Source organism: Schistocerca gregaria, chromosome 1 (genome assembly GCF_023897955.1).
Source record: "Schistocerca gregaria isolate iqSchGreg1 chromosome 1, iqSchGreg1.2, whole genome shotgun sequence".
Lineage (NCBI taxonomy): Eukaryota > Metazoa > Arthropoda > Insecta > Orthoptera > Acrididae > Schistocerca > Schistocerca gregaria.
The window spans coordinates 533,163,643-533,307,821 of NC_064920.1; the positions used below are offsets into that span (position 1 = coordinate 533,163,643).

Here is a 144,179-nt window from a genome sequence, read left to right on the forward strand (position 1 = left end):
GAAACATCATCGTGTATCCCTGATGATGGCACGAAACAAAACTTTACACCTCGCCTGGACCCGTCAACACCGGCATTGAACTGTTGATGACTGTACACATGATGCCTGATCGGACGAGCCTCGTTTCAAATTGTATTGAGCAGATCGACGTGTACGGATATGGAGACAATCTCATGAATCCATGGACGCTGAACGTCAGCAGAGGACTGTTCAAGCTGTTGGAGGCTCTATAATGGTGTGGGGCGAGTGCAGTTGGAGTGATATGGGATCCCTGATAGGTCTAGATACGACTCTGCCACGTGACACGTACGTAAGCATCCTGTCTGATCACCTGCATCCAATTATGTCGATTGTGCAATTCCAGCAGGACAATGCGACACCCCACACGTCCAGACTTGATACAGAGTGGCTCTAGGAACACTCTTCTGAGTTTAAGCATTTCTGCTGGTCACCAAACTCCCCAACATGATCATTACCGAGTATATCTGGGATTCCTTGCAACGTGCTGTTCAGGAGAGGTCTCCACCCCGTCGTACTCTTACGAATTTATGGGCAGCCCTGTAGGAGTCATGGTGTCAGTTCCCTCCAGAACTACTCCAGACATTAGTCGAGCCCATACACGCCGTGTTGCGGCACTTCTGCGTGCTCACGGGACCTACACGATGGTGTACCAGTTTCTTTGGCTCTTCAGGGTACATCTGTTTAGCCGAGCGGTCTAAGGCGCTGCAGTCACGAACTGTGCGGCTGGTCTCGGCGGAGATTCGAGTCCTCCCTCGGGCATGGGTGTGTGTGTTTGTCCTTAGGATAATTTAGGTTAAGTAGTGTGTAAGCTTAGGGACTGATGACCTTAGCAGTTAAGTCCCATAAAATTTCACACACATTACAATTACATCATCTGCGAGAAAATCTGAGGTTACTATTAATGTTGTCTGCAAGGTCATTAATATACAACATGAACAGCAAGGGTCCAAACACACATCCCTGGAGCACCCATGAAGTTACTTCTACATCCGTCAATGACTCTGTCCCAGATAATAGCGGCCGCGTGCTACCTACGAAGAAAACCTCAGTCCATTAACGAATTTCACCTGCGGGCCATCACGAACATACTTTCGATACTAATGTGTGATTCTGATTCAAATGGTCTCTTGACTGCCTTTATCCATGGCTTTAAGGACGTCATGTGGAAAGTTGGTTTTCTCATGCCTAATGGTTTTGGAATCCTGCTGGCTGGCATGGAGGAGCTCATTCTATTTTAGATTACTTCGTTATATTTCAGCTCCGAATGTTTTCTAAGTTTCTGCAACAAATGTATGTCAAGGATATTGGACGGTAGCGTTGTGTGCCATTTCTGTAGATGGATGCGACCTGTGCTGTCTTCCAACCACCAGTCACGGCTTTTTTTCGAGAGATCTACGGTAAATTATGTTAAAAAGGGGGGCTAACTCAACCGCAAATTCGGTATAGAATTTGACAGGGACCCAGTTTCGGCAGCTTCTCAGTGCCACTGACACCAATATGTTCACTAATTTGTTGCGTGTTACAAGAATTAAATTGGGCAATACTCCTAGATTTTCCTTTGTAAACGAACATTTGAAAACAGAGTTGTGCATTTCTGCTTTTTGTTTGCTGCCGTCAGTTTCAGTTCCTATCTCGTCCATGAGAGGCTGGACACGAACTTCGGTGCCGCTGTTAGGCCTTAAGTATGAGCATAATTTCTTTCGGTAATATTCTGTTACGGTGGTCGCTGAAGGCTTCAGTCATTGCCCTCTTGGCAGCCAAAAGCGTTTCGTTCAGCATCTCTTTACCTAGCAGCCCTTTGCTCTGTTTACACAGTAGTACCTGCTTCTTTAGAAGCTTATTTGTAGTGACTGTATACCTTGGAGTGTCCCTCCCATCGCGAACTGTTCTACTAGATACTATCCCGTGCTTGGTCAGCTATTCTTTTAAACTTGAGCCGTAGTTCCTCTACATGCTCCTGTCCAGAGCAAAATGTTTCAAGTTTCTGATTGAGATATTAAACTACCAGCTCTTCATCCATTTTAGCTTTAAAAGCCTTACTGTACAGTTACCAGCAAACCTACTCCATCAACTTCAGTTCAGAACTTGTGTCAATAACCAAGTTGTAGGCCTAGGTAATGTTTTTAATCTATTATTTACTACAGATGAATCAGTAGTACTGAATTTGATGAAAAATAAGTCACAAGATAAGTCACAAAGACTTAAGTTACCTAATCTTCCTACATACATTTCGATTTTCATCCCTGTGAAAGGTGGATCTGCAGAGAAGCTCAGACGTTTTCGTGCCACTTCTGATGATGGCTCAAGCAGCCAAGACACATTTTGTCAGTAGAAACTAAAAAATGACTACCATCGTTCCTAGCGGATGAAGTGAAGTCTAGAAGGCATGTAGTTGGGTTCAAAATAAAGAGCGGGTATTACGACAGATTTCAAATCAAGACTGTCAGATGCCGTCTAAGAGAGCGGGGACGAGTAGTGGGGTCTTTCTCTGTATTTTATCTTCGAGGCGCCACGCAGTCGATTCTTTGTTCCTGAACCCAACTGAATCAATAAAACATCTTTCGCTACCATTCTTGAACATAGAAGATATGAAACTACACATTTTGGATTTTTTTACATATGATGTTAGTTTACTTTAGTTAACAATTGTGTGCCAGGCGTAAAACATATGATAACAATATTATCACGAATAATAAAAAAAAGAAGGTGGGGGTCGACACCACAGTGACTGCATTTGCACAAGACATATTGTTAACCACCATGAGATGAGTAAAGAAGTAATATGTAACACCTATGCACACTCATATTCAGAAAAAAACAGAACACATTGAACGACTAGAGATAGAACGTTCATGCTCATAGAACATGTACATTATTATGTTCTGCAGAAATGATTAGCATTTGAATCACGTCGACCCTCGGGCTCAAGGTCGACACAAACCGTACTATCGAATCAGAGAGTTTGAAAGAGGGTACATTATTGGCATGAGAGAATGTGATGCATCCATCCGGGAAACTGCTGCTCGTGTGGACGACGTATATCGGCGGTGCAACGAGTGTGTGCAGAATGGTCCACGGAAGGCTGTAGAACACGACGAAATAGGTCAGGTCGCACCATCCAGACCCATTCTTCGGGAAGATCGACACCTCATCCGAATAGCATTGCAGGACAGATCTGCGTCTTCCTCGGCTCTGGCGCAACAGTGGAACAAATGGTTCAAATGGCTCTGAGCACCGTGGGACTTAACATCTGTGGTCATCAGTCCCCTAGAACTTAGAACTACTGAAACCTAACTAACCTAAGGACATCACACACATCCATGCCCGAGGCAGGATTCGAACCTGCGACCGTAGCAGTCGCGCGGTTTCGGACTGAGCGCCTAGAACCGCTAGACCACCGCGGCCGGCAAAAGTGGAGCGGTGCAACACATCGTACGATATCTGGGGTGACAGGCCGCCGCCGTTTATTACGGCATGGGTTAGTGCGCGTCTTCCACTTCTCCGCCTACCTTTGGCGAAGATGCAGAAACATGCTAGACGGCAACGGTGAACGGAAAAATGTCACTTGGAACAGGAATGGCATCAAATAGTGTTTTCGGGCGAATCCGGGTTCTCTTTGTTTTGAAAATAATGGCCGTATCTAGGTCCGCCGCAGACACGGGGAGAGGGGGGGGGGGGAGGGGGGATTAGCGGGCGTACCACACAGTCACTGCATTTGCACAAGGCATATAGCACCAACTCAAGGCCATATCGTGTGGGGTGTTATTGGGTACAACCACAAATCACATGTTGTGTGTGTCCAGGGCACTGTGACGAGTGTGACTTACATGAATGACATTCTGCGACCCTTAGCCGTACCTTTTCTGCACAACGCTCCAGATACCATTTTTAAGCAAGACAATGCATGACCACATGATGTTGCACGAATATGTGCCTTCTTCGTGTCACGGGATGTCAGCCTTTTGCCCTGGCTCGCCAGACCACCGGACTGGACCTGTCGCTAATCGAAAACGTGTGGGAGATGGTGAAACGACAGGTGAAGCGCTGTAACCCAATGCCAATCACCACATATGAACTTTGGTACAAGGTCAACGGCAACATGGATGGCTATACACCACAGGACGCCACTCGCGCCTTATACGCGCTTATGCCATCAGCATGGAACAAGTTAACAGAGTCCATGGCGGACCATATGCCTACCAGAGAACAGTACACATGCTGAACTGAGGTGACTGAAATGCTAGTCATTTCTGCAGAACATACTTATACACATGTCCTGTGAATATGAACGTCCTGTCTCTAGTTGTTCTGTTTCTTGCTGAATATAAGTTTAGCTCTTTTAAAACCGCAGTCATGATCATCATCATTTTCCGACTAAAGGTCACATTGCCGCGTACATGGTAGCGAAATCACAAAATCTGCAACCAAAATCTCGTTACGGTATTGACACCTCGAATCAATATTATATGGTAGGAGAGAGAAAAAAAGAGAGAGAGAAGAGAGAAGAGAGAAGAGAGAGAGAGAGAGAGAGAGACGATGCACTAACAAGGAGTTATGCAAATTGGTCACAAATTGATATGCATACAGGTATCGATGGAAAATGCAAAATTGCAAATTTTTGCGGCCGATGGATGAATGTGCGACTCTGCAGCGCGATTTCACCGCGCACCTGTCAAGGACAGTAAACAGGGGACATGTCGATACCAGTGCCTCAAGTCCTTGCGAATTTCATTCCGTGTACTCAGCTGGATAGTAACTATGCCCCGCAGACAGGCGTGTGAAGAATGTGGCAGCATTTGAGAGAGACGGTAGTTGGACTCAAAGAAGCCGGTTGGAGTAACTGGTGAATCACTCGACATTTGGCTATTAGTGACGACACTATTCGACGAAGATGTTGGAGGAAATAGGTGTGCCATGGCCGAAAACAGCGTCAAGAGGTAAGCCGTCGACATAGAGAGAGGACTGATCGAGAGGACCGGACAATCGTCAGAAAGGCACTCAGAGCCTCAGACCCATAATTTTCATCAGTCGGCGTGCAACGTTTGCTTCAGTGACCACAAGGACCACCAATAGACGGCGTACAGGACTTTAGCTCGTGTCGCCGCTTGTGCCGACTGCCATTGACCTCTGAACAGAAACAAACCCACTTGCAGTGGTGTCGGGCACATCCGGCCTGCAATCTCATTGACTGGAGTAGAATTGTCTCCAGTGACGAGTCCCACTTCGAAATGAGTCCCGATGACCAGTGAAGACTTGTCTAAAGCGCTCCGGACAGCGATGGGATGATGACTGGGTGTTGTGTGATGTCCTTAGGTTAGTTATGTTTAAGTAGTTCTAAGTTCTAGGGGACTGATAACCATAGCTGTTAAGTCCCATAGTGCTCAGAGCCATTTGAACCAGCGATGGGATATCAGCCTGACAGTTGTCCGCCATACGGCCCTACAAGCAGGAGTGATGGTCAGTGGTGCTATTTTTTCTGATAGCAGGAACCCTTTGGTTATCATACGCGGCGTCCTTTCATCACAATGGTATATCTACGATAGTCAACGCCCGTTGTGTTGCCCTTAACGGCAAGCTACCTTGGGCTAACATTTCAACAAGATAATGCCTGCCTGCACACCTAAAGAGTTTTACTGCTTGTCTTCGTGGTCACCAAACCCTGCCTTGGCCAGCGACTTCGCCCGATCTCTCCCCAATTAAGAACGTTTGGAGCATTATGGGCATGGCTCTCCAAGTGGCTCGGGGTTTTGACTATCCAACACGCCAGTTGGAAACAATTTTGCCCGATATACCTCATGAAGACAACCAGTAATTCTATCAGTCAATGCCAAGCCGAATAACTGCTTACATAAGAGCCAGGGGTGGAGGTGGACTAACGCGTTATTGACTTGCTCAATTTGTGAAGCTTTTTCTCTTGAATAAATTTCATTTTTACTGAAATTGTACTGATTTGTTTGCTTGTACATGTAAATCACGTCTACCGATAGCTGTCCCCGTCGGGTAATTCCTTCGTGATGCCTCGATCTATTTTCTTAGAGTGTATGTGCTTTATCTTGATATTCACATAGTGTAGATTCAAAGATTGGCGCTTCATTTTCATACATAAAGTTGTCACTACAAAAAGGAAAAGGCCAACTGGAAATTTGACTGGTAAATATTACAAAACAAGATTTTATTGTGTCCTCTCTTTTAATTACAAAGTTTATGACTAGGTAGTCATGACATGAGGTGGATGCAACTCCTACACTGACGCGAAACAAACAACATACTGACTACACAACAGTAACAAATAAAAGGCCTCATTTACTGGCCACGTCAAGCAGAACATCACAGGTGCTAGAAACACTGTTTTATTGTATGTAGTGTGCGAAGTGAAAAATATCCAATAAAAAGTTACCAGATATACTATTACATAAAAGAAGCAACTGATTGTACAACCAAAGAGATGTTCATATAAATACAGATGGCATTTTATTCGGAAGCTTAACATATAAATCTCTGCCACAGCTGATTATATTGGTCTTAAATATTGATTAAATGTTAACTGTACACAAGTAATATCACTGTTTATGCCGCAATGGTCTTAGACAGACACAAATTTTATAAATAGTTTTTTCTCATCTTATGTAACATCGATAGCTAATTAACAACTGATTGCTCCCAAAAATCAGTATATTACCTCATTCTTTTATTTCAGAAGTGACAGCTTCGATGAATATGCTCAGGTACCATCAGATCTGATGAACTATTTCGTGAAACCCTGGATAGAGGTTAGTCAACACTTACATAAAACTGATTACAATCACGTAAAACACACATTTCCAGGAACAGTTACAGCTATTTACCTGGTGAACAATGAAGACTTTCCTTATAAACAACACGTATGAAAATGAAAAATGATAATCGCTATATACTGGCAATAAATTAAAAATGATAAATTAACTAAATAAATAAATAATAAATTAAGGCGAAAATTTGGAAACAAAATACAAAGTTCTATTTCTCGCCTGAATTGCACTTACTGTTCCATATCTAGAAAACTAGCTTCAGTTCCATCTTGTAACAGTGTCCAACTGTGTGGTTGTTAAACGAGTAACGTTTTCATATGTATGTCGTACAATTTTATAAACAATTCTGATGCACCTACAATTAGTGAATCTGAGAGTAATAAGGAGCATGAAGGCAATGTAAGGGACGCTGGTTCTCCCATAACGTTCACCAGCGCCTCGATTGCAACTATCTTTGAGGAAGAAACACTGACAGCAAATGTTGACATTTGAGTGTTTCCCTGTCCCTGACTGAGCATGTACGCAAGATACAGTTTGATTAGTATAGTTAGGTCTCTACTGCTTGATAGTAAATAAAGACAACCCTAGGATTCTGGTAATGTAACGCTGTTTCAGAACCGAGCACTTTTCCAGAGCTATATTAACATAACTATGCAAGGGACAGTAGTTGCTAGGCTTCTTAAAAGATAACACAGAAATTGTGTGTCAAATAAGGGTATGTGCAATGATTGCAGAAAAAATCGGAAAGATCACTTCTTGTTTGATAGTTTCCTGTTGATTTATTTAAAGGAACTGAGTTAACAGCAGATTTTTAAACCTTCTATATTCAGCTGTGTTTTTGGTTTCTAGTTTCCTGATTATAACAACGGCGCCCGCTAGACTGTAAGGAACTGTATACTTTGTAGCAACGACTACGGAATAGGGATCTCCCATATAGAAAGAGAAAGGATTTTACACCGAGTATGTATAGGCTTACTGCTTTAAGGGAATGCAGTGGCCTACTCGAAAAAGAACCTCTTTTATTGTTTGTTACAACAATGAGACAGAACCTAGAAGACCCTTAGCAATAGGAACAGAAGTCGATCTGGTGCTTGTAAAGGCACACAGCTTCACCCAATATCGTACCAAAAGAAGTAGCCAACGCAGAAAATTACCTAATAAAAGTAGGTTACCCATTGAGAAGGACGTTACAAACGTAACGAAATCAAAACAATATTTTCTGCTGATTCCTTTTCGTAAAACGTATTTAGACCACAAATAATGTTCAGGCCAGTAGCGTCAGCGGCGCTTTTTGCAACACGCTCGTAAACGTCGATATGCACCTTTCCACCAATACTTCTTACGTTTTGACATTCGTCTCGTTTGTCGTGGCATCTTTTACTATGCCGCGAGATTGTCCATCTGCAGACCGTAGAACATCGTTACGTGGGAAGTATTCGAGCACTGGTCGTCCATAGGCAGGACGGAGGAATCGGCGGAGTCCTTTGATGATGCGGGAGAGATGAAGCTTACGGCTCACATGAACCACCGAAGAAGAAGCCGCTTTCAGAGCTGCCTCTCTTCTCTCTCCGTCGCCAGTAGTTGTTGCCCAGATGAGACAGTGCCGTTGGTGATGGGGACGTTATAGATGGGCTTGAAACCTCCGAACAACTGAGGTTTGAAGTTTTCAAAGTCGAATTTGGACGGGGTGGCTTCAGAAATTTCGTCTTTGGAGTTCGCTGGCGTGGTTACTGGAGAGTCCTCCCTGTCTTCGGCAGCTGGTGGAAAGCGAGTGTCAGGTACCACACTCCAGCCCTGGTTGGAGGGAGCCGCATCTACATTGGCGCTAGCCTGGAATGGAGCCTGGAAATTGAGAGACGGAGGAGTAGATGACGATGGGAGATCCTCTGGACGCTCCCGGTGATTGGAACGGTGGCTGCCACTGAGTCCTCCGAGTTGAGGCCGGGTGTGCATCACTGCCGACACTGTGAATTCGGAGCCACCAGCACCAGGTTCCACTACCGTCTCCTGCATCGAAGGATATTTTTTCTGCGAGGTGGCGACTGTAGCTGTCGTTGCAGTACTTTCATCCTTGGTGACGGACGCCCACCTGTCGGTATTCCCCACAGTGGATGGTGAAAGAGGAGGCTTCTTGGTGGCAAAAGGCTGGTAGTCCTGCAGGTAAGGAATGACTACATTGTCTTCAGTGTCGTGGTCGTCTCTGTCGCGGCCCGTTGCGCCACCAAAATGATCGTCATGTATCTCAGCATCGAGTGCTTCGGCGAGAGGTCTGTCTTCTTCGAGATGCGGTCTTTCCATGCGGTAGGGGAAGTCATCTGCTGTAACTGGAGCAACAGTTTCAGCACGATGCGGCTTGAGCAACGGTGTGTCTGTGCGATCCCTGAGTGGCTGCAGTAGAGGCAACTCCTCGGAGGCGGCAGCTGCCTCACGCTCTGCCTCCAGGTCAGCTGGAGGCAGTGGTCGTTGTGGACCGTGCGACCCAATGACAACACCTGTGTCGGCGATTCGCTCTTCACTAGGTTTCACTGGATAAACAACGAACACGGGTCTGTGTTCGGAAGCAGCTGGGGAAACGGTAAATTCGTTCCTGGCGGCGGCGGCTACAGGGGGCGGCAGGAATGCCGACGAAGGACCGGAACCACCTCCTGCACCCTGCATCATCTGCAGCGTAGTGATGCGTCGGTTGTCGGGTCCCGCGCGGCGATGCACCAGTGGCGCTGGGGGTGGCAGTGGTTCTTCATCAGGGCGGTCACTGCGGCGGCGGTAGTGTGCTGCCGGCTGCATCGGTGGTGGCTGCAAACGCTGCACCAGTGGCTGCTGACGGTATGGGAAGCGACCGTCACCGTGCCCCGCTGTCGGCCGGAACTGTGGCAGGATGTTGGGAAGAGCTGCTCCTGGCGCTGCCGAGTGAGGCGATGGAGGTGGAGGCGGGGGCGGCGGTACTCTAGGTCTCCCATTGTGAGGCTGGGCTGCTGGAGGCTTGCCACGATTGTAGCCACCAGCTGCTGCCGGTGAACCGACTACGTATGTCGGCGATGGGACAGTGTCCACCTTGGGACGTGCGACCTGATTATTTTGGGGTGAAGCGGGATGAGGAGGCGGTGGAGGAGGGAGAGGGTACCTCAGAGGAGGCTGCTTAGGTCGGGTGTCCCACGAGAAGGGCGGTGGGCGAGAGGCTTCTGCTGGCGGTTGCAGCTCTGTAGAAGGTGGACGGACCTGTGGCCGGGTCGGGATGCCAGCCGGAGGTGGTGCAGACAGTGGAACTTTCTGCACAGAGCTGATGAAGCTACCACTGCCGTCGACCTTGCTCCCAGCTGCTGGAGTCGAAGAAGTGTCCGGAACTGGGCGAGAAGGTTGCTTGTCTTCAGGAAACTTGACGACACTTCCACTGGTGGTAGTAGGTTTGGCTGATGCTGCAGTCCACCTGTTGCCATCTTGTGGTGCCGGCTGGGGAGTAGGAGCACTCGGCCGAGGGGCAGGCTGTGTCTGGACAGCTATAGCGCCAGAAGAAGCTAGCAGTGTCGCCAGCGGATTGGGCTGTACGACTACGGGGCTGGCAGTGGGGCGGATATGACCGGTCAGTGAATCTGCCGGCACTCTGTGAGTGTTAGTGGGAGTTGCAGCTGGCCTGTTAGCACCGTAAGGGAAGAACACAGTAGCATTCTGGGCATAACTAGGTCTCAGGACTCCAGGTGCCGGCGGTTGTGGCCTTGGGGTAGGGGTACCACTGGGAGGACGTGTCTGCTCGACACCTTCACCCGGCCCAAATATCGGTCGGAAAGGTTCCTCGGCATAGGCGCCGTACGGACTCAGCCTGTCGGCATTATTCAGATACGAGGATTCGGTCTGTAGTTCGACAGACGGAACGAGAGGAGGGCGTGACGATGACGCTTGTGGACGCTGGTTGGGAGTCAATATGACATTGCTGGTTAGAGAGGGAGGTCGTCCCTGAGGTTTCAGAGGAGTGTGGGCGTCGAGTGGCATCGAAGTGACGATGAATGGCGCCGATGTAGGCTCCTTATTATCCGAAGTAACATATGTCACTGCCGGTCTGCTGGTGGTGGTAGTCGGAGTGGTGGTTGCGGCTGTGGTGCTGGTAGTCGAAGGGGGCGAGTCTTGGCGGCGGGTGTCTTTCGTCGTGGGCTCGGTGGCAGCAGTGGTGGTGGTTGTGAAGGTGGTACTAGTTGCTGCAGTTGTGACGGGCTTTACTTCTCCATTGGCAGTGGGGTAGATGTAGCCGTGACTGATATCGTACGAGGGTACCCCATTCTCGACCGGTCTCGCGTGGCCAGACGGACTGGGCCCCTCCGGTGCCGTATCATAGAATTCGTAGTCGTAATTTTCATCGAACGGCGGCTCGGTGGTGGTCGTCGTCGTAGTCGTCGGAGGTTTTCTGGTCGTAGTGGTGGTCGTGGTGGTGGTCGTGCTGGTGGTGGTGATGGGAGTAGTGGTAGTGGTGGTGGGAGCTGGCCGCCTGGTGGTCGTCGTCGGGGAGGTGGCGGGGTGCGGCCTCACTGTGTAGTAGGAGGGCACGGGCGTGGAGCTGGTGGGCTGCGGCCGGACGACGCGGTGGCTGCCGCCCGTGCCCTGCACCTTGGTGTTGGCGTACGAGCTGGAGATGAGCGGGTACTTGAGGTCCTCCTCGGTGTACTTGTGGTTGCTGTAGCCGTGCACGATGCGCACGCCCGCCACCTCGTTGTGCGTCGGAGCGGCACTGCTGCTGCCGCGGAGGGGCCCGTCTCGACGGTCCACGCCGTCCCAGCTGTCCGCCTCGGCGTCGTCCTCCGCCTGCACACGGCAAAGATACATCGATGTATCAGAAACGTCGACATTTTGTACAAATAATATCGATATGGAGTTCTTTACAGACGAATGGAAAAACTAGTAGAAGCCGACCTCGGGAAAGATCAGTTTGGATTCCGTAGAAATACTGGTACACGTGAGGAAATACTGACGCTACGACTTATCTTAGACGCTAGATTAAGGAAAGACGTTCCTAGCATTTGTAGACTTAGAGAAAGCTTTTGACAACGTTGACTGGAATACTCTCTTTCAAATTCTGAAGGTGGCAGGGGTAAAATACAGGGAGCGAAAGGCTATTTACAATTTGTACAGAAACTAGATGGCAGTTATAAGAGTCGAGGGACATCAAAGGGAAGCAGTGGATGGGAAGGCAGTGAGACAAGGTTGTAGCCTCTCCCCGATGTTGTTCAATCTGTATATTGAGCAAGCAGTAAAGGAAACAAAAGAAAAATTCGGAGTAGTTATTAAAATCCATGGAGAAGAAATAAAAACTTTGAGGTTCGCCGATGACTTTGTAATTCTGTCAGAGACAGCAAAGGACTTGGAAGAGCAGTTGAACGGAATGGACCGTGTCTTGAAAGGAGGATATAAGATGAACATCAACAAAAGTAAAACAAAGATAATGGAATGTAGTTGAATTAAGTCGGATGATGCTGAGGGAATTATATTAGGAAATGAGACACTTAAAGTAGTAAAGGAGTTTTGCTATTTGGGGAGCAAACTAACTGATGATGGTCGAAATAGAGAGGATATAAAATGTAGACTGGCAATGGCAAGGAAAGCGTTTCTGAAGAAGAGAAATTTGTTAACATCGAGTATAGATTTAAGTGTCAGGGAGTCGTTTCTGAAAGTATTTGTATGGAGTGTAGCCATGAATGAAAGTGAAACATGGACGATAAATAGTTTGGAGAAGAAGAGAATAGAAGCTTTCGAAATGTGGTGCTACAGAAGAATGCTGAAGATTAGATGGGTAGATCACATAACTAATGAGGAAGTGTTGAATAGAATTGGGGAGAAGAGGAGTTTGTGGCACAACTTGACAAGAAGAAGGGACCGGTTGGTAGGACATGTTCTGAGGCATCAAGGGATTACCAATTTAGTATTGGAGGGCAGCGTGGAGGGTAAAAATCGTAGAGGGAGACCAAGAGATGAATACACTAAGCAGATTCAGAAGGATGTAGGTTTCAGTAAGTACTGGGAGATGAAGCTTGCACAGGGTAGAGTAGCATGGAGAGCTGCATCAAACCAGTCTCAGGACTGATGACCACAACAACATGTATACATTTACATCTAGACTGAATATTCACATTAAAATTGTGTGTCGGACCAGGACAAGAACCTACGACCATCACCTTCCAAGGGCAAGTGCTCTATCGACTGAGCTACCCAAGCATGTTTCACGAACCACAAAAGTCCCAGATCTGAGTTCTGATCTGGGACACAGCTTTAATCTTCGAGGAAGTTCTTAGTTTAAATCTACATCCATACTCCGCAAGCCACCTTCTCTCCTCCCTGGTCGGGAGCAAATGTCCCACGGGAAGAAGGAATGTTGGTAAGACTCCGCTCGAGCCAGAAGTCCTGTAATTTTACCTTCGTGCCATTTTCGGTAGATATAAGTAGGAGGTGGCATTATATGGGTTCACTTTTCCAGGCAACTACGCTCATCCAAATTTAACATTAAATCACACCGTGAAGCGAATCGGCTCACTCTTAACATGTGCTACTGGCGTTAGACGAGTATCTCTGTAACGCTTTCGCGGGGACAGAACGCGCCTGTAACGAAACGAGCTAAGCTTGGTCCTTCTACATTTCTGTTATCAACCCTTTCTACTACGGATCGTGAACTGAAGAGCACCATTTAAACTATGTTCGAACGAGTGCTTTGTATGTTACCTAATTCCTGGATAGAGATGTCTGCCTAAGACTTCTGTCAATGAAAATCTGCCATTCATAATATTGGTTCTGTGTGCTCGCTACACTTTAAATCAATCCCTATGAATACACTCTCATATATTCCGTGGATGTTAGAGTTTTCAGCGCTTACTTGGCAATCGCGAGTCATTCCGTAATGGGTCTCTCTGCCCACTTATGCGCAACGCGTTAATTTTCTTTTATGTTGAAAGCAAACCGCCAATCCCTGCGACAAATATCCATCCTCTGCAAGTCTTTCTGCATCTCGCAACAATTTTCCAGCGTTGCGACTTCTCTGGGTGCTATCTCGAGCTTTCGTAAGTGTACAAGGTGTGTTACAATTGAGGTGCTGAGAACCAAAGAGCCTCAAACACACAATCATCGATTTTGAGTTTGTAACACGTATGTAAGCTCCGGATATCCTGTTGATCTTACGGCGAACAAGCTTTATCTGTATCTGTAACAACTTACTCTATGTACGAAAATTCACGAAAAGCTGTCGCACCGTGTTTTCAAATATTCATTTCCATTTGGACCCATAGCACAAAGCATAATTACGTTGTTCTGCGCTACTCAGTTGTTACAAAGAGCTGTAATTTAGTGTCTATGTCATGTAGGAGTCATATTTCGGCAGTTTTATCAGTACCTCAAAACACAGAATGTCCTTCATGAAAACGATCATAAACGAGGATCATGAATTGCCATATAGGTCATAACTCACAACTCTCTCTCTCTCTCTCTCTCTCTCTCTCTCTCTCTCTCTCTCAGAGTGTGTGTGTGTGTGTGTGTGTGTGTGTGTGTGTGTGTGTGTGTGTGTGTGAGTTATATTCTTCTCACTCTAGTTTCACATTAATTACAAACTTAATATCTATCATTAGCCTATAAAAGGAAATTTTGTAAATTAACACTAACAACTATTATAATCTTAAATATTAATTAATATTTCATAACATGACATGGGGACATTATTGTTCTATAAAAAGTATTGGACATTAAGTCTTGGTTAAAAAACAGTTCAGACCTATGACACTGGTAGTTTCTTTATAAATCTGTTTCTCACATACTTCTGTTTTTCTCAAAACTTTGTTTCTGTGCTTTGGGTATTTATGGTTCTCAGTGACTCAAAAAAATGGTTCAATTGGCTCTAAGCACTATGTGGCTTAACATCTGAGGTCATCAGTCCCCTAGACTTAGAACTACCTAAATCTAAGTAACCTAATGACATCACACACATCCATGCCCGAGGCAGGATTCGAATCTGCGACCGTAGCAGCAGCACGGTTCCAGACTGAAGCGCCTAGGACCGCTCGGTCACAGTGGCCGGCTCAGTGACTCAGTTAAGAGGCTGACAGTATAAGGTAACAGAGGTAAAAACGCTGCAGTAAACACGTATCGGAAAATGAACCGCTTGCGAGATAACTGGAATGTGTAGTTGCGAACCGCAAGTGAAATGTTGTCTTAGTTACTATATATTTATTTTAAATGTAAACTTTTCTGTTAAGCCCTAGTCTAAGTGACCTAAAATTTTATCTAAGGCCTATGTCAACAGGAAATACAATACCACTTCAGCAAGCCACACATCAGGAATTACTGCACACTCCCGCCCGTTAAAGGAGGTGTCCAACGTGCCGCCTTCGTCTTTTTTGCGATACCTCACTTGTCTCTGCCGTCAGTTACGAGTTTTTTCAAACACTCCCGAATCACCTCATAAATCTCGACAAGACTATAAAATTTACTGCTCCTTTTCTTCATCTTTATCAACAGGAGTGCTGTACACATCACTACTGAGCTGACCACAGGCATGAACATCCAGAGGGCGAAAGTCAGATGATCTTCAGGTCAAGATACGGTCCGTGCTCTAACCATTCATTTTGGACCACTCTGGCACGTTAGATCTCGTTACCAGTAAACTCACTTCCCCTGATTCTTTAAGGGATCGAACGCCAAGCTATAAGGGGCAATCAAAAAGTTTCATTTCGAAGGCCTTACAATCGAGAATCGGTATGCCAATCAGGCAAAATCGCCTTAAGCAATGGGGCAGCTATCCCGGGCTGAAGATACCTGCTACTTGAAGAAGTCCGTAACTGCCTGCTGCACATCCTCGTCCGACAGGAATTGCCGACTCTTCAAGGCGTCTTTTAAGAGACCGAAGGCGTGAAAATCGTGTGAGGGGAGGTCAGCGTTATAGGGAGCGTACTCGAGTGTTTCCCACTTGAGATGGCGTAGCTTCTGCACTGTGAAATTTGCGATACATCGACGTGCGTTATCATGAAGCAGCTTGGCGCACTAGTCAACAACTGTGGTTTTCGACGGACGTGCTGCCCTATACACATTCTTCTTTCTCCGGTGGATGTCTACCGGTGTTTGTCTTTCGGCAACCAAGAAAAGAACAACGCTACGTTGGTCCTGTTTTGACGCATTTGATAATAACGGCGCCATAGTTCACGTTGCCGCATGTACTGCACGCACTTCGTAAAGACACGAATGCCACACTAATCCGTTGCCTACGTGTCGGTACTTTTATACCCTCGTGGCAGTCGCGCTACGTTGCATATACGCTGCAGCCATGCCCTCAAGCGGGAACCTTTTGAATGCCCTACATACTACAGCTTCAAACGTATGATTACTTTTCAAATGGCTTGATGCGTTAAATAATTGCTGTTATGCATGTAAGTGAGAAAATGTTTAGAAATTATATGAAAGTATCGCTTAAAGTTTGTTGGTAGTTGCTAAGTGCTGCCGCTGTGGCCGAGCGGTTCTAGGCGCTTCAGTCCGGCACCGCGCTGGTGTTACGGTCGCAAGTTCGAATCCTGCCTCGGGCATGGATGTGTGTGATGTCATTAGGCTATCTAGGTTTAAGTAGTTCTAACTCTAGGGGACTGATGACCTCAGATGTTGAGTCCCATGGTGCTTAGCCATTTGCACAATTTCTAAGTGCCCTCATTGTCAAAGTATACCCTGGGTAATTTGCCCTCCCATTTTAAACAAGGCTAGTTTCTGACGTATCTCACTGTTCATGACGTCATGTCTCCAGAACTATGTGTCATACATTGATATCATTTTGCAGGTAAGTTTAGTGGTGTATGTGGATACTGTCTGCAAAGTGAATTGCAAATAGTTAGTCGTAAAGAAATAGAAAATTAATACGTCATGCCTGGTGCTGAAGCTTTACAGGACGAACAGCGAAAATGTAGTAAGCAATAAACATTTTTCGTTTCATTATTCATTATTTTGTGTGTGTGTGTGGGGGGGGGGGGCGTGGGGGTCGAGGGTCAGCGAGAAAAGGAACCTGTCGAAAAAGTTTGAAATACTGTGTAAATTTTGTTGGAAGTGGCTAAGTGCTGTCGTTCTCAAATACTGGATGAATATAGTCTGGGAAATTTTGGTGATGTGAATTTCACTGCATAGGATATGTATACAGTTTCTGGATGTTACACTTGTCTTACTATATTAAACCTCACGGAATGCCGGCAATAAACTTCCAAACAGTGCACACCTCTGCAGAGAGTAGAATCATTCAGGACAGCCTATGCTGTGGCAAAGCCATTCTTACGCAATATCGCGTCTTTCTTTCTGTCTTTTCAGAATGATGGGACATACGTTAAGACATCGAGGAATGGCTTCCGTTATACTTTGTAATTAAGCAAAAAACTATGGGAGAAGACATAGATTCTAATGTCATCATCATGTTTTTTGGGTTTTTGTCCCACTTCTACGCGGGGTAGGCATCTTTACTACGGATTTGGCGATGTCAGTGTCAGAGGGTGGCTGGATGCCCCCCGGGACGGAATGAGTGTACCCCAGCTGTCTGCGTCTAGTGTAAGGCAGGAAATAGTTCGAGTCTCTACACCGCGTTAGTCCCAGCGTGTCACCGAGACGGAGTCGCAGACTTAGCCTCTACTGCAGAGACAGGCAGCACATAGCAACCATACTTCTACTTCAACAGCATTGAGGCTATGTGGAATATGCAGAAGAGAGATTGTACCACAGCACATGGAAACTTAAGTTAAGTAGTTCTTTGTTTACGATAAAGAACCCAGTTATTAACTGCATGCAGTTTGTGTTATAGAACGAGGTTACCGACCACCAGCCAACATCCTCTCCTTGTTTCCCATGGTACAGTTCTGCAGAGGCAACGAGACGACATAAAAGCGGCTAAAGAGAATACAACAGTCACGGCGTGCTTGATGCACAAAATGGCTATCTTCCCTTACAGCGGTCAGATGTGGAAGACCAGAACCTTGGCGATGAGTGTGTCTGCTGTCATGTTCTCATGCAGTACAACAACGGACTACTGCCGCATCCAAATGCCCCACAAATCTGGGTACTTTATGTTTCGACCAGCCGGTCAAATGGAGACCCACAACGAGGCCCCTTGTAAATTGTGTCAGGTGCTGATAATGCTATCTCACACGACTACACATTGTCTCTGTCCTTCAGAGTGTTCACCCAACATCTGACATTGTTAACATCCCTTATACACGCCCCTCCCCCCTCCTCCAGACAATGTTTAACACGAGTAACGCGCTGTCGTGGCCATTCTAGTTGCCACAGAGAACTGCAACTCTACTCATTAACATACTCACGGATGGCGAATGCGTGTGCAAAGTTTGGCACACAGTATTATAGAAAGTGAAGAGCAAGTAGATGAAGATGTGATGGGGATATGATGCTGTGAGAAGAATTTTACAGAGCACCGAAAGACGAAAGTTGAAAGAACACACCTGGAACACAAGACACTCCCTCGGAATTACTGAGATACTTGGAAGAGCCAAATTTGTAAGATGTATGAGAAATACCCTCAGACTTCAAAAAGAATATAATAATTCAAATTAAAAAAGGACAGGGGCTGACCGATGTGACTATTAAACAACCATCAGTGTAATGAGTCATGATTGCGAAATACTGACGCGAATTGATTGCAGAAGAATGGAAAAACTGGTAGAAGCCGACCTCAGTGAACGTCAGTTTGAGCTCCAGTGAAACGTAGGAGTAGAATACTGAACCCACCCTATTATAGAAGATAGTTTGTAGTAAGGCAAATTTACATTTACTGAATTTGTAGAATTAGAGAAAACTTTTGACAATGTGGTCTGCCACAAACTCTTTGAAATTGTGAAGGTAGCGTGGACAAAACAGAGACAGTGAAAAGTTATCTACGACTAGTGCAGAAATCAGACTCAGTTATAAGAGTCAAAGGAGGACATGAAAGGGGAGGAGTACTCGAGAAGGAGCGAAAGAGGTTTGTAGTAATTCGCAAAGTCATTTAATCTGTGCACTGATCAAGGAGTAAGGATACCAAGAAGAATTTTGGAAAAAGAATTAAGTTTCAGGGAGAAGAAACAAAAACTGTGAGGCTTTGCCGACGACTTCAAAATTCTGTCAGAGACGGCGATGTGCAAGCAACAGCACTTGAATTAAATGGATATTGTACTGAAAAGAGGTTCTAACATAAATATCAACAAAAGGAAATGAATGGTAGCGAAATGTAGTCGAATCAAATCAGGCAATGCTGAGGGAATTAGGATATGAGAAACTAGAAGTAGTCGATGAGTTTAGCTATTTGGGCAGCAATATAACTGTTGACATCGAATTTAATTTTTGTGTAAGGAATTCTTTTCGGAAGGTATTTGAATGGTGTCACCTTGTTAGGAAGTGAAATGTGTGCGATGAACAGTTAAGACAGGAAGAGAACAGAAGCTTCTAACATGTGGTTATACGAGATCAGAAACGGAGCGAGCACGAGTCTAATGTTCGGGTTGCGTACTTCACAAATAAAGGCGCCGCTGTTACGACATTGCTAACGGGCTTCCTTCGTTCCCGCCATATTTCTGCTAGTATGAAGGGTCTGAGAACTGTGGCGCTTCGGTCGCTTCATACTCGTCCTCTTGCTGAAGCACGCAGAAGTGTAAGGCTAGGCGTGACTTATTGTTAGTGCGGAAGATGGGTACACGATCTTGCTGATGTGAAGTAGTGTTGACAAGGCGAAATGGCCGATTGTAGGAATCAGATGGGCTTTAACGAATCTGTATTTGTGAGACTGTGGAGAGTGTAAGACGAAAATTAATTAATACAAAGTACAGAATTGCAAATGTGTTCCATTAGAGGAGGAATGATATCTAGAACAAGTTTCACGCTACAGTCCACGCTTCTGATGAAAAACATGCAAATTTCGTCCAGTACAAACAAAATGATTCTATTCGTATTTATTCCATGTCCACCATGAGATAACATGTGCGCTGCTTCAAGCGGAAACTGGACACAGAGCAACGTCACTGTTATATCCTTGCGACAAAAAGCCAGCTATTTCTGTATTCATTTGTTCGTGGTAGCTTGAGTTTATCGGCTAACTGCGAATTGCGTATGTTATTATTAATTTCTGCAATTTATTTTAAAGTAAATCTAAATGCCGTGTGACTAGGGCCTCCCGTGGGGTAGACCGTTCGCTGGGTGCAAGTCTTTCGATTTGACGCCACTTCGGCGACTTGCGCGTCGATAGGGATGAAATGATGATGATTAGGACAACACAAAACCCAGTCCCTGAGCGGAGAAAATCTCCGACCCAGCCGAGAATCGAACGTGAGCCCTTAGGATGGACAGTCTGTCGCGCTGACCACTCAGCTACCGGGGACGAACTTTATTTTAATAATGTATCACCATTTAGAGATTACACTTCATCCTCATGTCACGTTTTCTAGTACTGTCGATACAGACTCGGTAACGGCTCGAAACTGCGTATATGTCAACGTAATCGTTAGATATTTTCTGAATAGGTATGAAGTTTTAAAATACATTTACAGCACTCTTCGGAAAAGTTTTAGCCGTACAAATACATACATAAGCAAAATAATAGTCGCTACTAATCTATCATTCTTTATATTGGTATATAATTCGCTTGTCATTTAGGCAGGTCGAACATTTTGCATTTCAGTCTGCACTTTTGAATGGCTAAAAAGCCGAAATCATGATTGTGTGAAGTAAATAAATAGTAATTTATAGTTTAATGGCGGAAATCTCTTTCAGAACGGTTGTGTAGGTATCGAGTCGGCGGGTATACTTGTGAACTCGTGTCCGCGGCCGGCCGCTGTGGCCGAGCGGTTATAGGCGCTTCAGTCCGGAACCGCAGTACCGCCCGGCAACAGACTCTGGTGACGATCGGACTGCAGCGGAGACTCGCGGATCGAATCTGCGGGCACATGGAGACGGCGAGTTCGTTGATGACGTCACAGCACTCGTTGGCGAGTTTAAAGCGAGTGTACGGAGCTCAGGAAAAGTATTCGCAGTAGCAAATATAAAGCACCTTCAGCTGTATGTTATAATGGCGATAACCAAAATTTGTGCCGGACTGGGACTCGATCCCGGATATTCTGCGTTACGTGAGCGGTTGCCTAAACCGCTTCGGATATCTGTTCACGAATCACAACCAGACCCAAACTTCCATATGTCGTCGTCGTCCATGTGTCACAACCTGCACTTGTATGTTGTGTATATTCCCGCATATTTATTGAGATTGGAGAAAATGGTATTGGCGAATAAATGCAAAATATCAATGCCTGTCTTACTTAACAAGTACAATACAGTGTTCCTTCGGGCATGCATGCATTCAAGGCCGAAGGAACATTAGATCGTACTTCTTAAAGAGACAGGCACTGCTATTTCGCATACGGAGCTCATTTCTGATGACAACTACGCAAGAATACTGAAGACTGAGTGGATAAAGCGAAGAATGAAAGAAAGGAAGATGAGGGTATAATGTCCCGTCGCCAAAGATACAGAGCACTAGCTCGGATTAGGGAAGAGTGGGGAAGGAAACTGGTCGCCATCCCGGAATTTGCCTAGAGTGATTTAGGGAAATCACGGGAAACCTAAATCTGTATGGCTGGACGCCGATATGAACTGGCGACCTCCCGAATGCAAGTCCAGTTTGCTAACCCGTGGATCACCTCGCTCGGTGGGTGGATCGAATAACTGACAAAGAATTACTGAATCGAACTGAGGTAAAAGAAAATAATAATTTTGTGCCACAGCTTGATGGGATCGGTCGATCGGACACATCCTGAGAATTCAAGGAATTGTCAGTTTCGTAATGGAGGTGAGTGTGGGTGTTACAAATTGTAAGTGTTGAGTACAGTATGCGGGTTCAAATGGGTGTAGGTTGCAGTAGTTACATAGAAATGAACTGGCTGGCACGGGATAGAGTAGCTTGGAGAGCTCCATGAACTGGTGTTCGGACTGAAGACCACAACTACTTTGGTCTTCTATTATGAGGTAGTGTTTGCCTGCCATGTCTACCTCCTCGTCTTCGTAGAAGTAGTCGCCGTCCCCGTGAGAGGCAGCACCGGCGCCAGTGGCGGTGACGGCACGCGTGCCGAAGTCGAGGGAGCCGGTGAGCGGGTCGCGCTCGGCGAAGAAGGGCCGCCCGCCGTTGAAGCCGAAGAGGCCGGGCATGCGGTAGCCCTGGTGCGCCGCGCCCTCCGCCACCAGAGGCGCTGCCGTAGGCGCATGCGCAGCTGCAGCAACCTCTTGGTCGCCGTCGTCCGCCGCGCTCGCACTGGAGCCAGTCTGCGGAATCGCAGCTGCCGACGACAGCGTAAACAGCACTGCAGCCGCCGACAACAGCGCCTTTGCGGGCTTCGCCCACATCATCTTCTACCTGCAAACAAATACACATACGCGCTGCAGCACACAAGTTTTAACCCACCAGCATGTTTAAGAACAGCGCACACTTCGCTGCAGAGTGGAAAACTCTTCTGGAATTACGTAACGTGTCTTTTAGTTGTATAACTTCATATAAAACTCAAGAGGAGAACACGGCAAGTGCCGTCACCCCGTTTCCCAGGAACTTCGCTCAGTGGAAGAGGAGTCAAAATAAGCGAAAACGTGTTTCGGCTTATCCGTAGATACTAGACCGTATCTGAAGAAACGACAGTCAAAGTTTCAGAGGTATTTTCGATGTACTTGATGTTTCTTTTACGACGCGATATTTTAAACGAAACAGTGGCTCAGTGTTTAGTGTCACGGCTTCTTAATTTTTCGCACCATGTTTGAAAGCCGATATTATTTATATGTATTATATTATATTATATTCTTTTCATCTATCCACTCATGTCCGTATAACGTTATTACACCAATGTTTCTAATGAAATTAGGGGATGCAAAGATGTTACATTAATTGTGAAAATACAAGTGAATTTCGTGTATTTATTATATAGTACACAGTAGGTGTGTACATTATGTTGATATTTCATTCATATATTTCTTCATCAGGAAGATGTGTGCATTCACTTTGATGACATCGATCGTAGAAATATTCGAAACAGATATTCCGAACACCGCGAGCACCGCACAAAGGTAGGTTTCCACAGTGACATTTCTTCGAATGAACCTCACTCACTTGGGGAAGAAACGTCGTTCACATTGCTGAAGATTTCGCATGTTGACAATTATTTCGCAGCAAACCTTGAATAACTGATCACTTCCACATGAACTGAATCAAGATATACTACAGAAATATCCCCGAATAAAATTTCAAATAATTTTATCATTCTTTTTATTTAATTCATTCACCTGCCATTCAGTTAGTAGACGAATAAGAGCAACATTGTATAAATATACGCAGGAAAACATCCGTGTAGTAATGTTCTTCATTCATTGGTATATATATGAGGAACAAATATAAAAGTAATAATCGGGTTTCGAATACGGGGCGCAAAAATAAAATGCCGCGACACTAAGCACAGCGCCTCCCTCCATTTCGTCTGAGAATGTCGTCTGGCGAAAGGCACATAAACTACCCGGGATATACCTCGAAAACTTTGATCGTCGTTTTCTCAGAAACGGCCGAGTGTCTACAGATTAGCCGATACACGTATTCGCGTATTTTGACTCGTCTTCCATTGAGCGAAGTTTCTGGGAAATCGAGTTATGGTACTTGCCGTGTTTTCCGCATCAGTTCTTGTCTATGGAATTCTGTTCCGGGGAACAAAAGCACAGAGTATGGTCAGAGTTTTCAATCTACAGAAAAAGGTAAGTAGAATAATAACCAGAAACATTACTCTTGCTCATCAAGGCACTGAATAGGATTAAATAGATTACTGAAACAACGATATTTAAAAAGGTAGTTAAAAAGTACGAAAAGTACCTGTTAAGCAATAGATTCGATACTGTGACGGAGTAGTTAGATAACACAGGAGTTTGGTTAAAAAACCACGAGTAAATAATCATAATGATTATAACAAAACACATAACACTTTCACACTACTTCATTTTTCTTGAAAACCTTACCTCCAATGGTCTTAATAAATAATCTAACACTTAACATTCTTTCTGGGCTCAAAATTTCACTCACTACGGGCTGACTCAAATTTTTCTGGTTAGTAAATGGGAATTTGTGGCACACCGAATGGAAACATAATATTATCGCTTTGATCCTGTAATCACCTGATACTGTATCTAGTATTAGAAAAATGGTCCAAATGGCTCTCAGCACTATGGGACTTAACTTCTGAGGACATCAGTCCTCTAGAACTTAGAACTACTTAAACCTAACTAACCTAAGGACATCACACACATCCATGCCCGAGGCAGGATTCGAACTTGCGACCGTAGCGGTCGCGCGGTTCCAGACTGTAGCGCATAGAAGCGCTCGGCCACCCCGGCCGGCATCTAATATTAGATTCTGGTATAACGTGTTTATAGTGTGTGTAGCGTCTGCAGTAACTAGTGGCGAGAAATGAATAAACAGATTAGCACTAGACTTTCACAATTTTAAACAATTTCTTTGTAAAACAGTGTTGTACGCTAGGTATAAACCGAATGAGATAGCACTGTTCTAAACATTGTGGCCTTATATTCGGTTGGATAGAGGCTCCAGTCTTCACCGGTCATCTTAATTTAGATTTTTCTTTTTTTCCTCAAATTACTTCAGGCAAATGCCAGGGTGGTTCTTAGTACGAGGTATGGCCGACCACCTGTCCCATCCTTGTAAAACTAGACATGTAATTACGTATTAATTAATTGCGTTTTTTTGTTATTCTTAAACTGTTATAGCATGACATGTTCAGTACCCTTGTAAAAGTGATTGACGGTTGAATAAAACTGCTGCTACTACTGCTGCTGCTACCAATACTCCGAGTACTTTTCAAGGATAGTTATTCCCAATGTTTCTGGGACTGCAGTACCTGAACGAGATTAGAGCGTAGCCAGTACTCCCACCAAGGGTTAACACATAACCAATTTCAGGCTCAACAAAATTAACACTCCTACTGTTAAAAGAGTAGAGCTTAATGAAACACATACATAGCTTTCACTGATCTACAGTAGTAGCTCCTAATGTTTATAAGACCATTACCCATCAACAACATCAAATACTAGCAGATACTGAAAACAAAGTCCCATACCTAACTAATGTTTAGTTTCTAAAAAATTAACATTTCTGGTTTTAAGTAGATAAATCATAAAGAGTAATCCTTAGTTAACGTGAAAACACATAAAACAATTATGGGATATTTGTCTCAGACTGCAATTAAATAACCTTCATTTTATTGTACATCGACGTGTGGTATATACGTTATAAAATATGTTTGTCTTAGCATTAAGACGTATTGGTGATTCCGGATCTGCCAGTCCAATACGTTGGATTTGGTGTTTTTAGCGTTACTTTGGAAATACAAACGGAACAAATATTAAACTCCTACTGCTGTAGGTAGCATGCCGCGACCAAAAAATTTGTAGATGTCTTCAACTGTTTCGAAATACACCGCTGTTTCTTGACTAGTCGCTTAGACTCTAAAAGCTTTTAAGTATTCATTTTAAATTGTGACTTGATTTAATTTTGTACACCATTGTATATGGCACTCGTGACGGATGCTCGATCATAGTTTTGACCGAAATAATTACTCACATTTAATCCCTTTCGTACTACACACTCATATAACTTACGTTCGTATCCTAATGTAAATTGACCTTTCACCTGGGCGGAGGAGGCAGTTATTCGCATAATTTTACGTCAGAATGATTTTGAAAACAGTTTTATTGCTTCTGCATAATGGAAGACATCTCTTTACTGATCGATTTTACTAAATTTTTCACTTTTCCTACCCATTCCATGTTTCCCCCAACCTAGTTAGTACCTGCTATCCTCCCTGGATAGTTTCCTTAATTGTACGGCTATTATTTTCCGTATACTCTTGGCGGAAACAACATACCGCTACGTGACGCCATTACTAACAATGCAAGGGTCCCTGCAGCGACTCACGCTGTTGCTTAGCACCAGTTTGAGACATAGCGACTGATTAGCAACACGAATCTGTCCGTCCCCAGTCAGCAAAATCCTAAGGGTATCATGAAATGCAGCAAGAGCACGGAGCAACTGTAACAGTCGGAAGGTAAGTCAACAACAAACCTATGAGTTCCGTCAATCCGTGGCATCCAAGACGCTGGCGCCAAATCAGCTGTACACTCATCCGACGCATAACGTAAATTCTCACAGGCGTGTATGTTTAATGAATATGAAGATATTAGAAACGCCGTTTCATTCTGGATAATTTGATTTTGCAAACCAGTTGTCCAGACGGCTTATCAAGATTTATCTGAAGCAGTTTGCGTTTGAAGGAGCATTAATTTTATAATCCTTGTGGTGAGAGGAAAGTAGTAATACTACAGACCATACATTCTCCTACAACGTTTCCGTGCCAAGTGATCTCTGTAATCGCTCGACGAGTCTAATGTGTTACCGCAGTGTCTTGAAAGACGCGTTTGCCACGCATGTGTCGTAACATTACATTTTTATAAGAATTTCTAACGATTATAGACGAATTACAAACATCATGCTACATTTTTGTCGGGAAATTAATTTGTCTTTTCAGTCATAAGTGTTTTATAAACCTGAATGATATAAGATTTGAAATTGTTGTTTCTGTTTACGTGTAACTAAACAAGATGGGTCAGCTATCGTATGTGAGCCGGTAGCAGTACGTATCTTCAATCGCAGTACAGTGCACTCGCATTTTCTTGGATTTTCTGCTCCCTAGTACTGAATCGGCAGAGGCCACTGGAATTCATGCTGCTAATACACGCTAAAAGGGGGGAAAGGGGACACACAATACAGAAAAATGATCACAATGGGACGGAAATCGGTAAATGTGTTGTACGAGGGGCGTGTGAATAGTCCGTGCAATGTCCGAGAGATGGCACCACCGACGCATATCGAGGTCATATTTAGTTAGTAGCATCTTTGGAAAGAACGCACACCAAGTTTCAGCCATATTGGTCTATTTCTTTGTGTTTGGCATTCGTGTGATTCATGGAAGTCGAGATATTGTCAAAAAATGGACGAAAAAGAATTTCGTGTGATGATTAAACATTACGTTATGAAAGGCAAAAGGCCTCAGGAGACTAAAGAGAAGCTTCATAAACATTACGGCGACTCTGCACCTTCGATTAGTTTATAAGTGGTTTCAAAATTTTCGGAGTGGCCTTATGGGCACAAGTAATTCTGAATGTTCTGGATGCCCTGTGGAGGTTATGACTCCAGAAATCATTGATAAAATCCATGATATGGTGATTGCTAGTGCTGTGGGCATCTCGAACTGTAAGAGCTGCAAGAAAAACGCTGGCGATTGGACCGCAACAAAAGTCCTTTTCCGTCACGACAATGCACAAGTACACACCTCAGCAGTTGTGGTTGCAAAATTAATGGAAATAGGATTCCAACTCGTTTCACATCCAGACCTGGCTCCCTCGGACTACTATTTGTTCCCCATTTTGAAGAAGTGGCTGGCGGGACAAAGATTTTATTCAGATGAGGAGGTGATTGTAGCAACTAATAGCTATTTTGCAGATTTGGACAATTCCTGTTATTCGGATGGTATCAACAAATTAGAATAGCGTAGGACGAAGTGCGTAAGTCTAAAAGGAGACTATGTCGAAAAATAAAAAATATGTTCCCGACCACGTAAGTAGTTTTTATTTTTGCACAGACTTTTCAAATGTCCCTCGTACATGTACAGACAAACAGATGATTACAATTTCAGAACAACTGGATGAATTATTCAAGAGAAAGAGCTTCACAAACTGAGCAAGTCAATAACGCATTGGTGGTCCACCTGTGGCCCTTATCCAAGCGGTTGTTCGGGTTAACATTGATTGACAGAATCATTGAACGTCCCCCTGAGGAATATCGTGCGAAATTCTGTCCAAATGGCGAGTCAGCCCATCAAAATCCCGGGAAGGTTGGAGGGCCCTTCCTGTAATGCTGCAAACGTTCTCAATTGGGGAGACGTCCGGATACTTCTGGCCAAGTTAGGCTTTAGCTAGCACGAAGACAAGCAGTAGAAGAAAGTCTTTCCCTTTGCGAGTGGGCCTTATTTTTCTGAAATGTAAGCTCACTATGGTTTGCCATGAAGGACAACAAAATGGGGCGCAGAACGTTATCGACGTACCGCTGTGCCGTAAGGCCGCCGCGGATGACAATGAGAAAAGATCTGCTATGAAAAACAATGGCACCCCCGACCACCACTCCTGAATGTCGGGCAGTATGGCGGGCGACAGTCGTGTTGGTATAACACCTCTGTCCGGAGCGTCTCCAGATACGCCTATACTGGCCGTCGGAGCTCAGTTCGGAGCAGGAGTCAAAACTGAAGACAACTGTACCCCAGACAGTGAGATTCAAGACCGAATACGTGTCTGGAGATAACCCCTGACAATTGCGTGATACTAATCTATCTCTCTCCATACGGCCCTACAACCAGGAGTGATAGTCTGGGGTGTCATTTCTTTTCATAGCAGGACCCTTTTGGTTGTCAATCATAGCATCCTTATAGCACTGCGGTACGTCGACAATATTCTACGCCCCGTTTTGTTGTCCTTCACGCCAAGCAATCCTCGGCTTAGTTTCAGAAAGATAATGACCGCTCGCATACGGATAGAATTTTTACTGCTAGTCTTCGTGCTTGCCAAGCGTATCTTGGCCAGAAGTCGCCGGAGCTCTCCCCATTGGAGAACGTTTGGGCCATCCAGAGTTTTTGACAATCTAACGTGCCAGTTGAACAGAATTTACCATGATATCCCTCACAATGACATCCAATAACTATCAATCAATACCAAGCCGAATAACGGCTTCTATAGGGGCCAGAGGTGGATCGACGCATTATTGACTGGCTCAATTTGTGAAGCTCTTTCTCTTAAATAAGTCATCCAATTGTTCTGAAATTGTAATCATTTGTTTTTCTTTACTTGTACTTCACATCTACCACTTTCTATCCCATTCGGATAATTCCTTCATGGCGTGTCTTTTTTTCTTTTTGTCTTAGAGTGTATTTGGTTCTTCTCGCTGCCAGCTTTGACGATCAAATGATACTGTACATAGTAGGCATACCACCACTGTAGTCGCCATTGTCTAATGCTGTGTAACAGTATCATTCGTACACGAAACCATTTCATACTCCTTATCGGATACAGCAAATACTCAGAATACCCTCAGAGCAGATGCTGACGTGTGTAACCGTTCCGACACAATTCGAAAGCCTGTTTATAACTTCGGACTGATATTTACTTGTTTCCGGTCGCTACCAGTCTTAGCTTTCCATGTTCTGTGCAAACAGTATCTTCACTGAACGATCAATAAATTCGATCCATTTGAAACTAAACTACGCACAACTCTTTGTGACTTATAGTACTGCTTTCGTTGTCGAATACTTATAGACCCAGCATCGTGTGCCAGCTGAACTGATTAAATGGTTCTCGTGTCTATACCACAGAATGCTTTCTAAAACAACCTCCGATTATTTTCATATGGGGGAAAACTTCGCCTGACTGGTCGAATTTACTGATTTTTCCGTTTTAATTTTTACTTCTTTTCGTTTCTTTTCTTCAGGTGCCAAGGGCCACCATTCACGGGGACCTCGGGGCTGTGCAGCGCCTGTCCCGGTCTGGTCATTCGCCTGTGATGATGCCCTGTTAATAAAGGCGAAACGCATCTTGGTGACGGAAGAAATTCAGTGGGAGCTTGCAAATGGCTTTTTAATTGACACAAAAGGAGAAATGAAGAAGCAAAAATGCAAGAGATGCAAAAGGAACAATGACTTTCTATTGCCGGACGGTGTGGCCGTGCGGTTCTAGGCGCTTCAGTCTGAAACTGCGTGACCGCTTAGGTCGCAGGTTCGAATCCTGCCTCGGGCAAGGATGTGTGTGATGTCCTTAGGTTAGTTAAGTTTAAGTAGTTCTAAGTTCTACGGGACTGATGACCTCAGAAGTTAAGTCCCTTAGTGCTCAGAGCCATTTGAACCAGCCATTTGACGTTCTATTAAAACAAACAGCTGCTCATATTAAAAGAAATATGTATCTTGGAATCATAAAAGATTCACGAGAAGGTGTGTTGAGATGGTTATTTTTTGATGATGGTATTCGATGTGTTAATATTTGTAAAGGAAAGGGTCAGACAAACAGTTGTTTGGCAACAGTATCTGTGCCTGCGATGGATGCACAGTGCAGTCGTAGAATCTTTGACAGTCAGTAGTGGATAGCTGCGGTGTGCAGCAGGGAGATTCGTTGCAAGAACGCACTTTTGGAACTATGTATGTTGCAGATTCATTAAGAGAAGAAATGATGACTCAGAAGAATGGTTGGATAGGATACGAACACCAAAAAGATTTCGAAATGAAGAGCAATGTATTATATGATGAAGTAATAAGTTTATTTTTATTTTTGTGGACCTGCATTGTTGGTCCAGTTCACCCTTGTCACAGTCAAAATTTTGATAATTATTCTGTTGATCGATCTTCTGAGTTAATTTATTGTATCATGGTAGTTATTAAATGAATTTTTATATTAGAGTTTGTAATTGTTTTTTTTTTATAAGTTCCATCCTAATTGAAATTTTAAAACTGAAAGGTTGAGTCATGTGTTTCATTGGCGTTCTGTGTCAAGATTATGAACGCAATTTTCTAGACCAACTGTAGTTAGTTTTTTTGCTGTATTTCTTTAGCTGTTGCTGAGTGTTGCTGTTTCTGTCAGTACTTCATTTTACAGGTGAGATTCATAACGTTCTTGTTTCGTTCTTCCGCGCAATGTAGGTTCTGTCAGTTTCTCTGTTTTACCAGGGCCGTATGGCAGTGCAGAAATTTTCGTGTCTTCCAGGTTACATTCTTATACAGGTCGACATCATAGCTTTTTTTTTTTAATACAGCTACTTTTTTTTCAAACAGTTCGAACTGACCAAGTCTAGTGAGTGTGTGATTATTGGTTTGCTTATTTATTTGCTTATGAATGAGATCGGTTTTCACACATACAGGATTCTTTTCAGTTTCGTTTAAGTGATGTCGCTTTGAGCTCAGTAGCACATTTAGGTTATCAGTTCACATTCCCAGGTTTGTATTTGTGATAACACACACACACACACTCACACACACACACACACACACACACACAAAGTAAAAGCTGCTCACCAGCTGTGTATGAAGCACGGCTCTGTAGGGAGACGAAACGTCGGCAATAGGACAGTAAGAAATGAAACAGTTGGAAGCCTTTGTAATGTAACGTCACTGGAGACAATTGGGGATCAGACATATTGATGGAGTAAGGAATGAAATCCACCTGCAACGAGGCTAAGAGAAGAAATAGGTAAACAAGGACACAATGAATAAAAGAGATAGAATGACTGAGTTCAAATTACATTAGTCGACGCTGAAAGCTGTAGTTGAAAGGATGATGGGACGAACAAATCGCAGAGGTAAGCCTAGTTACGAAAATATAATGCAGATCGTTAATGATGAATGACGCAATAGTTATACTGGAATGAGGAGGCTCTCCGGCAAGCGGCAGGAACTGCATCAGAGGAACTTAAGCGTTGCTGACCGAAACAACAACCGGGGGCCCCACATGGTTTTATCCGGCACTACATGTGACAAGTCCATTCATGTATTTAGTACGTCCTATCTTTTGTAGATTGTTACAGCTGCTCTTGTTCTGTAAATTTTATTCTTGTAACTAATTTCCTCGGACACTGGGTTGCATAAGAAGCTGTTGATGGGCATGATACAAATAAATCACTTGATTTCCTCAAGCTGCCAACTTTCTTCCAGCACGTCCGAGTTCTGCTGCCTGCGGGAAATGTCTGGCATCTAAAATACATTTCGTAGTGAGACCAGGCGCTGCGCAAAACTTTGGTTTGGCCAGTATGCTCAGTTGGAGGGATGCGTTACGGCCGTTTTCTTAATGTGCTCCTATCTTTCAGAGGGTTATGTCGAACCGGATTTTAGACGGAGAGGGTCGCTTAACTGCAAAAGTCAATATCACTAGTGTCGCTCGTCTCAGAAACACAGCACTCGAGACACATGCTGTTCCGAAGAAGCTGGCCACGCTTGTAATTTAGCGCTAATGGAGCGAACGATAGGGCAAGATGAGGAATGTTGTGTAGCTCAAAAAAAAAAAAAAAGAACTGATAGAAACTAAAAGCTTTTCATGGAAACGCAACAGACAGGATAGGAAAAGAGAGGACATAGAAACAGAGCAGCTTCCGGATAGATATGGTACACTATTATTTTCTAAAGTGTTGATAATGGAAGTGTTCTTAGCTGCAAGTGAAATCTGAAATGACAAAAGAAATTTCTAAACACCTTAGCACCGTCTAAAGAGGAACCAATTGAATGCGAGGTCGCGAAAGGCCAGTGAAGTTCACAGCTTTCGAACTCCCCCACACATATTGTCTGCCATGCAACCACAATATTGGCTACTAAATGGCAACAAGGGGCGGAGCTGAAGATATCCAGTGGCGAGGACAGTATGAGGAAATTAGTAGAACTGCTTAGTCGACGAGTAACTCACAACGACGCTACAGTGCTAATGTATTCAGACGGTACATATCCAGACATCGGTTCGTTACCACAACTTTATCTACCAAGTCTCCTCTACAACCCCTGGAAGTCAGTAATAATTGTTGTTAAACGCCTTGTATATGGCCGGCCGCGGTGGCCGTGCGTTCTGGGGCTGCAGTCCGTAACCGCGAGGCTGCTACGGTCGCAGGTTCGAATCCTGCCTCGGGCATGGGTGTGTGTGATGTCCTTAGGTTAGTTAGGTTTAAGTAGTTCTAAGTTCTAGCGGACTTATGACCTAAGATGTTGAGTCCCACAGTGCTCAGAGCCATTTCAACCATTTTTGAACCTTGTATATGACGTCCTTTTCGAAGAAGAGGTGTGTTTGATACTGCTAAGTAACTGTACACACTAATACAATGTTTTCAAATTAATAATGAGAGTAGTGACATAGAGAATCCCCCAGTGACTATCCTAAATGTTGTATTCTCTTTTGCCGCTTTTACGTCGTCTCGTTCTCTCTGTAGAGCTGTACCATGGGAAGCTAGGAGAGGATGTCGGGTGGTCACTGGTATTCTCGTTCTATAACACAAACTGCACGCAATTAATGACTGGGTTCTTTATTAATAAACAATAGCACTTGATAAGTTTAACCATCATTTCTTCCTTTGTTTTAGAAAATTAAACAGTGAACCACGAACGAAAACAAAGACGAATTGAAAACATTAACAGGGCGTGTAGCTGGTTTATGAAGGTCTGTCAGCATCGAAATGGCGAATAATTTCAAACCATTACCACTCGACGTCACACGCTCAATATGTATTGATAATACTGAGATTATTTCGGGAGTCATCAACACTGCTAGTCAGTAATTCCGGTACTGACAGTATGTCAATACACACCCTTACATGGTCAATATATTGACGGTTCAATGCATGAACGCCCGTATTTGGGTTCGTCAGCCTTATGGAGTGTTAAATAAAACGAGTACGGTAATCGCCAAAAGAAAACAAATCAATAAAATCAATTGTTGTTGTAATATATAGTGAATTGTATCTGTAACAAGATAAGCTTCAATTAGTAAGAAAATAAATTCATTGTGGGCAAATTACAGGCAGTAACAGAAAGGAATTACGAATCGTCGAAAAGCGGAGTTGGCACTGGCGAGCTATGGTAGCTCGACGCCATCAACTTTCTGCAAGGGCAATACATTGCTCAGCAAAATTTATATAAAAATGTTAATACTTATAAATTACATCAAAAGAACGAGCGACCAAGTTCAGAAAGTCTCGATATTCATTTGTTTCGCTTATCCTCAAGTCACTTAGAGAATTTTCTTGTATCTTGCTCCGTCTCTTGTTATAGCACTCCTTCATCTATCTATCCATCTACGCTTCGTCTTTTCCATACACGACCGCAAAGCCACTAAGGCAGCCTTAGAACGTCCCAGGCTTGACACTGAAAGGACCTCCGCACACGAAGCGACACAAATGAAACCCCATTCCGACTTATGTAGGTAACCGGTCGCTTGCGAAACACTTCTCGTTTAGTTGTGGTAAACAGGTATCCGCAGACGGCACGATTGCAGAGTGGCTCACCAGTAAATCGCTTGCAACGCGTTGTCAACCAGTTGCCAGCGACTCGGCGTCCACGTTGCCAAGCGACCGGAGGTGCGGTGTGCCCTCGAGCACAGCTCTGTATTGGTTTAATTGGAAGATGAACAATCAGGTTGTGAACATATGCTTTGTACGGGAAGTGTAAATAATGCCATTTCGTGCACCAGCAAAAAAAATGGTTCAAATGGCTCTGAGCACTATGGGACTCAACTGCTGTGGTCATCAGTCCCCTAGAACTTAGAACTACTTAAACCTAACTAAACTAAGGACAACACACACATCCATGCCCGAGGCAGGATTCGAACCTGCGACCGTAGCAGTCGCACGGTTCCGGACTGCGCGCCTAGAACCGCGAGACCACCGCGGCCGGCAATGCACCAGCAAGCTCCCAGGCTGCTGCAGGAGGGATTTGACAGATAAAGAGTTATGTGAAGTTGGAAAAGTATGTCATATGACATGTACATTGTGTACCGTACATTCGTTGCTTAAAATAAAGTTGCCGTTACGTCAGTGGGAGCAAAAGTACAAAAAATGTAAATCATGCCGAGAGTATTTCTTTATTTTTTCATTTTTGAGTGAGTGAGAGCTTGTGTCGTTCGTGGTACATTGTCGAGTAGAAACGAACAGTGAAAACGGCGGGAAAACAATACAAAAGCCGCAAATTTACGATACATGTAAAAATAATCGTGTTCACGTACAAATGTATTAACGAACACAAATCACCATTACATTTCCGTGAATATAAACCACAAGATATCTGTGTTTTCAAAGTGAAAGTAAAAATGTATTGTTGTTGTTGTTGTTGTTGTGGTCTTCAGTCCTGAGCCTGGTTTGATGCAGCTCTCCATGCTACTCTATCCTGTACAAGCTTCTTCATCTCCCAGTACTTACTGCAACCTACATCCTTCTGAATCTGCTTAGTGTATTCATCTCTTGGTCTCCCTCTACGATTTTTACACTCCACGCTGCCCTCCAATACTAAATTGGTGATCCCTTGATGGCTCAGAACATGTCCTACCAACCGATCCCTTCTTCTGGTCAGGTTGTGCCACAAACTCCTCTTCTCCCCAATCCTATTCAATACTTCCTCATTAGTTATGTGATCTACCCATCTAATCTTTAGCATTATTCTGTGTCACCACATTTCGAAAGCTTCTATTCTCTTCTTGTCCAAACTATTTATCGTCCATGTTTCACTTCCATACATGGCTACACTCCATACAAAATACTTTCAGAAAAGACTTCCTGACACTTAAATCTATACTCGATGTTAACAAATTTCTCTTCTTCAGAAACGCTTTCCTTGCCATTGCCAGTCTACATTTTATATTCTCTCTACTTCGACCATCATCAGTTATTTTGCTCCCCAAATAGCAAAACTCATTTACTACATTAAGCATATCATTTCCTAATCTAATTCCCTCAGCATCACTCGACTTAATTCAACTACATTCCATTATCCTCGTTTTGCTTTTGTTGATGTTCATCTTATAGCCTCCTTTCAAGACACTGTGCATTCCGTTCAACTGTTCTTCTAAGTCCTTTGCTCTCTCTGACAGAATTACAATGTCATCGGCGAACCTCAAAGTTTTTATTTCTTCCTCATAGATTTTAATACCTACTCCGAATTTTTCTTTTGTTTCCTTCACTACTTGCTCAATATACAGATTGAATAACATCGGGGAGAGGCTACAACCCTGTCTCACGCCCTTACCAAGAACTACTTCCCTTTCATGTCCCTCGATTCTTATAACTGCCATCTGGTTTCTGTACAAATTGTAAATAGCCCTTCGCTCCCTGTATTTTACCCCTGCCACCTTCAGAATTTCAAAGAGAGTGTTCCAGTCAACATTGTCAAAAGCTTTCTCTATGTCGACAAATGCTAGAAACGTAGGTTTGCGTTTCCTTAATCTAGCTTCTAAGATAAGTCGTAGGGTCAGTATTGCCTCACGTGTTCCGATATTTCTACGGAATCCAAACTGATCTTCCCCGAGGTAGGCTTCTACTAGTTTTTCCATCCGTCTGTAAAGAATTCGCGTTAGTATCTTGCAGCCGTGGCATATTAAACTGATAGTTCGGTAATTTCCACATCTGTCAACACCTGCTTTTTTGGGATTGGAATTATTATATTCTTCTTGAAGTCTGAAGGTATTGCGCTGTCTCATACATCTTGCTCACCAGATGCTAGAGTTTTGTCAGGACTGGCTCTCCCAAGGCAGTCTAAAGTTCTAATGGAATGTTGTCTACTCCCGGGGCCTTGTTTCGACTCAGGTCTTTTATTGCTCTGTCAAACTCTTCACGCAGTATCATATCTCCCATTTCATCTTCATCTACATCCTCTTCCATTTTCATAATATTGTCCTCAAGTACATCGCCCTTGTATAAACCCTCTGTATATTCCTTCCACCTTTCTGCTTTTCCTTCTTTGCTTAGAACTGGGTTCCCATCTGAGCTCTTGATATTCATACAAGTGGTTCTCTTTTCTCCAAAGGTAAAAGCGGAAGAAATCAACTGTGCTTTACTGTAGCACTGTTTAGTCGTCCTATAAGAAGCTATGAATTTCAAATCTCTCTGTTGTAGCTCCTTAGCTGCTACATACAGTCTGCAGTTTTTGCTAATTCTTATGTATGGATGATTCCAAAAAGGTTTAGTTCTCTCACCCGTGGCTAATAATAATAGAGAATCATATCTCTCTCTGAGCTTGAATCAGTTCTCGACATGCGAAGGGTAACCAAAAGATGCTCGGGTGTGACAAACAGTGATCCCTCCCCTCTACGATCGCACACGGCAAGTGGTTTCTGATTTCAGAGTTGCACCGTGATCTGAACTGCATTACCACTTAGTTGGCAAGCAGTTGCCGAAGCAGATCTGTCCCCCGTTGCGTTCCCTTTCAGTCGCCCCGTGTACGGGCGGTTATAGGTTCGAGGCATACGAGCGATTTATTACCGCGAACCCGCAACGTCCTACTCTCGCGCGTTTCAGGAGTGCATGTGAAACAATGGAACGGCGCACATTACGCCATGCTCGCCAACCACTGCTGCATCGCAGCGATCTCTCCGACTGCTGCGAGATATTTAGGCGTATTTTTTCTTGCTGTGGTACTTTTCCAGTACTGTCCTTAAAATAATCAGCGAAATAATTTCTATACTGTTAAGTGAAGTTCCTCGACTTCACTGTCCATGTGTTGTAGCGTCCTTTATCACATCCACTGGCTTTCTTCGGTCGCCTTTCTTCTGTGAGTTTCGGTATGCTCTCTTTTTGCAAGACGTCTCACACAGATTTACAAACTTTACTTACTATTTTACACCTTAGATTTGTTTATAAATAAATAAATCTTCTGCTACCAGTCACGATTTTTCTTTATTTTACTTTTCGCACAACGCGTTTCGAGAAGTAATTCCCATTTTCAAGTGCGTTTTTTGTGCGTATGAAGCCATTTCTTTTGATGTTGACAGTGTGTGTGTGAGTCTGCTTAATTTCGTTGGCTTTTAAGTTTTCTAATGATCCATTTAAGCAGCATCAAAAAAAATTGGCTTAATACACACAGAAAACGCACTTGAAAATGGGAATTACTTCTCGAAAAGCGTCGTGCGAAAAGTAAAATAAAGAAAAATCGTGACTGGTAGCAGAAGATTTATTTATTTATTTATAAACAAACCTATTGTTTCTACAGTCGCAGGCTTTTAAAAATTGATCAAATTTTACACCGTGTTATGTGGGCGATTCTGTATTGATAATGCAGATCAGTTACTACATCGTAGCTACTACTCGGATATCTGGCAAAGATGTGCAGTGTTGTTTTACTGTTGATCATCAAACGACTGCACATGCATTCGAAAATTAAGAATTGACTTTCATCTTCTCTTAAATCCATAAACAATGTCACGAACGATCCTTTCGGCAGCTGTGAACTAATCATTGCATGGGTAAAAAAAAATTCTTTTGTCTTTCTTAATGTATTCATAAACGAATCAAGCAAACACTGCCAGCTTTCTTCTGCCTACGTCCATGTCGCATGGATTCCAGTCTAGTGCTACTCTGCGAATACCGCAGTGTATGCACTGAAACGACTTGTGACCCAGCGTCTCGCCACTAGCACCCAGGGTGCATCGATCTTAAGTTGCCAAACATCTATTAGCAGCCTAAGGCCACTGTCGATATATTGCAGAAGAATATTGCCCAGTATTATCGATAGTCTGGAGGCCGCCTTAGAAATGAACTTAAACACCGCACTGTAGTTGGAATCACAAACAATGGCGCTCGAGTTTAGGTTTGTTCTGTGCATTTACGCCACGCGGTCTCCGAAAGCCAATGAGCGTTCAGCGGCATTGTGAGCTCTCTGCTGTTAATACCGTAGCTAATGTGAGCATTAAACGTGACCGTAGCGAGTTGTCTAGTGAATTTCTATTCCGTTTGCTGCGAGTTGTCATCGCTGATAGTCGCGGTAAGTGATAAATTCTGCAGAAACAAGCCAGGAATATAATTTACCGGATCTACGCTTTCTTCAAGCGGAAAGCAGGCGCATCGTCAATAATGCAATCCCCGTCTGTGCCTTGACATTAACGAACCGTCAGAGTTCGTGGACCGGACTATAGTCGATACAGCTCGACGTAATTCGGAGAGTCTATGGTGGGTTGTATAGTTGGCGCCTTCAAGCAGACTTCTTCGGCAGTGGGTCCGCGCAGTAATTTTACGTCCGTGCTGCATACCTTAGCGGCGCGCCGGGCGCAGCTGACTTCGGCGTGGCCACTGCAGGAATGTGGGGCAGCAGCGGGACAAAGGTGCGCCCCACTAAGCGCGGGTCGGGTTCAAGGTCAGCCGCCGTCGGCGCCGGACGTCCACCCTACCGTTACGTCGCGTTCCACCGCCGCCCAGACCCATCCGGGACACTTTTGCTGCGATCCAGCCCAGCACATGCCGGTCCCCACATGCGGGTGTAGGGTTGCCGTCGCATCGACCACTCTAGGCTTGCAAATGAGGTTTTCCGCAAATCGGTTTGGCTGATCATATAAACACTCCAGTATCGATTTCGGAAATGCGGATTTGGCTGCTGAAACGTGTCTGAGTAGTGGTTTGGTTCCAGGCAGTTACTACTTGCCGTTTAAAAAGTTGATTATTGCGATCGAAGTGGAGTGAAGGAAAGAAAGGGGATGTGGCGGGGGCGGAAGGAGGTGCCAATTCATGTTAGTTTCGATGTGAAAAATGTAACAGTTCTAGGATTTATTATTTCTTACTAGGCTTGGGGAGTTGGACTGATTCCTTTCCTCGTCCCTCGCTGGGTATGCCCCTTGCGTTTGACTGACCAGTAAGTTTTCTGTGTTTCTTCAGGCTTTCCCGGCGATGAGTTGACGTGTTGAATAATCGGGTCTTCTGACGGCAGAAAATCCGATTACTCAACGTGTCAGGAAGTTTTCTGTTTCCTTTAATTAACTGAATAGAAGGGTGTTTTATATTTATTAGATCGAAAGAGATACTTTCGGGGTGGTGTACATGTTGATTTATGAGAGTAAAAGTGCATGCTAACAATATTATATCTGGTGTAGTTGCACCCTGTCTGTCTTTCAACGGTAAAAGCTCTTGTTCAAAATCAGTGACTTCTGAAAAAAAAAGAACAGTTGCTAAGTCAGCGCACAGGAATATTAATGTGACTTTACTCACTAACTGGTTTTCTAGCCGTTCCAAGTCTCCACAGCCTTGCAGTGGTACAATCTTCGACCAAAGCCCAGTTCACACTGTTTTACACAACACGCCAATTTTTGTGTCGATTGATAACAGTTTTGAATGCACTGCTCTGCTTCTAAAGAATTTTTAAACATCTGTCTTTAACCACCACCTCCTCCTCCTCAAGATACCTTGTTACTTCGGTAAATAAATATTACACTACTCCCTCTTTATTAAAAATATTTCGAAAGAACAGATAACTTCGCTTCATCGCGCAGAGTTAATTTACAGACAAAATTCGTGTAAAACGCCTAACGTCAGGAGCACAGAATTCGATTTTCGTCTTCCACATGTTCCGTCGGTCACGATACAATGTGACAATCACTACGTTTACATGGGCCTCTCAAATCCAGTTTCCCATAAATCTATTTTCCAATACCGTTTTTGGTTGATCGCGTAAACGCCACGTATCTGGAAATGTGGGTTCGCTCCATGCTGAAGTGTTACTGGTAGGGGGAGTGTGGGGCTAGATAAACTTCCATTGTTCTGGTAGTGAGTGAAGGAGAGGATAAAGTACTGGACTGACCAGCAAATAATTCCGTTCCTATACACTGAGGTGACAAAGAGTCATGGGATAGTGATATATACATATACAGATGGCGATGATATCGCGTACCCAAGGTATGAAAGGGCAGTGCGTTGTCGGAGCTGTCATTTGTATTCAAGTGATTATGACCGCATGACGGGAATTAACAGACACTGAAAGCGAAATGCCGGCCGCTGTGGTCGAGCGGTTCTAGACGCTTCAGTCCGGAACCGCGCTGCTGCTACGGGCGCAGGTTCGAATGCTGCCTCGGGCATGGGTATGTGTGATGTCCTTAGGTTAGTTTTGTTTAAGTAGTTCTAAGTCTAGGGGACTGATGACCTCAGATGTTAAGTCCCATAGTGCTTAGAGCCATTTGAACTATTTTTGAAAACGAAACGGTAGTTCGAGCTAACCTGTTGGGCCAGTCCATTTCGGAAAGCATTAAGGAATTCGATATTCCGAGATGCACAGTGTCAAGAACGTACGGAGAATATCAAATTTCAAGCACTACCTCTCACCAAGAACAACGTGGTTGTCGACTGCCTGCACTTAGCGATGGAGAGCAGCGGCGTTTGCGTAGCGTTGTCAGTGCTAACAGACAATCAACACTGCTTGAAATAACCGCAGAAATCAGTGAGGGACGTACAACGAACGGATCCGTTAGGACAGAGTACGCATCTCGTGATATAGTGGCTAGCGTTGCTGCCTCTGGATCATGGGGTCCCGGGTTCGATTCCCGGCCAGGTTGGGGATTTTCTCTGCCCGGGGATTGGGTGTTTGTGTTGTCCTCATCATTTCATCATTATCATCATCACTCGTGACAGTGGCTAGATTGGACTATGTTAAAATTGAGACTTTGTACGGGGCGCTGATGACAGCGCAGTTGAGCGCCCCACGATCCGAACATCATCAACCATTAGAACAGTGCTGCGAAGTTTGACGTTGTGGGCTATAGCCGCAGACGACCGACGCGAGTGCCTTCGCTAACAGCACGACGCAGCAGCTCACCTGGGCTCCTGAGCAAATTGGTTGGACCCTAGACGACTGAAAAATCGTAGCTGGTCAGATGAGTCTCCGTTTCAGTTCGTAAGAACAGATGGTAAGATTCGAGTGTGGCGTATATCCCAGAAGCCAAGGACCCAAGATGTCAACAAGGCACTGTGCAAGCTGCCAGTGGCTCCATAATGGTGTGGGCTGTATTTACATGAAATGGACTGGATGCTCTGGTCCAACTAAACCAATCATTGACTGGAAATGGTTATGTTCGGCTACTTGGAGACCATTATCAGCCATTAGTGCAGTTCATGTTCCCAAACAACTACGGAATTTTTATGAATGACAATGCGCCATGTAACCGGGCCGGAATAGTTGGCGATTGGTTTGAAGAACATTCTGGTCAATTTGAGCCAATAATTTGCCCACGTAGATCGCTCGACATGAATCCCATCGAACATTTATGGGCATAATCAGGAGGTCGGTTCGTGCACAAAATCCTGCGCCAGCAACACTTTCGCAGTTACGGACGGCTATAGAGGCAGCATGGCTCAGTATTTCTGCAGGGCACCTACAACGACTTGTTGGGTTCACTGATCCACTACGCCGGGAAAAAATATGGTCCGACGCGATATTAGGACGTAGCTGCTGATGCATTGCTGTATTAACAAAATGCAACCTCTTGTCAGCAACCGTGTGTCCTGCATACCTGGCGAATGCACTCCGCATGCCACCTTGTGGTGCGTGGCGGAAGCTACTTGGGTACCACTGTCACTTGCCCCCATTTCTGTTCCAGTCGCGAATGGTTCGCGGAAGGTGCGATAGCTGGGAAGTCTCTGCGTGAGAACGAACACCTCTTCGTCGTCTTTTTGCGAGTTATGCGTAGGAGGAAGCAATCTAGCTGTCGACTCTTCTTGGAACGGATGCTCATCGAGTTTTAACAGTAAACCATATCGTTACGCACAGCACCTCTTTTTCTAGCGTCTGCCATTGGCGTTGAGTGATATCTCCGTGACGCTTTCACGCTTACTAAATTATCCTATGTGAAAAGCGCTGTTCTTCTCTGGAACTTCTCTGCTTCTCTATCAATCCCTTCTTGTTCGGCCCCCAGACTAGCGCGCAATATTCAGGTATTGGTCGAAAGAGTGATTTGTAAGATACGTCTTTCGCGAATGGACTACCCTCTACACTTTATGAGGATTCTTCAAATGGAACTCAGTCTGGCATTTGCCTTGAGTGCAGTTATTTTTATATGGTTGTTTCACTTAAAATGGCTCTGTACACATACTCTAAAATATTTAATGGATTTGTGTGTTGAGTGTTTGTTCAGCAATCGTGAAATCATAGAACATTGGTGTTTCTGCCTACTTGTGCACCATGTTACGTTTGTTTATGTTGAGGGTCAACTGCCAATCCGTGCACCCTTCAAAAATCTTCCCCAGATCTGCCTACAGTTCACTACTCTTTTGTGGTGTAGCAACGTCACTGTGTGTAACAACACCATCTGCGAAAAGCTTCATGGAACTTTTCACGTTATCCAGTATGTCGTGTGTATGTATTCCGAAAAGTAACTAAAACGCCCCCTCCGGGTATGCCTCCAGTTACTCTTGTGTGTTTTCTCTCCGTTAACAGTAATCTGGCGTCTTCTATTTGGTAGGAGCTCTTCAGTCCAGTAACATAGTTGGTCTGATATTTCGTTGGCTCAAAGTAGTCTTAAAGGCTGGGCTGGTATCTCACTGACTGGATTAGAATTGTCTTCAGTGACGAGTTCCGCTTCATCTGAGCCCAGACAACCAGCGAATATGTCTCTGGAGACGCCCTGGACAGTGTTGGTCGACGAGTCTGACTGTCACCCGACAACCAGTAGTGACGATCTGGGCTACCATTTCTTTTCATAGTAGGACCTCTTTGGATACCATCCGCGGCACCCTTACAGCAAAGCGGTACCTCGACGATATTCTACGCCCCGTTTCTTACCCTTCATGGCAATCTGCCATGGGCTTACGTATCAGCGAGATAATTCCCTCCAGCACACGGCGAGAATTTCTACTGCTTGTATTCGAGCCTGCTAAACCCAACCTTAGCCAGCGAGGTCACCGAATCTCTCTCCAACTGAGAACGTTTCGAGCACTATGGGCAGGACCCTCCAACCATCTCGCGATTTTGACGATCTAACCCACAAATTGGACAGAATTTGGCTCTATATCCCTCAGGAGGACATCCAAAACTGTATCACTCAATACCAAGCCGAATAACTGCTTGCGTAAGGGCCATAGTTGGACCAACGCGTTACTGACCTGCTCAATTTGTGAAGCTCTTTCTCTTGAATAAATCAGCCGACTTTTCTGAAATTGTAATCATTTGTTTTTCTGTACATGCCGATTTCCGTTCCATTCGGATAATTCCTTCCTGGCACGTCTTTACAGAGTATACCTGCCGCACTTCGTTGGATCTTCTCTGTACCTTCTATTAATCCTACTTGATAAGCATCCTAAACTGTTGAACAATACTCAAAAATAAGTCAAACGAATGTTTTGCAAGTGAATAAGTTACATGTTCTTAAGATTTTCCGAATGAATCTCTCCTGGCATCTGATTTTACTATTATTTGTTTTATATGGTCAGATGGGTAGATCACACAACTAATGAGGAGATATTGAATAGGATTGGGGAGAAGAGGAGTTTGTGGCACAACTTGACTAGAAGAAGGGATCGGTTGGTAGGACACGTTCTGGGGCATCAAAGGATCACCAATTTAGTATTGGAGGGCAACGTGGAGGGTAAAAATCGTAGAGGGAGACCAAGAGATGAATACACCAAGCAGTTTCAGAAGGATGTAGGCTGCAGTAGGTACTGGGAGATGAAGAAGCTTGCACAGGATAGAGTAGCATGGAGAGCTGCATCACACCAGTCTCAGGACTGAAGACCGCAACAACAACATGGCCAGTCCTCTTGTTGTTATTCCGGATGGTTACGCTAGATACTTACGGCAACTATTGCATCCATTGGTTTGTAGCCAGTAGTATAAGTGAGCCTGTTTATGCGCCGTAAGTTACATTTATTTATTTTCAGGTCCAACTGGCAGAGCGTCCAGTTGATCCTCTGCAGGTTTCCTCCAGTTCGCTACAGTCTTCTGCCCTTGCAACCATCCAGCAGATAACAGCATCGTCTGCGAATAGCCTCACCGAACGTGTAACGTTACCCAACATATTTTCAACATAAGCTAGTGACCCTCCCCGGTTTCCTGCGGTTAGCACTATCTACAACTGGACGTGGCATGGCGGTAATAAACTTCCACACGTCGTCAACCATGAGGCTGGCCGTGGCTCGTGCTCATAGAGCCTAATGGTAGGCGACCGTTCGCGATAAGCGGGAAATCCGGGATAGAGTTCCAGTCCATTACAAATTTTCGCTATCGTCATTCCACTATACATCTTATGGTTGTCCACGTTCCCAATTGCAATACGTTTCGTCTATTTCATAACGGCTGCAGTCGCTTCAGTGCCTATTCCTTCGGAAATGATTGCATATTCGAAGGAATATTACATCGTAGTTCTTACAAGCACAGGTACTGCACATCTGTCGCAGCATTGCTTTCCAAACCCTCTACGTCGGTCTACAGCTCGTCGTCTGTGCCAAATACTATCCTCATAGCCTGCGGTTTATGCGAGCGAAAAGATGAAAATCAGAGGGAGCCAAATTCGGGATATATGGTGGTTGCTCAAACACTTCTCATCGAAAGTAGCGTATCGGTGTCTTTGTTGCAGTGTGCGGCCGAGCATTGTCATGGAGAAGGACTTAAATACCGTCACGCGTGACAGTTACAATATGTGGACCGCATTAAACCAGGCGGAACCCCTCAGCATGAAGACATCGAATGACAGCAGGCATTATGCTCTTTGCGATAGGCTATAGTTCTAGGCACCTTTCGTGTACAGAATTGAAATGCGCGACGCGACGCGATAGATGGACGTACTAGAGACACTGTGCAACACATCTGCGCAAAGCTGCAGCGGACGTTCCATGTGGATTCAATTTCTTCACCAATCGGACCTCGAAAAAAAAATATCCCTCGTATATACATACATAAAAGAAGTTTTGATTCACCCCTGTTCCTACAACTTTTGAAGATAGACGTCGGCTATGGATATTGTGTCACAGACACAGTACCTTTGACTGTTCAGCCCAAAGATGTAAACAATCGTGCACGAGCAGCGCCTATTAGACGGAGGGGGTCTGACAGCCGATCAGTTCCAGTCATTCCACCAGGAAGGAGGTACACGGCTAGTGTTGTCAGTAGTTCGACCATGCTTAGACGGTCAATACCGCGGTTCGATCGCGTCCGCATTCTTGCTGTGTGCCAGGAAGGGCTCTCGACAAGGGAAATGTCCAGGCGTCTCGGAGTGAACCAAAGCTAAGTTGTTCGGACATAATAGCAGATACAGAGAGACAGGAGCTGTCGATGACATACCTCGCTCAGGCCGCCCAAGGATGACCGCTGCCTACGGATTATGGCTCGGAGGAACCCTGACATCAGCGCCTCCATGTTAAATAACGCTTTTCGTGCAGCCACAGTACATCGTTTTACGACTCAAACTGTGCGCAATAGGCTGCTTGATGCGCAACTTCACTCCCGACGTCCATGGCGAGGTCCATCTTTGCAACCACGACACCATGCAGCACGGTACAGATGGGCCCAACAACATGCCGAACGGACCGCTCAGGATTGGCATCACCTTCTCTGCACCGATGAGTGTCGCATATGCCTTCAGCGAGACAATCGTCGGAGACGTGTTTGGAGGCAACCCGGTCAGGCTGAACGCCTTAGACACACCGTCCACTGAGCGCAGCAAGGTGGAGGTTCCCTGCTGTTTTGGGGTGGCATTATGTGGGGCCGACGTACGCCGCTGGTGGTCATGCAAGGCGCCGTGACGGCTGTACGATACGTGAATGCAATCCTCCGACCGATAGTGCAACCATATCGGCAGCATATTGGTGAGGCATTCTGCTTCATCGGTGACAGTTCGCGCCCCAACCGTGCACATCTTGTGAATGACTTCCTTGGAGATAACGAAATCGCTCGACTAGAGTGGCCCTCAAGTTCTCCAGACATGAACGCTATAGAACATGCCTGGGTTAGATTGAAAAGGGCTGTTTACGGACGACGTGACCCACCAACCACTCTGAGGGATCTACGCCGAATCGCCGTTGAGGAGTGGGACAATCTCGACCAACAGTGTCTTGTTGAGCTTGTGGATAGTATGCCATGACGAATTCGGGCATGCATCAACGCAAGAGGACGTGCTACTGGGTATCAGAGGCATCGGTGTGTGCAGCAGTGTGGACCAGCACCTCTGAAGGTCTCGCTGTATGGTGGTACCACATTCAATGTGTTGTTTTCATGAGGCATAAAAAGAGCGGAAATGCTGTTTATGGTGATGTCTATTCCAATTTTCTGTACAAGTTCTGGAACTCTCGGAACCGAGGTGATGCAAAACTTTTTTTGATGTGTGTCTAAAAGAAATACCTTCCTCATTAATCATGCTATCTGTTAGTGAAAACCATATGAAATTCCCTGCAGCAGTTTCATAGATTAGCCTTTATATACAGGCAGAAAAACGCGGCAGGGGACTTTGATTTAAAATATGTATCGACTGTAAAAAGTAAAGGTCCTATAACATCCTCTTGAGGTACTACTGAAAGTTATCTTCATATGTGTCGATCTTTTTTCCCTTAAGAACGGCGTATTGGGTCCTGAAAACAGTCACAAATCTGGTCACGTACTCGATAAGCTCGTATTTTGTTCATTAACCGTCAATTTGGAAACGTATCAGATGCCTTCCGAAAGCCAAGAAACACGGAATCAATCTGGATGTCTTCGTCTATTGCACCGAGAAACAATGTTTGACGGGGATAGACCTGTAACATGCAACTACGATCTCCGGTATCTTTGATTTTATTTTCTCGCAAGTTGCGTTTATCATAAGCTGCGACACGGTCGCGAACTGAACAGTGAGTTGAATGTAGAATAAATTTCCTTTACTACAAGTCTATGCTCACAAATGTTTTGTCGCCAGGCTACCGGTTTCAGTCTATAATGACCACCTTCAGATCTGTTTTATAAAACATGTCCTAATATACTGGCACCTTAATGGCATGGTTTTATAAAACATATTTAAAGATGGTCATTATAGACCGAAACCGGTAGTCTGATCACAAGACGTTTGTGACCATTGACGTGTAGTAAACGGAAAGTTGTGTCTATTGCAGTCTCGATTTCGAGGACGAGCACTGCGCCCTGTGATTCGCAAAGTCTTAATTTACGGCATCCATGTTGGTTTATGTTGAGGAGATTTTCGATCTCCAGCAACGTCGTAATGCAGAGCGCAGATGTAGCGTAATAGTCAGAATCCTTACCAGTTTACTATTTGTAATTCTCTTTTGGTCTCAACTATTACATGCGGCACAACTTGGGAAACAATAAAATCGATGTTTGTAATCAGATTTTCGCTATTGCATATACATCTTAGGGATCAATTTTGCTAGCGCTGTCAAACATCATTTTTCGAGCGTCAGCTGTTTCGCGCGAATGGCTTATATAAATCGGATGCTCCAAATTCGTGAGCTCGGTGAAACAAGGTTAACGGCAATTTCATAATTTTCTTAATAAAGATAATTGTTTATGGACGTGGCTGCTCTTTTAAAGAGAGGAGTAGGAACCGAGGAGGAGGGGGAGGCTGTTCAAGAAGGAATGCTTAAAATTTGTAGCTGCGTCAATTAATCGCGTTGTGCCAGAAAAGCAACCTACGTTTCTCTGGCGATCCGTCATAAGCTCCTGCTAGAAGAGAAGCAAGTTCTTTCGCATAATTCTGTAGAAATTCAGATGATTTTATCCGGTCCAGTTGCTGTAAAAACTTTCAGACAGACTGTTAAGTGGTAGCGGTATTATTGTAGCCCTAAACAGTTCTTCGTTATTTGCACACTTTTGGCACCTCTTATCACCCCTTTAGGGCCAATATGGGTTACTGCATATGGGTTCAGATCCTGAATATACTGACTGGTGAACTCAGCAGTATTCCTAACTGCAGACGTTTGTCAGTGAATGCCACGCTTCCTCCTCAGATTTAGCGTTATTTTGAAATTTCTGTAGCCCCAGTGGTACAATTGTTCGGCGCACGATACTTGAACTTCAATCTACGGAATTTAAATAAACCACAGTGTAATCAGCAACAAGACGAGCTCTCCTAGCAGGGCGTTCGGTGCCCCAACGAAGACCGTTTCTTCTTTGGGGGACACACTTAGCTGCGCTTTCTGTCTGAGAGTCTGAAGGTTCCTGAGCGTGCTGAACGCCTCCGGTATAGTCAATATCTGATGTTTCCTTTTACGATTATCTCCAAACGCTACAAGCAGAGGTTCTCACAAGGGCCATGTGGGGGTAGCATGACTGGGGGATAGAACTGCTGAAGGATCGTGTCTTGCTCGACCAGAAGGGGAATTTAATGAAATCAGTTAGATTCCCACATATCCTGTTGAAAGACCTCTGGTAATTCTGTACGAAAATTATAGGTGACAACTTCAATGATAATGAAAGTCTGAATACATTTTGCGTGGCAGCTTGGGAAGTATACAGTAGCAGGGCAACGATCCAGTGTTTGCTCAGCGCCTCTGAACTATTGGGCAGCGACGCCTGGTTTTCAACCGAGGAGGTTGCCGTTATTCTGTCGCTGCATCGGGTCACGGCACGCCCCCACTGAAGATGCAAAACGCAGACTTCGAATGGTTTTTTGCTGCTACCTGTCCCGCAACAAACAGACCGAGTCTCTAGGCCGAACGAAAAGAGACAGACAGTGAGAGAGAGAGAGAGAGAGAGAGAGAGAGAGAGAGAGAGAGAGAGAGAGAGAGATGGAGAAGTCAAGTAACCGCTACTCGTATTTTTATTTCCTCATTCCCTGTAGAACCGCTATTCGGTGTCACCTATTTGGTGCCTTTCCTGCAGAAACGTTTTGCTCTGCTAACGGAAAAGATGTAGAGTAGGTACAGCAACGTCCAAAAGTATTTGAGTGTGTTACAGAACCGCCGCCGCATCTCACAAAGCTTTGATGCATTTAGCTTTCGAAAAATGTCATGTTACCGCCTTGAGCTGATGGTAAAATGCTTTATTTGTACAACCTTTTTCGGTCAACTACCCATCATCAGGTTCGTAAAACTGTTCACAGCGTTATGTTGGGCGAAATATAACATCATTAATGTCATATGATAAAACCACGAATTAGACACTGTTATCATATTGTAATATAAATTACATCGTCAGTCTATACAAACTGCTGTAGATAGTGAACACTAACTGATACAGATTTGTCGTCTGACTTTGATTATTTTATATTTCACCTAATATGATAGTGTGAATACTATTAGGAACTGATGACGGTCAGTCGACCGAAACTGGTTATGTAAATCAAGAGTTTTATGAGCAGATCGAGGCAGTAACACGAATTTTTTCAAATATTTACGAGCTGTGCAGCACTGCCCTTTTGAAAATATATTCAGAAGTATAGTTCGGCGACAACTGGCTGCATTCTCGGCTACGGATAGCCAGCCCTTCGTCTTGCTAGAACTTGGGAATATGCAAATGACATGCGATTATTGCTCCCGGAGTTAAAGCGGGAGACTACACCAACTATTACGTTCGTATTCAGAGTACCCATAATGACAGAGTCGAAGAGATTGATTCTGTGTGAATAATTTTACTACATAACTTTCTGTAGAGCATTACATTTCCGATAATTCATACAATCAGACTTTCGTCACGGTTATGCCATCTTCACGTAGTGCAAATGGAATGATTGCGAAGTAGACGAAGTGAAGGAATACTGCTACCTTGGAAGCAAAACAACGCGTGACGAACGAAGCAAAGACATAAAAAGCAGCCTAGCATAGGCAAGAAGGTATTAACAAACCAAAGAAGTCTACTGGACGACATAATTGTATGGAAGTAAATCAAAAATTGTGGGAAAATCGGAAAAGAAGAGAATCGAAGTGTTTGAGAGGTGGTAATACTGGGAGATTTTGGAAATTAGGTGGATTGACCATAGAAGAAATGAGAGTGTCTCTGCAGAATCAGCGAGGAGAGGAGCATGGGGAGAATATTGACAAAAAGAAGGAATATGATTATAGCTGATGTATTATGATTTCAGTGTTTGTGAAGCTAAGGGGCTATAATTGGCAGTATTTGTATGTGTTACCTGCATATTACGAAAATAAGCAGTTTGAGTGATTCACCACATTAAAGGCCTCTCCAAAACGCGCTATTTTTAGTGCGGTTTGTTGTGCTAAAGTATCGGGAAATGTACCAGATGAAGAAAAAGAAGCAGAATTGATTCCAACTGGGACTCCAAAAGAAGATAAGTCATTGAGCATGTACATACTTACAGCAGAAGTAGATGTGTTTTTGGGTTTTTGTTATAATATAAAATGGCGTTGACCAGACACGCTATAGGTCACTTGAGCAGAAAAAAAATCGTTGATTTCTGATTGAAATTCTGCTATATGTTTTCGGAATTTTATATGTGCCTTTCGTTTGAAATGTTAAAAATAAATAAAAATAATGAAAGGCGTAAAAATGTTTTTTTTTAAATTTGAGTACTGGTTGCTATTTTGTTTCTTTGCGTAAACAAACAGGAATGTTACAGAGATTAGAGGGCCATGTTTCAATTTTTTTTTGTAGAGGGCACCTTCATTTCTAATTTTTCCTCATTCCAACTTAATCACTCAAATTTTCATTATATCGATTTCTCAGTTATTCGAACTTTTTGTGATATCTATTGAACTGAGAAATATCGAGAGTCGACTGTAATAGTACGAACAGAAAATATATTGGACGAAAAACTCAACCGGTTGTACCTTAAAGGTATACCGTAACTGTTGCAAATAAAATTATTACTTAATAATTTAAATATATACGAGTACCATTCCACAGTCATAAGAACAATCTCATAATTCATGGGAGTGCAAATTAAGTCACGGATGATACTTTTAAAATTAAAAATAAACGCATGTATAAAGTTATTCTAATAAATTAGTTTCTACTGCCGGTAAATATATAAATGTTGGATTATTAAGTGCAGAGCTTTATGATAATTATCGAGGTTTTTTTTACATATTTGTATGTATGATGATCTAGTTATGTGTTGTTTCCGAGCGAGGTGATGCATTTTACGTTTGATTTCGTATTTTTTAAAAAGAATTTCATGGATGTCTGGCGCTTCTACATAAGAAGAAGAAAAGCATAAAATGCAGCACCTCACTAGCGAATAACACAGAACTAGACGATCATATATAGAAATACGCAAGAACAGACAACTGAAACTGAGAATAAATTCTCAAGAGACGCTGTGCTAGCCGCGCGGTCTTGGGGGCCTTGTCACGGTCCGTGCGGCTTCCCACGTCGGAAGTTCGAGTCCTCCCTCGGGCATGGGTGTGTTTTTTGTCCATAGAGTAAGTTAGTTTAAGTTAGATTAAATAGTGTTTACGCTTAGGGACCTATGACCTCAGCAGTTTGGTCCCGTAAGACCTTACTACATTTTACAAAAAAAAAAAAAAAAAAAAAAAAAAAAAAAAAAAAAAAAAAAAAAAATCGAAAGACGTGGTGAGTATCGAAGTAAAAAATAATCATAAAAGTGACTGGCAAAATACATTCATCTATTTGTGCGAAAAAACCTTGTAGTTTTATGTATTAATTATTATTATTCGCTACACACATGGCAGTCTCTGTTAAATAACATTAGATGAACGTTAAACGTTAAGATGATTTATCGTTTAAATATTATACCGTTTAAAGAAATATGTCTTTCTGTATTTTTTTCTAACACTCAACAGTATTTTATGATCTGTAACATAGAATCTTATATTATTAAATCAGTAAAATGGCTGCTCTGTACTGAGGAGCAGAGCTGAAGCCATAATATCCAGCGGTTTTCTTTACTCGTTCATTGGCACGTTAACCTGGCGAAGTTACGAGCACTGTGTGTGTGTGTGTGTGTGTGTGTGTGTGTGTGTGTGTGTGTGTGTGTGTTGGGCGCACCTGTTCAGTGAGAGAGACTGTACGTAAACTACGTTGTTTATGACTGAAGTGGGAGAGGGTAGTGTGTGGTATCCCGTAACAATTACAATCGAGAAGCACCGAACGTGCCGTTAGGTTTAACGTCCATTTCTAGACACACCTCAAACGACATGTCATATACTTTACTCCGCAAGGTACGCCCGGAAAGACTGTCTTAACTTAATGCACTGGCGAATGCGAGGCGAGCCGGAAGTATACAAATCCGTGCATAGCAACCATTAAAATTATACTGTTACAGAGTTATGTGTATTAGATAAGTAATACATTCCACACTATATCTATTAACAATTTTTATAGAGTAAGGCAGAAAATGATGAGATTTTGTAAAAGTTCAGGGAGAGGAAACAAAAACTTTATTGTTTGAGAATGGAATATTATAGAACCTAGAAGATCAGTTGAATGTAATGGATAATGGTTTGAAAAGAGATTATTAGATGAACATATTAAAGCATAATAAGGGCAATGAAATGTACTCTAATTAATTCACGTGATGTTGGAGGATGACTACATGCATAAAAATGCTCCTGGAGCACAAAAAAGGAGTATACGCAGACTGAGATGTGGAGTATCATCTTCCTCATTCTGTCTTCCTCAGTACCTTTAAAAATTATCCCAACAATTTTGGAATGGGAACATATTCGCGTTCTTTTTAACATGCAGCTCAGCTCTCATTCCCACAAGCTCCCCTAACTGTAACTCACTCACACCCACTAGTCCATCGCTGTAAGTCGCTCATATCCATCCACTCCCATTTGCCCGTTCTCATTCACTCAACTGATCTCTTTGTCTCTCTAAATGTCACCGTCCCCTGTCAGACAGCCAGTCTCCTTCGTTCTGTCCTACTAATACTGTCTTCTCTCGCTATCACTGTCTCCTTCTTCATCTCTTACTGCCGCTATCTGTTTCGTTCATTCTCACTGTCGCTAACTATCTCCCCCTCCTCGTCGTTGTCGTACATTCTCTCTCTCATTATCACTGGCTCTCAGCCACTTCTACTTTCTCCTCTTTGTTCCTCTCCCATTGGCACTGTCACCTTCAATCTTTTCCTAGCATTGTTATGTCACAGTCCACTACGTTCCACTGCCACTGTGTCCCTCTCTTTCTTCCACGCTACTATTGTCTCCTTCGCTCTCTCTCTTCCACTACCACCGCCTACAATCTTCCAGTGTTTACTACTCTTCGGTCTCTTTCCCACTGCCATTGTCCGCTTCTCTCTCAGCATCAAAAAGCGCGAATATGTTCGCATGCCAAAGTTTTTGCGAAAATTCTTCAATGTACTGAGGAAGGCAGAATGACGCAGGTGGTACCCCACTTTACAATCAGTGTTTTAGTAAACAGCGGCATATTCACCGTTTTTGTGTTCCAATAGGAGGATCTTCCGCTAGTGCCTTCTTTTGCGTGCTACAGCAGTGCATGTCACTCATTTCCAAATGACTTTACGGGACAGTAAACTTTTGATAGTTTACTTCTGTTCTAATCAAATAAAGCAAAGCTATGTAATTTTACATGTCGGACTGAATTATATGGCCACGAAAATTGTGCACGTGCTTCAGTACTACAACATGAAATGTCCGGTATCCTACTGATGCTCATGGAGACACTTCACAACGTATTTCTCCGAGCTGCGTCACTTCATAAACTACATTTTTGCCTCACACCGAATTTTACGTGTGAAATCAGGATAACTTTGAACCTCTGTATCTCGGAAGTGGATAAAGACGTCAACAACATTTTCAAGATTGTTCGAGATCGGGATCTTAGAAATTTATTGTAAAATTACAGCCTTTTGCTCTGCATAGATGTCTTGGAATACGCGGCTCGGTTGTGGTATCCAAAAACAATGTTTTCCAGGTGTTTTGCGATAGCGGAACAGGGGTTTCTGAACACGGGAAGACGGCACCTCCAAGAAAATACCTAGAGAACATACCGTTAAAATTAAGGCACTATGCTGCGGTTATTTTTTATTTATACACAGATGGAAAAAATCGCAACACCAAGACGAAGTTGCACGACATAGACGAAAGTTGGTGGGCGTGTTTCTACATCTGAAAGATTATGACTACTCAGATTTAGCTGCAGTCGCATAAGGTGACAAAGACGTCGTTTCAACACTTCACTGAGTTCGGACGAAGTCGTGTAATAGGGCTACGAGAAGTTGGTTGTTCCTTTTGCGATACTGCAGGAAGACTTGGCAGGAGTGTTAACCATTGTACATGATTGCTGGCAACGGTGGTCAGGAGAAAGTACAGTCACACGAAGACTGGGCTCCGTATGGCCACAGGGCACTAACAAGAGGGAAGACCATCTTGTTTGGTATATTGGTCTGGTACATCGTGTGTGTATGTGTTTACTGATCCGGGGACCCAGAAACGACAGAGAGGCTTCGTCCTGCCGTAGCCCTCAGTGGTCCACAACAGGCCACAGCAGTCCACCCACCCCGCCGCCGCCCCACACCGAACACAGGGTTCGGCCCCATTCCCCCCCCCCCCCCTCCACCCCTCCGCGAACGTCACATACCAGACAAGTGTAACCAAAAATGTTTGCGTGGTACAGTAATTATGGTGTACGCATACTTGGAGACAGTGTTTGCCCAGCATTCGCCGACATAGTGTAACTGGGGCGGAATAAGGGGAACCAGCCTGCATTCACCAAAGTATATGGCAAACCGCCTTAAAAACCATCCACAGGCTGGCCGGCACACCGAATCTCGACACAAATCCGCCGGGCGGCTTCATGCCGGAGACCGGCACTCCTTCCCGCTCGGGAAGCAGTGCCTTAGACCGCGCGGCTAGCCGGGCGGGTTGGTGCATCGTACTGCGTCTGCAGCAGCAATTTGAGCAGCGTTTGGTGCCACAAAGAACTGTTACAAATCGGTTACTTCAACTACAGTTCCAAGAAAGACTCCCTGTAGCGTGCATTCCATTGATCCGAAACGACCGCCACTCGTGACTTCAGTGGTTTCAAGCGAGTGCTCAGTGGAGCGTAGGATGGAGATCTGTTATATTTTCTGAATGTCTCTTACTTTTTTTGATGAAAGCTGGTCCTGCCACGGTGCCAGTGATGGCCACGTGTTGGTTAAAAGGAGGCGAATAGAGGGCCTGCAAACAACTTGTTTGCGTGCTAGATGCACTGGACCTGCACCTGGAGCTATGGTATGTAGTGCGATTTCCTATGACAGCAGGAGCACTCTCGTGTTTATCCCGCGCACTTGAGCATCAATCTGGTGATTCGACCTGTTGTGGAGGCATTCATGATCAGCATTTCAGGGGGTGCTTTCCAACAGGATAACGCTAGCCCACGTACTGCTGTTGTAACCCAGCATGCCCGGCGGAGTGTTGACATGTTGCCTTGACCTGCTCGAACACCAAATATGTCTCCAATCGAACACATATGGGACATCATCAGACGACAACACCAGTGTCTTCCACGACCAACATTAACCGTCCCTCTATTGACCGACGAAGTACAACAAATATGGAACTCCATCCCACAAATAACATGTGACACTTGTACAACACAATGCATGCACCTTTGCGTGCTTGCATTCAATATTCTGCCGGTTACACCGGTTGTTACTGGTCCAGAATTTCACATTTGCATCGGTTTATCTCGTGGTTACATCAACCTGCGATCTTGCAATGTTAATCACTTAAATATCTTCTCTAGACGAACGTATTCCCGAAATTTCGTTACTCCATATTAATTATTTTCTCGTGCTACGAGCTTCTTCCCGTCTGTGTATTTCGCCTCACTCCGGAATTTACATGGGTATTTTACTTGACGTGTAAGGTAATTTTCAATCTCCACATCTCAGAAACGGATAAAGATATTAACAAAATTTTCAATGTTGCTCGAGATCTTTTATGTTCGAAATAAGTCGTAAAAATTTTAGCTGTTTTATGTGCATTGCCGTCTTGCAATCCACGGCTCGGTTTTCGTATCCAAAAGCCATGTTTTTCGGATTTACTCAGGACCCGCCCATCAACTAAATGTTGCTTCCATAAGCCCCTTAAAGCACACCGTAGACCACATCTAATGCAAAGACAACCAACCGATTTTCCATTTGCCTATGCTGGAGGGCGTGTATATATTCAAACTTCGCCAAAAAAAAAAAAAAAAGTAAATGTGTGTGACTAGAGCCTTCCGTCGGGTACACCATTCGCCGGGTCCAAGTCTTTCGATTTGACGCCACTTCGACGACTTGCGCGTCGATGAGGATGAAATGATGATGATTAGGACAACACATCACCGAGTCCCTGAGCGGAGAAAATCTCCGACCCAGCCAGGAATCGAACCCGGGCCCTTAAGATCGACATTCTGTCGCGTTGACCATTTTTTTTTTTTTTCATTTTTATTCGCTGCTGATCGTTGTGTTTGGTCGTTGCGGACGCCACATGACATCCGTTCAAGTTCGTTTGTTGATCCTTCCACTCAGTTTTTTATTACAGAGGCCAACCATCTATCTGACCGAACACGCTGAGCTACCGTGCCGGCTTTTTTGTTCGCTTTTGTTCTTTGCATGTGCTCGGGGCGGACGTCCTAAGACACCCATTTAAGTCCGTCGTTGATCGATTAACTCAGTTTTTTATTACAGAGGGCAGCTAACCCTCTGACCAAACACGCTGAGTTTGCAATAAACAACTGAATCTGTTCTTTCTTTTTCAGTCACCCTGGAAGTACTGCCGTGGGCTAGAACACAGCATGCTGATACCTTTTCTAGCGACCTCGGTACGCGGTGAAAAAGGTTGGAGCCGTTGCGTGGGAAGGCACGCAGCACCACGTCTGTGCCAAGTGGCCCAGCATCTGTCCGTGGCACAGCGATTCGCCACCCGTTCCGCCTCCAACGGGCCGTTGTTTCTCTCGGGAGCAGTTTCCGCCACGACCTCGTTCTCTCTCTCGGCAAATAGGAACTCTACGGGCAAGAAGGCCAACATCACGGCGTATCGCGAAACCGCCGGCCGGGACTCTACAAAACGTATCTCAGCCAGTTGCTTCTGTTACCTTACTGACGCAGCATTTTTTTAAAAAAAAGAAGAAGAAGAAGAAGATTCAGGTTTAGCGTCCCGTCAACGGTGGAGTCACTGAAGACGGAGCACAAGCTCAGACTGCGAAAAGAAATTCGATGAGTCCTTTCGAAGAAACTACCACGACATTTTCGCATTTTTCCACTCAATAATGTCGTACGGAATACTTTTCTGGTTAGCTCATCACTTAGAAAGAAAGTACTGATGGCACAAAAACGAGCAGTGAGTATAATATGTGGTGTTAACCCACAGACATCATGTACGTACCTCTTCAAGCAGCTAGGCATTTAAACTGCGCCGTCATACTGCACATTTTCGCTAGTGAAATTCGTCATAAATAATACATCAGAATTTGAGAAGAACGGTAATGTACATACCAGCAACACTATAGGGATAATGACCTTTGAAACATCCTGGCAGATGAAAACTGTGTGCCGGGCCGAGACTCGAACTCGGGACCTTTGCCTTTCGCGGGCAAGTGCTCTGTAAGGTTCGCAGGAGAGCTTCTGTAAAGTTTGGATGGTAGGAGACGAGGTACTGGCAGAAGTAAAGCTGTGAGGAGGGGGCGTGAGCCGTGCTTGGGTACCTCAGATGGAAAAAAAAGTAGAGCACTTGCCTGCGAAAGACAAAGATCCCGAGTTCGAGTGCCGGTCCGGCACCCAGTTTTCATCTGTCAGGAAGTTTTATATTAGGGCACACTCCGCTGCAGAGTGAAAATCTCATTCTGTAAAATGACCTTTGTTGCCCGCTGTTAAAGCTGTCAGTGCCTATGAGAGGAGTCCAATATGCAAGAATAAAAGTTTTTGATCAATTGCCCAATAACATGCCTGACAAATAACGAAGCAAGTTTTAAATGTAATTTAAAATAATTTCTCCTGGACTACTCCTTGTATTTCACTCACGAATTTCTACTTAAAAACCGGTAGCCAGTTAAATAATAATGCTTGTTTTTAAGTGTAGACGCACGAGCAGGAATAAAGTAATAGTGTGTTCATTAATGTTAACACTAATCATGTGTAAATATCCTGAAAACTGACTCGTTCCACATCATTTCGCTAAAAGAATCATTCAAATTATCTATGGAACATGTAACTAACTAAGTGACTTTGTAGTAAGTGTTGTAGAAAGACTACGAATAATCTAAGTGTGGACGATCGTACGGGGATTTGAAACGCCGTTTACCTGTATGCGAGTCCAGTATCTTTTATGTATTTATTTGTTGGGCTTCCTTTTGGTTTATAATTGATTGCTTCTTTGGCTAACTGTCTGCCTTCAGCCATTCTGTTCATACGTTATTTCCATTTCATGCATGTTTACTCCATTATTTAGCGTTCCGTATCTCAGTCAGTCGGTGAAAAGGTATCCCTTATAGGATCACTTTGTTTGTTCTTTGGTAAGACCCCTTTCTCACAGGAATGGGTAGAGATATCAAGCTGAAATTTATTTGAAAACTGAAGTACGCGTTGCCTTGGCGGTGTAAAAACTTTAATCTGCTAAGTCAATGCCCTCAAAAGAAGCAACCATTTTTGTAACACATCGCGATACTCGAAAAATGGGTCATCAAAGCCTATAAGGTACCGGTACACTCCGTTAACCTAGAATCATAAAATTTGGCAAGAAGCAAGGTCTCACACTACATGCGAAGGAAAAAATCCGAAAATTGTTAATTTGTAATTACATCATATAAAAATATTTTTGTCATTTGCTGTCCCTCTGTCTGTCTGTCTGTCCGTCTGTTAAGGCTCCTTTTTCAGGAACGGGTACATCTACATCTACATCTACATTTATACTCCGCAAGCCACCCAACGGTGTGTGGCGGACGGCACTTTACGTGCCACTGTCATTACCTCCCTTTTCTGTTCCAGTCGCGTATGGTTCGCGGGAAGAACGACTGCCGGAAAGCCTCCGTGCGTGCTCGAATCTCTCCAATTTTACATTCGTGATCTCCTCGGGAGGTATAAGTAGGGGGAAGCAATATATTCGATACCTCATCCAGAAACACACCCTCTCGAAACCTGGCGAGCAAGCTACACCGCGATGCAGAGCGCCTCTCTTGCAGAGTCTGCCACTTGAGTTTGCTAAACATCTCCGTAACGCTATCACGGTTACCAAATAACCCTGTGACGAAACGCGCCGCTCTTCTTTGGATCTTTTCTATCTCCTCCGTCAACCCGATCTGGTACGGGTCCCACACTGATGAGCAATACTCAAGTATAGGTAGAGGTATGGAGTTGAAATTTATATCATATACTAAAGTCTACTGTCCCTTAGCGGTGTAAGCCAATGTAATCAAAAGATACCGCTATTTATGTCACGTTTTTGATACTTGCTAGCTCACACATCAAATTCGTTTCCTGTTCATGCTGCGCATGATGGCCACACAAACAAACTCGTCACTCAGCAAAGCCTATAGATGAACTATACATACGTAATTAAGTTTGTACTGAACCCTCAGAGAGCGAGTCTTGATCTCACTTGTCCGGAATTTTTTCATTTATACAGTGTATATTAAGCTCTTCTTTTATAATATTGTTTTTTATTTTATCTCTGAGCGCACATTTCGGCCGTCAATATTCTTGTTTTCTGTTTCATAGTTAATTCCATAATTTGCTTCCATTTATTAGTATGGGTGTACTCAATGCTTTATCAAATTTAACATTGAACCCTTCCTTGTCTTGTCACTCAATTTCCTGTGTATTGCCTCATTCTATCTGAAACTTCACTCAATTTCCTGTGTATTGCCACATGCTATCTGAAACTTATTTAACTAATTAGTGATGTAGATTTCACACTCTGGTATGAAAAACCACTCGCTCTGTTTCTTGGTTTCACAGAGAATGGTGCAAAGAATCGTGATTCGTACCCTCCAGTTTTCAGCATTTTGTCCACGAAACATTACTGAAGAGTGTTTAACGGTTCTATTGTAGTGGGAAACCAATTACGCAGCTGCGAGAAAACTGCGTCAGTGGAAGGAAATGGGGACTGTAAACTGGAACAAAAGCTGAGAAAACGAAGTGCATTACGGGTCGATGCTGGGAAGGCACATTACCTTCATAACCGCAAGAAACAGCAGGGTGTCAATTGTGAGAGGAGAAAGCAGAGCTCGGCAAGAGTGAAGAGCAGGAGATAACGCGATCCGGGCAACAACCAGCGGAAACAGCCCAGATTCGTTAGTCGCAGTCTGGTACGCAAGTGGTACCCAGGAGACGAGCAGAGGTTCCCGTTTGTTCTGCGGCCATCGTTTAAACTACCTTCAGGAGGGCCAAATTATGGCGTACCTGAAGACCTCACCAAGGAGTTAGTTAGTTAGTAAGCTAGTTGCACCTTCCATAGATCACAACTGCATCCTCTCGTTGTGACGTGAAACGAGTCAGTTTTATAGTTATAGTACACATTCTCAGCTAAAAATATAGCAACATACTAACCACTAACATGATTCTTTGAATTACGTTTTCAATGCATATTGGGATTTATACGTAACTATGTTAAATTTCTATTTCCTTCTCTTAATTTTCTTTATTTTTTACGTACCAACACAGATTTATACATGGCTGACAAAAGCGTGGTGCTCCCTGAAGACTTGGTCGGATGTCAGCGTAAATTTGTCACATACATGCCATCGACAGGTACGTAAATAAGTAGAGTCACAATTCTTTGTGACAGACAGACCGGCCACCAGACTGCATTCGGGTTACTCATGTGTAATGTTGATACCAAGCCCGGTGACTAATATAAGAGACGTGAACAGCACCAGATGTTGACTGGTGACTGTCAAGGACAGGGACATGTTGCGTACTTGTGTGAGACGGCGTTATTAGCCCATGACCGTTTGAAAGGGGCGTGGAATCGTGCAGTATCCGTATGTGTGGGGCATTCAGATGTGACAGTGGCCCGACGTTGGACCACATGAGAACGCGAGGTAAAGGACACTCGTCGTGAAGTTTCCGGTCGACCACTCTTGACCATCGTAGGGGAGGATGACCGCGTTGTGCAGTAAGCACATTACCTCCTCTTCACATCCGCCACTGCCGTCCGACAAATTCCTGCAACATTCTGTGTCATCCCCACCAGCAGCAGTCAGACTAGGGAATTTCCGTTCCATGCGTAGGCTGCCACTAACACCACAACACAGACGGCTGTGTTTTGAGTGGTGCCCTGAGTGGGAAGCACGGACACCTTGGTGAATGGCGTCGCATCGTGTTCTGCGACGAGTAGTGGTTCTGCACTACCCCAGATGTCCATCGTCCGCGAGTATGGAGGCGACTTGGCAAGAGGTCCAATTTTCCCAATGATTCGGAGAGGCGCAGTCGGGAGGGCTACGGTTCAAACCCGGCTCCGGTCATCCTGATTTAGGTTTTCCGTGGTTTCCCTAAATCGCTTCATGCAAATGCCGGGATGATTCCTTTCACAAAGCGCACGGTCAGCCCCTTCACCATCCTTCCCTAATCCGAGTTTATGCCCCGTCTCGAATGACCTCGTTGCCGACGGGACGTTAAACACTAATGTCCTCCCTTTTGGAGAGGCGAAGCGGGTGTTATTCATGGCCTCATGGCATGATGGAGCTCTGGCGGCGCAACGGTTTGTCACAGACATCCTGAGCCCTCTTGTGTTTCTCTCATGCGACAATATCATGGCGTCATTTTCCAAGAGGACAATGCTCGTTCACATATGACATGTGTCTCTTTCTCCGTGAGGCTCAGGTATTCCCGTGATCAGCAACATCCCCTGTCTCTCTCCGATAGCACATGCTTGAGAACAGCTCTGACGTTAACTCCTACTCGGTGCCCGTATCCAGGATATGAAGGACCAGTTACAGCACATGTGGGCGAGCTTGCCACAGGAGAGGATGCAGCGGCTTCGTAACACCCTTCGCAACCAAATCAGTGCATGCATACAGGCCAGAAAGGGTGCAACGTCTTGCCGACAAGTGGGCTCATACTGCCATATCTCTCTTTTTTTTTTCAAAATTTGGTTTGATTTTCTTATGGCTGAAATAACATGACGTACCCTCTCAACCTACGAAGTATTATCTCGTCTCCTCTCCCTCCCCCCTTTTTGGTTGCTTCAGGCAGTATACTTAACTATGACACACACACACACACACACACACACACACATATATATATATATATATATATATATATATATATATGTGTGTGTGTGTGTGTGTGTGTGTGTGTGTGTGGAGCAGAAGGCGTTGTCAAGCCGACATGATTTCATTTCGTGTTTGAAGCTAATTTTACCATCTATAAAACTCTTTACGAAAAAATGGTTCAAATTGCTCTGAGCACAATGGGACTTAACATCTATGGTCATCAGTTCCCTAGAACTTAGAACTACTTAAACCTAACTAACCTAAGGACATCACACAACACCTAGTCATCACGAGGCAGAGAAAATCCCTGACCCCGCCGGGAACGCTACCGTACGACCACGAGCTGCGGACATTGTTTACGACATTGGGTAAGTGGTCAAACACTTGGGTGATTGAATACCTACTTTCTGTGCCACACAAAGACTCAGTTACATTGCGACAAAAGTCATGGGATACCTCGTAATACCGTGTCGAACCTCCTTTTATTTGGCGTAATACAGCAACTCCACGTGGAATGGACTCAACAAGTCGTTGGAAGTCCCCTGCAGAGATTTAGGGCCATTCTGTCTTTGCCGTCCACAACTGCGAAATCGCTGCCGGCGCAGGATTTTGTGCACCAACTGACCTCTCGATTGTGTCCCATAAATGTTCGGTGGAACTCACGTCGGGCGATCTGGATGGCCAAATTATTCGCTCGAAGTGTGCAGAATGTTCTTCAGACCAATCATGAACAACTGTGGCCCGGTGATATGGAGCATTGTATCCATAAAAATTCCATAGCTGTCTGGGAACATGAAGTTCATGAGTAGATCGAAATGGTCTCCAAGAAACCGAACATAACCATTTACAGTCAATGATCTTTTCAATTTGACCAGAGGACCCATTCCATACGATGTAAACACAGCCCAAATCGTTATGGCGCCACCACCAGCTTGCACAGTGACTTGTTGACAACTTGGGTCCAAGACTTCGTGGGATATACGCCACACTCGAACCCCACCATCAGCTCTTACCAACTGAAACTGGGACTCATCTGACCAGGCCACGGTTTTCCAGTCGTTTAGGGTCCAACCCATATGGTCAGAAACCAGGAGGGGTGCTGCTGGCCATGTCGTGCTCTAACAGCACTCACGTCGGTCGTCTGCTTCCAAAGCCCATTAACGCCAAATTTCGCCACATCGTCCTAACGGATACGTTCGTCGTACGTCCCACATTGATCACTGTGGTTAATTCACGCAGTGTTGCTTATCTGTTACCAGTGACAACACTACTCAAAAGCCACTGTTCTTGGGCGTTAAGTGAAGTCCGTCCGCCACTGTGTAGTCCGTGGTGAGAGGTAGCGCCTGAAATTTAAATACTCGGTGCAGTCCTGACACTGTGGCTCTGAGAATATTGGGTTCACTATCTCAGAAATGGAATGTCCCATACTTCTAGCTGCAATTACCATTCTGCGTTCAAAATCTGTTAATTGCCGGTGTGCGGCCATAAACATGTTGGAAACCCTTTCACATGAGTCACCTGAGTTGACATGACAGCTCCGGCAACGAACTACCCATTTACACTTTGTGTACACGATACTGCTGTCATCTGTATATGTGCATATGGCTGTTCCACGACTCTTATCACCTTAGCGTATTTCTCGTTGCACTGTTATGTCGATAAATGTTACTGTTGTTTCCAAACTGTGACTCTTGACAACAAACTACGTAAGGGAGTAAATGTAGTCAGAGGCCGTTGTCAGTATTCCCAACTGTTTAAAGAGCTACGAGAAGTTCTGGAGTGGACACTACATACACTCCTGGAAATGGGAAAAAGAACACATTGACACCGGTGTGTCAGACCCACCATACTTGCTCCGGACACTGCGAGAGGGCTGTACAAGCAATGATCACACGCACGGCACAGCGGACACACCAGGAACCGCGGTGTTGGCCGTCGAATGGCGCTAGCTGCGCAGCATTTGTGCACCGCCGCCGTCAGTGTCAGCCAGTTTGCCGTGGCATACGGAGCTCCATCGCAGTCTTTAACACTGGTAGCATGCCGCGACAGCGTGGACGTGAACCGTATGTGCAGTTGACGGACTTTGAGCGAGGGCGTATAGTGGGCATGCGGGAGGCCGGGTGGACGTACCGCCGAATTGCTCAACACGTGGGGCGTGAGATCTCCACAGTACATCGTTGTTGTCGCCAGTGGTCGGCGGAAGGTGCACGAGCCCGTCGACCTGGGTCCGGACTGCAGCGACGCACGGATGCACGCCAAGACCGTAGGATCCTACGCAGTGCCGTAGGGGACCGCACCGCCACTTCCCAGCAAATTAGGGACACTGTTGCTCCTGGGGTATCGGCGAGGACCATTCGCACCCGTCTCCATGAAGCTGGGCTACGGTCCCGCACACCGTTAGGCCGTCTTCCGCTCACGCCCCAACATCGTGCAGCCCGCCTCCAGTGGTGTCGCGACAAGCGTGAATGGAGGGACGAATGGAGACGTGTCGTCTTCAGCGATGAGAGTCGCTTCTGCCTTGGTGCCAATGATGGTCGTATGCGTGTTTGGCGCCGTGCAGGTGAGCGCCACAATCAGGACTGCATACGACCGAGGCACACAGGGACAACACCCGGCATCATGGTGTGGGGAGCGATGTCCTACACTGGCCGTACACCTCTGGTGATCGTCGAGGGGACACTGAATAGTGCACGGTACATCCAAACCGTCATCGAACCCATCGTTCTACCATTCCTAGACCGGCAAGGGAACTTGCTGTTCCAACAGAACAATGCACGTCCGCATGTATCCCGTGCCACCCAACGTGCTCTAGAAGGTGTAAGTCAACTACCCTGGCCAGCAAGATCTCCGGATCTGTCCCCCATTGAGCATGTTTGGGACTGGATGAAGCGTCGTCTCACGCGGTCTGCACGTCCAGCACGAACGCTGGTCCAACTGAGGCGCCAGGTGGAAATGGCATGGCAAGCCGTTCCACAGGACTACATCCAGCATCTCTACGATCGTCTCCATGGGAGAATAGCAGCCTGCATTGCAGCGAAAGGTGGATATACACTGTACTAGTGCCGACATTGTGCATGCTCTGTTGCCTGTGTCTATGTGCCTGTGGTTCTGTCAGTGTGATCATGTGATGTATCTGACCCCAGGAATGTGTCAATAAAGTTTCCCCTTCCTGGGACAATGAATTCACGGTGTTCTTATTTAAATTTCCAGGAGTGTATTATCCTTATTACATGCTCCTACGCAAGAAACACTTTTCCTCGATGCTGAGTTACCGCTGATTATGATGCCAAAAGACATCAGTGAAGGAAAGCAGTAAAGTTATCCCTCTCAGGGTTTCTGAACAAGGGTGCCCGTACGATAGTTTGCAGGGGTGGGGGGGGGGGGCGGCAGAGAGGGGGGGTGGGACGAGACTTGTGTTTATGAAATACTTTTGATATTTTGGAAGACGAAGGCGACTTGTAAGTATCCATAAAAAGTTTCAATTCCGACTCTGTAAAAAACATGAGTAATACCAGCTTTTAAATCATTTTCTTGAAGGTAAAACACGTGGCTACACTGTATCTTTTTCCGCAGCACGCGGTGTAGTGGCTAGCGTTGCTGCCTCTGAATCACGAGGCCCCGGGTTCGATTCCCGGCCATGTTCGGATTTTCTCTGTCCGGGGACTGGGTGTTTCTGTTGTCCTCATCATTTCATCATCATCCTCATTATTCGTGACAGTGGCTAGACCGGGCTGTGAAAAAATAGGGACTTTTTACGGGCGCTGATGACCGCGCAGTTGAGCGCCCCACAAACCAAACATCATCATCATAGCTACATTTTTATGGCGACGAACATGCTGTAGTCGGTTCTTCATTTTCATGAGGATAGCTCAATTCACGACCGAGTTGATCTAGCACAATGAGGGAGGACGTCAAACAGATTAACCCCTTCGGAGTCCCAAAGGACTGTCGCCATGACAGTACAGGCTGAGGGTGTGGCTTTGAACTTTTTCTTCGGAGGAGAGGTGGTGTGACGCCGCTCCGTGGATCACCATTTTGTTACCGGTTCGAATTGACGTTTCATCGCCTGTGACGATGTTCGACAGAAAATTATCAGATTAGCCTCTTTGCGCGCAACAGTTCCGCACAGATGTTCCTTCGTGGGTTGTTTGCAGTGTTACGTTAGGCACCGAGGAACCCATCGGGCACACGCTTTTAAGTACCCCAACTGATGGACGAGTAAGTCAGCAGTACCGACAGAGATGCGCATCTGAGCAGCCGGCCGGTGTGGCCGAGTGGTTCTAGGCGCTACAGTCTGGCACCGTGCGACGGCTACGGTCGCAGGTTCGAATCCTGCCTCGGGCATTGATGTGTGTGATGTCCTTAGGTTAGTTAGGTTTAAGTAGTTCTAAGTTCTGGGAGACTGATGACCTAAGAAGTTAAGTACCATAGTGCTCAGAGCCATTTGAAAACCATCTGAACAGCGAGGTGTTTGATTATGATTCGTCGATCATCTCGAATGAGAGTGTCTGCACGTCCCAACGTTGCAGCACTCCCAACTGTGTGCGGCCGGCCGGCACGCGGGAGAGCAGGCTGGTCTACATGACTTAGTTGCGATGTTGACAGACGCATCGCCCAACGACTCCCCATGCTTTTCTTCACTACCAGACGTTCTGGAAGAGCCTGTGAATATCTGCGATGCTCTGGTTTTTCCGCCAAAACTCAGTGACAGCTCTCTGCTGGAACTATCGCCGTTACAGACGCCATTTCGAAGGGTAAGCATAGCGCCGCCACCCGTCGAAACTTCATGAAACTATAGGGACTCATGCAGGAATAGCCCACGATGTCCCACAACAAATACCACATTTCTTCAACCGAAACTGGCCGAGAAAACGAGTGTGTTGCATTAATTATAGAACGCTCTTCGTACGTCTTACTCTACTGGGCATCAAGAAGAAATGCAGATCATAAACGGATATTCATTGGACAAATATATTATACTAGAAATGACATGTGATTTCGTTTTCACGCAATTTGGGTGCATAGATCCTGAGAAATCAGTACCCAGAACAACCACCTCTGACCATATTAACGGCCTTGATACGCCTGGGCATTGAGTCAAACAGAGGTTGGATGGCGTGTACAGGTACAGCTGCCCATGCAGCTTCGACACGAACCACAGTTCATCAAGAGTAGTGACTGGCGTATTGTGACGAGCCAATTGCTCGGCCACCATTGACCAGACGTTTTCAGTTGGTGAGAGATCTGGAGAATGTGCTGGCCAGGGCAGCAGTCGAATATTTTCTGTATCCAGAAAGGCCCGTACAGGACCTGCAACATGAGGTCGTGCATTATCCTGCTGAAACGTAGGGTTTCGCAGGGATCGAATGAAGGGTAGAGCCACGGGTCGTAACACATCTGAAACGTAACGTGCACTGCTCAAAATGTCGTCAATGCGAACAAGAGGTGACCGAGACGTGTAACCAATGGCACCCCGTACCATCACGCCGGGTGATACGCCAGTATGGCGATGACGAATACACGCTTCCAATGTACGTTCACCGCGATGTCGCCAAACACGGATGCGACCATCATGATGCTGTAAACAGAACCTGGATTCATCCGAAAAAATGACGTTTTGCCATTAGTGCACCCAGGTTCGTCGTTGAGTACACCATCGCAGGTGCTCCTGTCTGTGATCCAGCGTCAAGAGTAACCACAGCCATGGTCTCCGAGCTGATTGTCCATGCTGCTGCAAACGTCGTCGAACTGTTCGTGCAGATGGTTGTTGTCTTGCAAACGTCCCCATCTGTGGACTCAGGGATCGAGACTTGGTTGCACGATCCGTTACAGACATGCGGATAAGATACGATGCCGTTGGGATCCAGCACGGCGTTCCGTATTACCCTCCTGAACCCAACGATTCCATATTCTGCTAACAGTCATTGGATCTCGACAACGCGAGCAGCAATGTCGCGATACGATAAACCGCAATCGGGATAGACTACAATCCGACCTTTATCAAAGTCGGAAACATGATGTTACGCATTTCTCCTCCTTACACGAAGCATCATAACAACGTTTCACCAAGCAACGCCGGTCAACTGCTGTTTGTGTATGAGAAATCGGCTGGAATCTTTCCTCATGTCAGCACGTTGTAGGCGCCAACCTTGTGTGAATTCTCTGAAAAGCTAATCATTTGCATATCACAGCATCTTCTTCCTGCCGGTTAAATTTCGCGTCTGTAGCACATCATCTTAGTGGTGTAGCAATTGTAATGGCCAGCAGTGTATTAATTTATCGCGCCCTCCCACCGCCAAGTATGTGTGCCCTCCGGCCGCTGCCGAGAGCAAAACCTCGCGTGAACTCCGGAAGCTCCGACGACGGACGACGCAGCGTTCCGACAGTGAATACAAACTGTGACTTCATTTGTACCCCGTGTACTTTTCTCCGCGGCTAGCTTACTTTCACGAGCTGTGTCTCGCTATGGGGGACTTATCGTGACGGCTTTCGCGCTCCGGCGTGTGGGCCCGAGTCAATGTCGCCGTGGCAGCGGCGTTTCTCCCTCGTGACTGGCAACTAGGCTACGTGGACCTCTGCCACGACTCCGCACCGGATGTAGGCCCAGCTGCAGAGCAATTGTGCGCTCGTGCTCCACGAGCCGTGCCTCCATTTGATGTCGGGGCGTTCTCGAATGCACTTAATGATGGACTACCGTTGTCTCTGTTTCCTGCTTTTGACGTGCCGTTCATTACCACATTTTAAATGCTCTTCTTCATAGCGGGCACAACTGCAAAAATAATACTAAAATAATGCGGTATTTTTGACTTCCGCTGTCTTTATTTTATTGGTACGTTGTTCGTTTCTCCCTTATATGCTATTTTAAAGTGATACTCTGCAACAGAAAAATGCGCAATATCCATTAAAATGACAGCGTTTTTAAATTTATGAGTTCTATTCGTTTTTGTTCACATGCGTGCTGCTTTGTTGGTCTCACAGCCTGAAGTTTAAATACAGCATGAAGTATATGTGGCACATTTTTCTGTTGCAGAAAGTAACTTCAAAATATAGAATGCATAAACTAGTCATGTGCCAATAAAATAAACACAGTTGAAGTAGGAAAAAGCCATCTTCTTTTGTTACTCTGTTTTCATTTCCTCCCGTACTTAATACCGACGTACTGAAACGAAGAGCACTGGAGGGACAGAATACAACACCACACCAAAATCTTTTCATTCTCCACACGTGGAAAAGAAAGGAAGGAAAACCGGCATGAACTCCCATCGACATCGATGTCATTATAGACGGAGCACAAGGGAGACGGAAATAGGCCGGGCTCTTTCAGAGGAACTATCCCTCCATTTGCCTGGAGCGATTAAGGGAAATCATGGAAAACCTACAACTGTGCCACCTCGCTCGATGCTTCACAGATGTAGCTTATGTTTGTTTACTACAGGTACAAATGCTTTAGCGGAAGAAAGAGGTTAGTCACAAATAATTACTGTTTCTCTCTCTCTCTCTCTCTCTCTCTCTCTCTCTCTCTCTCTCTCTCTCTCTCAAAAAGGAAAACGTTCATAAATACTACACTGCATCACTGTAACAGTAAATCTTATTTTGAATTTTTAGTTGGCCAACCTGCACTTAGCTAAACAGAGAGCTTAATTATTCTTCATTTCTGCCTTAAGCTGTATGCTCATTGCGTTGTCTTTGTTATCGTTTAAGGAGTAATGTTTTTTGTTGCTGCCGTGTTATTGTTAGTGCGTCTTAGAAGATTTTCCTTTCATTGATTTTATCAAATGGTTCAAATGCCTCTGAGCACTATGGGACTTAACATCTGAGGTCATCAGTCCCCTAGAACTTAGAAGTGCTTAAATTTAACTAACCTAAGGATATCACACACATCCATGCCCGAGGCAGGATTCGAACCGGAGACCGCAGCGGTCGCGCAGTTCCAGACTGTAGCGCCTAGAACCTCTCGGCCACTCTGTCCGGCTCATTGGTTTTATCCTGAAAGATTCTGGAGAACTACAATTTACCTCCGGCAGGCGAAAATGCTGACCTATGTACATCTACAAATAGTACTAAAAAAAGTAAATCACGTGGAAAGTTAAACCACGCAAAGAGGAGGCTAAGGATGCAGTCAAGTGTGCAAGGTAAATTTTGTAGCTGGAAAAATATTGAAGCTCCAAAAAGGTCAAAGATACTTAAAGATTTTTAATAATTTGTGAACTCCAAATCCGCAGTGGTAACACCGGTTCTCATCAGATCACCGAAGTTAAGCGCTGTCGGGCTGGGCTAGCACGTGGATGGGTGACCATCCGGTCTGCCGGGCGCTGTTGCCAAGAGGGGTGCACTCAGCCCTTGTGGGGCAAACTGAGGAGCTACTTGACTGGGAAGTAGCGGCTCCGGTCTCGTAAACTGACATACGGCGGGAGGGAGATGTGCTGACCACATGCACCCTCCATATCCGCATTCAGTGACGCCTGTAGGCTGAGGATGACACGGCGGTAGGTCGATACAGTTGGGTCTTCCAAGGCCTGTTCGGACGGAATTTACCCTCCAAAGCCCAAGATTACTTACCCTATCACATGAGTGATTTAATGTCTTCACTATAGCATGACTGATATATTATTACTTTGAGAGTATTAAAAAATGTTAAGCAAGAAGCAATGATGCAAGCATCAAAAACATTCTTTCTTTTTCCTGTACCCCAAAATAAACAAAAAGTGTTTGTTTTTATATGTAATTTGCCCTAGAGCAAGTTCATGTCACATTAGTTTCCACCGTTTTTCATTCACTATAAACATGACCATATAACAAATATGTAATGTTATTCATAGAAGTAATTACGAGGTGTTCAAAAAGTCTCCCCGCAGTGCCTTATGATTGCTAGTCGCACGTACCGTATGATTGTTCACCTGCCTGGGTTACTTCCTCTCCCAAAATTCCACTGTTTCGTTTATCTCAGTAAAAATGAATATTCAATAAATTAATAACTTGTCATTCACTAAGTTTCATTTCGGTATATTCACTGCGGCATACGGCACTCGCGGCTAACAATCATACGGCACTGTGGAGGGAGTTTTTGAACAAAACAATAAAGGAAGATTTCAGGAATAGAATATTCAAATGTGAATCATTGTGTTGCATTATTTGAAATTGCTATCCCGTAAAATTTATTTACATGGACGCTGCCTTTTTTCCTCTGTAGTCTTCATATACGAAAGAACAGTCATCATGAGATCGACAGGAAGTGCAAAATGGCTGAGCAGGGATGGCTAGAGGACAAATGTAAGGATGTAGAGGCTTATCTCACTAGGGGTAAGATAGATACTGCCTACAGGAAAATTAAAGAGACCTTTGGAGATAAGAGAAACATTTGTATGAACATCAAGAGCTCAGATGGAAACCCAGTTCTAAGCAAAGAAGGGAAAGCAGAAAGGTGGAAGGAGTATATAGAGGGTCTATACAAGGGCGATGTACTTGAGGACAATATTATGGAAATGGAAGATGATGTAGATGAAGACGAAATGGGAGATACGATACTACGTGTAGAGTTTGACAGAGCACTGAAAGACCTGAGTAGAAACAAGGCCCCCGGAGTAGACAACATTCCATTGGAATTACTGTCGGCCTTGGGAGAGCCAGTCCTGACCAAACTCTACCATCTGGTGAGCAAGATGTATGAGACAGGCGAAATACCCTCAGACTTCAAGAAGAATATAATAATTCCAATCCCAAAGAAAGCAGGTGTTGACAGATGTGAAAATTACCGAACTATCAGTTTAATAAGTCATGGCTGCAAAATACTAACGCGAATTATTTACAGACGAATGGAAAAACTGGAAGAAGCGGACCTTGGGGAAGATCAGTTTGGATTCCGCCGAAATGTTGGAATACGTGAGGCAATACTAACCTTAAGACTTATCTTAGAAGAAAGATTAAGAAAATGCAAACCTACATTTCTAGCTTTTGTAGACTTAGAGAAAGCTTTTGACAATGTTAACTGGAATACCCTCTTTCAAATTGTGAAGGTGGCAGGGATGAAATACAGGGAGCGTAAGGCTATTTACAATTTGTACAGAAACCAGATGGCACTTATAAGAGTCGAGGGGCTTGAAAGGGAAGCAGTGGTTGGGAAGGGAGTGAGGCAGGGTTGTAGCCTCTCCCCGATGTTATTCAATGTGTATATTGAGCAAGCAGTAAAGGAAACAAAAGAAAAATTCGGAGTAGGTATTAAAATTCATGGACAAGAAATAAAAACTTTGAGGTTCGCCGATGACATTGTAATTCTGTCAGAGACAGCAAAGGACTTGGAAGAGCAGTTGAACGGAATGGACAGTGTCTTGAAAGGAGGATATAAGATGAACATCAACAAAAGCAAAACGAGGATAATGGAATGTAGTCAAATTAAATCGGGTGATGCTGAGGGAATCAGATTAGGAAATGAGACACTTAAAGTAGTAAAGGAGTTTTGCTATTGGGGGAGCAAAGTAACTCATGATGGTCGAAGTAGAGAGGATATAAAATGTAGACTGGCAATGGCAAGGAAAGTGTTTCTGAAAAAGAGAAATTTGTTAACATCGAGTATAGGGTTAAGTGTCAGAAAGTCGTTTCTGAAAGTATTTGTATGGAGTGTAGCCATGTATGGAAGTGAAAAATGAGCGATAAATAGTTTGGACAAGAAGAGAATAGAAACTTTCGAAATGTGGTGCTACAGAAGAATGCTGAAGATTAGATGGGTAGATCACATAACTAATGAGGAGGTATTGAATAGAATTGGGGAGAAGAGGAGTTTGTGGCACAATTTGACAAAAAGAAGGGACCGGTTTGTAGGGCATGTTTTGAGGCATCAAGGGATAACAAATTTAGCATTGTAGGGCAGCGTGGAGGGTAAAAATCGTAGAGGGAGACCAAGAGATAAATACACTAAGCAGATTCGGAAGGATGTAGGTTGCAGTAAGTACTGGGAGATGAAGAAGCTTGCACAGGATAGAGTAGCATGGAGAGCTGCATCAAACAAGTCTCAGGACTGAAGACCACAACAACAACAACAGTCATCAATATTTCGGAGTCTGCAGGGGAATGATTTCAAGTAAATGGGTCCTTTGTGGTCTGGTGTCCTCAGAATTATGGTGGGAGTTAAAATAAATATTTAAAGAATGACTCAGACTTTCAGGGTTACGTCAAAAGACAAGGCTTACAATAATTCCTGCCCTCCTTGCTTCTGTTTCGGGAAACAGAGAGAAAAAAATGTTCAAATGTGTGTGAAATCTTATGGGACTTAACTGCTAAGGTCATCAGTCCCTAAGCTTACACACTACTTAACCTAAATTATCCTGAGGACAAACACACACACATCCATGCCCGAGGGAGGACTCGAACCTCCGCCGGGATCAGCCGCACAGTCCATGACTGCAGCGCCCACACCGCTCGGCTAATCCCGTGCGGCAAAACAGAGAGTCATTTCTTCTTGTTATCACTGATATTCAAGGAAGAGTGGGGCCATGTTAAGTACGACTGAATGTGGTGTATCCCGGCGGTGCCCTGCGAGCAGGAAATCTGTCTTGCTCCACCGTCTTGTAGACGATTGGTTCACCTCACTGTTCACAACAAGGGATGAAGTCCAGACACCGCGAAATATTATCGCTCTTGCGAAGGCGAGAGAGTATGGTTGCTTTTAATCACAACAGCCCTTAAAGTGTTGAAGCTAGAGGGTATGAGGTCGACAGTTCCGGGGTCAATCTAAAGAGATGTTAGCTTAGTATATACACTCCTGGAAATTGAAATAAGAACACCGTGAATTCATTGTCCCAGGAAGAGGAAACTTTATTGACACATTCCTGGGGTCAGATACATCACATGATCACACTGACAGAACCACAGGCACATAGACACAGGCAACAGAGCATGCACAATGTCGGCACTAGTACACTGTATATCCACCTTTCGCAGCAATGCAGGCTGCTATTCTCCCATGGAGACGATCGTAGAGATGCTGGATGTAGTCCTGTGGAGCGGCTTGCCATGCCATTTCCACCTGGCGCCTCAGTTGGACCAGCGTTCGTGCTGGACGTGCAGACCGCGTGAGACGACACTTCATCCAGTCCCAAACATCCTCAATGAGGGACAGATCCGGAGATCTTGCTGGCCAGGGTAGTTGACTTACACCTTCTAGAGCACGTTGGGTGGCACGGGATACATGCGGACGTGCATTGTCCTGTTGCAACAGCAAGTTCCCTTGCCGGTCTAGGAATGGTAGAACGATGGGTTCGATGACGGTTTGGATGTACCGTGCACTATTCAGTGTCCTCTCGACGATCACCAGAGGTGTACGGCCAGTGTAGAAGATCGCTCCCCACACCAGGATGCCGGGTGTTGGCCCTGTGTGCCTCGGTCGTATGCAGTCCTGATTGTGGCGCTCACCTGCACGGCGCCAAACACGCATACGACCATCATTGGCACCAAGACAGAAGCGACTCTCATCGCTGAAGACGACACGTCTCCATTCGTCCCTCCATTCACGCCTGTCGAGATACCACTGGAGGCGGGCTGCACGATGTTGGGGTGTGAGCGGAAGGTGGCCTAACAGTGTGCGGGACCGTAGCCCAGCTTCATGGAGACGGTTGCGAATGGTCCTCGCCGATACCCCAGGAGCAACAGTGTCCCTAATTTGCTGGGAAGTGGCGGTGCGGTCCCCTACGGCACTGCGTAGGATCCTACGGTCTTGGCGTGCATCCGTGCGTCGCTGCGGTCCGGTCCCAGGTCGACGGGCACGTGCACCTTCCGCCGACCACTGACGACAACATCGATGTACTGTGGAGACCTGACGCCCCACGTGTTGAGCAATTCTGCGGTACGTCCACCCGGCCTCCCACATGCCCACTATACACCCTCGCTCAAAGTCCGTCAACTGCACATACGGTTCACGTCCACGCTGTCGCGGCATGCTACCAGTGTTAAAGACTGCAATGGAGCTCCGTATGCCACGGCAAACTGGCTGACAGTGACGTCGGCGGTGCACAAATGCTGCGCAGCTAGCGCCATTCGACGGCCAACACCGCGGTTCCTGGTGTGTCCGCTGTGCCGTGCATGTGATCATTGCTTGTACAGCCCTCTCGCAGTGTCCGGAGCAAGTATGGTGGGTCTGACACACCGGTGTCAATGTGTTCTTTTTTCCATTTCCAGGAGTGTAGATATAACGCGCTGTCTAACGCGCTGCTTCCCGAGCGGGAAGGCGTGCCACTTCCCGGCACGAATCCGCTCGGCGGTGTGCCAGTGTGCCGGCCAGCCTGTGGATAGTTTTTAAGGCGGTTTTCCATCCACCTCGGCTAATGAGGACTGGTTCCCCTTATTCCGCCTCAGTTACACGGTGTCGGCGATTGCTGTGCAAACACCGTTTCCACGTACTCGTACACCATAGTTATTCTACCACGCAGACATTATGGGCTACACTCGTTAGGTATGAGGCGTTCCCGAGGGGGTCCACTGGGGGCCGAACCGCACAGTAACCCTGGGTTCAGTATGGGGCGGCGGTGGAATGGGTGGACTGTTGTGGCCTGAGGACTACCGCGGGACGAAACCTCTCCGTCGTTTCTAGGTCCCCGGTTTGATACATACATTCAATAAAAGCTTGCAATGAGCTGGAGAAGAACATAGCAAATCAATCTCTTTCTGAGAGCAGTAACAAACATCCATAACGGCTGTTTACTCCGGCCACAATACTGAAATATTATTTGAGATCATCTCACTGACTAGCTCCCTATAGCACAGACACTGATGGACTAAAACATTATGAACATGCTTAATAGCGTGTTCACGTACTTTTGAAATTCAGTACAGCGGCGCTACTGCATGCCATGGATTCGTCAAGCGCTTTGAAGGTTTCTGGAGAGATGTGGCACCAGTTGTCATCGCACAGGACACGCAATTGCCACAAAACGTCGCCTGGTCGTATGTGGTCGCGAATCTCGTGCACAAGAGGGTCTCAGAGGAGTTCCATCAGGTTCACATCCGGCACATTAGGTGGCCAGGACATCTGCCTGAGTTCACTATCACGCTCGCCAAACCACTGTAGTTCATTACGACATTGAGAGGAAATGGACAGCTGTCCTGCTGGAGAAACCATAGCCATCATAGTGATCAATTTATATAGACGAGTCCCAGGAGGAGTGGTCATTATTTACAGATATGATAGGAACTATCATTGGAAGCAAAAAACTTCGTTTATAAATATGCCCTAGTCTGTGTGGTTTCCGGCATAGAATACATTAAATGTACATTGTTACTTATTTTTCTGTGTTATTCAATACATTCTCTGATTTACACATTTACAATAGTTATTACATTACAAAATGCATCTTAAAAAGTATCAATTGACAAATATGTATTTTTAACACATGCACCCTTAAACAGTGTTAGGACTTTGCTGCACCATCGACAATGTGTTGCTGCTCCTGCACAGGTTGTTGAACTACACGTTCTGAAGAAAAACCTAGACTTGGAAGAATACCTGTTTCACGCAACTTGTTGAAGATCCTGGTAAACACTCAACTATCAGGAATTCGACGTGTCGGAAAGCGCCGACAGTATTCTTCGACAGCAGCAGGAACGCTGCAACCGTAGAAGCCGAGAACATGTACCGTATCTACTTATTCTTCAATAGTGTAGATGCGTGGTATTTCAGTAAGGGCGTGTATAAACATAATTAACCGATACTCTTCTCTGATACGCTCTGTCCCTTGCTACTTCACTGATAACACATTATGGACAACTGCGCGTTTAATATGCTAATAGCAAAGTAACGAATTAGATTGGGCTAGAATAAAACGTGAAAGAGGTTGGTTGAGTGAGATATATACGTTCACGTCACTAGCCGAGAAACAAATGTACATTAAAGGTGTTGTCTCGGAAACCATTCGGAATAGGACATATGTCCGTATGTAGTTTTTCGGTTCAAACGAACATTCCTGTCATATCTCTGAATGTTGACCATAGCTCGTGTATAACAACTCTAAAAAAATGGCTCAAATGGCTCTGAGTACTATGGGACTCAGCATCTTAGGCCATAAGTCCCCTAGAACTTAGAACTAACTAACCTAAGGACATCAGACACACCCATGCCCGAGGCAGGATTCGAACCTGCGACCGTAGCAGTCCCGCGGTTCCGGACTGCAGTGCCATAACCGCACGGCCACCGCGGCCGGCTACAACAACTCTAATTATGATTATTATATCACACTGACATTGTGTATATTAATATAATACAATAATTAAAGTTGTTATATAAACAGAGCCAAATTTATACAACTATTTTAATTTTATTATTATTAATATTATTGTGTGTGTACCAAAATTATCACTTTTACGTTCTTTGCTCTTATTCGTTAGTAAGATGTCATTTTGCTTACTTCAGTATATACAAAATTTAAGAGATGTGAACACGGCAGAGAATGAGCCACTGGAGAACTTTACATTTACATACCTGTTCACTCATGGAGTAAAAACCCTCCTTTAAACTTCGAGCCTTGTATTAAAAGAGTGTTTTACCTTTGTTCATTGTTACTGAGGAAGGAAGATTGGGTTTAACGCCCCGTCACATAGAGGTCATTAGAGACGGAGCACAAGCTCGGATTGTGTCAAGGATGGGGAAGAAAATCGCCCGTGCCCTTTCAAAGGAACCATCCCGGCGTTTACCTGTAGCGATTTAGGAAAACTGCGGAAAACCTAACCCTGGATGGCAGGATGCGGGTTTGGACCGTCGTTCTCCCGCCTGCGACTCCAGTGTGCTACCACTGTTGCTAGAGACAGCCACGGATTACTCCAGAGTTGCAGACACGACACATACATGTATTATTAACAGACACAAATTCACCTCGTACTAGATGTTTGAAAGAGGGGTTTATTATGTGACAAATTAGAAAAGGGTTTGAGGAAAAGAGTTTGTCAGGTGTTTTGTCTGAAGTGAGTGACGCTATGGGGGAGAAACATGGAGAATGAGACGAAAGGACAAAAAAAGTCTAGAAGTATCTAGGATGAGGGTGCAGAGCAGAATGGAGAGGGTAATCTGAATAGAAAGAGTAACGAAAGAGCGTTGCAAAGAGTTGGTGAGAGGAGAAGACTGCTGCAGGTTATAAAAGAAAGAAAGAAGAACTGGAAGCGACATTCGTTGAGACAGGAGTGTCTGCTAACAGACGCTTTTGAAACACTGGTTTATGGGAGGATATTGAGAAGAAGAAGGAGGTACAGGACTTTGGACGGCATAAGAGGGAAGCGGAAAGTAGGCGGGCCTGAAGAGGTTGGTAGAAGACAGGAGGACATGGAGAATTATCATGGGAAAACCTATCACTGATGTTCTCCGTGAACAGGTGTATTTAGACAGGAGGAAGTGAAAGAGGCTCATTACCAATACCCGGGAAACTGGAACTGTTAAATGATGATGATGATGAAAACCTGCCTCTGGGCAGAACTCGAATGATGATGACGGAACAATAAACTGAATGATGACGACTACAGTAAACTTGTACACTACTGGCCATTAAAATTGCTACACCAAGAAGAAATGCAGATGATAAACGGGTATTCGTTGGACAAATATATTATACTAGAAATGACATGTGATTACATTTTCACGCAATTTGGGTGCATAGATCCTAAGAAATCAGTACCCAGAACAACCACCTCTGGTCGTAATAACGGCCTTGATACACCTGGGCATTGAGTCAAACAGAGGTTGGATGGCGTGTACAGGTACAGCTGCCAATGCAGCTTCAACACGAACCACAGTTCATCAAGAGTAGTGACTGGCGTATTGTGACGAGCCAATTGCTCGGCCACCATTGACCAGACGTTTTCAGTTGGTGAGAGATCTGGAGAATGTGCTGGCCAGGGCAGCAGTCGAATATTTTCTGTATCCAGAAAGGCCCGTACAGGACCTGCAACATGCGGCCGTGCATTATCCTGCTGAAATGTAGGGTTTCGCAGGGATCGAATGAAGGGTAGAGCCACGGGTCGTAACACATCTGAAATGTAACGTCCAATGTTCAATGGCACCCCATATCATCACGCTGGGTGATACGCCAGTCTGGCGATGACGAATACACACTTCCAATGTGTGTTCAGCGCGATGTCGCCAAACACGGATGTGACCATCGTGATGCTGTAAACACAACCTGGATTCATCCGAAAAAATGACGTTTTGCCGTTCGTGCACCCAGGTTCGTCGTTGAGTACACCATCGCAGGCGCTCCTGTCTGTGATGCAGCGTCAAGTGTAACCGCAACCATGGTCTCCGAGCTGATAGTCCATGCTGCTGCAAACGTTCGTCGAACTGTTCGTCCAGATGGTTGTTGTCTTGCAAACGTCCCCATCTATTGACTGAGGGATCAAGACGTGGCTGCACGATCCGTTACAGCGATGAGGACAAGATAACTGTCATCTCGACTTCTGGTGATACAAGGCCGTTGGGATCCAGCACGGCGTTCCGTATTACCCTCCTGAACCCACCGATTCCATATTCTGGTAGACCAACGCGAGCAGCAATATCACGATAGGCTACAATCCGACATTTATCAAAGTCGGAAACGTGATGGTACGCATTTCTCCTCCTTACACGAGGCATCACAACAACGTTTCACCAGGCAACGCCGGTTAACTGCTGTTTGTGTATGAGAAATCGGTTGGAAGCTTTCCTCATGTCAGCACGTTGTAGGTGTCGCCACCGACGCCAACCTTGTGTGAATGCTCTGAGAAGCTAATCATTTGCACATCACAGCATCTTCTTCCTGCCAGTTAAATTTCGCGTCTGTAGCACATCTTCGTGATGTAGTAATTTTAGTGGCCAGTAGTGTAGTTTCAGTTCTTTTCAATTGAAATGCGGTGTATTTATGTGAGACGTTAGTTTTCATTCTCTGCTGCTGCTGTATGACGACGAAGGCATAGCTGGCGGGAGCCAGCTGACTGTGTCTGCTCCGGTGGGTGTGAAGCGCGCCGCGCCGCGCCGAGCCGCGCCGCGCGGCCTGCAGAAAGCGACAGTTCCGCGGGAACCCGCTCGCGCCGTCACCGGGCGGTCACGTTTTTGCCTCCCGTAACAAAACGAGCGGCCGCCGCTAACGTAATGGTCGGCTGCTTTCGCGCGCCACCACCGAGCGGCATTCCGACCCCCACCACTACACACACACACGCGCGCGTGCACACACACACACACACACACACACACACACACACACACACACACACACACAGGATTGCCAAGCACCCGGATTCTGCCGAAGAAGCCCGGCAATTTAGGAAGCACTCTGGACAAGATATCAGTCATCCCCACGAAAGAACACATTGATCACTTTGGAGGGCTTTAGATGGTGTAGGATTGGTTCCAGGATGTTATGTGATCCCTTAGTGGTGTGTGTGTGTGTTTTTTTCTTTTTTCCAAGTCGGTTTTATGGAATCCGCGCAGTATGAAAGGTGTAAATGCTACACGACGCACAGAAAGGAGCTATTGTTATTCAAAAATGGTTCAAATGGCTCTGATCACTTTGGATTTAACATCTGAGGTCATCAGTCCCGTAGAACTTAGAACTACTTAAACCTAACTAACCTAAGTGTGGTGTCACCGCCAGACACCACACTTGCTAGGTGGTAGCCTTTAAATCGGCCGCCGTCCGTTAGTATACGTCGGACCCGCATGTCGCCACTATCAGTGATTGCAGACCGAGCGCCGCCACACGGCAGGTCTAGAGAGACTTCCTAGTACTCGCCCCAGTTGTACAGCCGACTTTGCTAGCGATGGTCCACTGACAAAATACGCTCTCATTTGCCGAGACGATAGTTAGCATAGCCTTCAGCTACGTTATTTGCTACGACCTAGCAAGGCGCCATTATTAGTTTCTATTGATATTGATAATCATGTACCGTCCAGACCGACGTTCTCATTAATGGATTAAAGTTAAGTATTCCACCTCTACGTCCGTTCTTTCTAAATTCTAATTTCCTCGTCATGTTCCAGACCTCTCGCCAGCCTGCGTGAGCTAAATCGCGTGCCTTTCGGCCTCCTCTAGTAACACGGTGTTGGCTCTCCTGCGAACACACATCCATGCCCGAGGCAGGATTCGAACCTGCGACCGGTGCGGTCGCGCGGTTCCAGACTGAAGCCCTAGAACCGCTCGGCCACTGCGGCCGGCGTAGAAAATGTCTGCGACTACTTGGACCAGAGGATCAAACGCAGAAATTAGCATCCCTGAAAGTCCATAGCTCTGCGGGATGTAATCATCAGTCAGTGGCTTCAGCTCGATGTGGCATACCTAAAGAAACTTGTGGACTCTCTTCTTCGACAAACGGAGTCTTCAAGCCTAGAGGCGTTCTTACATGGTATCAACACGATGTTTCTTGTTTTTGTTTTTTGTTTTTGTTTTAATTCTTTGCGCAATTAGCTTACATCTGTTCATGTTCGCCGGCCGGTGTGGCCGTGCGGTTCTAGGCGCTTCAGTCTGGATGTGTGTGATGTCCTTAGGTTAGTTACGTTTAAGTAGTCCTATGTTCTAGGGGACTGATATCCGCAGATATTAAGTCCCATAGTGCTCAGAGCCATTTGAACCATTTGTTCATGTTCACCAGACTTACTTTTTAATTTTTGAAGAAATGTCTGGCACTCTTTTTTTGTCACGGTTTTGAGAGTGATTCACAAAAATGCTATTAAAAAAACATATTTGGTTTCTATATTGCCACAGCTAAGACTGGAGACGATTGCTATCTATCAACAATCACAATCATATCAGATCGTTTCTGAGGTTCCTGCAGTATGATGCACATCTTGTACCAGCCTAAGCTGCGACGATATCACTTAGAAGTCTCTGCTGCAAATAGCTTTCTTCATACCAACCATTTTCGAGACATTAGGATACACTGCTGCATAATCTGTGTCCTATGAGTCTTTTGCACTGAAATGCCTCAAAAAATCGCTGTTATGAAGCAGCATCCCTTCGAATAAAACATTCGAGCCGTCGTTAGTTGTCTCAGCTGTTAGACATCAATTTGCAATAACCATTCACAGAAGGCACGTGGCAGCACTAGCAGTGGAGGGTATTCACTGATCAGCCAAAACATTACGACCGTCTACTTAATAGCGGTATGTCCACCTTTGGCACAGATGACAGCTACGACGCGTCGAGGCATGGAAGCTTGGCAGGTACCTAGGGGAAGTTGGCATCACATCTGCACACGCACAAGCCACCTAATTTCCGTAAATTCCAGGAAGGGAGGCGATGAGCTCTAACGCCACGTTCAATCACATACCACACGTGTTCGATCGGGTACAGATCTGGCGAGTTGGGGGGCCGGCACATCAATTGGAACTCGCCACTGTTTTCCTCGAACCACACCATCACACTCCTAGCCTTGTGACATGGCGGATCATCTTTCTGAAAGATTCCATTGCCGCCGGGAAACATGATAGTCATGAACGGGTGTACGTAGTTGGCAAACAGTGTCCGATGCTCCGCGGCCGTTATGGCGCCTTGCACGAGGTCAACTGAACCTACGGATGTCCACGTCAATGTTCTCCGTACATTCATGGAGCCGCCGCCAACTCGCCTCCGTCCCGCAGTATACGTGTCAAGCACTTGTTCCCTGGAAGACGGATTCGCACCCTCCCATCGACATGATGAAGGAGGTATCGCGATTCATCAGACCATCCAACGATCTGCCACTGCGCCAGCGTTCAGTGCCGATGGTCACATGCCTAATTCAGTCATATACTATGTGATCAAAAGAATCCGGACACCTGGCTGAGAATGACTTACAAGTTTGTGGCGCCCTCCATCGGTAATGCTGGAATTCAGTATGGTATTGGCCCACCCTTAGCTTTGATGACAGCTTCCACTCTCGCAGGCAAACATTCAATCAGGTTCTGGAAGGTTTATTGGGGAATGGCAGCCCATTCTTCACGGAGTTCTGCACTGAGGAGAGGGATCGATGTCTGTCGGTGAGACCTGGTACGAAATCGGCGTTCCGAACCATCCCAAAGGTGTTCTGTAGGATTCAGATCAGGACTCTGTGCAGGCCAGTCCATTACAGGGATATTATTGTCGGGTAACCACTCTTCCACAGGCCGTGCATTTTGAACAGGTGCTTGATCGTGCTGAAAGATGCAATCGCCATCCCCGAATTGCTCTTCAACTGTGGGAAGCAAGAAGGTGCTTAAAATATCAATGTAGGCCAGTGCTATGATAATGCCACGCAAAACAACAAGGGGTGTAAGCCCCCTCCGTGAAAAACACAACCACATCATAACAACACCGCCTCTGAATTTTACTGTTGGCACTACACACGCTGGTAAATGACGTTCACCGGGCATTCGCCATACCCACACGCTGCCATCGCATCGCCACATTGTGCACTGTGATTCGTCACTCCACACAACGTTTTTCCACTATTAAGTCGTCCAGTGTTTACATTCCTTACACCAAGCGAGGCGTCGTTTGGCATTTACCGGCATGATGTGTGGTTTATGAGCAGCCGCTGGGCCATAAAATCCAAGTTTTCTCACCTCCAGCCTAACTGCCATAGTACAATCCAAGTTTTCTCACCTCCCACCTAATTGCCATAGTACTTGTAGTGGATCCTGACGCAGTTTGGAATTCCTGTGTGATGGGCTGGATTGATGCCTGCCTATTACACATTACGACCCTCTTCAACTGTCGGCGGTCTCTGTCAGTCAACAGACGAGGTCGGCCTGTACGCTTTTGTGCTGTACGTGTCCCTTCATGTTTCCACTTCAGTATCACATCGGAAACAGTGGACCTAGGGATGGTTAGGAGTGTGGAAACCTTGCATACAGACGTATGGCACAAGTGACACCCAAATCACCTGACCACGTTCGAAGTCCGTGAGTTCCACGGAGCGCTCCATTCTGCTCTGTCACGATTTCTAATGATTACTGAGGTCGCTGATATGGCGTACCTGGCAGTGGGTGGCAGCGCGATGTACCTAATACGAAAAACGTATGTTTTTGGGGCTATCCGGATAGTTTTGAACACATAATGTGAAACGCCCCCTTAGAAAAATTATACATGACTGTGCTTAAACTGACACAATATTTTTTAGCGCAACGCAATCTGACTTTCAATAATCCCTACAAAAGAATGGCCCTGACTAACATTAACCTATGCGTTTCACAAATCGCTTACCTCACAAAAATCTTGGTTATTCGAACTACTGCAATACAGCGAGCGCCACTACTGCCAGCTAAATAAAGGATTCAAACTACGGAAGGCACTAACTACTGATAGGGATAGTTAGCAAATGAAAGATTTTAATAGAGAACAAACAATGTATTTACCTTAATAGTCATAATATATATATCAGTTCATGACATCCATTCTTACTCCGCCATCTCTCTCCCCACATCCACCACTGCTGGCGGCTCACCTCCAACTGCGCAACGCTACGCGCTGTTAACATCCAGCCGCCCAACACTACAATGGCGAGTATTACAACCATGCCAACCAGCCACTGACTGCACACAGCACAGCCAGTGATTTTTCATACAGAGCGCTATGTGGCGTTACCAATAAAAAAACCTAAACAGCCCACTTACAAATGTAGTTGCCGATTCGTCAGCTGCGGAGGCCTAATGTTGTGAGACACACCTGTTTTCTGCTCAGCACTAAAGTTCGACGTTAGTTCCGCCACAGTTGGCCGCCTGTCCTGTTTTATCAGTCTGCGTGGCCTACGAAGTCTGACGTATTTAATAAGGGGTGGCAGCCCCAACCACACAACGTCTAGACATGGTTTCACCTTGATTTCACCACTTGGTGAAGACACTCACCACAGCACTCCTCTAACACCCAGCAAGTCGTGTAGTTTCCAAAATGCTCGTGCCGAGCCTTCGAGCCATCACAATCTGCTTCAGGTCAAACTCATATAGACCATTCTATACACGGACAGCACGCTTACTGCTAATTACATGCACCGTGTTTTGTATCCCGCCTCGGAGGCGGCGCGTGGGTAGGAACGGGAAAAGGTAAGACAAGTCGGTACTGCAAGAACTTGGTTCACTGGTGCAAAAACAAGGTGATAAACGATTACATAACTTTGTACGTAGGTGCGAAGTGCCCTGGCTGGCTGCACCTGATCAAATGGGTAGAATCTGTAGCGATGCTCGTAGAGCTCTCCAGCGCCGGCTAGAGGGCGGTGTCGTCGGTGTCTGTCGTAGTGCCAGCCTAAGCAGTGGCATCGTAGCTATCGATACCACACCGTGTATGTGTCTGACTAGCAGTCATTGCTTGCCAAGAGACGCTGCTATCGCCTGGATGGGTTTATATTGATAGTGATTCGGTGGTCATAATATTCTAGATCGGAGTGTAAAGCTTGTCATGAGGGGAAGGGGGGTGGATGCGGAAAACAGTGCAGGTTGTCGTAATGCAGAAACAGACGTGCAAAAGAGCGTGATCATTGGCTGTCGGACCGAGGGTTGCAGCATTTTCGGAACGACTAAGCCTGTAAACTGTTCGCGTGGAGCGTTGGTTAAAGTATACCGTGGCAAGATCGAAAACCAGCGACGGGTCAACTGAGCTGCACCACGGGTAATAAATGATAGGGGTGAACCATGGTTGCAGAGATGTGGACGCGGAGTTGTTGAGCAACTGACTGCCCAGATGAACCAAGGGGCAACCAATAGTGTGTTCTCAGGAACCACTGAGTGAGCGTTGCTGCGTATGGGTTCCGCAGCAGGCGCCGGGTTCAGGCACCCATACTGACTGCTTTTCTTTGGAGACGAAGGCTGGAATTTGCACGCCAATACTACAACTGGACATCCACTGATTGGTGACAGGTAGTCTTTTCAGATGTTTCACAATTTATGGACCATCGGACAGATGGCTGTTGTCCTGTACGACCTTAAAACAATCGTTGGGAAGATCCGGGCTGTAGGAGGGGGCGTTATGTTGTGGGAAATGTTATGGTGCAACTGCCCGGGTCGTGTCGTCATTCTGGAAGGCACAATGGATCAACAGAAGTTCGAGGACGCACCAGGAGGAGTTTGCAGCACTCCCCTGGCCACCAAACTTCCCAGATTAAAACCCAGTCTAAAATCTACGGGGCCACCACGATGGGGCTGTTAGCGTCGGACACCCTCTATCGAGAAATCTAGTGCAGCTGGCCACGGCAGTGGAGTCGTCACGTCTGCACATTCCTGTTGGTACCTTTGAGAACCTCACTGACTCTCTATACTTATATGGATATGGTATCTGTTCTTTCGGACATGTCTGAAAGAACAGACACCATATCCATATAAGTATATAGTTATGGCAATACCGGCCATGACCTTTCTCTTCTGTGCGGATGCACACATATTCCCCAAACTCTTACGAGACTTGGTAAGAATGTCTTACACGAGTAATGAGTGTGTTGGGGTGAGAGAATGCGAATGTAGTGTGTGGACATACAAGGTGAGAATGTGGGTCTCGCGGGAGGCGTGCGCGAGATAGTCCCTGCAGTCGCACTCTCCTCTGTATCCTCCGTGGCTCACATGAATAGAGCGTCTACCATGCAAGCAGGAGATCCCGGGTTCGAGCCCTGGTTAGAACACACTTTTTCACCTGTCCCCGTTGATATATATATCAACGCCCGTCAGCAGCTGAAGGTATTAATATAATTCTAATTTCACTGACTCTCTTCCTGCAAGTCTATGCTGCAAAAGGTGCGTGTTCGGGCTTTTCACAGGTGGTCCCATTAATGTGACAGGACGTGTAGTACGCCAGTATGAAATCACAAGTGTGTCAAGAATGGAATCTTCATGATGTTAAAATTGATATGGATCTCTGTGGTACACAGGATGTAAATGTTCTGACGACACGTATTATTATTATTTGTACTCTTCAATTCTCTCCGCTTGTGGAGGAATGGAGGGGGACGGGCTGGTCGAATGCTTATTGTCTGCCGTTTTTCAGCCAGGGATATTACATCATGGTTTATGTTTTCTTTATTTTTCAGTATTTGCAGCAACTCTACAAAAATGTCTTATTGGGCTTTCCTCTTAAAAATGGTTCAAATGGCTCTATGGGACTTAACTTCTGAGGTCATCAGTCCCCGAGAACTTAGGACTACTTAAACCTAACTAAGCTAAAGAAATCACACACATCCATGCCCGAGGCAGGATTCGAACCTGCGACCGTAGCGGTCGCACGGTTCCAGAGTGTAGCGCCTAGAACCGCGCGGCCACACCGGCCGGCGCTTTTTTCTCACTGTTCAGTCTAGGAGTGTGGTTTTATCTCTGGTCCTTTTGGATATAGAGGAATTTGACAACAGAATACTGAACGCCTCCTTTTAAACGGGGGGGTCCGCCTCTCATGACATCTAGTGGTCAGTCGCACAGTACACAGGAGTATCCGTATACTTTTGATCATGTAGTGTTCGCTGCGCTGAGTACTCTTTTCGCGGAAGCTCTGGTGCCTGCCTGGCCGGTTTGTGAATGCGGCCGGAGACGAGAAGCGGCGGATGCTTAGGAGGGCAGCAGACGCGACACGCCAGGCTAGCGCAGCATCGGGTTACACGAGGGGCGCAGCCGCGCCACTAACGGTTCCGTAATGCCGGTTGCCAAGCCGCCTTCCGCCGCCGCCGCCGCCGCCACGGCATTTCGGAGAAACATGCAGAGCAGCACCACAGCACAGTTACCGCAGCCACCGGGGCCCTGCATTACGTCCAGAGCAAAACAGCCGCTTCCGGGCTGCCAGTGCACGCACGGCAGCGACTGTCAGTCAACCCCCTGGGCAAACACTGCTCGCCGTCAGCTAGTCTCTTTGTTCCGACATGATGACTTCGCACTTGACCGTTTATGCTCACCGATGGAAAAAAAGCAGCTGGAAACAATGATCCGATATAGACGCACTTCCATGCGCACAGCGTATTGAACACGTACCCGTGTCACTGAAGCCTAGCTTACGCCAGAGTGAACGCAAGTGAACGAGGAACAGCGAGCGGAAATTGTGTAAGTAGGCTGTTTAGGTTTATTTATTGGTAACGCCGCCGCCACGTAGCACTCTGTATAAAAATCACTGGCTGTGCCGTGTGCAGTCTGTGGCTGGTTTGCATTGTTGTCTGCCATTGTAGTGTTGGGCAGCGGCACCTGGATGCTAACAGCGCGTAGCGTTGCGCAGTTGGAGGTGAGCCGCCAGCAGTGGTGGACGTGGGGAGAGAGATGGAGGAGTTTTGAAATTTGTAAGAATTGGTGTCATGAACTGATATATGTATATATTATGACTATTAAGGTAAATACATTGTTTGTTCTCTATTAAAATCTTTCATTTGTTTACTGTGCCTATCAGTAGTTAGTGCCTTCCATGAACTGATATATGTATATATTATGACTATTAAGGTAAATACATTCTTTGTTCTCTATTAAAATCTTTCATTTGTTTACTGTGCCTATCAGTAGTTAGTGCCTTCCGTAGTTTGAATCTTTTATTTAGCTAGCAGTAGTGGCGCTCGCTGTATTGCAGTAGTTCGAGTAACCAAGATTTTTGTGAGGTAAGTGACTTGTGAAACGTATAGGTTAATGTTAGTCAGGGCCATTCTTTTGTAGGGATTTTTGAAAGTCAGATTGCGTTGCGCTAAAAATATTGTGTGTCAGTTTAAGCACAGTCTTGGACAATTTTTCTGAGGGGACGTTTCATACTTGTCTCTGGTGTAAACGGTAGACTAGCGAGGGCGAACTGCTTTTGGTCGTGTTCGGTTTGGTTCGCATTCGCTACTTGTCGGTCTTTCAGCGAACCATCAAAGCAAGTTCCCCTTGTTCCACTTCTGCGCTAGCAGTACAGAAAGCCTTCGGTTGCTATCTTGTCTACTTCTAACTGTAGACACGAGTTTAGTTTTTCGGTTTTTAATTGGCTTTCGGGACTTACGTGTACAGCCATCTCAGTAGTAGAAGATACGACAGTGTGGTTCGACAATTCAGAACAGTCATTAGAGCCAAACCGAATCCTCGAACGAAATTACCTAAGCTTAGAGTTTTCATGTGATTCCTTGCAGGCAATTTTCTTATCATTTATGGTGGTAGGAAGGTAAGGTGAACGCAGCATCCAGTCCACGAGCGGAAAACAATGTCCGACCCGGCCGCGAATCGATCCCGGGCTCCTTCGATTCGGAATCTTCCGTTGTGAACCCGCAGCTAGCAAGGCGGACTTGAAGTGAGATGCCTCATCGATGGAGAGGTCCGGAGGGAATGTGACGTTGCTGATAGGAGAATATAGATGCCATAGGTGCTTCTGGACTCCAAGAAATACACAGCACAGATCCAGAAGGAAAAGAAATATTAATCGTACAAAATTGCCGAAGCACGTAAAGGTCCAACTGCGGACGTGAGGAAGACGATAAGTTCGTTAAATGCTTCCTTCCATCAGGCGGTAACAGAGTGAAAAGCAAAAGCTTTGTATTTCCTTCTATTAAAAAGGCAAAGCACATCAAATGTCCTCGAAAATAAACACATGCGAACATTTATCTTCAGGGACACTCCGTGATGATGTTCCCAACTTTCAGGGATGATGCAGAAAAGTAAATCTAACAATTTCAGGTGAAGGATCCTGGTCCGGAGACGACCGAGTCAGAACAGGTCTACCCCTGACAGTGGAATGCCTGTACCGACATTGCTGTTGCTATGACTGTAGTGTAGGCAACTTCCAGAGGTGGTAGTGTGAATCAAAACACGAAGTAAATGCCTAGTAAATACGGGCTCCCAAATGCCATGTCTTCGTTACTATGAAACACGTCTCTTCCACATTCCTGGGCGTTTTGCCTTTAAGGCGGGTCGTAGTTTCAGCAAAGTGTGTTCATAGCGCTGCGTATTAATTCTGGTTCCACGCTTGAGGAACCCGACGCTCAGAACTTGTGTGAACAGATTTGCATTTCTTTGCCGGGGGAGATGTGGACTGTATCCACTGTTTACTTTGCCATTTGCCCTCGGATTGTTGGAATGCTGTCGGACGGAATCATCCTGTTCCATCATTAAGCCCACCCCTACACTGCCAACCGGAGAAGGCTACGCTACACCGACTTGGTTTGGAAACACTGCAGCAGACTCCGTACCTCCCGGATCTTTCACCATGTGATTTTCACACCTTTGGCGACCTGAAGAAAGACATGCGTGGTCGTCGCTTTGAGTCGGACGATGTAGTGCAAGAGTGGGTCCGGTTGTGGCTCCGTCAGGGGCCAACCACGTTCTTCGAAACAGGAATAAATCGTCTCGTCTTCCAGTGGGATAACTCTCTTAACGCGTGCGGTGATTGCTTCTGAATGGAAGCATTGCATGGTCCCGTTGTGGCGGGTGTTCGGTTTTCATGTGACTGTGCCTCATACAGTTACCCTTCTTCATCATCACTCAAAGTTGATAACATCATCACAAAATCACCCAGTGTAATGCTGATTAAAATTAAAAATTTTCGAAAGACCTGATCATTCTCGTTGCTTACATTCATGGAAGCTTACATTCCATGGTTGGTACGTCGGAGATTTTTGATGATAAATGAAAGTAGTTTACCCAGGATCATGCTAACTGCTCCTAAACAAACTAGATACCAGATTTTATCAAGTAACCTATGTGACGAGTAGTAAGTGTATTTCACATGTCACTAACCATACACTGAAGAGCCAAGAAAACTGGTACACCTGCCTAAGATCGTGGTAGGGCCCCCGCGAGCACACAGAAGTGCCGCAATACGACGTGGCATGGACTGAGCTAATGTCTAAAGTACTGCTGGAGGGAGCTGACAGCATGAATCCTGCAGGGCTGCACATAAATCCGTAAGAGTACTAAGGGGTGTAGATTTCTTCTGAACAGCGCGTTGCGAGGCATCCCAGATATGCTCAATAACTTTCATGTCTGGGGAATTTGGTGGCCAGCGGAAGTGCATAAACTCAGAATAGTGTTTCTGGACGCACTCTGTAGCAAGTTCGTCGGAATGCACAATTGACATGAATGGATACAGGCGATCGGAGACGATGCTTACGTACGTGTCACCTGTCAGAGTCTTATCTAGACGTATCAGGGGTTCCATATCACTCCAACTGCGCACTGCCCACACCATTACAGAGCCTCCATCAGGTTGAACAGTCCCCTGCTGACACGCAGGATCCAAGGATTCACGAGTTTGTCTCCATACCCGTACACGTCCATCTGCTCGATTTGACACGGGACTCGTCCGACCAGGCAACATGTTTCCAGTCATCAACAGTCCAATGTCGGTGCTGACGGGCCTGGGCGAGGCGTAAAGCTTTGTGTCGTGCCATCATGAAGGCTACACGGATGGGCTTTCGGCTCAGGAAGCCCTTATCGATGATGTTTCGTTGAATGGTTCGCACGCTGACACTTGTTGATGGCCCAGTATTGAAATCTGCAGCAAATTGCGGAAGGGTGCTGTTCTGTCATGTTCAACGATTCTCTTCAGTCATCATTGGTCCCGTTTTCACACGATCTTTTTCCGGCCGCAGCGATGTCGGAGCTCTGATGTTTTACCCGTTTCCTGATATTCACGGTACACTCTTCCATGTACGCACTTTTAGAAGAATCCTTGAAGTAATTTGCACATACCACTGGAGACATCAGGAACTATTCGAAATAAACGGCTAGTGAAATGAAGTAATTACTAACGTGAACGTCTCCATAAGTTCTTCCGTATCGGATGCCAGAGACACAAATGTATTGAAACCAATTCCATTTTCCATCCTGACTGATAAGCACTCACTGTCATGTATAGCGCAATAAGATGATTTTGGCAGTTTCAAATGCGCGCTCCTCGACTCGTAAATTTACATCGTCACCGTTTGCGAGGGTATAAAGATGTACATCTGTCATTTTAATACGTAGCTGTCGGAGTAAACGTGAGGGAGAACAACGTTCCATATTCGTCATTACAGCCACAATGCGCCCGAACGTTAACGTCGAAATATTATATACTGTTTTATATTATACGAATGAGTGGAGTCTGTTTTCTCGGACATGCCAGAAAGAACAGACGCCATGCGGCATCCGCAGCCGTAATACACATAATGTAATTGAAAGTGGAGAGGGGGAAAAGGAAGGAGGAAAGGAACCTATGATATCAGCTGCATAGGGACAGTGTGCGGAATCGGCGGCGACGAGTGAGAAAATGTGTGCCGGACCGGGACTCGAACCCAGGGCCCCTGTTTTACTAAGCAGTTGCGTTAACCACTGCGCCATCCGGACACAGTGTTTACCACAAATGCACGGACTACCTCGGCACGCTCCGCGGCCGACCATATTCAAATGGTTCAAATGGTTCTAAGCACTATGGGACTTAACATCTGAGCTCATCAGTCCCCTAGAACTTAGAACTACTTAAATATAACTAACCTACCTAAGGACATGACACACATCCATGCCCGAGGCAGAATTCGAACCTGCGGCCGTAGCGGTCGCGCGGTTCCGGACTGAAGCGCCTAGAACGGCTCGGCCACACAGGCCGGCGCAGACCATATTCCCACTTTTGTGTGTGTGTGTGTGTGTGTGTGTGTGTTTGTTTGTTTGTTCCACGCTCGCTAATTTTAGATTCCCGCTTGGAGGCCGAGCGATGTTGTGGACCTGCAATGGAGGTTGCGGATTCATTGCCCAGCGAGGGGAATCAATTATACAAATGTGTGTTGTCTGTTATTTCGGACTTGTCTCGCTAGCTGGGATGTGGGTCGGCCGGGGAGCGTGCGAAGGCAGTCCGCGTATTTGCGATAAACGCTGTGTCGGATGCGCAGTGGTTAACGCACCTGCCTAGGAGGCAGGAGATCCACCTTCAATTTGCATAATAAAGTTTTAAAATATATCACACGGAATATTGTTCTACCCGGGTAGATTCGAAGCAGTGGAAATCAGGCTATATGTTAACAACTTTAACAGAAACAGCGATCAAGGGCTTGGTAATGCACGGAAACGGGCACTTGATAAGGAAAGAGCACAAAGAAAGACTTCTCATACTTTATCGTCTGTGTAAGTTGTGGTGCTGGACACCACGCGCAGAAATAATCTATGGGCGCAGAGGGAGCAACCTCAGCACCCGCCATCTCCGTGGTATAATCCAACCAACCAGATGCTGTCCTCTGGTCATAAAAGTTGGAGCATCGTTAGTTTCACGAAAGTCAGACTTACGAGGAGACCATCCAGCAATCGGATTTTTGTAATTTTATTGTATTTATTGTGTGTGAAGTTCAAAACTCAAATTTCAGTCTCCCAAAGAAAGTCGACGCAAAAAAAAAATTGACTTATAAGATTTCCCAGGAACTCTAATTCACTACAATTACGGCCATTATTGATAACGGGATGCATGGTTCACTCGGTAGCGGTATCGTCGGAGACTGGTAATAGGGTAATAAATGGTTCGCTAGTTCGAATGTCGCTATGGTTTTTTAACGTTTTCGTTCAGTCCGAACACTTACATCACTTAAATATGAAATTCATGGAATATAAGGTAATATATATATATGTAAATATCATTTTTATGAAAAAGGCATGTTTTATTGTTTCTAATTACATATCGCACGCATTCCAAACATAAATTCGTAATTCTCTGTATTTTATAAAAGATTGTTAGTACAGAGAGTTTAAAATAAAAAATCATTACAAATTTAATAAAATTCTTTTATAAAATGTTCATAATTAAGAATAAAAACCGACATTTTGCGTGTGTTATATAATTAGAAACAAGAAGGCAATAATTTTTCATAAAAAATGATGATTAGGTATGGGGAATACCTCATTAATTGACAGTTTTCTTCGCATGCAAATCTTGTTTATAATATACTGATCGAGCCGGGTTAAAGAGGGCGGAAAGGCTAAAAAATGTACAAAAGCAAAAGTCGCCAGACAATCCATATGTATTATAAAAGTGCATGTACGTGCGTGTGTATGTTCTACATCTCCTCCTAAACCACTGGACAGATTTCAATCAAACTTCCCGCCAGGCAACGATCGCTGCGGGAGTAAGAATCAGCTGCCTATTGTAGTTCAGGAAAGACGTCATAGATAACGATATGCGTGAAAAATTGCCGCATCATACATGACGTTGAAATTTATTACTTCCGTGTTAGTAACTCTAGTCCCAATAAATTTCACAGACTGTACCCACATACGCCACTGAATGTACCTACACAAATATATCATTGTACGACACATTGTTCAAGAGCTATGACGTGATAAATCCTGAAATGGTCGAAAAAATTCCGCATCGTGCATGAAGTTTTCAAAAATGGTTTAAATGGCTCTAAGCACTATCGGACTTAACAGCTGAGGTCATCAGTCCCCTAAACTTAGAACTACTTAAACCTAACCAACCTAAGAACATCACACACATCCATGCCCGAGGCAGGATTCAGACCTGCGACCGTAGCAGCCGCGTGGTTCCGGACTGAAGCGCCTAGAACCGCTCGACCACCGCGGCCGGCCATGGAATTTTAATAGTTTTGTTTTTCATCAATAATACCCTCCTCTGTCGACTGTCGACTCAACTTAAGGAAATCCTATGAGTGCGTGGTGTCTGTTGACAAGCCCGAAAGAGCAGACACCACACTCTCATATAATTAATTGGGTCGAGCTTGGCAACAGATCCACCTTATACTGTGCGGATGCACAAATACGTCCTGTGGAAATCTCAGTGTAGCGAGCTTGGAGGGAATGGGCAGCGAATGCAGATAGGTGGCGTTGGATGGGGTCAAAATTGAGATAAGTTCAAAATGGTACAAATGGCTCTGAGCATTATGGGACTTAACATCTATGGTCATCAGTCCCCTAGAACTACTACTTAAATCTAACTAACCTAAGGACATCACACACATCCATGCCCGAGGCAGGATTCGAACCTGCGACCGTAGCAGTCTCGCGGTTCCGGACTGAGCGCCTAGAACCGCGAGACCACCGCGGCCGGCTGAGATAAGTGGTGTCCTCATATTATTAGTATATGGGAGCTATTACCCACAAAAGCAGTCATGTCAAAATATGTTACATCAGAACCAACATTTATTACGTAGAATTTTTGGGTTATGGTTTATGTGCTGGCGTAATGTGTCACTAACACACCGGTCGGCAAAGATGTAGGGCGAAGATCAATAGTTGCCGCTGGATCAGGCGCCCCCATCACGAGAGAGACCAAAGACACATTGACAAGCAACACCGACAACGCCTTCTCGACATCATGTACACACATCAAAATAAAGTTTTGCATCACCCCGGTTCCCAGAACTCCTGAAGACAGACGTTAACTGTGGATAATGTATTACAGACACAGCCCCTCTGACTGCTCAGAGATGTCACTAAACCCGCCCAAAGACGTAAACAACCGTGCATGAGCAGCGCCCATTACACGGAGTGGGTCCGACAGCCTATCGGTTCCAGTCATTCCACCAGGAAGGAGGTACACGGCCCATTTTGTCAGTAGTTCGACCATGCCTAGACGGTCAATACCGCGGTTCGATCCGTCAGTACTGTTACTTTCTGACAGGAAGAACTCTCAACGGGGGAAGTGTCCAAGCGTTTCGGAGTGAACCAAAGCGATGTTGTTCGGACATGGAGGAGACACAGAGAGACAGGAACTGTCGATGACATGCCTCGCTCAGGCTGACCTAGGTCTACTACTGCAGTGGATGACCACTACCTAAGGCTCGGAAGAATCCTGACAGCAACGCCACCATGTTGAATAATGTTTTTCGTGCAGCCACATGGCATCGCGTTACGACTAAAAAAAACTGTGCGCAGTCGGAGGCATGATGCGCAACTACACTCCCGACCTCCAAGGCGAGGTCCATCTTTGCAACCACGACACCATGCAGGGCGGTAGAAATGGGCCCAACAACATGCCGGATAGACCGCTCAGGGCTGGCATGACGTTCTGTACACCGATGAGTGTCGCATATGACGTGAACCAGACAGACGTGTTTGGAGGCAACCCAGTGAGGCTGAACGCCTTGGACACACTGTCCAGCGAGTGCAGCAAGATGGAGGTCCCCTGCTGTTTTGGATTGGCATTATGTGGGGCCGACGCACGTCGCTAGCGGTCACGGAAGGCGCCGTAACGGCTGTACGATACGTGAATGCCATCCTCCGACCGATAGTGCAACCATATCGGCAGCATAATGGCGAGGCATTCTTCTTCATGGGCACAGTTCGCGGCCCCATCGTGCACATCTTGTGAATGACTTCCTTCAGGATAACCGACTAGAGTAGCCAGCATGTTCTCCAGACATGAACCCTATCAAACGTGTCTGGGATAGATGGAAAAGGGCTGTTTATGAACGACGTGACCTACCAACCACTTTGAAGGATCTACGCCGAATCGCCGTTGAGAAGTGGGATAATCTGGACCAACAGTGCGTTGAGGAACTTGTGGATAGTATGCCACGACGAATAAAGGCATGCATCAATGCAAGAGGACGTGCTTCTGGGTGTTAGAGTTACCGGTGTGTACAGCAGTCTGGATCACTCGATCTGAAGGTAAAACATACAGTGTGTGGTTTTCATGAGCAATAAATAGGGCGGATATGTTTGTGTTGATCTCAATTCGAATTTTCTGTATAGATTCCGGAACTCTCGGAAGCGAGGTGATGCGAAACTTTTTTTGATGTATGTATTTAGGCCGCTGCCGCTGACCGGCGGGCGTCACTGACTCACTTATTCTTGTGTCGCGTCTGTCAGTATATTCGCAGAGCGCCCTTGCTTAGTACCAGGCTACGACAGTTCATAGCGACCAGATTAGTGGTTATAGCGAGACTGAAGTTTGTAATAGCAAGATTACCGATGGAGTTTACGACAGTCTGCAAGAGGACTGTTACTGAGGAGCTTGTACCACTACAAATGGACTCTGTTCTAGTTAAGTATCCAGCTCATGTAAGTAAAGAACGATATTAATCGACGTATTGTGTTGTTGAATGAGCATACAGGTCAGCTGTAACAACACTCTCTCTCTTGCTTCCTAAAGACGCTACAGTTTACAAAGCAGTTTTGGTCTGAAGCAATCGGTTTGGAACAGGTCGAATAGTCGTGATCGATCTTCGATTTATGAAAAGAGCGGCTAGTTGAGTAGGATTTACTGTTATGTCTGTCACAATATAAACAAGAAATGTGTTTAAGCGCCATAACACACAGTTCATTACCGGTGGTACTGCGACTGAAACGAAAGCCTGCTACGGTCGCAGGTTCAAATTCTGCCTCGGGCATGGATGTATGTGACGTCCTTAGGTTAGGTAGGTTTTAGTTCTAGGTTCTAGGGGACTAATGACCTCAGAAGTTGAGGCCCATAGTGGTCAGAGCCATTTGAACCATTTTGAAACGAAAGCCACACAAACAAATGCGTGTTTATTGTTGTTGCCAGTCCGTGAGCGAGGCCAGCGGCCGCCCACTGGAATGTAGGCTGGCCCGGCCGCCTGCCTGCACAGCACGGCGTCCAGCTGTGCATTGTCGGCACAGTTACCCGGCGGACTGGTTTTGGCGCCGGCTCTCTGCTGGGCCCACGCCCCGCGGCACGCACGTGGGCGGCGCGGCCACGCAGGCCAGCTTTCTCCGCCAAAAGACAGCCGTGACCTCTGCGTCGAGGAACAGGAATGCAGTCAAGAGCGTCACTCCGGCGTCACTGGCCGCGTACAGTGTCAAGGTTCACGGCACTTTACGGCGCGAGGTGGCCCGTACTGTGTGTCCTGTATCTAGCGGGCAATCTGACGGGCTGCGGCATCTACAGGATGGTCAAAAGCAGTCTGAGAAGCTTGTAAGGGTGTTGCAAGGTAGGTTGTACCGACATATAACTGTCTCAAAAAAAAAAAAAAAAATCGATACGTTGCACTGTTCCCGAGTTAATCAGCTTTGCTAATCAGGCTGCAGCGTGCGCAGATTCAAGCCGCCTGCCAGAGACTGTGTCGCCAAACGCGTTCTTGATTTCCTAAAAGTGAACACGAGAGCGATACGGAAATTGGACGTGGGGCGATAGTAAGGCTGAGCAGCCTCGTGCGCTGTCACCTGTCCTAATGAGAAGAACTGAAACTAATTGTATCTGGCAGGCCGCTTGAATACGCGTACGAAACGGCCTGATTGCCTAACTTCAATGCGGATTAACTTGTCAACGGCGCAACGCATCAGATTTTTTTCTTAACAATTGTTTTCAGCATAACTTACTCCGCAGCACCCTCATAACCTTTCCAGACTATATCTTACCACCCTGTACATCTGCATCTATATTCGGCAAGCCACTTCACATTGTGTGGGGGAGGGTATTTCTGGTACCACTACCTTTCCCTCCCTTTTGTTGTCCCACTCACGAATGGCTCGTGGTGAGAACTATTGTTGGTAAAGATCCGTGAGACGTCTAATTTCTCTAATTTCCTCATCGTGATCATTTCGCGAGACGTATGTGGGAGGGAGTAACACGTTAGCCGACCTTCTTGGAACGTACGATCTTGAAATTTCAACAGTATACATCTCCATGGCGCACAACGTCTCTCTTGTAGCATCTGACGCTCGAGTTTGCTGATCCAACGATACCGTGAAGAAACGCGCCGCTCTTCTTTGCATCTTGTCTATCATTTCTACTGATCCTACGAGGTAATTGTCACAGACTCGTGATCAATGTACAACAATCGGTCGAACCAGAACTTTCCTCCCCACACTCTCTATAAAATGTCACAGGTAGGTCCTCCGGTCATTAGGTGCAGTGAATATAAAATTCACTGCACCTAATGACACCTGCGGCTGTAGAGCTAGTTTGTGTCCTGTCTAACGAGTAGCGATATGAAATTCCACTTTAAAAAATCTTTTGTTTGTAAGGAGAAATATACTGACGTTTTCCATTGACAATGGGCGTCTCATGAAACGCGTGATACAGCAATTTTTTGTTTGTGCTTGTTCCACCTGAACATTACATTAACGAAATAGCAAATACACTGGTTGCAAAATTTAAGGACGAAACTAACTTTTCATCATATGTCGCTGCAAATTAATGTAGCCCAATGAATCTTCAATCGTGCATACTGTAGCAAAAATTGTTACACTACAGCACGATACAGTACTAAAAATAAATGAAAGAAATACGCATGACACGAACAGAAACGACACTTTTATTCAAGTATTATAATTACAAGGAAGTCACTGCAATTCATAATGGTGCCCCGGACATTACGAAAGGTGAGACATGGTTTTTAATATATATGTGATCACCAGGGACGGCATTTCATGATCTGCAAGGCGCTCCTATGCTGACCACAAGCTTGGTAGCGAGCTCTTGTGGCAAGGAGTTCCATTCCTCTACCAGCTCCATTCACAATTGCAGAAAGCTCGTTGGTGCATGCAGACGTGTTGCTATACGTCTCTCCGACGGATCCTACATCTTCGATGGGATTTGACTTGGGGACATGGGCAGGCCAGTCTAGCCACCGAACACCCTCTCAACCGAAGAACTCCCCCATCTGCGCTGTTGGATGGGGTCGCGGGTTGTCACCCACAAAAATGATGTCTGTGCCGAACGAGCCCCTGAAAAGACGTACTTGGGAAACATGTACAGTGTCACAATAAAGCTGACCGGTGAGTGTGCCGTGTTCGAAGCTTAGGAGGTCAGTACATCCATGCAACATTATGCCTTGCCACACCATAGCAATGAGGCCACCTAAACTATTTGTCCGTCATTGTTTCTGGGTGCATAACGTGTTTACATTTCTCGTCATATGAGGGTACGCCCAGAACTGTCGATCACGAATGACGGTGACGTCAGCATAATTAATGTTTTTGAATTTCTATTCGTCTATTGCGTATTTCATTTAGTTACCTTCTGCACTATACTGTAACAGTTCTTTCTACGTATCTTTCAAGTTTTAGTGGGCTATGTTGTTCGGCAATGCCACAACATGTCAAACTTGCTGTCATCCTTACGTTTCGCACACCAGCATATGTGCCGAAACACTAGAGAAAACTAGCCGGGCGATACAATGTGCTTCACAAACGGTGTAAGCGCTGTCTCAGATCGCCACATGGCGCTACGGCCCGCTGTTCGGAATAAATGGTAGATGGTGTTTCGGCTTTAGCCAAGCTGCACGACTTAGAGGGTTTGGAAGGAAATCCGAAAAAGTCCAGCAAGAAGAGAATAGATACCCTCGTAATGTGGTGCTACGGAAGAATGATGAAGATTAATCGTATAGATCGAGTAAGTAATAAAGTAGTACTGAACTGAAAAGGAGGAAAGAGAGCTTTATGGCACAATTTGACTAGAAGAAGTCTTTGGTTGGTGGGCTGCACCCACATGGCTCAGGAAATAATGAATTTGATAATGAAGGGAAGTGTGTGGGGTTGGACTGCGAGGCGTTCAAGGTGCGCGGTTAAAATTGTAGGAAGAGACACACTAAACAGGTTCTAACATATTTCAGTTGTGGTGGTAATGCACAGATGAAAGTACTTGCACCGGAACCAGTGTTCGGATTCGAGACTGCCGGCCGGAATGGCCGTGCGGTTCTAGCCTCTACAGTCTGGAACCGAGCAACCGCTACGGAAGCAGGTTCGAATCCTGCCTCGGGCATGGATGTGTGTGATGTCCTTAGGTTAGTTAGGTTTAATTAGTTTTAAGTTCTAGGCGACTGATAACCTCAGAAGTTAAGTCGCATAGTGCTCAGAGCCATTTGAACCATTTTTTGATTCGAGACTAAATCAACAACAATCACTTCACTTCACTTCTCATAACACAAGCCTTTGAGAAAGCCTTCATGTAAGTAAACAGTATTGTGAAACAACGAGACCTTAGGCACCTATACAACTTTTTTTCTACGTTTGAAAGAAAATCGTATGTCTCTTTTGGTTTAAAGAGGCTGCCGCTGGAAGCGGATTCGCCCGTGTGTTCGCGAATGTTTCCATTCGTTACAAACGTTCTGTGGAGAGGTGTTCTCTTGAATAAAACATGTGGCTGCTCTTACAAGCATGCGGAGCCGGCCATGTTTTATTCAGGAGTAAATAGTTGCACACGCGGCTGTACAATGAATAGAGAGAAAGGTAACAAGATCAGCGTCGCGCGATGTCTTCTACGGCCCTTTTCATTTCCCGACGTCACAAACGTTTGTCCTCCAATGACGATGCATTCTTATTTACGAAACATTCGAGTCGACCTCACGATGATCGTAAGTGGCCATTTAGAACCTGCCCTCTCCTCTGGGACAGGACAGAAGTGTGATGGAAGTTTGTCTCGTACTATAATCTGAAAATCATTCTGTTTTCGTCAGAAACTGTTTTGGACTGGTATTAACCATTGATCCTCAACTATTTATTTTTCCGTTTTAGATTTGCAAGAAAGCATATTTTTTGTTTATCTGTCATGCACAGTTCTCGAGTAGGAAGGCGGGCTCGTATCTACCTTTGACTAAAGTAATTAAAAACATACTTATCCTTTGCAGATGACATGCTGCAACTGCTATTGAAATTGATTGTTTGTCTACGGATGATATGCAACCAGTCGCTTGATGAGTTTGTTATGATTTATTTTACCGCTAACTAGTTTTCGAAACACTGCATCATCATCAGGTAGACGTGTTACAGGAACATTGCTTTGTGAGCCATGTGCAGCTAGGCGTTAGAACCGTGGCGATTGCATTGCATCTTGGTATCGATGACAAATTCATTCCGATAAGGTACATTTTATTCAACTTACGCATAATGCGTACGTTATAGGAATGAAATTGTCATGGATATCAAGATACAATGCAGTCACCAAAACACCAGCGTCAACCTGCACATGGTCCACAAAATAATGTTCCTGTAATAAGATATAGCAGCCCCTCTGTTTGTAAGAAGTACGATGCAATGTTTCTTTGGACATGCATGCGGCAACTGTAGCCTTTATGAAATACTGGAAATGTATTCACAGCTGCGAATATGGGCATCCTCGAAGGGTAGAACAGAATGACGACACAGAAAATTTGTGTCGGACCTGGACTCGAACCCTGGTTTGCCGCTTTTCACGAGCGATCGCCTTAATAGTTTAGGCTGTCCGTACACGCTTCACGGCCAGACTCATAATTCCACAAGTTGTCGTCCAAATGTCATTAACCTGCGCTTGTTCACTTACTCTAATTCACATGCAGGGGAGAGACTGAATCGTGAGTCGCTAGCCTGGTATGCATGAATGTCGGAAGGAACATTGCCACGTACTTCTTATAAACACAGGCATTGAAGTATCGTATTTATTCGCTGATACCAGGCTAGCGACTTTCGATTAAATGTCTTCCCTGTACGGGAATTACAGCAAATGCACGAGTGCAGATTAATGGCAGATGGACGACGACATATGGAAATTTGACTCTGTCCGTGTAGTGTGCTTGGGAGCCTAAGTTGTTACGGCGACCCTTCGCGATTAGCGAGATTCGGCCTCGCGTCGTGGTTCGACACAAATTTTTAATATCGTCATGTCATTCTAATGTTGGAAGTTGCCCGTATTCGCATCTACGAATATGTTTCTCCTGTACCTGTAATGCCTCCGCCTGGTGTTGGGCCTGCAGTGGCTCGAAAACTAGTTAGTGGTACTTCAAAATATATCCAATTCAAACCGGAAATTAAAAATACGTTGATGTGAATAAAAACGGTGATCTGAAGCTTAATAAGATGTTGGTGATGTATATGGTCTTAAAATTTTTAAATGTGGTGGTACTGTAGAGTCTTGGTAACACTTTTTCGGTTAAGGATTGCGAGACAGAGGGGACTGGAGAAGAATTAGTACGAGAAAGTATGTGGGATGACTACTAGGATGGGCAAGAGGCAAAATTTAGGTGGTAGGAGACGGGTAAGACTGCACTTACATAGGGAAAATACAGTTGGATGGTTTATTAGGAACAGAGGAGGCAGACCAATTCGGAAGTTTAGGCCTCCATTCTTCATCCGTTGAGACCCGAAGTCATGCTTCAGCGTTAGACATACTGAGGTATGAAACTTCAGTCTACGTAGTCAGTGGTTCCCTGCGCTGCAGTCATCTCCTCCAAGGGCCAACACAGAAATGGTGAAGAATCTATTATCTCGACGGCGCAGGTTTCCGTCGGAAGAAGCGTAAACGTCACGTATCGCGTACCTCGGGGGCACTTTTTTGCGGGGAGAGTGTGGTGAACTTCATACAATCAGCCTCAATAACAGCACAAAAAATTCCATCATTCACTTAATTTTAATCCACAATCTCTTATCACATTTACAATATTTATATTACTGAATTTGTCTCATACAAATAAGCTATTCTGGCTCCAAAAAGTACCATAATTCCATGTGAAAAATAATGTCTGTATCTCGATGATAAGTTCAGTTGCGAAAACGCTCAGGTCACTGTTCGTCTGGATGGAAAGAGATTACAAATATCTTTAGCGAGGCGAAGTTATTTGAGACGAAAAGGTTAGGCGCCTCACCGTACATAGTAGGTAATTCCATTAATATTTGACTGTAGGACTCACCGAGCGGCAGAACATTGTGGACTTGGAGCACACCGAATGTAGGTGCGCCTTGTTCAATGACAGCTTGTGATTTATTGCGAAGTTACCAAGTCAGGCAAACGGCTCTATGCTCCGGACAGGACCAGTAACCTGTAACACCTTGTCTGTGGGATAAATACCCAAACACTACGGTGGCGAACTGATGGTGAGGGCGGGAATCAGCGCGAGCGGACGTATTCAGAAAGTCATTTGTTGAGTAGAAATGATTTAGACTTTATTTCAAAACAAGCTGCATTACCTCTAATTCACGAGTCAGTTGATCAAATACTTTTATGGCTGCATACTCTGCTCTTTTCTGTGCCAGAATAAGCTTAAATTGTGCCAGTGAATGCTATTTTTGTTCCTAATTTTACGTTTATATGGATGCTGCTATTATTTTAAAATTGTGTGTGACCCTCGACAACTATGTATTGTGTTGCTGTGGTTATTATGTAGAGTATTTTAAACAATATCCTACATCAGAATAAGGACAGAGACCGGTTATCACCCTTACAGCACGTTTTTGTGCGATGAATACTTCGTGCCTGTCTGTGTCAAGTTATTCCATATGATTTTAATAGATAAAAGAATGCGAAGTAAACCTATTTTCTGATGATTTAATGCAAAAATCAACACTTACACATAGAGGAAGTGTTGCTGATCTCAAAGATTTGAGAAAACCTGCAATGTAATTTCCGATTCTAGTTCAGAACCGTATGCATATGCAGGCGTAGATAAGTCGTACAGTTTTCACGATGAATCTTCTTCTGACTCCTTATTTTATTTATTTATTTAGCGTATGGCTTATAACATCACAGTAAAAATTACAGAAACAACACGATTTAAAAAAATAACATTGTATAAACAGAACAATAAATAACATTATGTATATAAGGACACCACCAATTGTAAATTTACTCTCACAGAAGAGCAATCACAAACAAACGTCCAGCTTAGATAATATATAGTCGATTGCCTCTTGGGTCGCCATTAGGAAATCCTGTGGGTCTGACTACTGACACCTTGTTACTGGTTTCCAACACGGTTCAGTATTAGAGGGCGCTCTCATTGCTCTTCGCTTGATGGTATGATACAAGTATTACAATCAAGCTCAACAGTGGTGGGACAGCATAAAACGACTTTCCATTCTACATTGAGAGAGCAGAAATAGTGCTGTTTGCTTGTTGATACTAACGCCACCATCAAACCCAACAGATATGAGACATCAAAAGAAAAAATAAATAAAATGTTCAGAAAAATTGCTTGGTTTTCAGTAAATGGTGCATCAAAACACTTATTCAAATACTGTTTTTTCACAGCAGTGCTATGTGTGCCGACGACCAAATAAAGAGTTAGATGGTCGAAAGAGATGGCTTGCGAAAGGCCGCACACGGCCACCCGGGCGCGTGCTCCACTTGCCTGTGGTAACGGTGAGGGCCCGGAATTCCTCCGCCAGACAAAGGCGTCTCGGCTGACCCGTAAGCTCGAAACAATTGGCTCCCCGCGGAGAAGCAGCCACGGCCTGTCAGCGCTCCGGACGCAATGAGGGCGGCCAAAAGGAAGAGCGCATTTCTACACTCCGTGGACCACATGCCGGCGTCTCTCTAGCGTGGTACACTAACGGAACGAGATGACGCACAGTTCCGGATTCCCATACTGTGCACCAGTGTCCTTAGGAGAAGGCCAAGTTTCTGTGCATTGCCTTCAGGCTGAGGTAGTACGCTGATGGTAACTCGCTAGTGGATATCAAGAACATACTCCCTGGCGTAAGGTGATTATATTGCAAAATTCTAATTACCGATTCATTTGCGGTGTCCAATGACATTAGTGTGACCACTTGCCAAAAGCCTGATTAACCACCTTTTGCTGCTTAGGCTGCTGTCATAAGTACAGGAAAAATGTCGATGAGGCTCTGGAAGGTACCGTTAGGGATGTTTAGCCATGCCGAATCTGTGTTTGGTTATCACGTTCAGTTCAGGATAATCTATTCTCGACATTTCAGTTTATAGACCTACATTTAGCATTTTCATTTAGAGCGTTTTTTTCTTAAACCACAGTAGTCGATAATGCTGTAGTTAGTAAACACGTACAATGAATACGTTGAAGAAAACACACTTAAGAAAACTCCAGCATACTTGATGAAATGTACACGCAGATCTCGAGAAAGTACAGCCTGGATCCTACAGGATAGGCAAGCACAATTCTGTCGCGGCACATATGTGCCATGCAAAATCATAAGTTTCGTATTTTATCCATCCTCAGCAACTGTAGTTGTAAGTAAAGAAATAATAAGCAACTACTTGCAAGAAAGAAGTTTAATATCTTCACCGGTTTCGGGCACTTCTGAAACCGGTAAGGAAATTAAATTTCTTTTATGAAAATGGTTGGTTATTATTTCGTTACAAAAATTGGAAGTGTGAAAAAAGAACATTAAAATCTAGAGAAACACGTGCGCCCAAAAGTTATTTTTAACATGACGATGGGACACTAACTCTAAAAGAAAGATATAATACAGAAACATCAGAATTATGTCACAAAGGAATTAGAGACTTTTGATGCCAGTGGACATCGATTTATATATTTGTGCCGGATTGGGATTCGAACTGGTGTCTCCAGCTTATTAGGCAGGTGCACTGACCACTACTCCATCCGGACACAGCGGTCACAACAACCGTATGGACACTACTCTAGCACGCCCCCCGACAGACTCAAATTTTCAACTAGTACTGCACGCTTCTTCTGTAGCGCCCTTGCCATTAACCTCATTACTCGCGGCATCTCGCCGATTCCCGCAAGAGTTCGGGCTTGATGTGCAGCTGCGTCCTGAAGGGGTTATTGGCCGTCCTCGCCTTAATTATGTATGTGGTGTCCGTTTCTCACGTATCTGATGTATAGCCATAGAAAAAAGGAGCTAATGGAACTTAAATAAACAAGCTGTCAGTTAATCGGGAATTGGTCTTATGTACTTAAAAGGCACTAATAAAAGCTTTATCATTTGACAGGAAATTCCACTGCTGTTTAGTCGGCTTTTTCTGTCATCGGGAAACTGGTGCGCTTGGGAAGCAGGTGGCCCAGGCAGCGTGTCGGTGGTCAGGCAGCGGCCGGTACGTCACGGAACTCTCTGCGGCCAAGGACGACTCACCGAGCGGCGCGCCGGCCTTGCCGCCACAGGGCCAAGGCTGCTGTCCCTACCGAGCGTTCAACTCTCCGGCTGCAGGCGCTGGTCAGCTAACGGACCTGTGACCGTGCAGCTGCTCGCTCCTCCAGAGGAGCTGTCTGGTAGCTCAGCATTAAGGACGTTCGTATAGCTGAACAATTTTTTTGTCAACTGCGTTCTCTCCAGCTGTTATTCATTTTGCATGGGGAATAAAGTTAATGAACATATGAAAAAGAAAACCGAACAGATGAGAAAACAGCCTTGAGGACCTCGGTTCGGTATATCCAATAAAACAGTCATCTAATTCGAGAGCCATGTTCAGTATTACACCAAGAAACTCCTTCATTTCTTTTCATGGAACAACTTTTTATGAGTTCCACAGTGAATATTTTGTTTGTGGGGTCGGCTTATGTATTACCTCTGCTACATAAACATGTGTTATGGTCACAATTTCATGAATAAGGGCACATCTCAAGAATGTGCAGTTAGCTACTCTAGTTGTTTAACTGTGCCAATGCGTGCTGTTCATTCCACTTCTGAGACGACCCAAGGCAGAAAAATCCAGGTGACTGAGAGCAGGTGATATCTGAGGGCAAGGCACAGGCTCTGCTCCATCAATTCATATCGAACCATAATGGTGCGTTAGACGTCGTCTTACATCAGCATCTTCCCGAGACTCCGTCGGGCCATCGAAGAAGAATTCCCAAATTCCCAAATCATGATTCATGGGTGAAACGCAACACCAAGGAATTGTGAACATTGAAAAATTTTCTGAACAAAAGACATTTTTAATTGTTGGCACCTAAGCTATTAATTATTTATTGACTGAGTAGTGTCAGGTCTTGCCCACTTTCACAATCCACGTACTTTGTTTCTGGGATATACTTAATGTGGACAGCTCTATTCATATCGTCACACTTTAGATGTAGCTATTATCTTCAAATGGTTCAAATGGCTCTGAGCACTATGGGACTTAACTTCTGAGGTCATCAGTCCCGTAGAACTTAGAACTACTTAAACCTAACTAACCAAGGACATCACACACATCCATGCTTGAGGCAGGATTCTAACCTGCAACCGTAGCGGTCGCGCGGTTCCTGACTGTAGCGGCTATAACCGCTCGGCCACTACGCCCGGCAACTGTCATCTTCAGTATCCAGCATGATCTAGTTCACATGACAACGATTTCGTACACAGTGTAGAATTTGTTGTCGTTGGAGTTCACTGTGTTTCACACTCTCTTACCACTGAACCATCGCGTCCGGTTTCGAACGTGAAAGCTTATGTAAACAACATTTTTTCTAAACCACTCTTTGTACAAGCATGTGGCCTGTACAGAATGAATATATCGAAAAATATGACCATAAGAAAAAGTATTTCTGAAAAGGCACTCGGATTTGTTTACGTGCGAGACATGCGGCCACAAGCAACATCACTGATATTCAGAGTGCGGCTCCCATTGCTGCCGGCGAATAAAGCGCAGTCTTTCGTCTGCGTCCTCAATAAAGAAACCCCAGTTACGTTAACTGTATAGGCACAAGCTATTTTTCTCTCACTTCTCTTGCAGTGAAAGCAATCTTGATACGTACAACGTTCTCTACCACGCACTGCACCTCAGACTGACGACATACTCATAAGGACAAGAATAACTTTAAAGTTTTAAATGTGTCCGTAAAGGTTTCTGCCATACTCAAAGCGCCGTTCAAGGCGGTGCCATTTCTGCGGATAAGGAATCGGGAGGATTACAGCCAAGAAAGCCGCAGCCAGTTTGCATTATTCATGACCTTCCAGTGAAGGTTCAAAGAACCCGTTCGCTTCGCAACCGAGCCGCCGGCGATCTTGCAGCAAGTGTATGCTGACATCGACGCAGAGCATCGAAAAACAAGACAGCAAACTATGCACTGCGTGTTAGGGAACTTTGCAGCAGGCAACGGAATATCTGCAGAGGCCCGAAGCGTATTTCTAGTGCATAACGTGCATTAGATGACATTAAACTGTCCCAACAGAGGGGAATTTCTGTGTCGGATTCTCTTTTACTATCATTTCATTAATCGCTTCAGGCAGCTGCATTAGCAGAATTTTCAAGTGTGTTTGCTGCGTAAGTTACAAAGCTCATGTACATATGGATACAATTTAATACACAACAGCGAGGAGCACTAAAGTTGAATGAATAAATGTTGAGCGATAGTCCGAGTAGACGCTGAATATATAGTAGACATTCACTCGGTGTTTTAGAATTCTTATCGTTAGATAAGGAGCTTTATTGACGCGGAGGTAAACTAATCGATGCAATTTCGAAATGCTTGGACAGGGTGTGAACAATTTATTTACTTTTATTCTCGAAGAGTAAAACACACATTATCAGAGCCGGATTCTTTCTCAAGTCTTAGTACGTGTTATGTGTTTCTGTGGGTAAATATATCAACGTCGATTCGAACATGGAAAAGGCTGCAGATTGTTCATTGTACGATCGGCGGCTATAACTCATTACTAAACCTTTTACTGAAGCAAAGAGGAGGATTTGATTTGTGGGATAAATCTACGACAAAAAAGTACCTTATCTGCTTATGTCCATCTGTTAGCTAGAACTAGTTCTGCCACATTATTTACCACCAAAGCAACACAGTTTTTTGCAGAGTTGGATTTTTTGTTGCAGAAAACTTAGGAAATTATACAGACAGAATGATTTAAAGCAGACCACACCGTTATTAATGATGGGTCTGCGAATCTTTCCCCTTCGCGTAATTTTAAGTATTAACATTTCGGAAACTATTGAAGACCGCTAGTATGTTACAGAAAAACGCTGTAAGTCTCTGAATAACACTATTTTTGAGAAGCAAAATCATTTGGAAAATGGAATTAAAAAGGTATCGTCAACCGAAAAGAAAGAGGAATGAATAAGGAAACGAACAATTATACGGAGTACGTATTGATTAGCTCATAGCAGGGTTAGGAAATCTGGAAAGAAGGTTGTATAAAGCGATCATTTAGAATGCACCTTAGACATAAAAAACGATGTTGCTTGCATTATTAAGGAACTATATGACTGCTGTCCGACCGTGAAGCGTGCTCTCAGGCTGTGAGAAGTTTCATCACAATCCATCAGAACAGATGCAGTGAACGAACACATTGCTGCATACATATTTCTGCTTTCCGCCAGAAGACAAAAATGACGGAGCTCCTAATAGCATTACTGAGGATACTAGGAAGGAACAAACGCCCTCTTTGGAGGTGGCTAGCACTAACTGAATATAATTTCTAAGTATAAAATATTTTTTACGCAGTACAAGAACACGTCTATAGTAAATATCTTCTCTGTCTCGGTGCTGGCGGAGGAAGTTGAAATTTGTCACAGCAAAGCTACACAGTAATTCGGCAACATACATTGTATTCGCAAGGTCTAAATTTTGGTAAGACTTGTGATAATATGAAATGGAGAAAAATATTTTCCACTCTTACACAGGATATACTTCGATTAAAATAATTTTGTTACTGACGCCTCAGCGAGTCGAGTGGCAGAGACCATCCGCAAGCCAACCGTAGTTCTTTCTCAAGCGCCATGTGATCGCCGTGCTGCCTATTTTGTAGATACATGCAGAGTCTTGTAAAGCATAGCTGACTTTACGTCGGCAACTCTACCCCTCTCCTCTCCCGCCCTCCCGCTTTCACGCCAAAGCAATCTGTCAATCACAGAGTAATTTCATTCGAGCTGCAATGTCAACTACAGGATTCTCTTCATACGAAGCACACTGCAGAATGATAAAAAAGTTCAGAATCAGTTCAAAACCAGAACTTCTCATTACCGACGCTGATATTTAATTTGTATATAGAAGAGGTAATGAGGAGAAAACGCTCTATGGGAGTGATATGAAAAATTATCATGATATGTTTCGCGGGCGACAAGGCAATAATCGCCGGAAACGTACGACAATAGTATCGAGTGCTTCATTAATTGGTGCGAGAGTTTATTCATGGCTGTAGTACTCACTAAACAGAAAGAAAACTCAGCAGGGGGGCATGCTGGACACCTAATGCCAACATACTCTTAAACAAGTGGATAATTTTGCTTCGCGAGAATTGAAATGTGTGGTATATCCCATTTATATTGACCAACCCAAATAACGTTGTGTCCAGAAGCAAGATAAAAAAAGAAAAATGTATCAAGCAAGTATTATTAGCATTAACCAGCAAGACTGCCTTTGTTGTAACATTAATCGTTACGAAGCTTTGAACAGCAGTACGTCTTTTGTAAATAGCACCCTACGTCTTTAATTCTGTAATCCATTTTAACCTCAAGAACTGTTCACAAACGTATCACAGAATACCATTAACGTAAACATAACGCAATTAAAAACGTAAAACAAAAGTGACTTTCATTCTTGTACATTCCAGGTGCACGAAGTAAGCTATTTCGTGCACTTGCTGGAGTCGACAGAAAACAAATGGAAATACAGAGAAAATGCACACTGGTAATTCAGTCACACTTATCTTGAACACCCTAAATGAGCTGCATTTCTACCTTTCCTTCGTTAACATCTTCAACTGAAGATAATTGACTGAATGACCAACATGAATTTTTCTTCTGTTTCTGTTTATAAAAGACATACTACTGTTCAGACCCTCGCAATGAATAAATTTACAAGAAAGGCAGTCGTTTTGGTTAATGTCCACCGGGTAGATGAAGAACATTTGTTTGATACATTTTTTTATGTGCTTCTGGACAAAATGTTATGGAGTAGTCAAGGTAAATTGGGCACTCTATAAAAAGAAACAGCTGATAACACATAAACCTGGAGACCAGAACGTGGATAACGGGGAAAGACAGAAATGGAAGTCTCAGAAATCTTTGAAATGTGGTTTTGCAGCAGACTGTTAAAGATTCGATGAATTGATCGAGTCAGGAATGAAGCTTCCTGAGATGAGTCAACGAGGAAAAAATATCTTATAAAGAATGTAACGAAACGAAGAGAGAGAATGATTGTGCACATATTAAGACGTAAATAGTTGATGGAAACCGTAGCTGAGGGGCGGTAGGAGGAAACAATGATAGGGGCAGATCTAGTTATTATTATCACGAGGTTTGATTTGGCAAACGATTGGAACGGAGAACTGTGTATAGCAAGCATTGAGGTTGGTGAACAAAACAACAAATACGCCATGAGAAACAGTTATTAAATCAGTCTAGCTGTCTTATTTCTTTTGTGGCAGCGTAATGAGACGAATTACATTTTTCACTTAAAACGATCTAGAACGCTATGCTGAAAACTGATACTGGAGACAAAGACGACAGAAGGAAAAACAGGAACAAGAGGAAATGCAATATCTTGAGCGATCTGCCGCTGATACGCTGTGTGATACATCACAACTTTTATTTTTTTTATTTTTTATTGTTTGGAGAGAATTCCGGTGAGCCGGCGGTGGTATTTCCTGCAGACGCGGAATCTCTCGGTAACGGTGGCCTCTGCTTTCTCCGTGACAACTCACGCACGTCCGGCTAGCTGTCAGCTTCTGCGGTGCGAAACGTGCCACCGCTGCCAGCGAGATATTGAGTCTCTTAAAGACTAAGTTGACCCACATACTCCTCGAAGCGGTTCTCTACTGCGAAGCGACTAACATAGTCGTGCCGCTGATCAGCCACAAAAATTAAATAACAGTTCGGGTAAAAACTGTGGAATAGTGACAGCCATCGGACTGGAGAAAGTGCTATCGATTTAATCTCAGCAGATTTTCATTCAGTAGAAGTGGAACAACAAAGGATCTTTCAAGAAATGGGCATATAGATAAAAAAAAATCGATAATCACGATGCAGAACTTTTCGGAATGTAGTATTTTTTGCTTTGTCCACAACTCAAATTTTCGCTTGGCCGCTTTGACTCGCTTGATACACGACTCGCTATACTGTGCACGATGTCGTTACTCCTACCAAATTTACCGTTATTCGTTTTAGCATATTTCTCATTCCCCCGTGCAGATTATGATATGCATGTTGTCCCAGGATGAATGGTCAATATCGACGGATATAACAGGAACGATCATTCGAAGCAAAGACGCCCAGTAAACACGGGCTACAAAATGCACTTCATCTTCGATGCTGTGAAATCTCTTCTACGGCAAGATCTTTGCTTCCCATATTTTGGAAGGAGGCAGTATGAATGAAAACAAGAAAAAAGGGGCTCTAAAATTCCGACCTTAAGATTATGAGCACCTGTTCTGAAGAAGATATCTGTTTCACAGCAGCGAAGATAAACAAGGGCTCATAGCTCTTAATGGATGCACTTTAGAGCCCATGTTTGCTGGGTGCTTTTTTCCTTTTTTTGATCTATACCACCACTTCTCAAAATACGGAAAGGATAGAACCTGCAGTAGAAGAGATATGTTTTATAGTATCGAAAATGAAGTGCTCATACGTCTTAGGGCATGCATTTTACAGACCATGTTTATTAGACTTTTTTGTTTCGAATGATATTTTCTGTCATATCCCTGAACACTGACCATTCCTCCTGGGACAACATGTATTTTCACCCTTACCAATTGTATGAGGACGTCTTAACGGTCAGGACGGAATGTCAAACACAGAAACAAAAGCAATTTCGCGCAAGCACCAGAAAAGGGTAATAGGTTGACTCATATTCAAATGGTTACAGAGGTCGTTGGGTATGTGCTACGAGAATATACTCGCATTCAGAAGGACGTCAGTTCAGATCCCTGCCCGGTCAACTACACTAACGTTTTCTGTAGTTTTGCTGGATCACGTAAGAAAAATGCTAGGACAGTTCATCTGGGACGGATATGACCTTTTTGTTTTTCACCCTTCGCCAATAAGAGCTTGTGACTCATTCTAAGGACGTCGTCATTGGAACGTTAAACTCTAATCTTTCTTCCCCCCCCTCCCCCCTTATTGTTCATGTTAGGTTTGATTTGTAGTATTTATATCAGTCTCTGACCGCACGATTTTACTTTATTTGATAATCAGTTTCAGTCAGCAATTATTATCTTCAGATCAGTCTGTGCTGATAGAATCATATTAAAAACGTGATAAAATTTGTACCGTGTTTGACGAAATCAGAAAATTAGTTACACGATAAAACTTTAGAACAATCATTGTGTGTGACGTATACAGTTGGGGTCAACGTCTGCATACTCAGCGCTGCCGACCCACAGAATGTTTATCCTGGACACCAGATTTAAGTTTTTTCCACAATTTTATTAGCACAGACTGATAAGAAGATGCTCGTTCCTGACTGCATTGATTATCACATACGATAATAAAAACTCTTGTGATCAAAGACCGATATAAATAATACAATTAGAGCATCTATATCGCGACTGCTACGGTCGCAGGTTCGAATCCTGCCTCGGGCATGGTTGTGTGTGATGTCCTTAGGTTAGTTAGGTTTAAGTAGTTCTAAGTTCTAGGGGACTAATGACCACAGCAGTTGAGTCCCATAGTGCTCAGAGCCATTTGAACCATCTATATCGCTGTGTCATCGTCCTGTCGATGTCACACTTCGTTAATCACATATAGAACCCCGCAAGAAAAATGAGACAAGTGAAAAAAGGCATATTCATTTTACGTCACCGAAAAATACGTGTGAAGTGTCCAATGTGCACGAAAAATATAATGTAATTTACTGACCACAACACTTACTTGAAATTTGAAGGAAGGTTATACTATTTCAATAGAAATTTTATAGAATTAATTCGCTGCGTCTAGTTTTCTGAAGTACTGCAGTTCTGAGTTTTGTCACTGTTCTTGCCGGAGTGCAATACTTTAATGTGAGAGAATAATACAAACTATAATTACAATCTATAGTTTCCTTTTGCAGAGGGTCGTCCATGAGTACTGTTATGCGATAAAAACCTGTAGGAATATCCCCTCCAACGTAAGCATTAAAGCAGCCTGACGCAGCGACTGGCATTAGCCTTTGGGAGAGAAGTGTAAAGCTCCGCAATACAGGAGAAGTAAAAAAATATATTGTTTGGCTGAAATTGTGGTCACTCACGACGTTCAAACATTTGGAATACTCAGGATTATGAATTGGAACAACCACATGGATCTTAGCTGTAGGTAAATTAAAAGGCAGTCACTGATTTATTGGTAGGATACTTTGAAACTGCAATTTGTGTATCAGAGAGGCTTCTTACAAAATTCATGTGAGTATTGTACTTAAGAGAGTATGGGTTCCGTAACAGGCTGGCCTAATAGTTGCCGACGGGTGACAGCTATTTACATATAAACCATGGACGTCACAGTTCAGTGCATGGCACAGCGTATTCTGTACCAATATTAGCGATTTTGTGGTCTATTTCTTTCGCGTATTGATCGATAAAATATAACTGTCTTTGTGTCTCTGTTTCATTCTCAAGATCTCTGAGCGTGATTTGCGCCAGTGGCATCAGAACTGACGCATTAGTTTTCCTCTATTACTCATTCTCAAAATTTACCAAAGACGATTTATAAGAACTCCATATACTATGGCAATGCTCCAGAATTAGTCACTGTAACGTTTGCATGCAGTTTCCTTTAGCGATGCACTTCACTTTGCTGGAAACTTCTCAACAAATATAAGACTTCCATTCATCACCCCTGTTACTGAATTTACGTTTTCGTCTCGTTTCATATCGCTTATTAGTGTTATGCGAAGTATTTACATGCGGTGGCCGTCTCCAGACGTTCGTCACGTCACTATTGTTGAAATAAGAGGCTCACGAGTTTTTTCTCATTCTTATAAGCATTATCTTGCATTAATTCACATTTAAAGAGAGTTTATCGTTCATTACACCAAGTGGAAGTTTTAGCGAAGTGTTTGTGCAGTCCGAAGACGATACCTTGCTGTAGGCAACGGTATCTCAAAAATCAGATACTCCTACTGGTCTTATCTGGGGAAAAGCGATCATATCCGAGCATGACAGGTACAATTACTAAAGAAAGATTATATATATATATATATATATATATATATATATATATATATATACAAAAGTATGCAAAATGTATCTCAGCACTGGAACTAGTGAAAATATGAGGCGGAAAGGAAGAGGAAGAAAACGAAGAGATAGAAATTAGAATGCTGTTATCGCAATTTGCCTGCCGCTGGTGGCTTCAGCCAGTGAATTTGCTCTGGCTAAGAATATAAATGAAGCATCGGGGGTGGACGACATGGTTATGGCTGGTACTTCCCTAAGTTAAGGTTGCTGGTGCTCCTTTCATCGCTATCCAGTGGCATTGATAGACTTGAGCAGCCAGCCACTGAAATGGGGAAGAGGGCTAGGGACCGTGTTCTTAAACATTAGATGCTGAACCGAGAAGAACCAGACACGTTTGCTGAGGAAGAAACTGATGATGCAAACACAGCAGCGCAGTGAAGCAGCCAAGATGGTCATAGTGAAGATGCTGAAGAAGAAGAAGATGACGAACAGAGTGCTCGTAGTCATGATATTGTATCTCCAGTCTCTAAACGAAAGTAATGCTGATTACGCCGGCCAGAGTGGCCGAGCGGTTCTAGGCGCTACAGTCTGGAACCGCGCGACCGCTACGGTCGCAGGTTAGAATCCTGCCTCGGGCATGGATGTGTATGATGTCCTTAGGTTAGTTAGGTTTAAGTAGTTCTAAGTTCTAGGGGACTGATGACCTCAGAAGTTAAGTCCCACAGTGCTGAGAGCCATTTGAACCATTTGAATGCTGGTTACTGTGCTAACTAAACGTCAAAGTTACATAATGTGCCGACAGCAAAATCACATTAGTGTGCTGCTTACCTTGAATATGTCTGAATTACGTTGAAATATTGTACATTTACTACTAATAAGTTGGTTTTGAAAAATAATGGTCCTATTGCGCTTACTTGTGGCATACCCAGTGATTCTTTCGGTACTGTTGAGCAATCGGCGTCCGGTATAACGTACTGGATGCTATCAGTGAAACATTCGCCGAGACAGTGATATACCTGAGAAGATATTGGATGTGATCGTAATTTAGTTATTAGACGGCGATTTGTTACAGTGCCTGTTTGGAAACAGAGAAAAACAGAATCTACCTGTTCACTCGTGTCGTTTCCGTGGTATAGTGTGTGAAGAAGTGTGTTGTTTTCTTACACGAGTAGCGTTGCTTCAAAGCGTTCTGTCTGAAAAGACGTCTTGAACGCAATAGCAAACATGTCTGGCACAACAGAATTATCTACAGCCGGCGTTGTCGCAAGGTTTCCAAAAGTCAACAAACAGGGACTGACCCGCCGATCTGTACTCACGGCTGCCGAGGCAGCGAGGGAGGAGACGCTGGTCGCCTGGCTACTTACAGTGTGCTGCGCGCGGCGTGAGGGAGCGTGCTCTCTGTCGCCGTGGCCGTCTCGCTCGCTGCTGCAGAGGCGGTGCGTTGGGCGCTGAGGTGCGGTGCGGGCGCCAGCCTCGGTTGTCCCGGACTGAGCGTCCGGGCCGCGGCAGGTGGCGGCCGCTTACGGTACCGCCAGCGGCGGCGGCAGCGGGCCCGCGCGACCCACTTCGCCCACAGCCAAACTGCGCCCCTCCCCACGGCCAGGGGCAGCGTCGCAACCCGGTCGCCGTCTTCCCTCGCTGCCGCGGAGGTCCACAAACATCACGACGGCAGCGTGTAGCTCCGACATTTGATTAAACGGCACGGGCAGAACACGCAATAGCGAACAATTTGTTGCCCCTGTGACATGACTGTTGTTTGGGAATGTGAAGTCCGTGAAATGGTCTGCAAGTAGCCGAACATAACCATTTTATTTCATCTCCCGCCTCGTCTCATAAAACTTTATCACAATAGTATTCTAACTTCAGTAGTGGGTTAAGGCTCGGGAGTCTGGGCGCACAGGCTCACGAGGGTAGTGCCCGCCATGACAGTGATAAGGGCATGATTCTGGGATCTGTGGGGGCCTACAGAACATCTCCGGGGGGAGCTCTTTTAGTCATAATGGGGCTCTGCCCGTTAGACATCAAGATACGTGAACAAGCGGCGTGGTACTGGGCCAAAAAGGGGAACATGGAGAAAATAATAGAGATCATGGGTGTGAGGGTGGAGGATAAGAGGGAAATATGAAACAGAGGGGAGGAACTTTGGCAGAGGGCTTGGGAGGAAGAAGATACTGGGAGAAGAACCTTCCAGTTTTTACCAGACGTAAAAGAGCGTGGGGATATGAAATATTTCGAACCTACACGAGGACTCATTCACTTTCTCACTGACATGGACCCTATCCGACATATTTATGTCGGTTTGGGAAAAGGGCAACCTCCGAGTGTGACTGTGGCGCGGCAGAGGGAACTCCCGACCATGTGGTTTCGAGTGCCCTCTCTTCAATGATGTCGCGACAACACTCCGAGACAGACTTCCGAACAACGACACACACCAACTATTCAGACAAGAAGACACTTTTCACACTTTGAATGCACTGGCAGATGGGGTATCGTGGAAAGTGTTAGCAGAATACCTGAGGGACCAAGAATAGGTATAAACTCATAGATCAAACCGATTGAGACCAGATTCCATTCGCATACCGCCTGTGCGAGGAATGGCCGACTTCCATCATAGTTGGAAAGATTATGACAAAAGCACCGGATACGACGTAGGTTAAGTTAGTATTTTGTAGGACTTAGATTTAGGACATTAATTTAGGAAACGGCAGCGATTACTCACCTTGGTCAGCCCAGTGCCAGGGGCATGCTCCTCGGGTTTAGCTCGTGGAGCCTGGCTGTTCTAAGTAGGTTTGTACTCTACTGGCAAACCTGTGACGCTGCAGGTAATAGTCATTCTAGATTAGTCAGTTAACAAGTAGGTTAAATCAAACCGCCCACTGTTGTAGAAAACTAACACACTGTAGTAGTTTAGACTGTAGCTCACTAAGATAACTGCAATAGTAAAAGCTGCATTGTAATCCAATTTATGTATCACTTTATGATACACTAATCATCTTAGGAGGTGGGTTAACATGTATTATTAGTATTGTCATGGAAATAAAGAATTTTTTTTAAAAAAAATAACCATTTCCAATCAATGATTAGTTTATCTGGACCAGAGGCTCCATTCCATTCCATGTAAACACAGTCCAAACCATTAAGGAACCACCACCAGCTTGCACAGTGCCTTTTGGCAACTTGAGTCGACGGCTTGGTGGAGTCTGCGCCACATTCGAACCCTACCATCTGCTCTTACTAACTGAAATCGGGACTCGAGCCACGTGGGATTAGCCGACCAGGGACTGGGTGTTGTGCTGTCCTCATCATCATCCTACCATCCTCATCGACTGCATGTTGCCGAAGTGGCGGCAAATTGAAAGACAGGCACCAGGCGAACGTTCTGCAGAACGGGGAGCCCTAGCCGTACGATTAAATAAGTAAATAAATAAGGGTACATTCTCTCTTCACCGGGAATTTTCGGGCCCGGATTCAATTCCGAGCAGGGGACTGGGTGTTGTGTGTCCTTCACCATTAAATGTCGTGCCGGCACGGTTGCTCATCGTGTTTGGTCACAGAGCTGGCTGACCTCTGTAATAATAATAATAATAATAATAATAATAAAAACTGAGTCAAAGGATCAACAAATCAACGACGAATTTGAACGGATATCACGTGACGTCCGCAACGAAGAACACAACGGACAAAATGCAAAAAAAAAAAAAGAGAAAAAGTCGTCTAAGGTGCTGGAGTCATGGACTGTGCGGCTGGTCCCGGCGGAGGTTCGAGTCCTCCCTCGGGCACGGGTGTGTGTGTTTGTCCTTAGGATAACTTATGTTCGGTAGTGTGTAAGCTTAGGGACTGCTGACCTTAGCAGTTAAGTCCCATAAGATTTCACAAACATTTGAATATTTTTTTTTTCTGGACTCGATCTGATCAGGCAGCGTTCTTCTAGTCAAGAAAATGGTTCAAATGGCTCTGAGCACTATGGGACTTAACATCTATGGTCATCTGTCCCCTAGAACTTAGAACTACTTAAACCTAACTAACCTAAGGACATCACACAACACCCAGTCATCACGAGGCAGAGAAAATCCCTGACCTCGTCGGGAATCGAACCCGGGAACCCGGACGCGGGAAGCGAGAACGCTACCGCAGGACCACGAGCTACGGACACTTCTAGTCATGTAGGGTCCAACCGGAGAGGCGTTATTGACGATGTTGTGCTGTTAGCAAAGTTTCTCGCGTCGGTCGTCTGCTGCCGTAGGTCGTTGACGCCAAATTTCGCACACTGTAATAACGAATACGTTTATCGTACGTCCGACACTGATTTGGTTCAAATGGCTCTGAGCACTATGGGACTTAAATGCTGAGGTCATCAGTCCCCTAGAACTTAGAACTACTTAAACCTAACCAACCTAAGGATATCACACACATCCGTGCCCGAGGCAGAATTCGAACCTGCGGCCCTAGCAGTCTCGCGGTTCCAGACTGCAGCGCCTAGAACCGCTCGGCCACTACGGCCGGCCCGACATTTTATTTCTGCGGTTATTTCACGCAATGCTGCTTGCCTGTTAACACTGGCAAGTCTACACATACACCACTGCTCTCCGTCATCAGGTGAAGGCCGTCGCCACTGCGTTGTCCGTAATGAGACGAAATGCCCGACATTTGGTATTCTCGGCACATTCTTGGCACTGCGGATCCCGACACATAGAAAAGTCCTAACGATTCTCAAAATGGAATGCACCATGCGTTTATCTCCATCTACCAATCCGCGTTCAAAGTCTGTTAATTCCCGTTGTGCGACCATAATGACGTCGGAAACCTTTCCACACGAATCACCTGAGTACAAAAGACAGCTCCGCAACTGCCCACAACGGATACATCATGCTTGTACGTGTTTGTTGCGCAGTATTTGTTTTGTCTTTGACGCCATCATACCAGACGGATTAGTGCGCAAATTACAAAACAATGAAAATGTCGTCTCAGACGACTCGCAAGTATGTTTGCAATTATAGAAAGCGCAAGTCGGAGGAAAGCTCGCGTCGAAAAGAATCCAAAAAACCAAAAAAGTCCAGAACGAAAGCGAGAGCTACGGCAGCGTCGAAAAGGAAACGAAAAAACGGCGTAAAGCGATTACGTAGCTTGTGCTCCGTGGGGCAGACAGGAGCCTGCGATTTATCTGTTCTGTAATCATTATACTACTTCGTGTAACCACTGTATTAAAGAGATTGATAACTAAACCATATTACTTGTTATGATTTTATCCTCTCGTTAACACGAATAATCTACAGCGGGGACAAGAACTGTGAGCGCAGAAGCTTTTTTATGAATAATCCTTGTTAGCAGCAATAATGTTTCGAGTAGAGCAAATCCGCTGTCATAACTGTAAGTACATGTTTGTGTTATTCATTACTTGAACATGAAATAGACAAGAGGAGTTACATACTTTTAATGGCAGATAAAAGTACTACAAACAGATTTGCTGGAGGTGATAGCAACACTTGATATGATAAAAATGAGTCTTATAACGCGTTTTCCTATTACATCGGTCAGTAATATACAGGGTGGTCTAAAAGTCCGGAAACACCCTGATAAAATCCAAATGGAGTAGCAAACACGGAGACAGAGTCCCTACACACGAGGAACGGGAAGGGGGGAACTTTATAGCCTATGCCACCAACATGGCGGCCATCTTGAAAGCCGCCATCTTGGATTCAACTCCAAAATTTCAAATGGGAATGTGGTCATGTGACATATCAAACAGATAGAGAATTTCACCAGAAAAACAATGCCGTTGTTATTTAACATAGCTTTATTCATTCTCGGGTTATAGCCAGTTACTTGCGGTAGCGGTGGGACGCTCGGCAGCTTGAGTATTACGCACTGAGAAATCATAAAATGGAGTCTGAAACGGTGCAAAGTGATTATCCCATGCCGGATATGTTACATGTGTTTAACTGTTAGGTATCATTTATTCATGCTAACGTTTTAATCATTGTTTCCTTTTTTACAGGTTACAAAATGTCTTTAACACATGAAGGACGCATTGAAATCATCTTGATCTCGTCACCTAACCAGACATCCCATCACTCGCAGCGCATTTGCCAAGCTTTTGGCCAAATTCCGAGCAACAGGTTCTGTCGCAGATAGACCTAAGGCTGGAAGATCAAAATCTGCCCCCGATGAAGCAGCAACAGTGAGCGTGTTGGCATTATTTAGCAAGAGTCCGAGCACTCGTCGCCTGTCACAAGAATGTGGGGTTAGCCGTACCTCCATACTGCGAACTTTACCGCAGCACAAATGGAACCCGCACAAAATTCAGCTGCTCCAACATCTGAACGAGAATGACCCATACTGTCGGGTACAGTTTGCAGAATGGGTGACACAGTAGCTGCAGATAAACCCCCGTTTTCCCTATCAGGTGCTGTTCAGTAATAAAGCCAATTTCTTTATCAATGGTGGGGTGAAGAAGAAGAATCACAGACACTGTGTAAGTAGACTGTTTAGGTTTTTTTATTGGTAACGTCTCCGCCACGTAGCGCTCTGTATAAAAATCACTGGCTGTGCCGTGCGCAGTCTGTGTTTAGTTTGCATTGTTGTCTGCCATTGTAGTGTTGGGCAGCGGCAGCTGGATGCTAACAGCGCGTAGCGTTGCGCAGTTGAAGGTGAGCCGCCAGCAGTGGTGGACGTGGGGAGAGAGATGGCGGAGTTTTGTAATTTGTAAGACTGGATGTCATGAACTATCATATATATTTTGACTATTAAGGTAAATACACTGTTTGTTTTCTATTAAAATCTTTCATTTGCTAACTATACCTATCAGTAGTTAGTGCCTTCCGTAGTTAGAATCTTTTATTTAGCTGGCAGTAGTGGTGCTCGCTGTATTGCAGTAGTTCGAGTAACGAAGATTTTTTGTGAGGTAAGTGATTTGTGAAAGGTATAGGTTAATGTTAGTCAGGGCCATTATTTTGTAGGGATTATTGAAAGTCAGATTGCGTTGCGCTAAAAATATTGTGTGTCAGTTTAAGCACAGTCGTGTATAAATTGTTCTAAGGGGACGGTTCATATGTCGACCCTTAGCCAAGGATACCTCACTGGAATCTTCTGATTTTTTTCTTGTAGTTTGTGTAGTTAGTGTAGCCTTTGTTTATTGCTAGCGCGTAATCATAGAGAGAATTTCCTTTGTAGTTATAGTCTTTCATTGTTGTACAGTAAAACAGTTGTGGCATGCATGTAGATTTGCACCAAGTATTTCGCAGCTGCGCTTGCAATTAACTAGATATTATTTTCAGTGCTATGTTAATGTGTTCTCTTATTTTTGTTCTTCAAATTGTGTTTTTCTGTGTTGTCGTATGAAAAATTGTGACAATAATGGCGTGTGAAAAACGTAACACTAGGCTCCTAGTAAACTGAGAAATGACAGTGAAGACGAAAGCAGTGTGTTAACGTCACCATGTAATGAATTCACTAATGTTCAAAGTAGTAATTTGGTAATAGCGCATAGGGAAATGGAGCGAGGTGCAAATAATGGTGTAGGAAGTGAAACAATTAGTCAACAGGGAAGCATTATCGATCGATCGGTCAGCAACAGCTCGCCTCAGGATTCCGAAATGACAGGACACAATCTTGCAAATACTGTAGATTCAGATTTAGCGTCCTCACCGTTTTCTCAAATAAGTAAAGACAAACTTTCTGTTTTTCAAACTGCGAATATTGCCGGTTCAAATGCATTGCCGAATAGCACTAAGGAACATGTTTCAGACACTAGTGCATTGTTATTACAATTAATGCAACAAATGGGACAAAAGCTTCAAAAGTTAGACACAATAGAACAAAATCTTCAAAAGTTAGACACAATGGAACAAAATCTTCAAAAGTTAGACACAATGGAACAAAATCAGAGACAAACACAGCAAAAGCTTCAAAAGTTAGACACAATGGAACAAAAGCTTGAAAAGTTAGACACCACGCTTGAACAAACACGTGAAGATTTAACTAATGAGTTACATAACATTGAATCGAAATGTCAAAAAGTCTGTAATGACGTAAAAACACAAATTTGTGAGCATTTCCAACCTATTTTTTCGCGGCATGAAAATGCATTACAGAATCACGAAGCAGCCATAAAAGAACTGCAAACTATTGTTCATGAAAATCATGAGACCTTGCAAGCTAAAATTGACTCAGTTGCATCTACCGATTCGGTTACACAACTTGCAAAAACTCAAGCGAACTTAAAGGACACAGTAGATACTCTGAAAATTGGTTCAGAAAGACACACAGAGGAAATAATTTCACTGTCAGATCAAGTAGCCGAACTTTCAGATCAGTTCACTAACTTATCTACGAAGGTAGATGATGATCTGAATGACACAAAACCTGTAGCCTTCACTGACACTGAAGAGTATGAACAAATTAGGAAATTCAAACAGAATCAAAATCAAATCAACACACAGCACAAAAGAGAAATGCGGGAAGTACAAGATCAGTTGGCTCAAGTAATACAAGAATTACATATTTCAGAGGACACTCGCGCCCCAGTATGGGAAGAGGGACATAGCAATACAGAACAACCACAAAATAATAACACAGGGCATTTCGGAAATCATGAAAGTAATTGGCAAAGTACACCGAATTTTGAGATGGAACCGCCGAAACGACGTAACAATGACCGATATGCGACCCGCCGACACGATGATTTTGACTATAAGCTGTTCATTACTACACGTAAATTCAAAACATTTAAGAATTCTGGCAACGATATTCATCCACAAGGGTGGCTCCATCAATTCTCTCATTGTTTTCCTCCCAACTGGTCACTAGAGCACAGATTAGAATTTATGTGTGGCTACTTGGAGAATGAACCAGCTGTAAGAATGCGATCGGTCATTCACGATTGCCACAGTGAAGGAGAATTTTACCATGCCTTCCTCTCAGCATATTGGTCCCAAGCCACACAAGACCGAGTAAAACATAGCATCATAATGATGAAACATTTCGACCAATCTGAATTTTCCAGTCTTGTCAAATATTTTGAAGACATGTTACATAAGAATCAGTATCTTTCAAACCCATACAGCCCCTCAGAACTCATCCGCATTTGCTTAATCAAATTACCTGAACATTTACGACAGATTATTTTAGCAGGACGATGCAAAGACGACATTGAAGCTTTTCAGGGACTGTTACAAGAACTGGAAATTGACACTGACAATCGCGGAACGCGGAAACAGGAACACAACAATTACAGGTCACACCTGTCACAATTCCGCGATGACAGAAATAATACACGACAAGGCTATTCGTACAACGTAAATCGTGACCAAAACAGACACCACCCATATGACAACCACTGGCGGAGTAATAATAATTACAGAGAAAGATCGCATTTCCGTAGTAATGAACATGACAGAGACAATCATAGAAACAGACAATATGGCAACCAGAACTATTATCATCACGGGAGACGGAATAACTTCAGACGCAACGGTCCAGCGCGCAGTTACGATTCAGGGAGAAATTCTCCACCACGTGACCGACAAGAAATTAATTACAGAAATTACCGACATGACGACAGACGATATGATCTTAACGACAGACCTGAATTGCATAAGAACTGGCGGGATTCAAACAGAGCAGGGCCCTCTCGACAAGGTGAATTTGTAGAAGTTAGGTCTCCTAATCCCATTAACGACGCGCGCCAACAAAGAAACAGACAATGACTCGCACCGCAGGCAGCCGCGTGCGCCGGCTGGCTCAGAGAAAAATAACATAAGCTAAACTTGAGCAAAATTCCAGTGTTCCTTACCGACGTAACCACATGATAATTGCTTTTCAGTTGACAGTCTGCGTACTAGGAAGAGTAAAGGTTTACACCACATTTCACATGCAAAACCGTTTATTGAAAGATAATCTGCTTTTTAACTTTGTCTTTGCCATAAAACATTTCACTTCACATTTCTAGTATGCTTTGTCACACTTAGAAACTGTTAACATGCAACAATGTTTTGAAGTTCACTATCCAGTCTAGAACCTACAGAACATATTTAGTCAGTATTTACGAGTGCATTGTTATAGTGAACAGACATCACTGTGTTCTTTCGTGTGTACATTCTTGCTTGTTAGTTGCACGATTACGTAACGACTATAAGGCTCACATACTTAGAACATTTACCAGTATTGCTAATGAGATTTTAATGCAACATTTTGGTTTACTTGAAAATACATTCTGGATTTAAAGTACTTTCTGTGAGATACCAGATGATACAGTGGTTAGTTTATGTGACAGCTACACGATTTTATCAGGACGCTACTAATGAGTGACAATTTACAATGTTGCTTTTGCAGTTTATCTGTTTTATATCTGCACAGTTTTTCTGAATTATTCTGGAAAGTAAAACATGTTTTAGTGGTATAGCTACAATGAGATAGCCTTTTCTGTAGCATAACAATACGTACAGTACAGTACTTACTTCATCACGGCAATAAGCGTAATAACTAAGATATCTATACGCAAAGCATTTCAATTTCGTTTATCATGAGGTAAGTACATTGACTTCTGCAGAACTTAGCTTTCGGGGGACAATAATTACGACACTTCCACAGAGATTGTCTTACAGCAAGACGCACATTTAGCGCTACAGGACACGCATTAAACTATTTATTTTTCAACATATTTGAATTACAAAGAAAGTTTTCCGTGATACATTTCATTCCATTGCTGTAATCTGTAACACCTGAGGATATAGTTACATTAATCCTCAGGGGGGTACACGCCTATTTTGTGTACCATGTGTATGGCAAGCACAAGGAGCCCTAGCTAATATGGTATTTGCTTATACAACTTTACACATCGGTACCATATTTCTCTAACACATTAATTACACAGCTATCTGATCATTTAACTGAGAGAGACCAACATTTATTTTACTTCATCAGTGACAGATGTTTACGTAATTACACCGTTGGATAACTTCACACTTACGAAATTGTATTTTGTCTGTACTTTGTGAACTGTTCATATTTTTTCAGAACCATTGTGATACTATAGGAGCTTTGAATGACATATTTGGTATGAGATCATGATTTTTAAAGCCGTTTGAGGCAGATGACACTTGACATGAGCAGAGAATTTTTTTTAGGTTTTGAAATTATTGGAGGAAGCTACGACGATTTTGAGATTTGACTGAGGTGTTATGATGTTATTATTACGATGACTATGTGTATTATGCTGTTGTGGTATGTTTATGGTCAATAAGCTGATGCTATATGAGTTATTTGATTATGCTATGTATCTGTTATGATGAAATATTGAAGAAGTGTCGACGAATAAGGTAAGGAATAAAGAGTAGTGGTTAGGGACTCTGGTTTGTGAAAATGGATGTTGGAAACCGAGAATCGTACTTTAAGAGTTAGGAAATGTGTGTATATGCGTGAATGTATCACTATGCTGGCGAAAATTTTTTGGACACTGTTATATTTATAGGATTTTATTTTCTACACGTTTGTAACGCAAATTCTCAACCTGTGAAAATATTTTTACATGAGACTGTCACTAGCGGAAACTGCTGTCGTCAATATTTCGGTAAGAAAGGTAGGTGACCGTGACGTAATGCGTTGCGAGCGGCCAGGTGTGCCAGCCGCCTTGAGAAAAAGTCATTAGTGTGTGCCTTTCAGAGGAAAAAAAAGCCATTATCCTCGCTATTGACATTCCTTTGTAGAAAGCATAGTAAATACGACACCCTCAAAATTGAAAACATGATTACACTGTAGAGTTCTTAATTTATGATATTTACTGAAATGAAATGATGAGAAACATTTTATATCTATTGTCTTTCTGGCTGAGAGATTGCTCATTTTGTTTAATATCCAGTTTCTATCTGCACTGCAGCATTGGTTAAAATAAAATTTAATAGATGTACTAATATCACTATTTTCTGTCTACAGACCCAGTAAAGAATCATTTTAGATTTACTTTCTTGGAAAAGAGAGCACAAATAGACATTTCCCTTCACGGGAATTGCAAAAATAACTTTTTTAGGATTTGGTAACTTATCTGCTAGGGTATGTTCTCGTGATGCATCACTCTAGTGTTAAGATGTTACATAGGTATTAAACATTTTTACTGTAATATTTTTCTGCTTCAGCTTTGTCATGTTTAGATATAAGTTATTGCATTTGCTGCTGCTTGCTTTCACAATTTCCATTTTTGTCATTGTTGTTTGTGTTAATTGTTTTGTGCTGCTGCATTGCGTCGTCCCTTAGTTTAGCATCTGAGCTCAGTAGATTTAAGTTAGCTTAAGAGGGGGTAGACTATATAAGAAACTAACTATGAGGAATTGGAAGAAATGCATTGAGAAGCTATAAGAAAATGATTTGGCCAAAAAAGTAGTGTACAGTGGAGGAAAACTATTTTTGAAAGAGGATGTGAACAAAATACAGAAAGCATGCTTGGATAGGATATTTTTGGTGGAAACAAATGTTGAGATAAGACGAAATATCTACAGAATGACGTTTTGGGTTGGACTGCAGTACCAAATGTTACACTGAAAACAAACCCTGTCCTTTCCCTTTCTGTTATTGCACTATGTGTTTGTGTACCCTTGTATATTTGTGTTCTTCCTGTCTTTATGTGTTTATCTGATGAGAGTTACATTATAGAATTTTTCTGATAATATGTTATTTACTTTGTAAAGATGCGTAGACATTATTTATTCTGTTTTGTTTTAATGCTCATGTGTGAAGTTGATGTTTCAAAAGTTATTCTGATCTTTTATGTATGTACTTATGTCGTAAATTTTGTAACACTGATGCATTTGTTATTTCGATTCTTTTGTAAAGCCTGTATTACAGCAAATGTTATCTGTAGTATTATGTTCTTTAATGATATATTTTGTCCTTTGTTATTGTATTCTTATGTTACAAAATTGTAATTGACACCAGTTCATCAAATTAAGTAACTTGTAAATTACATTTCATTGCACACATTTCTGTTGGTCATAGTATATGGACAATATGTGAGAAGTAGGGACTGATAGTGTTTGCACGTGTCTTAATAATTCAGTAAGGGACTGGATAACAGCATTGCTGGTTCTAAGGACATTTCAAAAACAATTTTTGTGAGTGCACAAGTGGTAGTTATAGACTTGCTATATTATCCTCAAGACTCTTCAATGGTGATTGTGCGCCTGCACAGTCAAACACATGGCTGCTGGCCATCTCTACGAGGACTACAGTGGGTCTACACCTTTGATGACCCACCAATACCATTATTTCTACAAGGACTGCAGTGGGTCTGCACTTCTGGTGGCCCACCAATACCGTAATCTCTACCAGGACTACAAGGGGTCTACTCTGTGATGACCTACCTACCAATATTCTTCAAAACTTCGACTGACTCTGCTGTGGGTTTGCTCTGTTGTGGCCCATTACCTGTCTGCATGTCAAGAGTCAGCATTGTCTTTCCCTTGGAAGGACAACAATACTTCTTCAAGACTGCATGGAAATCCACTACTTCCGTGTGCGTTTTCTTGTACTACTCAGACTTTGAGAAAAACACTACAATTTTACTTTGATGAATGATCAGGACTGTCTTAATGGACTGTGAGAAAATTTTAGCTTTTGACCAACATTGTATCGATAAGTGTGTGCATTTCATTTCTTTGTCATTGTAAATATGAAAAAAATTTTCAAATCTGTATTGGCCACTGCCCAAAACAATTTGTAAATTTTTTGTGGGGAGCATGGGGGCTATGTAAGTAGACTGTTTAGGTTTTTTTATTGGTAACGCCTCCGCCACGTAGCGCTCTGTATAAAAATCACTGGCTGTGCCGTGCGCAGTCTGTGTTTAGTTTGAATTGTTGTCTGCCATTGTAGTGTTGGGCAGCAGCAGCTGGATGCTAACAGCGCGTAGCGTTGCGCAGTTGGAGGTGAGCCGCCAGCAGTGGTGGACGTGGGGAGAGAGATGGCGGAGTTTTGTAATTTGTAAGACAGGATGTCATGAACTATCATATATATTTTGACTATTAAGGTAAATACACTGTTTGTTTTCTATTAAAATCTTTCATTTGCTAACTATACCTATCAGTAGTTAGTGCCTTCCGTAGTTAGAATCTTTTATTTAGCTGGCAGTAGTGGTGCTCGCTGTATTGCAGTAGTTCGAGTAACGAAGATTTTTTGTGAGGTAAGTGATTTGTGAAAGGTATAGGTTAATGTTAGTCAGGGCCATTCTTTTGTAGGGATTATTGAAAGTCAGATTGCGTTGCGCTAAAAATATTGTGTGTCAGTTTAAGCACAGTCGTGTATAAATTGTTCTAAGGGGACGTTTCAACTGATCCGACACATATCCGCACTGGATTGATGCTCCCAAAACTGTCGACTCACAAAAAGTGATGGTCTGGTGTGGTGTGTGGGCTACCAAAGTCGTTGGACCTTTTTTATTGGTGGTAAGTTAACAGCCAACTGTTATGTGAGGTTATTGGATGAAGAAGTGTTTTCCTCGTTGTTAACAGAGGACGGGACATTTCCGGAATTCTTCCAGCATGACAGAGCCCCACAACATTATGGGCACAATGTGAGAGCATACCTGGATGTGCAGTTCCCTCAAAAGTGGATTGGTCGTACGGCTGCTGTGGAGTCGCCACCACGTTCAACAGATTTGACTTCTTTGGATTTTTATCTTTCGGGTCATGTCAGAACACTGGTTTATTCTGTGAAAATGCAGGATTTGCATCATCTAAAGCAGCGCATTGTTGATGGGTGTGGTCAAATTCAGCCAGATGTGTTGGTCAAAGTTCATCAGGACTGGGTTTGGACGATAGCATTAACAATCCAACATAATGGACAACATATCGAGCCTTTCCTATGTCTGTTGGTGGTCTCTCGGGACTGTGCAACAACGGCGTAATGTCTCTTCAGCACATAACACACATACTGCCGAGCGTCCCACCGCTGCCACATGTAACTGGCTATAACCCGCGAATGAATAAAACTGTGTTAAAAATAACAACGGCATTGTTTTTCTGGTGAAATTCTCTATCTCTCTGATAAGTTACATGACCACATTCCCATCTGAAATTTTGGAGTTGAATACAAGATAGCGGCTTTCAAGATGGCCGCCATGTTGGTGGCATAGCCTATAAAGTTTCCCCCTTCCCGTTCCTCGTGTGTAGGGACTCTGTGTCCTCGTTTGCTACTCCGTTTGAATTTTATGAGGGTGTTTCCAGACTTTTGGACCACCCTGTTTTGTTGCGAACTGGGCTGCATGTAGGGTGCCGTAGCGATTAACGTTGGTGTTTGGAGTGCAGTGGGTGGCCAGTTCAGACCCGACCATCAGCCGTTTTTTAATGTGGACCATACTCGGAAGCTTCTCTAAATTTCTAATGTCTGCAATGTTCATATAGTCTGGAATATTCCAAATTTCTGTAAGTGGTAGCAAACTTTGACGACCAGTTTAGTTCTTTTCTGGCTCTACATTAACGCTCGTAATAAATGTGCGTTCATTGCTAAGTGCTGTACTTCATTCACGACACTACATTCGGATCTTGACTTTATTCTGGCAACATGACAATAAGAAAAGGGATCTTGATCAGCTATGTATTTCCATTAGGACTAAAATCTAGTGGGGACAGTTTGTACACAGACAAGTTTGTTATTATGAATGTCCACGTTTTTTTGGCGGTAACTTCGTGCGAAGTTTGTTCAATGATTTTTTTTCTGACATTTCGTCGGCACCAAGAGATCGCATTGATAAATATACACTGTCCACTACGGGCATCAAAGTTACAGTGGCTTGTACTTCCCTAGCCGTTTGTTCGTTATGTGCCGCCACGGGCCCGCCCTCTTTTAATCGTCGCTTGGAAGCAAACAACCTCGGAACGTCGTCTTGAGGGAATTACTATCACTCCTGAAGTACATGCTGTCTCAGTTCACGAAGGTTGCTGGCTGTGGATGACAAATCAAGGGAATGGGAAGTCCAATAAAGAATCCTCACATTCTTCAAGCCGTTTTCAGCATGAACTGCAGAGTGGAGTTGTACAATAACCGGTGCAATACGCCATTTGGTACAAAAAAATGGTTCAAATGGCTCTGAGCACTATGGGACTTAACTGCTGAGGTCATCACTCTCCTAGAACTTAGAACTACTTAAACCTAACTACCTAAGGACATCACACACATCCATGCCCAAGGCAGGATTCTAACCTGCGACCGTAGCGGTCGCGCAGTTCCAGACTGCAGCGCCTAGAAGCCATTTGGTACACTGGTCATGAACTTGACAAAAGGTTTCACCATTATTACCACATAATTGCGATCATAAATCTGCCCTTCAACAATTACCAGTTGTTCTGTTGTCATTTCCAATAGCTCGCCACACCATGTTTCCAGTTGGAGAGGTCTCGAGAATAGCTGTCTCCTGTGACCTTTCACCAGGAGGTCTACCGTCTTGTTGGCGCCAATCTGACCGCCACAAAAAGAAGTGAGACTTATCACAGAATGTCACAGCATGCTCCCCAATGTCTCAGTTGACTCTGGCTCTAATCCACGCAAATTTCTGTTGTCTTTTGTGCGGTGTCATCGCTAAACGGCGAATTGCAGCTCGAGGTATCACCCCAGCTTCCAGGAATCTGTTCCCGACGATTCGTGGTGACACGTTGCCTGTAACCTCTCCCAGATTTCAGCTGTTGTCGTCCGTCTATTCGACAGAACCAATCGCTCAGTCACACGATCTTCTCGTGGCGTGGTCCTCATCGCCTACTTTTCTTGCTGCAGTGTTCGCCGGACTCCATCTCGTCACCGTTCATTCTGCAATCATTGCACTACAAGCAGTTGGCTGTGCAGTCTATCGGTATGACGTTCCCACGTCCCTCATGCCAATGATTCGGCCTTTCTCAAAGTCCGACAGTCGACAGTTGGCGATCAGCTGCACGTGCACGTCCTCTGCGCTTGCAATGTTACGATCACCACCTGGAAAGTATCAGTAGCTATAAAAACACCCAACAGCCATCATATACCACACCATTCTTCAACCATAGGAATGGCATTTTTAGTACTAAACACACTGAAAATAAACTCGCGTAAGCATGGAATTTTAAGCAAGATATCCCACAGTCACAGAAGTACTCGAATATCGGTACGGTAGTGGTCGGTCAAGGAGTTCATTGAGTAATACTTTCCATTTCCATCACTGTATATTCATTCTCGTGTGAGAAGACGTAGTCCAAGACAAGTTGGTTCTCAGTGGTGTTCAACCACAGTATTGTATATTCCGACCAGAAGGGCAGAGATTTTATTGCAATCGGACTGGAATTACGTTTTTCAGAAGGAAGTCAGTGCTTGCAGTCTTCTGTATCTCTGTCTGTTAGGTGTTGATTACGCGATGCGGTTGTCATGAGCTGTTGCGTGTGACGCAGTTGACGCGACAATGTAAGTAAAAAGCGTTTTATCGTTCCTGCGGATTCACTTAATCGTTTCGGTGCGTAAATCGGAGCGTGGGGGCAGGGGTGGTGGCGAAGGGATAGGGCTATGGGGGCTATAGCCCCCCCCCCCCCCCTCCATGGAATATCATATTGCACTGGATAAAGTAGCTTCAGAAATCAGCGCATATATTATTTCAACAGATTCAATCATATTTTTATAATTATGTAGCAATATAGGTTACAATTTATTTCAAACACATTTTAACAAAAGAATAAGAGCGGCAAATAGACTACTATGTAAACCAATAAATATCATTTAACTTAAAATGGGCGTCTTATTATTTATTAATATACATTGGACGTATATTAATGTACGAGTACCACTTACAATAATTAAGAAAGCTAAATATACCGGGTATGCCTACCAACGCTTAAATTGCTGACCCCAGACAAAATGTTCGAAATCGCCGGACATCTGGGTCAAATCGTATTGTTTTTCCAGGCACACACATTCTGTAGAAAAGTTTTTACCCTGAACTCCAAAACAGTTACCAAGAAATATTTTAAACAACACCATATTTTACGTTTGTCGGTGGAGGACCCCAACTTTCCTTTTTTTAAGTGATATTCCATTCCTCCAAACCACCCCATCCCCCGTCGTTAATTCCCCCCCCCCCCCCACCACCACTACCATCATTAGCCCCCACCCCCCACCCGACTTCTAGAATCGCCGTTATGTGTGGGGGTCTCGAAATGTCGTGTGTAAATACTGTTCTTTTAACAGAACATACAATGGTTAATTTCAAAGAGTAAGGTTAAACTACAAAGAACGTACGGTATATATTTATTCAGTTGTTCGAAGTCCAGACGTGACACAAATAATCAAGGGATTCACATACAAATTAATACATGCCAGACGGTTTACTCATGGAGCAGCAATAACAATGCATTGAGCATACTCGCAGGATACTGCACTTGTCGTTAGTATCAAACCGCAACTATCACGTGGCTACTATAAATCTGCTTACTTCTATGTTACTCTATGATCGATGTTGTAATGAAATACGTCAAAGGATCAAGAACTTGTTTTTCATACATAAGTACCACAAAGGTATTTCTTTTCAACATATCAGAGGATATATTAGGTGACATTAGGAGGTTCTATTAGTCATGCTCTCAACATTTGTTTCGTAAACATCTGTGCGATACACTCTGTAGCATCACATGGTAAAACTGGAGCTGCCGTAGTGTACAAAATAAGAATGTCCTCTTCAATTATACTTTGTTGTTGTCGAACTTAAATTGAATTTTTTTCGAGGTGTGACCAAATGGCGTGAAAGGCTTCGTTCTGTAATGTTATTTCACATGTCTGGAGGGTTTGTAATACTCATGTGCATGACAATTTATTTATAGACACTAATTTAAGTGTGAGGGATGCTCTCAATCCATGTACTTTAGTCCATCATGCTGAAAGAAATCGCTTAACATAGATGTTTTTCCTTTGGAGTTGAAATTCTCTCTATGTCTTCACTCCAAAGACAGTTTCGTGGTAATGAAGACATTCTGCCGTGATCGATATTTTAAAGCAAAACAGTGAAAGTTTTTTTTTCGACTTTACGCAGGATGGACATGTATAGGATATGTGAGATAAGTTAATATATCCCTCAGATGTGTAGCTCGACCTTTGGTCATCTTTAACTGGCGACAGTACAGTAGTTTCTTTTTTTTCAGTTCATTGAATGTCACAATATAGTGCGATGTACGGGAGAAAGTAATGAAAATTGTAGAGTATGTCTGTAGAGATGCCATTCTATATTGATATTTCAGCCATCTGTAAAGAATTTAATGCCCTTGTGCAAAAAATTTATGGTTTTAACATGATGAATGGTCTCAAACTATGGCAGTTTTGCTCATAAAACTAAAAGGAAGTGGACTGCGCCTTTTTTGTGCAACCAGAAGATTTATTATTAGCGGGATTGCGTTTTTTTTTAATAGCTGTGGGAGATGTGTTGACGCTAGTAAAAGTATACTCCATCGCAGACTGGCTTGTGTTTGTGGGTGGGGCTGCTAGTGGCGTGGGTGTGGCGTGGAGCGGTGGTGAGACATGGATACATTCTAGACAGACCACCTGCACTCGGGGTGGCCGTCATTTATCTCGCTTTGTTCAGGGGGTATTGCGGCCTATTGCGTATGCCAGCATGGTTAGCGCAGACCAGGTGCCTGGACCATGCAGCCCTGTGTTCACTGGGGATGCATTGTACTGAAATCTACCCCCAGATACAGCGAGAGGCTGCAGTCAGCACAGGCGGTGCCCAAAATCGGTAGCAGCTGGCTGTTTGAAAAAGTCTACATCCCTACCTATGGTGGGGAGAGGGATGAATGAGGGGAAGTGAGAGTGGCTCTAAGTTGGTTAATTCATGACCACACATCGATGAGAATACATATGCGACTGTCACCCCTCTTTCCTGGTGAATCCTTTGTGACGGCGATTTTCCCTCATCGCCATACATATCTTGCACTATGACCCATTGATTATGAGTGCAGGTTTTTTCACGACGATTTCGATATGTAATTAAATCAGTGAACCAGTTTGTATCAGTTGTGGTAGCATGTATTGCCTTTCCTGAATTTCGATTACCTGGTCTACAAGGCTATTGTCGAGCAATGCAGCGGGAGACGTCTGTAGTGATCTCCGGCGTCAAATAGAGATAGACACAGTCCTCAGCTGCATGCTTACAGGTACCACAATTATTAAACTCCTCTCTGTCAAACACCAGCATCTCGTCAGTTGTACTTATTTCCCACCAAAACTAAAACTAGTACATTCCACTCCAGTCTTTTTACCACAAACTTGTAGGTGAGGGGTAGTGTTTAAGAATGTCTGCCACTAGTTTCGAATGGTATTGTGAATTTTTTCCCAGCAGGGTAATTCCAGTTTTGAGCTATATTGTGATTTTAGGTGTTCCGCATCTAGTGCTATGCGTACAGTTTTGTAATTAGGACCGATCTTTATGATTAATTACATAATTAGCACTGATCTTTACTTCAGTTTCCCATCCAAAATAAATAAAATACACGAACCTAAGCTTCCTCTCCTGTATCTGGACAGTTGGGTGGCGCACTTGTGCTTTCCATCCAGAAGGACTGGGGTTCGAGTTCCAGAAAAGGCATCGACAATTTTTAATTACCTGCCGATTCCCGTGTGGTGGGTGGCATGGGATGTCAGCACAGCCCTGTGACTAAGAGATTCTCGACAGAATTCGAAGTTCGCACCAATAGGCTAGGCGGGGGGAGGGGCGCAGGTAGAAAGGGGGAGAGGGCAGGAGGCCGGGGTCTCACATGTCGGCTGCGGAAAACACTTAACGTCATCTGGGGGTGTGCGTGTGGGTGGTAATTAATTGATCAATTTAATTAGTTTGCATATAAACTTGATATCAAAATGGGTTGGTGCGCCCTTTTCCCATTACTGATTAAGACCAGGAGAAGAAGAAGAGATGAAACTTGTGTATAATAGTCTCAGTTGTTATCTTTGTATTGTACAGATCTCAAAACTACTGTACTTATTTTAAAGTAGACAGAATGGAAAGTGCAGTACTGGTTCCTATGGCGCTGCGAATGAAGGTGTGCAATTAATAGTTACATTCCCCAAGAATGATCGAAGACTGAACGTCGTAGCACGGCAAAGTAAACACTAAGGAACAATATTTCAAAATGTGATAAATCAGTAATTTGCGGCATGTCTTAGCTGCAAATTCTGAGTTATTTAGAACACTTTCAATTTGCTACATTATGAAGCGATTTCGCAGTGACGTCACAGAGCACCATTTATTAACACAACAAACGATTAAATGCAGTGTAAAACCTAAAAATTAGCGCTGGCTAATCTTACTTTCCCTAAAAGAAATAAAAAGATTTAATATCTCAGCTGTGACACTTTCCCCAAAGAATCGAAATGTCAATGCATCTATCTCTACATCTATTAAACCATTTAATTCCAGACACTTCTGAAAGTCCCTTTCGGGCATGGTTCTCGAATAACTCGAAAACCGCAGTCTGTAGCGAAAAATGTATCCCAGTACAGATTTAAACTACGTTTAATTTCTTACGGTACAGATCCTTTTGTTTCCTAGGACCAATAGTTGGCGCGCAGAGAACGAGAGAAAACTGAAAAACTCGCGCACCCGAGCGTGCAGTGTAGCTTAGGTGGTTTTTGTAGGCCAAATTGTAGTAGTTTCTCGACTTGGTGGACCACAAATGATCTGTATAAAATTGTCTCGCCTTCGTATAAATCACTTTTACAAGTTGTATACAATTACCATTCATACCCTGTACCTCTGGTACAATTGTAATTTACCCCAGGTCGTCAGGTAGTGTTCTATCCGCGACTGGTGCCTAGGAGGAGCGGCTGTCGGTAAGAGGAATTAATAGTCTCCCAGCATTTACTTTTTTTTAAATTTTATCTACACTCCTGGAAATGGAAATAAGAACACCGTGAATTCATTGTCCCAGGAAGGGGAAACTTTATTGACACATTCCTGGGGTCAGATACATCACATGATCACACTGACAGAACTACAGGCACATAGACACAGGCAACAGACCATGCACAATGTCGGCACTAGTACAGTGTATATCCACCTTTCGCAGCAATACAGGCTGCTATTCTCCCATGGAGACGATCGTAGAGATGCTGGATGTAGTCCTGTAGAACGGCTTACCATGCCATTTCCACCTGGCGCCTCAGTTGGACCAGCGTTCGTGCTGGACGTACAGACCGCGTGAGACGACGCTTCATCCAGTCCCAAACATGCTCAATGGGGGACAGATCAGGATATCTTGCTGGCCAGGGTAGTTGACTTACACCTTCTAGAGCACGTTGGGTGGCACAGGATACATGCGGACGTGCTTTGTCCTGTTGGAACAGCAAGTTCCCTTGCCGGTCTAGGAATGGTAGAACGATGGGTTCGATGACGGTTTGGATGTACCGTGCACTATTCAGTGTCCCCTCGACGATCACCAGAGGTGTACGGCCAGTGTAGGAGATCGCTCCCCACACCATGATGCCGGGTGTTGGCCCTGTGTGCCTCGGTCGTATGCAGTCCTGATTGTGGCGCTCACCTGCACGGCGCCAAACACGCATACGACCATCATTGGCACCAAGGCAGAAGCGACTCTCATCGCTGAACACGACACGTCTCCATTCGTCCCTCCATTCACGCCTGTCGCGACACCACTGGAGGCGGGCTGCACGATGTTGGGGCGTGAGCGGAAGACGGCCTAACGGTGTGCGGGACCGTAGCCCAGCTTCATGGAGACGGTTGCGAGTGGTCCTCGCCGATACCCCAGGAGCAACAGTGTCCCTAATTTGCTGGGAAGTGGCGGTGCGGTCCCCTACGGCACAGCGTAGGATCCTACGGTCTTGGCGTGCATCCGTGCGTCGCTGTGGTCCAGTCCCAGGTCGACGGGCACGTGCACCTTCCGCCGACCACTGGCGACAACATCGTTGTACTGTGGAGACCTCACGCCCCACGTGTTGAGCAATTCGGCGGTACGTCCACCCGGCCTCCCGCATGCCCACTATACGCCCTCGCTCAAATTCCGTCAACTGCACATACAGTTCACGTCCACGCTGTCGCGTCATGCTACCAGTGTTAAAGACTGCGAAGGAGCTCCGTATGCCACGCCAAACTGGCTGACACTGACGGCGGCGGTGCACAAATGCTGCGCAGCTAGCGCCATTCGACGGCCAACACCGCGGTTCCTGGTGTGTCCGCTGTGCCGTGCGTGTGATCATCGCTTGTACAGCCCTCTCGCAGTGTCCGGAGCAAGTATGGTGGGTCTGACACACCGGTATCAATGTGTTCTTTTTTCCATTTCCAGGAGTGTATTAAACCTACCTGTCAAGGTTTCCATAGTGAGGAGCAATATTCAAGAATACGTGAAACGTGTTTTGTAAGCCACTTCTTTCGTGGATTAATTAAATATCCTCAACGTCCAAGTAACACACTGTATACTATTTATAAAAGTAATGAGTGACAGCTCTTTTGATCCAGACTAGTAACGAAATATTTCTACAATCAAGAAAAAAATCTGTCTTTCTGGGGAGTCTCCTATTCAATACAGTCTAATCGATAATTTAATCCGTAATGGGTAATAACTGGGAGAGATATGTTATACAGGAAAATGTTTTAGATAAAGGCCATAGGCTGTAAAGAGGGTCACGCATTGCTATTAACGGCCGTGACCTTAACTTGATTTTCATGGTTATCTGGAGTTTAAAGTGACTTTTTAAATGGGCACTGTAATATGAGATTGAAGTTTCGAAAAGTGCGGTTAAGTTTACGTATAAAATGATACATTATTTAATATAATGGCGAGATCGATGTAGGTCAAATCAGTGGGTATGTTTTTATTTCTAAGAGAGAGTAACTCGGAATAGAGGAGGGATACAGCAAAATACAATATTAGGTACAAATTGGAAGGGGCACAATGTGTCACATATCACTACTAATAACCATGGTCTTAAAGGTAATTATCGAAGGTCATTTGGAGATTGGGTTTTGTTTCATGAAAACCGCTATTTGTGACGTCTGATTTGAAAAGAGCGAAGAGAGATCCGAAATTTAAGTTTATGGAAGGAGTTTATTTGCAAAAATAAATATAACACAACGTATAAACGTCATTTTGACATTTGACGGAACAAACATAAATAAAAGGTTGATCATTGATTTAAAAGTCGCTGAGTGAGTCCCCTCGCCTCTCATTCGTCGGGATGCACTTTCCAATTTGTATCTAGCATTGTATTCAGGTGTACCTTTCCTCTATTCCGAGTTAATACCTACTAGAACTAACAATATATTTGCTTATTTGACCCTCATTGACCCTTGCAATTACATTGAAAAACGTATCATCCTGTATGTAAAATTTGCCTCTCTTTTCAAATCTTAAATCAAATATTAGGGTTCTCACTGAGAAAAATCACTTTAACGGCCAAATCACCATGAAAATCATGTTCAAAAACATTTTGCTTATCTCATCTCTGTTCCGAGTTATTCGTCATTATGGATTAGCCCTGTGTATGAAATAACACGATATTCTAACAAACAAATAACTTTTAAATTTGATTTCTAATTTAGAAATCAGCTCCATAATCTTGCCTTATACACTGAATGTACCTCCACTTACTTTGTGCAGTTGCACTGAAATACATTTGCATTTCCAAGTATGTTATACATTTCTTTATAATTTGAATTTTGTCGCATGCAGCCTTCATAATGTTGCAATTTTAATGGCCAATATTGTATGTTATGTGGTGAGAGCGATGAAACCGACCAGGATTTTGGACAAGTCACACTGTTTCTTATCTACCGGCAATCTGGTTGCCTCTCTCTCCTTAAAACAAGCAAATCGTTAATATCCCGATGTATGTGATCACAATGCAGATAATTAGCGTTCCTTACCTTCTTGGAATTGAATTTCTTTATTTCAAAATGAGTCAAACGTGGAGAACGAAATGCATTTTTTTCTAGAATACACTGCAGACAAACAAATATAAATTTTCTTATTGTATATGAGGATTCAAAGTTTATAACAGCCCATATCGCAATAGCCAAGTCAGTAAAGCGTAATCACCTTGCCTTATAAAAAAATTGTCAAAGCTAAGTTCCTTAAATTCGATTCTGTAAGCACGTTATTTTCTGATGTTAATAACACAACTGTCTGACTCCGGGCCTATGGTTACCTTACCTTATGACCTTTCAAGAGGTTTAGTCTTAAATAGCCGGCCGCGGTGGCCGTGCGGTTCTAGGCGCTGCAGTCCGGAACCGCGGGACTGCTACGGTCGCAGGTTCGAATCCTGCCTCGGGCATGGATGTGTGTGATGTCCTTAGGTTAGTTAGATTTAAGTCCCATAATTCTCCGAGCCATTTGAACCAGTTTTTTATTCTTAAAATTTTTCCCTACCACATCGCAGTGACAAATTTGTGAGACACTCTTTTCGTAAGCCGATTATGTGCTGTTTTGCATTTATTACACTATCCAACTTGAGACACTAATTTATGTTAAATGCTAATCTCTAGTGAATGCTCTAAAGTATGACGTCTGCAACCAGTAACATATCAGCAAATTAGATATGCCAGCTACAGGAATGTAATAGAAGCATATTATAACGGTGAGTCTTATAATTTAAATATACATATTTTGGGCAAAAGCTCAATTGACTGAGTTATAGTTCTCAAAAATTATTTTGACACAGAAAACATGACATACAAAACTTAAAAATAGTATAATTAACTTCACGTCCACTTTCCTGGGTGTCGTTTGCTAGTTTAAGACAAACAGAATACTGGTAGGAGGACGTTTACAATGGTTTATCAGTACATTTCATCAACATGTGGTGTGTGACCATTATACTGTTTTCACGTGGTTGCAGAGCCGATTAAGCAATATTCAGGAGTAGTGACTGTTTTGTGTTTGTTTCCTACCTAGACCAAACCAGCAGACACTGAAGTACCTCACAACAGGCCTAGCAGCAAAGAGATAACTCTGTTGGAGTATCACTCCGTTTCATCTCTCTCCTGACTTTCTCGTAAATTCGCCTTGGGCATTTCCTTAAATTTAAAAGAATATCTCAAATTCTTTATTCCTCCAATTGAATTATTTATTAGCTACTTTCTTTGCTGTTGTGCAGGCATTTGCCAAGAGAGTTTTACTTCTGAAGACATTCCAGTATTTCGAAACGCTTAGTTCTGTGATACATTTCGGATAAGCAACCAGGTGTCCTTTCGTGCTATAAATTTTCACTCCCTCAGGCTCATCCGTTGTGCATTATCGCGCCTAACGACAGGCGAATACAACAGAGATCCTTTCTGCATGTGTGATGTCTTGGAAATGGTTCACCCATAGCACCATCGACCGATTAGCCGCTTTCTATACTAGTGTCTCTTGACAACTTGAGACTTCTGTTACAACATCATAATGCTTACATTTCTTCTGTTGATAAAAACGAAAAAAATCTGCTGCAAAGCAGTATTACTCCTTTAATTATTGAAACCAGAACTCAATACTCAAATCATCAAACAGATTCATTATCAAATAAATACGTTCTAACCTACGTAAATACCTTTTTAATAAGGATATTTTTACGTGAGGAAAATCTAAAGATGCAAACATAAATATGAATGTTGTCCGTATCTTTGATTCTCAAAACTTTTTAATGCTCTTTGACTTATCAAGGCCGTATGTCTACATCTGTTTGTGTTTTGTTTGATACTTTTCTGTTTATATGTGATATTCAGTGGTCCATATGAATATAGTGTGCTTTTGCTGGACTATTGTGTAATTAGCTTTGTTATCGTTTACATTGTCCACTGAAGAGGCAAAGAAACTCGCCTATTATCGAGTAGGGTCCCCGCGAGCACGCAGAAGTGCCACAACACGGCGTAGTATGAACTCGACTAATGTCTGAAGTAGTCCTGGAGGACTGTCCATAAATCAGTAAGAGTACAAACGGGGGGATATCTCTTCTGAACAGCACATTACAAGACATTCCAGATTTGCTCAATAATGGTCATGTCTGGAGAGTTTGGTGGCCAGCGGAAGTGTTCCTGGAGTCATTCTGTAGCAATTCTGGACGTGTGGGGTGTCGCGTTGTCCTGCTGGAATTAACCAAATTCGTCGGAATGCACAATGGACATGAATCGATGCAGGTGATCAGACAGGATGCTTACGTACGTGTCACCTGTCAGAGTCGTATCTAGACGTATTAGAAGTCCCATATCACTTCAACTGCACACGCTCCACACCGTTACAGAGCCTCCACCAGCTTGAACAATCCCCTGCTGACATGCAGAGTCAATGAATTCATGAGGTTATTTCCATACCCGTACACGTCCATCCGCTCGATACAATTTGTAACGAGACTCGTCCGACCAGGCAACAGGTGAATGGTTATTAACAGTCCAATCTCGGTGTTGACGAGCCCAGGCGAGGCGTAAAGCTTTCTGTCGTGCAATCATCAAGGGTACACGAGTTGGCCTTCGCCTTTGAAAGTCTATGTCGATGACGTTTCTTTGAATTGTTCGCACGCTGACTTTTGCTGATGGCCCAGCATTGAAACCTGGAGCAATATGCGGAACGGCTGCACTTCTGTCACGTTGAACGATTCTCTTCAGTCGTCGGTGGTCCCGTTCTTGCAGGATATTTTTCCGGCCGCAGCGATGTCGGAGATTTGATGTTTTAACAGATTCCTGATATTCACGGTACACTCGTGAAATGGTCGTACGGGAAAATCCCCACGTCATCGCTACCTCGGAGATACTGTGTCCCATCGCTCGCTCGCCGACCGTAACACCACGTTCAAACTCACTTAAATCTGGATAACCTGACATTGTAGCACCAGTAACCGATCTGACAACTGTGCCAGATACTTGCATTGGCGACCGCAGCGCCTTATTCTGCCTGTTTACATATCCTTGTATTTGTATACGCATGCCAATACCAGTTTCTTTGGCGCTTCAGTGTATCATTTCAGTGCCTAATTATGATAATAAGTGACACATTTGTAGTGAAAGGAAGCATAAGGCAGGAAGCTGGTTACATCCAGGAAAAGAAAGATTCAGTTACACCGATAATACGCCTGAAGACGTAGTCCAAATCTGTCGTGGGAGAAATTCAAAGTGACTGACACAGATAATAGATTTAATTTGTCTTTCATAACGTAAACAGTCGCAGATTCTTAACCACAGCACGACATGGACGAACTGGGATTTCTCAGTTGTCTAACGAAGACGCTGGTTTTCGTTTCGCGTGTCAGAAACACCGGAATTTTTCAAATAGGTTACACAAT

The 144,179-nt window shown here is 44.3% G+C and overlaps 1 protein-coding gene across 1 annotated transcript; it reads right to left on the reverse strand.

Annotated features, from left to right (window-relative positions):
* Positions 1 to 6,176: 6,176 nt before the first annotated feature.
* LOC126355228 (proteoglycan 4-like) lies at positions 6,177 to 117,434 on the reverse strand. Its single transcript, XM_050005505.1, has 3 exons — positions 117,302 to 117,434; positions 21,816 to 22,176; positions 6,177 to 11,597 (listed from the first exon to the last, which is right to left on the reverse strand). The coding sequence occupies exons 2-3, from the start codon at positions 22,167 to 22,169 to the stop codon at positions 8,355 to 8,357; spliced, it is 3,597 nt and encodes a 1,198-aa protein (XP_049861462.1). The 5' UTR covers positions 22,170 to 22,176; positions 117,302 to 117,434; the 3' UTR covers positions 6,177 to 8,354.
* Between the last annotated feature and the right edge of the window lie 26,745 nt (positions 117,435 to 144,179).

Coding starts and splice junctions, on each gene's coding strand:
- LOC126355228 (XM_050005505.1), bottom strand. CDS start 22,169: ATGATGTGGGCGAAGCCCGCAAAGGCGCTGTTGTCGGCGGCTGCAGTG. Junction 11,598..21,815: donor ACTTCTACGAAGACGAGGAG/GTAGACATGGCA, acceptor TGCCGTGTGCAG/GCGGAGGACGACGCCGAGGC.